The sequence below is a fragment of the Pecten maximus genome, chromosome 10 (assembly GCF_902652985.1).
Source record: "Pecten maximus chromosome 10, xPecMax1.1, whole genome shotgun sequence".
In the NCBI taxonomy this organism is placed as follows: domain Eukaryota; kingdom Metazoa; phylum Mollusca; class Bivalvia; order Pectinida; family Pectinidae; genus Pecten; species Pecten maximus.
This window is the reverse complement of record NC_047024.1, coordinates 8,018,914-8,135,920: the sequence shown is the minus strand read 5'-3', so window position 1 is coordinate 8,135,920 and position 117,007 is coordinate 8,018,914. Positions and strand designations below refer to the sequence as shown.

Sequence of the window (117,007 nt, the reverse complement as noted above, 5' to 3'; positions counted from 1 at the left end):
GGATTTTAAATTAAACATCATGTTCTTATGTGTATTATGCTTTTTTAAATTCAATATATCATTTCCAAAATAAAAATGTAATATAATATTATATTTGAAAACATTATTTTTATGTAAAAAAAATTTATTTTAATTCATGAAAGTCTTAAAATTAAAACTGTTTTTCAAAAAAAAAAGGTTTATTGAGATAAATGAAAAAGTTAAATATATACAGCTTTATATAGAAAAGTGTGTCCAAACATCAATAAACATATACACTATGTACATATAGGTTGAGTGCAAATTCGTTGAATTTTGATACTGGTAGATACGCCATGTGAAAGTAATTAAGTTGCAGATAAAAATTATCTTATATTGTTGTGTCAATCTTATTCAGAATCAAGAGTGACATATTTCAATTCATACTTTTACCGCTGACCATCGGTTTACAAAATAACTGAACAGGAATAAAATTAACTTTAAGGAATGATTCATGCTACATTTAGTAGAAAATCACTTTTAAATAGACAATACATCATTCGTATTTGCCATCTTTTTAACGTAATGTATTTTTGTCTTGTTGTTTACAAATACAAGATGCTTATGCAAAGCGTACGATTTTCACATGAACTCCATTTTGACATTTCATTAACATTTTCTTTGGAATCTTTTATAATAAATATTGATAGATGTTTTCCTACTTTTCAAATTGTCATTATGTATGTTATTCATTACTTAAATGAACTTTGTACGATCCCCATAATTATCGACCTATTACTTTGATTAATATTTGTCTGGGAAAATTGTTTACAGCTATAATAAACGAACGTTTAAATAAATATGCTAACGTTCAACTCATTCTCGAAAATCAGGCAGGGATTCGATGAATTATTGCGCCTTTATAGATTTTGAAAATGTGTTTGATAGTGTATGCATATTTGGTTTATACAAGTGACAAATTAGAACAAGAATTGAATATATATTGATATTGTATGTAATGCTGTACACGGATGACACTATAATATCACTGTCAGACACTTCTGAAGATTTTCGAAAGCAGCTTAATACATTTTTGAAATATTCTTACCTTTGACATATGAAAGTTAATACCAGTAAAACCAAAATAATGATTTTCGGAAGGAAAAGAATATTCTGATGATCTGAATTTTACATGTGGTGAAAATAATCTACATTTTTTAAATCAGATAAAATATAAGTTTAAAATAAGTTTAATTTATCAAATCAGGATAATTGTATTTTGAATTAAATTTACAGATTTATGATACTAGAAACTGAAAAAAGCTTATCTAAAAAGTAATTTGCTGCAGTTTGTAAAACAGAAACTTTTTGAACTAGGATTAGGTGTTATATGGACGAGACTTGCTCCTCAGTTTCCCTTTATCAAAGAGCGTTTAGAAGATCAGGCTAAGCAAACCTTATTTAACTCTTTGAAAATTTCTTGTAAATGTGATCTGTATAATAAGTTTATAGACAAAAGCTAAAAAAAATATATAAAAAAGACGGAAAAAAACTTAGGTTATTACATGGTACATTGTATCATATATTTGTTGAATGCGTGCATGTACAAAAAGCTGAAAAAATACAATTCTGATATATGCCTAGTGAAACACAGGTAAATCTCAGATGACTTTACAGGTAAAAAAAAGGACATTTGGTTTAATAGGAATATTACTATATCAGGTAAACCAGTTTTTTACAATCAGTGGTACAGAAAAGGAGTAATAAATGTAGTGGATATGTTGGAATCTGATAGTATTGAATCTTTTCTAAGTTATAAAGATTTTGTTCAAATATATGATATAACAACTAACTTCCTTCAATACCAAGGACTTGTATCTTCCATTAAAAGATTCATTGCTGATAGGTTACCATTTGAAAATACGGTTGTGCGGCCAATAATACCTTTTTATATTCAGATTATTTTGAGGAACCAGAAAGGTACAAAAGGTTTTTATAAAGTGTTAAACATAACTAAAGCAGAACCAACTGGTAAAGCAAAATGGGGGGGACAATTTGAACTAACTCGTAAAGATTGGGAAAATATTTACAAATTACCATTCCAGGTAACAAAAAATACTAAGCTTCAATGGCTGCAATACAGGATTACTCATAACATTTTAACTACCAATTCAAGACTGTTTAAGGCAAGACTAGTTATCAGTCCCTTATGCAACCTATGTAACTATGAAAGAGAATCAGTCAGTCATGTTCTATGGGAATGCCAAGAAGTTCAAAAACTCATACAGACACTAGAATCACTTCTTGATGCATTGTTTATTCCCTTTTCTATCAATAAACAATCCTTTCTGTTTGGAATTACTAGTTACAATAGCCCAAGTGTTCGAGTTGATAATGAAATAATTTTGATAATTAAACACTACATCTACACAACACGATGCCTGCATAGTTCTCTGAATATCAATACTTTAGTAAAAACTATACAAAGTCATTATTCTGTGCAAAAATATATTTCAAATAGCAAAAATAACACTTTAAGATTAAAATTTATGAATGAATGGAGAAAATGGGAAAATCTTATTAAACTTTAAATCTAATCCTGACATTGTGCTGACAATAACACCTGTACACTGTAATTCGGATAAGAAGGAATTCATCATCCCATGACCTCACTCTATCTCTCTCTGCTTTATCCCTTTCCTTTTTTGTTGTCTCCTTTTTTTTATTTTATTTTTTTTTTTGCTAAATGATTTATATATAAGTCAAAATATCAAGTAGACTATTAAATGCAATTATGTGTGAATATGCATGAGTATGTGTGTGAGAGTGTATGTTAGTGTGTGTGTGTGTGTGTGTAGGTAAGGTAGTTAGTTAGTGCACATTTAAGTAATTTTGAATGTGTATACATATGATATTGTTTTGAATGTGTATGTGTGTTTTGTGTGTATATGCTAGATTTAAATGGTGCAGTCAGTGTGGAGCCTGGTCAATGGTGCCGATGACTCAGTTGATGTGGCAAGAGTTGATATGACCAACACAGAAGCTGAGCCCTCGACAGGATTGATCAGGCTACCAGGAAACTGAATATGTATGTAGGTGTGGATGGATGTATGTTTATCAGAATATGTATACAGGTATAGGAGTATGTTTGGTTTGTATGTATTTATCCTTGTAGTTAAATTGATGTTGATGATGAGTATGATGATGATGATTATGGTTATATGATGATTAGTATGATGATGAGTAAAATGATGATGATGATGATTATGATGATGACTATATATACATGATATCATGATGAGATTATGATGATGATGCTGATGATTTAAGGTTTATTATTATCATTATGATGATGAAGAAGATAAGAATATGATGATGATGATGATGACTATGATGATGATGATATCAGGATGAGATTGTGATGATGACTAATGATGATGCTGATGATGATGTTATGATGGTAATGATTCTTAGGATGATATGATTGTGAAGATGAGAATATGATATAATGATGCTGATATGATGATGATGATGGTGATGATGATTTTAGGATGGTTATGAGTATGATGATTATGATGATAATGATTTGTAGGATGATTAGTATGATTATGATGATGATGATGAGATTATGATGAAGATGCCTTTGAGGATGATTATGATGATGATGATGGGGATGAGTATGTTGAAGATGACGATTAGTATGATGATGATTAGTATTACGATGATGATTTTAATGTTTAAGTAGGATGATGAGACTATGATGATGAAAAATATAAGTAATGATGACATTGAAGATGATATTAAGAATATATGTGGATAACAAACCAGTCATACTGGAATCGATGTGCGTTTGTGTGTGTGACTTTTATATATTTATGTACTGATAATGTCTTAAAAATAAAACAAATATAAAAAAAAAAAAAAAAAAAAAGGACATCTTATATGAAACAGTATATAATTGCATCCCCATTGTTTCCTGAAACAACACCTATCTATTGTTTTAAAAAATGTTGGCGTTCAGAAAACACCTCCCATGGGGTGTGTAGATATTATATGTCTCTTACAAAACATAAATGAGAATATAGGAAACTTCTGATTCTTCTGACTTGCAAAATATGTTGGATAAACTTCGAAACTAATCTCAAACGTGGAGCCTAACTGTAAATGTGGAAAAAACGAAAATAGCTGTTTTTAGAAAAAGTGGCAATTTACATAAAGATGATAAGTGGTTTTATAATGGTGAGCAGCTCCAAGTCGTCAACCAGTTCACATATTTGGGAGGTGTTTTTGTATTCAACAATAAATTTAACCCACTACAAAATCAGCTATCTGATCAGAGGTGAAAAGCTCTATCTATGCAATTGAACTGTGTTACACTTGTAAACCTGTTTGAAACAAATATGAAATGTATACTATGCCATGCAGCTGAAGTATGGGGTGCCTGCAAGGCTATTGACATTGAAAAGATACAACTTGAATTTTGTAAAAGGATATTATATGTTAAAAAATCAACATGCAGTGTTATGGTTTATTTCGAACTGGTATTTCAAATCGTATATACCTAGCATTATAATTTGATTAAGTATTGGTTTAGCTATTAAACACTAAGAACTGTATTCTCAAAACTGCGTATGAGGAACGAGCTAATGTATATGCCAAAAAAGAATAATGGTTTTAATTGGGTAACTTTTATGAAAGATACACTTTTTTCACTTGGCTTAGGTGAAATGTGGTTAAATCAAAACAATCTTAATGCTTCTATCGATTTGTCATGTATCAAACAAAGAATTTTTGATATTGAAAGACAAGACATGTATAAGTTATTAGATAGTTCCTCAAAATGTTATTTGTACAGGCATTTAATAGATGATATCTCACTACAATATTATTTATGTAAAAACATCCCAAAACGTAATAGAATTGCTTTGGCTAGAATTCGTCTATCGGCACATACCCTTCATATTGAAACAGAACGTTATCGAAATATTGCAAGAAATGAACGTCTGTGTAGAGTCTGTAACTCTAGCGACATAGAAGACGAGTATCAGTTTCTGTTAATTTGCCAATTCTTTCAAACCCTAAGATCAAGATATCTTAAAAAGTACTACTGGAAAAAAACATCTGTATTCAAGTTGACCAAATTGATATGTACAACTACTTTCAAAAATTTATCAATGCTGAGTAAATATATATATGATGCTACACAAATACATGATTTAATGTATATCGCCTAATTTTGAATTGTTCATTCTCTACACAATTTATTTTCTTTGTTCTACACTGCTATCATGCAGTGCCCGCCAACTGTACAGTGTATGAATTGTTATACATGTTTGTACTGATGAGCTGTAAAGCTCAAGGTCAATAAACAAATTGAATTGAATTGAAATTGAATTGATTCTTGATTCTTGATTACGTACTATGAAATGATTTCATAGTTGAATCAACAGATATTAATGAAGTAACAATACATTGAATTTAGAAATAATTTTGTCTGATAAAATAATAAATATTAAAATATATGTACATAGTGTACTTGAGAAAAAAATCTACAAACAGTCATCAAGGCCTAAGGTAGAATTAATCAATAATATAAAATGGATATTAATTACATCTAAAAAGCATCAAAATTTGAAATCAGGAAGATAAACTTAATTTTACACTATAGTGCAATCTTTAAAAAAAAATAATGATAACAAGAAATATCTTTAAAAAAAGATAAACGGCATAGTTTTAATCCTGTTGGTTATAATGTAAAACTGATGGTGAAATAAATTAACGAACGTTTTAGCACGAATAACAAAATTATATCAGTCTGAATCATTTTTGGTAATAATAAGACTGCATTTGAATCAGGAATATAATTTTATTAATGTGTCATTAAAAAAGATCATCTACTTATTCAGCTTGCATTCAATCTTTTCTTTTTTTTCGTTTTTAACTGGACATCGCATTTTGCAGTTACCGCTACATTGACCAATCACATCCTTCATCTTGACCAGTAACGCCACCTGTCGCGTCATATCTGGGGCCAAAAGAAAATCAAACGGCTATGCCAAAAAAAACCCACTACAAATCAAATTGATAGAGTTTTAATTCCACTTGTGCAATATATCATATATGAACCGCAGCCAATTTTATTTTTTGAGTTAATATTAGATAAAATTTTATCAACATTTAAATATACCTGGTAAAGTCAGGATGACAGATATAAGGCAGTCAAGTTACACAGGTCTGTATATGTAACAACTACAGGTATCTAACACAGGTGTCCAGTGGCACTGTCCATTACCTGTATAGGGGGATTTGTGGTCACACCTGACTGGACGTAGTGCACTTCTAGTTTACCTGTAGCTTAAATGTAGTGCACTACTAGTTTAAACGTAGTTCACTGGTGCACTAGGAGTGCACTAGGGTGTAAAGGTTAGCTTACACTCAACTGTACAAAGAAAAGAATGTATATTAGATTTGAAGGGGATATGCTTGAATACCTAAGGAAGTACAACCCAAAACAATTCTATAAAAAGTTTTCATCTTCTAAGACATCAGGCCCGGAAATGAATATCAGTACATTGTTTAAACATTTCAAAGGTTTAGCCACCAATGATGGTGATGAAACTGATATCTTCTGTAATCACGATTCTGATGAAAACAATGTCCCATTATATGAGGAATTAAACAGTGCAATTAGTATTGATGGAATTAAGAAGACTATTAATAATTTAAATCGTGGCAAGTCGCATGGAATAGATGGAATTTTGAACAAATGTATTTTAGTTGGAAAAGTAATAATTATGCCTGTTGTATGTACACTTTTTAGTTGGTAAAGTAATAATTATGCCTGTTCTATGTACACTTTTTAGTTGGTAAAGTATAATAATTATGTCTGTTCTATGTACACTTTTTAGTTGGTAAAGTATAATAATTATACCTGTTCTATGTACACTTTTTAGTTGGTAAAGTATAATAATTATGTCTGTTCTATGTACACTTTTTAGTTGGTAAAGTATAATAATTATGCCTGTTCTATGTACACTTTAGTTGGTAAAGTATAATAATTATGCCTGTTGTATGTACACTTTTTAGTTGGTAAAGTATAATAATTATGCCTGTTCTATGTACACTTTAGTTGGTAAAGTATAATAATTATGCCTGTTCTATGTACACTTTTTAGTTGGTAAAGTATAATAATTATGCCTGTTGTATGTACACTTTTTAGTTGGTAAAGTATAATAATTATGCCTGTTCTATGTACACTTTTTAGTTGGTAAAGTATAATAATTATGCCTGTTCTATGTACACTTTTTAGTTGGTAAAGTATAATAATTATGCCTGTTGTATGTACACTTTTTAGTTGGTAAGGTATAATAATTATGCCTGTTCTATGTACACTTTTTAGTTGGTAAAGTATAATAATTATGCCTGTTGTATGTACACTTTAGTTGGTAAGGTATAATAATTATGCCTGTTGTATGTACACTTTTTAGTTGGTAAAGTATAATAATTAAGCCTGTTCTATGTACACTTTAGTTGGTAAAGTATAATAATTATGCCTGTTGTATGTACACTTTTTAATTGGTAAAGTATAATAATTATACCTGTTCTATGTACACTTTAGTTGGTAAAGTATAATAATTATGCCTGTTCTATGTACACTTTTTATTTGGTAAAGTATAATAATTATGCCTGTTCTATGTACACTTTAGTTGGTAAAGTATAATAATTATGCCTGTTCTATGTACACTTTTTAGTTGGTAAAGTATAATAATTATGCCTGTTCTATGTACACTTTAGTTGGTAAAGTATAATAATTATGCCTGTTCTATGTACACTTTTTAGTTGGTAAAGTATAATAATTATGCCTGTTCTATGTACACTTTTTAATTGGTAAAGTATAATAATTATACCTGTTCTATGTACACTTTAGTTGGTAAAGTATAATAATTATGCCTGTTCTATGTACACTTTTTATTTGGTAAAGTATAATAATTATGCCTGTTGTATGTACACTTTAGTTGGTAAAGTATAATAATTATGCCTGTTCTATGTACACTTTTTAGTTGGTAAAGTATAATAATTAAGCCTGTTCTATGTACACTTTAGTTGGTAAAGTATAATAATTATGCCTGTTCTATGTACACTTTAGTTGGTAAAGTATAATAATTAAGCCTGTTCTATGTACACTTTAGTTGGTAAAGTATAATAATTATGCCTGTTCTATGTACACTTTAGTTGGTAAAGTATAATAATTATGCCTGTTCTATGTACACTTTTTAATTGGTAAAGTATAATAATTATGCCTGTTCTATGTACACTTTTTAGTTGGTAAAGTAATAATTATGCCTGTTGTATGTACACTTTTTAGTTGGTAAAGTATAATAATTATGCCTGTCGATGTACACTTTTTAGTTGGTAAAGTATAATAATTATGCCTGTTCTATGTACACTTTTTAGTTGGTAAAGTATAATAATTATGCCTGTTCTATGTACAATTTAGTTGGTAAAGTATAATAATTATGCCTGTTGTATGTACACTTTTTAGTTGGTAAAGTATAATAATTATGCCTGTTGTATGTACACTTTTTAATTGGTAAAGTATAATAATTATGCCTGTTCTATGTACACTTTTTAGTTGGTAAAGTAATAATTATACCTGTTGTATGTACACTTTTTAGTTGGTAAAGTATAATAATTATGCCTGTTGTATGTACACTTTTTAGTTGGTAAAGTATAATAATTATGTCTGTTCTATGTACACTTTTTAGTTGGTAAAGTATAATAATTATGCCTGTTGTATGTACACTTTTTAGTTGGTAAAGTATAATAATTATGCCTGTTGTATGTACACTTTTTAGTTGGTAAAGTATAATAATTATGCCTGTTGTATGTACACTTTTTAGTTGGTAAAGTATAATAATTATGCCTGTTGTATGTACACTTTAGTTGGTAAAGTAATAAGTATGCCTGTTCTATGTACACTTTTTAGTTGGTAAAGTATAATAATTAAGCCTGTTCTATGTACACTTTTTAGTTGGTAAAGTATAATAATTATGCCTGTTGTATGTACACTTTTTAGTTGGTAAAGTATAATAATTATGCCTGTTGTATGTACACTTTTTAGTTGGTAAAGTAATAATTATGCCTGTTGTATGTACACTTTTTAGTTGGTAAAGTATAATAATTATGCCTGTTGTATGTACACTTTTTAGTTGGTAAAGTATAATAATTATGCCTGTTGTATGTACACTTTTTAGTTGGTAAAGTATAATAATTATGCCTGTTGTATGTACACTTTTTAGTTGGTAAAGTATAATAATTATGCCTGTTGTATGTACACTTTTTAGTTGGTAAAGTAATAATTATGCCTGTTCTATGTACACTTTTTAGTTGGTAAAGTATAATAATTATGCCTGTTCTATGTACACTTTTTAGTTGGTAAAGTATAATAATTATGCCTGTTCTATGTACACTTTTTAGTTGGTAAAGTATAATAATTATGCCTGTTCTATGAACACTTTTTAGTTGGTAAAGTATAATAATTATGCCTGTTGTATGTACACTTTTTAGTTGGTAAAGTAATAATTATGCCTGTTGTATGTACACTTTTTAGTTGGTAAAGTATAATAATTATGCCTGTTGTATGTACACTTTTTAGTTGATAAAGTAATAATTATGCCTGTTGTATGTACACTTTTTAGTTGGTAAAGTATAATAATTATGCCTGTTGTATGTACACTTTTTAGTTGGTAAAGTAATAATTATGCCTGTTGTATGTACACTTTTTAATTCAATTTTGAACTCGGGTTACTTCCCCTCCGATTGGTCTGTGGCAAAATTCCCGTTCATAAAAAGGATGTGAAAACTGATGCCTACAATTTTAGAGTTATCACCTTGCTAAGTTGGTTTGGGCAAACAATTAAATCAATTGATAAGAATATTAAATCCTGTGTCAAATTTAAAGGTTGTTTATCTAATTTTTTCTCAAACGGTATAAGTTTAAAAATGCAAGGCGAAACTTTTCTCTGATATTATTTTCCATGTACGTAAATGGTTAACCAAAATTTCGATTTTGGCGGTTTTGGCGAATTAAGTTTATTTTTTAGTTTAAACATATTTTATTGACATATAATAATGACAAAGGGATTAGTCAGCAAGTTTTTCCAACTTAAAGACGACTTCTCCCATAATAATAACAAAATAATTAACAATAACATAGTCACATGATGGCATATACAAATATTCAGAAGTTCGATAACGAAACGAAAATATAAAATATTTAAAAAGGCGACTATAGCTGTAGATTTCATACTCATTAAAGCGACTATAACTGTAGATTTCATACTCATTAAAGCAATATAACTGTAGATTTCATACTCATTAAAGCAATATAACTGTAGATTTATACTCATTAAAGCGACTATAACTGTAGATTTCATACTCATTAAAGCAATATAACTGTATATTTCATACTCATTAAAGCAATATAACTGTAGATTTCATACTCATTAAAGCAATGTAACTGTAGATTTATACTCATTAAAGCGACTATAACTGTAGATTTCATACTCATTAAAGCAATATAGCTGTAGATTTCATACTCATTAAAGCGACTATAACTGTAGATTTCATACTCATTAAAGCGACTATAACTGTAGATTTCATACTCATTAAAGCGACTATAACTGTAGATTTCATACTCATTAAAGCGACTATAACTGTAGATTTCATACTCATTAAAGCGACTATAACTGTAGATTTCATACTCATTAAAGCGACTATAACTGTAGATTTCATACTCATTAAAGCGACTATAACTTGAGATTTCATACTCATTAAAGCGGCTATAACTGTAGATTGTATACTCATTAAAGCAACTATACCTGTAGATATCAGACTCATTAAAGCGACTATAACTGTAGATTTCTTACTCATTAAAGCAATATAACTGTAGAGTTCATACTCATTAAAGCGACTATAACTGTAGATTTCATACTCATTAAAGCGAATATAACTGTGGATTGTATACTCATTAAAGAAACTATAACTGTAGATTTCATACTCATTAAAGCGACTATAACTGTAGATTTCATACTCATTAAAGTGACTATAACTGTAGATTTCATACTCATTAAAGCGACTATAACTGTAGATTTCATAGTCATTAAAGCGACTATAACTTGAGATTTCATACTCATTAAAGCGGCTATAACTGTAGATTGTATACTCATTAAAGCGACTATACCTGTAGATTTCATACTCATTAACGCGACTATAACTGTAGATTTCTTACTCATTAAAGCAATATAACTGTAGATTTCTTACTCATTAAAGCGACTATAACTGAATATTTCATACTCATTAAAGCGACTATAACTGAAGAGTTCATACTCATTAAAGTGAATATAACTGTAGATTTCATACTCATTAAAGCGAATATAACTGTAGATTGTATACTCATTAAAGAAACTATAATTGTAGATTTTATACTCATTAAAGCGACTATAACTGTAGATTTCATACTCATTAACGCGACTATAAATCTGGATTTCATATCAGTAATAATTACCATAACTTTAGTATGCATATTCATCACCTACACCTATCTTTGTATCCCCCCAAAAAAAGATTAAAAAATCCTGCCCTCCCTACCGTCACGTGACTTGTATATTAATGATAACACAACAGAGAAATCTCCCTTCCTATTCCCTTTATGGCACTTGGTGATGGCTGACGGCTCATCGTTCGGGACTATGACGGGGTTCGTCTCATGAGCGTTCCCATCTCTATGGAGAACGGGACTCTCATGGTGCCTGTTCCCATGATCGTTCCGGATTCGCTGTACGGTACTGTAGTTGTAATCATGACGAGTCTCATGACAGGGTTTCTCTAGCATCTGGGCGACCCTCTTCTTCCCGTAGGAAAGATTTGTCTTCATCTTCTGGCAAGAGAGGGAAGCAGATTGTAAGGAATGTTGCTCCCGGCTCTGAGTCGGTTGTCAACTCCGTTGTCCCTATCTCGGGAGCTCTCGTCTCGTCGGGTTCGTCTCGTGATGGGAGGGCGGTCCTTCCCATTCAGAAACTCCCTGGAGTAGGGAAGAGACAACCCGACCCTGGTTTATCTCTGCCCATGGTCAAATTGGCTGATAATTACCGTAGGCTTCAGAGCTTGGCTTCGGGTAGGGACCTTCAGCCGCCTGTCACTTTTTTGGTCAGTGATCTCGCAAATCCAGGTGGTATTGTCGATGGGGGCAGTTTTGATGCAGGGCCTGTTCCTCCGAGTTTAGGTCCCGGGGTTACGGATTTTCTTGCGGGATTGCCCACTTCCACTTGGGTAAGGGATGCGCAGTTTTCTTATTCTTGCATCAATTCTGGTTCAGCTTTTCATCCTGGCCAGTTACCCGGCCCTGGTTCTATTAGGTTCAGCCCGGAATGCTCTTGTTCGGGTTTCCCAGGGAAAGGTTTTGCTGGACTGGCGACTGGTTTTCGGGCACAGTTTCCTCCTGGCTCAGGGTATAAGGGTGCCTGCGGGCAACCATCCTTGGGCCGCCCAAACCAGCCTGCGGATGGTTTGGGGTTTCGTCAACATCACGGCAGTTTCGGGCCTAGCCCGCACATTTCCAGGTTTCTACCTGATGGGAGTGACGGTCCACTTTTGACCTTTGGACTGGGTCGACAGCCCCAGTCTCAGGAGGGTCGGTTTGACCAGTTCTGGTGTCACTCCCATTCCGCGGGACTTTTCCCATTTCCTCAGGGATATGGTTTTAACCCCATGGTTTTTCCTGCCTATAACCCTTGGAGTTTGGCCTCCCTCTCACGAAAACGTTGTAGCAGTTCCGCTCTCCCTCTCCAGCACTTTGCTTCTTCGGGCGCCACTGCGACCGGTCCTAAGAAGGCTTGCCGCACCTTCAGGACAACTGCCTCGCGTCCGGACTCGTTTGTGTCCGGGTCCAAGGGCAAGGCTGTGACTTTTAAGTTTTTTTAAGGTTTTTAGGTGATTTTTATGCCGTTTTGTGGAGCCCCTTCAGGATTCTCATGAGTTGGTTCCTACGGCTGGCCCGTTGACTCCAGTCGAGACTTCAGGTCCCGCTAGTGTGGAGGCTATTGACTGTAAGGACGCGGGTATGGCAGCTGAGGAGGATGTCGTTCATCTCTTTCCTGGGAGCTCGGACATAGACGCCGGTAAGTCAGTTGATCAGGTGGTGTTTTGCTCTAAAGAGCACCACAAGATGGAGAGACTGCTCCGTCTTTCTATCCAGATTCTTTCATATACAGACTGTCTGACAGTTTGTCTGTATAGGGTTTCCGATGTGCCTGAGGGTCGGGTTTCCGGGCATCCAGGACAGGATGACCTCTGCCCAGAACGGGGCATTGAGAGCTCTGGCAGCTTTGCAGGTGTCTTTGCTTTTCAGTTTTGAAGAACCGCCCGGTTGATGAACCTTACCGTTCCCGGTTGTTGACTGCCCCCTTCTCTGGGTCCACTCTTTTTGGAGGGCCCCTTCCTTCTGTTTAGAAGGATTTGAAGGAGGACTCTGTAGCCTCAGCACTTTTGGTGAAGAGGATTCAGGCTGAGTAGGCCCGCATCTCGCAGGGGTCAGCGCCTCCTAAGAAGAAGGCAAACCTTCGGCTTCGCAGTCTTTTGCTCAACCGAAGGCGGCCTTCCTTCAAGGGCAACAAATGGAAGGTGAGAAAGGGGAAGAACCCTCCTGGGGCAAGAAGAAGAGTTCCTGACTCTCTTCTACCCTCCTTGGTCCTTTCAGACGAGGGGTTTGTTCGGGAGGAGTTCAGTCTTCCCGTTTCAGATTCCGAACTATCTCGTAGGATTAGGATCCGGCTTGGCAGACGACTCTCTTGCTTGGCAAGGGCTCGATCTGCCTTGGCCAGATTTTCCTGGGGGGGGTATCCGCCTTCCTCCCAGAGTGGAGGGATATCACGGAGAACGACTTGGCCTTGTCTGTGGTCAAGGAGGGGCTAGGCATTCCGCTCTTGCGGTATCCGCCTTTAGCGTCAAAGCCAATCTTTTTTCCTCCTCCCGGGGATCAAGGAAAGGCTTTGACTCTCCAGGAGGAAGTAAGGACCATGCTTTCAAAGGGCGCGGTCGAGGAGGTACCCTTGGCGGAGTGCAACCCCAGCTTCAATTCCAGAATGGTTATGGTACAAAAGAAGTCCGGGGCGTGGCGCCCGATCATAGATCTAAGTGCCTTCAACAGGCACGTAGAATTTCCTCATTTCAAGATGGAGACTCCCCGGGGGCATTATCGCTTCCGTGAAAGATGGAATGTGGGCCGCTTCAATAGATTTGAAGGATGCCTACTTCCACATCTCCATCAAGAAGTCGGCAGGGAAGTTCCTCCGTTTCAGTTGCAACGGGAATGTCTTTCAGTTCCGGGCCATGCAATTCGGGCTCACGACTGCATCTTTGGAGTTTACCAAGCTTCCGCAGGTGGTCGTGGGATTCCTGTAATGTCGGGGAATAGATGTTCACATCTATTTCGACGATTCCCTCATGCTTCACCTAGTGAGGAGATCTTTGCTGCAGGACACCCGGTTGATCCTAAAACTCTTCCTAAAGGCCGGTTTCATTCCATCCAAAGAGAAGTCGGAGGTGACCCCATCTCAGGATTTCGTTTTCCTGGGAAACCGTTTCAGTACGGTTCGGGGCATTGCCCTTCCACCGTTGGAAAAGTTCTAGAAAGCCAGGGATCTCGCCCTGACTTTCATCGGCTAGTTACGGGTCCAGGTACGTTTGTTTCTTAGTTTCCTAGGGTTTCTCAACTCCCTGGCGGATGTGATTCCCTTGGGGAGAGTTCACATCAGACCTCTCCAGATGTTCCTTCTTGGCAATTGGGTCCCTTCCTCAAGGGACTGGCAAGCTTGGCTTTCTGTGGACCAGGGAGTCAAGGGCTTTGTATGTTGGTGGACCCTTCAGAACAACGTTCTCCATGGGATTCCTTTGTTCCCACTATAACCCAGTTCACGGATGCTTCCAAGACGGGTTGGGAGGCGTAGCTCGACAGACTTTGCAGGTCGGGGGAGTGGTCTGGGGAACAGCGCTTCGAGCACATCAACGTGCTCGAGGTGAGGTCTATTCTATTTGCATTGCAGTCTCTGCGTCTCGGGGGATCTTGCAATCCAAGGTGATTTGTATGGCTACCATTGTCGCGTATATGGAAAGGCAGGGGGGCAATTAACAATTCTTGTCAAGCATCTTCCGGGCAGATTGAACGTAGTAGCGGATACTATGTCCAGGCGCCGCCAGCCGGTTTTGACGGAATGACAACTGAATCCTTCGATTTTCGAGGGATTCTGTCAGGTTTGGGACATACCTCACATAGATCTGTCCCTGAACAATCAGTTGCCAACGTGTGTGTCTCCAGTTCCAGATCCGAAGGCTTGGGCCGTGGACGCTCTATCTCTAGACTGTGAGGGAGGCATGCGTATGTATTCCCTCCCTTCAATATGGTGGGCAGGGTGTTGCAGAAGTTTCGGAAGCATCATTGCTCCCTGCTCCTGATAGCACCCCTGTGGCCGAGGCAGCCTTGGTTTCCGGAGCTTTTGTCGTTTCTGGTGGAATATTCTATGGCTCTCCCACCTAGAACGAACCTCCTTCGCCAGCCTCAGTCCAAGACGATGCACTCTCGTCTGGAGATACTCCACCTTCACGCGTGGAGGCTGTCTCAGGAGGCCTCGCTCAGGCGGGCTAGAGACGTGTCAGCTCGCATCGTTCGATCGATTGCTTAGTAGGTCTTCCTCTTCTGCCGTCTACCAATTTAAGATGGAAGATTTTCTGTTATTGGTGTGTCGGCAGGAAGGTTGATCCGGTCAAGGCATCTGTCCAGGTAATTGTCGATTTTCTTCTCTGGCTGTTTAGGGACCGCGATCTTGCCCCTGGCACAATTGCTACTTATCGTACGGCTATTGAGTGTACTTTCCTTTCATGGTACACCAGAGGTGAGTTCATCCTCCTCTCTATTCGCTCTGATTAGGGGGTTTGGTCTGGACAGACCTAGGGTACGGCGGTTGGTTGCACAGTGGAATCTGTCTCTGATGCTCGATTCCCTTACGCGTGCACCTTATGAGCCTTTGGAATCAGTCTTTTTGAAGTTTGTTACCTTCAAGGTGGTGTTCCTCATTTGGCTTCAGGTCGTAGGAGAAGTGAGATCAATGATTTGTCCTCTCACCCTCTTGCCTCCGTTCCGTTTGACTAGGGATTGTTCTGCTGTGACCCTACTCACTGATCCCGCCTTTTTGGCCAAGAATATACTCTCTTGGCCCGTTGGTGGTTGTACAGTCTGTGGCTGTGTCTCCACAGTAATCAGTAGGGTTTTTAATTTTTCATGCGATCAGGCATCACAATGGCACACCTGCTCTGCATACGCGGAGGTAGTTGCCATTTTTTTTTATCCTTGTCGGCAAATGTTGGGGAGTTCCTTGAAACTGTTTATCTACCTATCTTGTTGTCTCTGAGTTGCTGTGCCGTCTTCATGGGCTGCCTGGCTTCGAGTCTCCACTACGGTTAGACGAATTCGCATATACTAAAGTTTTGGTAATTGTTACTGAAATGAAATTGAGGTTTTTAAAGTAAAACCAATTTTCATGAGGTAATACGTACCATAACTTTATGGAGTCCCACCCTTTTATCCTCCCCTTAACTCATTGTCCTGGCTGCTCCTGTGACTCCATAAAGGTTTTTGAGGAAGGGAGATCACTCTGTTGCGTTATCATTAAGATATAAGTCACGTTACGGAAGGGGGAGGGGCGGGATTTTTTAATCTTGTTTTGGGAAACAAAGATGGGTGATAAGTGATTAATATGCATACTATTAAGTCATGAAAATTGGTTTTACTTTAAAAACCTCAATTTCATACTCATTAAATCGCTTGCGGCGTTCCGCCATTTTATATGGACTGTAAAACCCGCCGTTGCATTGTGGGACTAATTTTCAGAGAAACTTTGTCCGGCAGCCACAGTTATTATTTTTGGGAATTCCCCGTATACTTTCATAAATACACATTTTCTTTCAATTTCTGTTTCACGATAATCTGTTAGGTACAAACATTGTATGTATCAAGTCCGAAAACTGTAAAAAGCTCAAAATGTAAACATTGATATATGTTTCTTCGTGAGTATGTGGCTTTAAAAGTCAGCAGTCATCATACAAGGTGGGTCCCTGTGTCGGAAAATACATGTACTCGTTTTTAATAAAGATTAATTAATTGGTGTAGAAACGTCAGAAAAAGGAGCGCTAGTAATTGATTCCAAGATATCTATCCCTATACAAGGGGATGGTATGGTATATGTTTTATTAGAAATACAAGTGTTGGTTTACAAGATTTACCGTAGTTACACTACGAGTGGTTGTTTTATATGGTATTTCTTTCACTTGACTTAGTTATTTTTCAAAAGTTGCAAAAAAAACCACAAAAAAAAACAAAAAAAAACACGAGTTTTAGCGAAGGTTTTTTGTAACTTTAGAAAAATAACTAACGAGAGTTAGATATGAAAAACCGAGAATTAATATGCAAAACTGGCAATTTCGGAAACAACTGCTAGCTACCTCTTGTGCATTATCGTTATCGGGATCTTTAGAAGCGGCCTTAAAGTGTCGATCTACCTTAAGTTATATTTCAACTATTTTCCTACTTTTGAACTGCCTCTCTAAACAATGGCTCAAACTACAGGTGGACAAAATTGAAAGAGAAAACGTATTGTTTTCTTTCCTATATTACCCCTATTGGAAGGTTCCCCACCCTAAGGGTGTCACATCCTTCATTCATACAATAAACAACACTGCCAAATAATTCTTCAGACCAAATTTCAACAATACCATTTAGTTGTTTAGGACTAGTAGCGGTTTAAAAAGATTTACCCTTCGGCCCAAGTGAACCAAAACATTGTTCATAATAATATTATACAAAGGGCAATAACTTTGTAAGTTTCCGTCAAATAATTACCATTTTCGAACTTGTTCGAGATCTTGACGATATATGACTACATACAAAGTTTCATCAATTTGGGTTGACATTTACTCCAGTTATCGTGTTCACAAGGTCCAATAATAATATTATACAAAGGTCAATAACTCTGTAAGTTACTGTTGAATGATTCCCATTTTCAAACTCATCTAAGATCTTGACAATACATGACTACATACAAAGTTTCGTGAAACTTGGTTACTATTTACTCCAGTTATCGTGTTCACAATGTCCATTAATAATATTATTACAAAGGGCAATAACTCTGTATGTTACTGTCGAATAATTCGAATTTTTCGAACTCGATTTATATTGGCTACGCTGTACTACCGTTTATTTGATGAATTGGACTAAGTATCGGACCGGTTTGTAACATCATCACATTAAATACACCTGGTCGTAATGGACCTGTTCATTTATCGACCCATGGGTAATGGGTTCACTTATTGTCATTAGTATCATTTGTCTGGCAAATATAAAGCCATAGACTAATTTTGTTAAAAAGCAACACATTTACGTCATCGATTGCTCGGAATACCAATAGACTGTGGTATATAGCGTGACGTTTAGCTATCATTCTCTCCGACATCTTCGTCAGATTAACTGATCTCTGATTGCTAATCGACAGGTACTTTTCGTCCACACTATAATCGTAGAAGTACTTAGTAATTGGAAATAAGCTGCACTCCGGCTTTCATGGGCAATCCTAGATAAAACCAAAAACAAATTGTAGTCAAAAATAATAAAGTGAATTGTATAACCAACCGTGAGCACAACAACATTAATGTGATACTTTTTATAAATTATTTATCATTATTTATGAAGAAAATGTTGAAAATATTGTGTGACATTATGTGATACTATGTACTGTACTGAATGCTTTGCCCGAATAAATGAAACAAAATAAGTACTTGAAAAGTGTACGAGTCGATGCGCTGCAGTGGTTATTTGTCTGATGGAGGTGATAGTGTAGTCACCGAAACGTCACGCTCAAATCATATACTGGTTGTGATATACCAAAGTCTATTACTGGTCATTTGTCTGATGAAGGTGACAGTGTAGTCACCGAAACGTCACGCTCAAACCATACACTGGTTGTGATATACCAAAGTCTATTACTGGTCATTTGTCTGATGAAGGTGACAGTGTAGTCACCGAAACGTCACGCTCAAACCATACACTGGTTGTGATATTCCAGAGTCTATTACTGGTCATTTGTCTGATGGAAGTGACAGTGTAGTCACCGAAACGTCACGCTCAAATCATACACTGGTTGTGATATTCCAGAGTCTATTACTGGTCATTTGTCTGATGGAAGTGACAGTGTAGTCACCGAAACGTCACGCTCAAACCATACACTGGTTGTGATATTCCAGAGTCTATTACTGGTCATTTGTCTGATGGAAGTGACAGTGTAGTCACCGAAACGTCACGCTCAAACCATACACTGGTTGTGATATTCCAGAGTCTATTACTGGTCATTTGTCTGATGGAAGTGACAGTGTAGTCACCGAAACGTCACGCTCAAACCATACACTGGTTGTGATATTCCAGAGTCTATTACTGGTCATTTGTCTGATGGAAGTGACAGTGTAGTCACCGAAACGTCACGCTCAAATCATACACTGGTTGTGATATTCCAAAGTCTATTACTGGTCATTTGTCTGATGAAGGTGACAGTGTAGTCACCGAAACGTCACGCTCAAATCATACACTGGTTGTGATATTCCAAAGTCTATTACTGGTCATTTGTCTGATGAAAGTGACAGTGTAGTCACCGAAACGTCACACTTTTGTCCAATATTCACATTCATGCTTACTAATCTGAAGGATGTGTTTCATAATACTCCGGACAGTTTTGACCGGGTGATACAACATATCATATAAACAATTAAGAATATCATATCTATCATGTATAGAATACATAGGTACTTAGGGACTGGGAAGTACACATATGGCATAGCTACATAACTACATTGGCAAATTATAGACTTTTTCACGGAGTACACACATTTATTGAAAATCCATCTAAATTGTAGGAAAAACATTTCAGAATGCATTAAGTATTCTTATAGAATTATGTATTTAATGAATATTTTATTTGGCATCTCTAAGTCTGAGCATTGTTACAGTCAATATTTTAGCTAATGTCAACAATGTTAATGGAAGCTTTGAGTCGTAGTCTCCTTTACGTCACAGCTGGGCGAAATAAAATACAGTACAAGAGGACAACACTAAATTTAATTATATTGGGTCAAGTAACTTAAATAAATGGTAAGTCTACTCGGCCCTGTTTCCCAATCAGGTAAGTGAATCATAAACACACCTTTTGTCCTGCAATTTCGGCGGACAATAAGGATCATCAGAGATGACAATTCAGTCGTCATCGTTAAATCAATTTATCAATTTTCATTATTCTGTTTCACTATAAAATCGACTAAAATCGATTAAATATAGACCTAACATTCCTTTATCAACTGTAATGAAGTTAAAACTCTGTTAACTAATTGATTGACATAATTACTAAGTGCAGTGCTCTTAGATATCACGCCTATTTCTTTAACTTGCAAATAATGTCATTTCCTAAATAAATGTGTTTTGAGGTTGTTTTTTCATTTTTCACTGTGAAATCATTAAGGGCAGAGCTCATTTCATATAAAGTAAGTGTCATTCCTGAATAAGCATTTGTACTTTATGGTTTAATGATACTATATGTAATTTGACCCCTTAATCAATATAAACCATTACTGGAAAGAGAACTATTGATCGTTGGAATGTTGACACATTAATTATGATTATGTATGATCCTATCATGGGAACGATTCCTGACCCGGTTATTAGACTCATTATGTCATGTCTAGAACAGACAAAGCGACACTAGAGGAGTCTGCTACAACCATTTAACAAGGCGAGGCTGCTATGGGAAGATGGAATATCGAAGTGTTTCGTTTAGTGGATTTTCGTCCCTCGTTTTAATACTGTTAAACCATGCCTGTATTGGAGTGATGTGCGGTAATTCGACATACAAGACAATGCTAAACTCCGAGCTTCTGACCGGATACAACCCCAGTGTCCATCCGGGTCACCAATACTCGGGGCAACTTCTCAATGTAAATGCTAGCTTCATGTTAAGGAAAATCCAAACATTTGACGAATTGACAAGTACATTCGCTATTGTCGGTGTTTTGTCTGCATATTGGTATGACGAGCGATTGGATTGGACTCCGACAAATTATAACGACTTAAAAGTTACTCATTTCAAACTGAAAGAAATATGGACGCCTCCATTTGTCCTTGGCAACAGCCAAGACGACATTGACTTAATTGGAAATGGAGACATGCACGTTGCAGTAACTTTTGCCGGAGTTGTAAACTGGCTTGTGCCTATAAAAATATCTACCACGTGCGATGCCGACGTTACGTATTATCCATTTGACCAACAATCCTGTGTTGTGCTACTGTTGCCATGGGGTTACGATGCAAGCCTCATTCAGCTCAACGCAATCGGCGCGACACTAGACCTGACAAACTACGCAGAGAATCCAATTTGGAATCTTGTCAGCACTAGTCTACATTCTGCTCAAACTCCATCTCTGTATTTAGGAATGAGAATCACATTTAAAAGAAAATCTATGTTTTTCGTGATGAATTTCATACTACCAACCATTTTAATGTGCTTCATTAATGTATTTGTGTTCATCCTCCCGGCGGAGTCCGGCGAACGTGTTGGCTTCTGTATTACCGTGTTGCTGGCCATCGCCGTTTTCCTATCCATCGTGTCCAGTGCTCTCCCACAGACGTCCACTCCACAAATGGCCATTCTCTGCTACCTTCTTGTCGTACATATAGTACTAAGCATAATGATAATGATTTGTACGATATGTGGACTTCGGTTTCACTTTCGATCTGAAGAAGATCAGGTGCCGAGTTGGATTGCTAGACTGACACGATACGTCGGCAATGTAAGAGGTACTAATTTGAACAGGTCTAGCGTGTCACCAGACTCAACGGATCCGGTTTCTGTAACTGCAAAGACCGACGCTGATATTATTGGAGTGGATACAAGTGTTCTATCTGAAGTGTCCTGGAAGCACGTCAGTACTGCCTTCAACAGAGTGTGTTTTGTGTTCTTCATAGTGACTGCCATGTCATGTAACATTGCTTTTCTGTTTGTTTTATCGGTCTCGTAATACCACAGTATGTGTTCATTTTATCAATAGAAACTCTAAGTTTTATCAAGTTAGAATGGAACATGTGTTAAATGTATTTCACATAGAAATGAAATCTGACAGCCCATTGGATAACTAACGTCACGTGGTGACCGTCTCTATTTTTCTGGTCGGAAGCGTGCAATTATATAATCTACATTAAACTACAATCTCTTTACGGTCAGTGTTGTATCAGGACTTTTAACGTCCTTCTTTGCTGTCTGTACGTTAACTGGATTACTACCACACGTTTAACGTGAAATTAAGGCATTCTATTCGGTAAAAAATAATTGTACAGTTTTTACATGTAACATATTCCTATAACGAATGACTGATATCTACAATCTATACGATGTGCGTTATGTTTTGTTTCCTTTATTTTGTTGAACCAGAATACATAATGAATGTCCTCCAGAAAAAATCCAGTTATTTGTTTATTTACTTCAGTCTGTGGAAACTGTGTCGTCGGATGTACCCGAGTTTCCTCTGGCCCTGACACCATGTCTGGTATAGGGGCTCTGGTGTAGGGCCCCTACACCAGACATGGTGTCAGGGCCAAAGGAAACTCGGGCTAGTACAAAGAGTGTCTCGCCCTTGATTACCTGTGAATTGACATAATATTATGCTAACATTGAATAACCAATTAACTGATGATATTTGCGATCGGATTTATAAAGAATGACATAATTATTATGACAACGGTAATAAATATTATCATGCTTATTTAACAAGTAATTAAAATCCTCATTTGTATGAAAATTCCCCCATTTAAATATGATAGACAGTAGAAGCTTCAAACAGTCTGTAGTGAGTAGAAAATCCAATGCAAATCTATAGAAGAGTTCGATAATGACATTTTTTTAATGACAACTTTTAATGTAATTGATTTGATTGGACACTTATATATATATATATAATTACAGTGGCATGTTACAGTCGAATCTGTATCAAGTATATTGACTAAAATTGCCACATGTAGGCAGTCGTGTGGATAAAGTGTTGTTCTGTTATGACGTCATGTTTACATTTGCTATTATTTTGAACAATGAAAACTTATTGAGCGATGCTTTAGCAACATACAATAGTTATGTTTGCGGATGCTGACACTAGCACAGCAATAAGATAGAACTCTACAATATACATCACTTGACTCGGTGTTTTTAATTTGTTTTCATGTTAGTGGGGTTTTTGTTGTTTTTGTTGTTTTTGTTTTTGTTGTTTTATTGGTTTTTGTTTTTGTTTTGGCGACTTTCATCGCCATTTGATAGTTTTTATATGGATGTCGATAGAATAAATATTAATCACAGAAAATATTCACTGAACGTCTCCAACTCTAAACTATCCTTTATGGCTCAGAAAACCCAACATTACTATGAATAGCATATTACCTATTAATCCCAAACAAACAAAACAAACAAACAAAGTAAGCAATTTTTTTTAGCAAAAGCAAAACAATAAGCGGATAGCAACCATGCATGATCAAATATAACAAAATGAAAAGCTGCAGACAAAAATGACATAAAAATAAAGCAAAAAAAAAAAACAACAACAAAAACAAAACTGTTTACACCAATGGTGCAAAGAAAAAGTAACAATAAGGTTTTAACACCAATGGTCCAAACGAAATGTAACAATAAGTTGCTTCCCATTCTACCTAAGGTGGGATAATTCAACCCGACAGCATACCACCGTGACAAATGCGCCCTCCTACACCTTGTCTGCCTAAATTAGACAGGCCTTAAAAAGTGATCAACGTTCAGTGTTTAATGTCCTATGGTAAAATGGTCGACTTAAATGTGATTGACTTTATAGTGTATTATCCACGAGAGGTTCATTTCATTTGATTAGAACATTTTATCACTTTTAAGTTAAAACCATGTTTTTTCTTAATACCTACGTATTTCATTTTAATTGTTGATCTCATAAATTAACATTATCAAATCGATTGTTATCCTTAGTTTCTGCATTTTAACTTCTTTCATTTCATTTCAGCTCAACACGTTTTGAAGCATTCTCAGTATGGAAAAATAACAACTTGGAGATGATTTCTTGAAAACAACGGCATTTTTTCTCGTTATTTTACATTTCAAAGGTATTCTTGAAGATATAACACCATGAAAATCCCTTAAAATACATCAACATGTTCCTAAACCCTCTCATTTGGTTTGTAAAATCCACTAATTGGCATCAATACAGAATATGTTAATGTTCAATGAAAATGAAAACAGAATTTAATGTATGAAACTGATAATATTGATAATATAACTTTAATAAGATGTATACGTGTATAATATATATGTATGGTATCAATGCATATTATATATGTATAATGTGATATAATGTTGTTTGGATACATGTGACCACATAATGACAAAACGCAAATTTTGACGTGATATAGGCTTAGTTACATATATGTCAAGGAGAAAACAATAAAAATTGAAGACTTGTTCAATTTTTTAAGTTTACATTTTTTGTTCGAATGAGAGTTGTCTCCCTGTAAACATTCAAAAACATTTTGCAAAGGTACATGGTAACAATACAAACCAGATACACCATAACAATGTAAACCAGATACACCATAACAATACAAACCAGATACACCATAACAATGTAAACCAGATACACCATAACAATACAAACCAGATACACCATAACAATACAAACCAGATACACCATAACAATGTAAACCAGATACACCATAACAATACAAACCAGATACACCATAACAATACAAACCAGATACACCATAACAATGTAAACCAGATACACCATAACAATACAAACCAGATACACCATAACAATGTAAACCAGATACACCATAACAATACAAACCAGATACACCATAACAATGTAAACCAGATACACCATAACAATACAAACCAGATACATCATAACAATACAAACCAGATACACCATAACAATACAAACCAGATACACCATAACAATGTAAACCAGATACACCATAACAATACAAACCAGATACACCATAACAATACAAACCAGATACACCATAACAACGTAAACAAGATACACCATAACAATGTAAACCAGATACACCATAACAATGTAAACCAGATACACCATAACAATACAAACCAGATACACCATAACAATACAAACCAGATACACCATAACAATGTAAACCAGATACACCATAACATGTAAACCAGATACACCAGAAACAATGTACAAACCAGACTACACCATAACAATACAAACCAGATACATCAATAAACATGTTAAATCGTACACCATAACAATACAAACCAGATACACCATAACAATACAAACCAGATACACCATAACAATGTAAACCAGATACACCATACAATACAAACCAGATACACCCATAAGCAATACAACCAGATACACACCATACAATGTAACCAGATACACCATAACAATACAACCAGATACACCATAACATTAAACCAGATACACCATAACAGAGTACAAACCAGATACACCATAACAATGTAAACCAGATACACCATAACAATACAAACCAGATACATCCATAACATACAATGTAACCAATACACCATAACAATGTAAACCAGATATCCATAACAATGTAAACCAGATACACCATAACATTAAACCAATACACCATAACAATACAACCAGATACACCAACATACACAATACACCATAACATACAACCGATAACATACAATACAAACCAGATACCCATAACAATCAAACCAGATACCCATAACAATACAACACCAGATACACCATAACAATGTAAACCAGATACACCTACAATAAACAGATACACCATAACATGTAAACCAGATACACCATAACATGTAACCGATACACCATAACAATGTAAACCAGATACACCATAACAAGTAAACCAGATACACCATAACAGTGTAAACCAGATACACCATAACAATACAAACCAGATACACCATAACAATACAACCAGATACACCATAACAATGTAAACCATAACCCATAACAATGTAAACCAGATACACCATAACAATGTAAACCAGATACACCATAACATACAAACCAGATACACCTAACAATTAACAGATACACCATAACAATTAAACCAGATACACCATAACAATAACCATAACCCATAACAATACAACCAGATACAACCATAACATTAAACAATAATACACCAAACAACGTAAACCAGATACACCATAACAATGTAACCAATACCAAACAATGTAACCAATCCCATAACAATCAACCAATACACCATAAAATACAACCAGATACACCATAACAATGTAACCAGATACAACCATAACAATACAAACCAGATACACCATAACAATACAAACCAGATACACCATAACAATGTAAACCAGATACACCATAACAATACAAACCAGATACACCATAACAATGTAAACCAGATACACCATAACAATACAAACCAGATACACCATAACAATGTAAACCAGATACACCATAACAATGTAAACCAGATACACCATAACAATGTAAACCAGATACACCATAACAATAAACCAGATACACCATAACAATCAAACCAGATACACCATAACAATGTAAACCAGATACACCATAACAATGTAAACCAGATACACCACTAACAAGTACAAACCAGATACACCATACCAATGTAAACCAGATACACCATAACATACTAAACCAGATACACCATAACAATGATAAACCAGATACACCATAACAATACAACCAGATACACCATAACAATACAACCAGATACACCATAACAATGTAAACCAGATACACCATAAAATGTAACCAGAATTACCCCATAACAATGTAAACCAGATACACCATAACAATGTAAACCAGATTAAACCCATAACAATGTAAACCAGATACACCATAACAATGTAAACCAGATACACTATACAATACAACCAGATACAACCATAACAATACATAACCGATACACCATAACAATACAAACAAGATACACCATAACAATGTAAACCAGATACCCATAACAATGTAAACCAGATACACCATAACAATGTAAACCAGATACACCATAACAATGTAACCAGATACACCATAACAATGTAAACCAGATACACCATAACAATACAAACCAGATACACCATAACAATACAACCAGTATACAACCATAACAATAACCAATACCCATAACATAACCAGATACACCATAACAATGTAAACCAGATACACCATAACAATGTAAACCAGATACACCATAACAATGAACCAGATACACCATAAAAATTTAAACCAATAACCATAAAAATAAACCAGATACACCATAACAATACAACCAGATACACCATAACAATGTAAACCAGATACACATAACAATGTAAACAATACACCATACAATTACAACCAATACACCATACAGTAAACCAGATACACCATAACAATAAAACCAGATACACCATAACAATACAAACCAGATACACCATAACAATAAACCAGATACACCATAACAATTACAACCAGATACACCATAACAATACAAACCAGATACACCATAACATGTAAACCAGATACACCATAACAATGTAAATCAGATACACCATAACAATGTACAACCAGATACACCATAACAATGTAAACCAGATACACCATAACAATACAAACCAGATACACCATAACAATGTAAACCAGATAACCATAACAATGTAAACCAGATACACCATAACAATACAACCAGATACACCATAACAATGTAAACCAGATACACCATAACAATACAACCAGATACACCATAACAATGTAAAACCAGATACACCATAACATGTAAACCAGATACACCATAACAATACAAACCAGATACACCATAACAATGTAAACCAGATTACACCATAACAAGTACAAACCAGATACACCATAACAATACAAACCAGATACACCATAACAATACAAACCAGATACACCATAACAATGTAAACCAGATACACCATAACAATACAAACCAGATACACCATAACAATGTAAACCAGATACACCATAACAATGTAAACCAGATACACCACTACAAACCAGATACACCATAACAATGTAAACCAGATACACCATAACAATGTAAACCAGATACACCATAACAATACAAACCAGATACACCATAACAATGTAAACCAGATACACCTTAACAATACAAACCAGATACACCATAACAATACAAACCAGATACACCATAACAATACAAACCAGATACACCATAACAATGTAAACCAGATACACCATAACAATGTAAACCAGATACACCATAACAATGTAAACCAGATACACCATAACAATACAAACCAGATACACCATAACAATACAAACCAGATACACCATAACAATGTAAACCAGATACACCATAACAATGTAAACCAGATACACCATAACAATGTAAACCAGATACACCATAACAATACAAACCAGATACACCATAACAATACAAACCAGATACACCATAACAATGTAAACCAGATACACCATAACAATACAAACCAGATACACCATAACAATGTAAACCAGATACACCATAACAATACAAACCAGATATACCATAACAATGTAAACAAGATACACTCTAACAATACAAACCAGATACACCATAACAATGTAAACCAGATACACTATAACAATACAAACCAGATACACCATAACAATGTAAACAAAGATACACCATAACAATGTAAACCAGATACACCATAACAATGTAAACCAGATACACCATAACAATGTAAACCAGATACACCATAACAATACAAACCAGATACACCATAACAATACAAACCAGATACACCATAACAATGTAAACCAGATACACCATAACAATACAAACCAGTTACACCATAACAATACAAACCAGATACACCATAACAATGTAAACCAGATACACTATAACAATACAAACCAGATACACCATAACAATGTAAACCAGATACACCATAACAATACAAACCAGATACACCATAACAATGTAAACAAGATACACCACAACAATGTAAACCAGATACACCATAACAATGTAAACCAGATACACCATAACAATACAAACCAGATACACCATAACAATACAAACCAGATACACCATAACAATGTAAACCAGATACACCATAACAATACAAACCAGATACACCATAACAATGTAAACCAGATACACCATAACAATGTAAACCAGATACACCATAACAATACAAACCAGATACACCATAACAATGTAAACCAGATACACCATAACAATGTAAACCAGATACACCATAACAATACAAACCAGATACACCATAACAATGTAAACCAGATACACCATAACAATGTAAACCAGATACACCATAACAATGTAAACCAGATCTATACACCATAACAATGTAAACCAGATACACCATAACAATGTAAACCAGATACACCATAACAATACAAACCAGATACACCATAACAATGTAAACCAGATACACCATAACAATACAAACCAGATACACCATAACAATACAAACCAGATACACCATAACAATGTAAACCAGATACACCATAACAATGTAAACCAGATACACCATAACAATGTAAACCAGATACACCATAACAATGTAAACCAGATACACCATAACAATGTAAACCAGATACACCATAACAATACAAACCAGATACACCATAACAATACAAACCAGATACACCATAACAATACAAACCAGATACACCATAACAATGTAAACCAGATACACCATAACAATGTAAACCAGATACACCATAACAATGTAAACCAGATACACCATAACAATGTAAACCAGATACACCATAACAATGTAAACCAGATACACCATAACAATACAAACCAGATACACCATAACAATACAAACCAGATACACCATAACAATGTAAACCAGATACACAATAACAATGTAAACCAGATACACCATAACAATGTAAACCAGATACACCATAACAATGTAAACCAGATACACCATAACAATACAAACCAGATACACCATAACAATACAAACCAGATACACCATAACAATGTAAACCAGATACACCATAACAATACAAACCAGATACACCATAACAATACAAACCAGATACACCATAACAATGTAAACCAGATACACCATAACAATACAAACCAGATACACCATAACAATACAAACCAGATACACCATAACAATGTAAACCAGATACACCATAACAATGTAAACCAGATATACCATAACAATGTAAACAAGATACACCATAACAATGTAAATCAGATACACCATAACAATACAAACCAGATACACCATAACAATGTAAACCAGATACACCATAACAATACAAACCAGATACACCATAACAATGTAAACCAGATACACCATAACAATGTAAACCAGATACACCATAACAATGTAAACCAGATACACCATAACAATGTAAACCAGATACACCATAACAATACAAACCAGATACACCATAACAATGTAAACCAGATACACCATAACAATACAAACCAGATACACCATAACAATACAAACCAGATACACCATAACAATGTAAACCAGATACACCATAACAATGTAAACCAGATACACCATAACAATACAAACCAGATACACCATAACAATACAAACCAGATACACCATAACAATGTAAACAGATACACCATAACAATACAAACCAGATACACCATAACAATGTAAACCAGATACACCATAACAATGTAAACCAGATACACCATAACAATACAAACCAGATACACCATAACAATGTAAACCAGATACACCTTAACAATACAAACCAGATACACCATAACAATGTAAACCAGATACACCATAACAATGTAAACCAGATACACCATAACAATACAAAACCAGATACACCATAACAATGTAAACCAGATACACTATAACAATGTAAACCAGATACACCATAACAATACAAACCAGATACACCATAACAATGTAAACCAGATACACCATAACAATACAAACCAGATACACCATAACAATACAAACCAGATACACCATAACAATACAAACCAGATACACCATAACAATGTAAACCAGATACACCATAACAATGTAAACCAGATACACCATAACAATGTAAACCAGATACACCATAACAATACAAACCAGATACACCATAACAATACAAACCAGATACACCATAACAATGTAAACCAGATACACCATAACAATGTAAACCAGATACACCATAACAATGTAAACCAGATACACCATAACAATACAAACCAGATACACCATAACAATACAAACCAGATACACCATAACAATGTAAACCAGATACACCATAACAATACAAACCAGATACACCATAACAATGTAAACCAGATACACCATAACAATGTAAACCAGATACACCATAACAATACAAACCAGATACACCATAACAATGTAAACCAGATACACTATAACAATACAAACCAGATACACCATAACAATGTAAACCAGATACACCATAACAATGTAAACCAGATACACCATAACAATGTAAACCAGATACACCATAACAATACAAACCAGATACACCATAACAATACAAACCAGATACACCATAACAATGTAAACCAGATACACCATAACAATGTAAACCAGATACACCATAACAATGTAAACCAGATACACCATAACAATACAAACCAGATACAACATAACAATAAGCAGTAGCAGGCCAAAACAGCTGTATGATGTCTCTTTAATACCACTAACAAGATCTAGAAGGACGGAACAGTCGCATGACTTGATTTTTGTCAAAACACCACTTGCATTTTTTTGGGAAAATGTATATACGTGTATATACCTTAAAATGCTATACAATTCTTGACATCAATTATGTGCATTTATATTTGATCGAAAAGAGAGCTATACATATCTATTAGAGAGAGCTACTGGAGGGTGTTCGTTCTGATTCGTGGACCTACAATGTACGTAATGCTCATTTAATTAGCATGACAGATGCCATAGTGTTCTCAGTTTGTTTTTCCTGCAAGACTGTGACATTCTCCTCAGCTGTAGTCGTAAAGGAAAGCAGAAAGGTATAATGATGCACTACGTGCTTCTCAGCCTTTGTAAATGTTAAGTCATTAAAATGAAATATATTGACTCTTATATTCGAAAAAAATGCGATTGGATACTAATCCGTGGAGAGATGTTTATAGTTGAGTTATCACGTGATCAATTTATTGCTACACTCGTGATTCCCCATGGTACATCAGTAGATCTGTAGACACGGGTTAAAGTCAAGGTCACGCGAAGACTCGTGTCAAGAATACGCCAATAGAATAAAAATATGAAAAAAGACACAGAGCCTAGACTAGAGGAAAGAAAGACGGGGGGAGGGGGGGGGGGGGGGGGGGGGGATAAACACCCTACCTAGGATGCTTGGGTAAGTGCTTCATCGACGGCATCCTCCATACAAGGCTAGAGGTCGTGGTGACAACGGATCCATCAGGTTTATCAGCAAAATCGCAAAAAGAGATAAGGATTTTTTCTAATGTCAAAGTCCTTGAGCTCGTGCAGGAGCGAAAAATGAATATAACTGCTATATATCACTGCATGTCGTAAGAGGCGTCTGATTGTTGGGTCCCTGTGGGGCTTGGTGTGGTTTCTCCTTTGTCTTCTATTCAGGCGACATTGGAGAGTCCCAAGAATAAGGCCTGCTGTATCCCCAATAAGGCCTCTTATGTATCCCACTGCCTGTTGATCGTAGAAGGTTATATAAAGTGCCCCCCCCTCCCCTCCCACCACACGAAGAATCGGGGATATTCTCCCGCGTGTTCTATCTAGGGGGTTGAAGAGACCAGAATAGACCCCCATTATAACACTGAAGATATTAAATCTTACCTTACTGATCTGTATGTCTGTGCTTTGTTATCCTTTATAGGTGATTCATCTTGGTTCCCGTCCTCATATGACCCTGACTGTTGGTGTGACCTTGACACCCGTCCTCATATGACCCTGACTGTTGGTGTGACCTTGACACCCTTCTTCATATGACCCTGGCTGTTGGTGTCTCCTTGACCCCCGTCCTCATATGAGCCTGGCTGTTGGTGTGACCTTGACACCTGTCCTCATATCACCCTGGCTGTTGGTGTGACCTTGATCCCGTCCTCGTATGACCCTGACTGTTGGTGTGACCTTGACACCCGTCTTCATATGACCCTGGCTGTTGGTGTCTCCTTGATCCCCGTCCTCATATGACCCTGGCTGTTGGTGTGACATTGACACCTGTCCTCATATGACCCTGGCTGTTGGTGTGACCTTGATCCCGTCCTCGTATGACCCTGACTGTTGGTGTGACCTTGAAACACGTCTTCATATGACCCTGGCTGTTGGTGTCTCCTTGACCCCCGTCCTCATATGACCATGGCTGTTGGTGTGACCTTGACACCTGTCCTCATATGACCCTGGCTGTTGGTGTGACCTTGATCCCGTCCTCGTATGACCCTGACTGTTGGTGTGACCTTGACACCCGTCCTCATATGACCCTGACTGTTGGTGTGACCTTGACACCCGTCCTCATATGACCCTGACTGTTGGTGTGACCTTGACACCTGTCCTCATATGACCCTGGCTGTTACGAGGACGCTTAACGCCTAAAAACAAACACGATGCCCTGGTCATTGCCCTGCAATAATACATAGCCATATTTCTTTGTTGAGACATGTTTTAAGCGTTTGCATATATTTTCATTCTGTGTTGCATATGTCGTCAGTAAACCATATTGTAGTTATGAGATTGCATACTACAATTAACATTGATTCGGTCAGTGTAGGATTACAGCTCCAGGTGTTCTAGGTAAAGCTCCAGGTGTTCTAGGTAAAACAAATTAAATATGACTGCCTGTTACTTTCGGTATCAACCGGCCGAAAGAACTTTCGAAATCTTTCAGCAAAGAGTCACACAAACCACCATAAAAAATACAGCAACTTGACAAGTTATGACGCTCAAGATTTATCATAAGCTATGCAGTTGTCACAAAATTATTATAAACTCTTTTAAAGACACTAATTTACCAAATTGTCTCATCGTCAAACCCATATGGGCTCGTTTCCGAATTTTTCATAAGTCTAGCATTTGTAAAAACCTTGTGAAAATCGGGGATATATTCACTGATGTCAAGGGCATACCTTTCTCCAAAATTCGAAACCGAGTCCCCTGAGCCCCGTTCGATTTGCACTCTTCTAAGAAGAGAAGCTTTCTAAGAAGATCGTATTCCGTTATATGTAAATCGAGTAAACCGGGAGAATAAAACAAAAAATAAGCAAGTTTTTAAGTTTTCTCAAACACGATGACACAAACATGTGCATGTATGTGTTATAAATCCTTCTCTAGTGAAACTCATCACTCGCACACTTAAAACATGGTCGCCGCCATCTTGGAAGATAAATCTTCCAGCTTTGAGACGGAAGAGTAGAAGATCTTCCAGAAGCAGAAGAGCTTCAAATCGAGTGACCGGAAGATATCTTCTAGAATCAGAAGAGTGCAAATCGAACGGGGCTCTGAAGTTGAACATCGTCTGCTAAGTTAGCGACACTGATCTGACCAGTTAGACATGGAATCTGTGTCGAACGAAATATCATTGGAATCGTTGTCACTTAATGTTAAGACGAATTTCAATCGAGTCTATCCGGTACAATACCCGTTCAACGCCGCATCACTTCTAACGGTATATCATTGTACAGAAAAACGGCATTAATTTCAAACAATCAGAAATTATGCAATTGTTAACAACTCTGCGATATCTACACACGTATGTGGAATATATGACACAGCTAAATGTGTGTTAAACCCATTTTATGAGCGCGCCTTTTACGACGACACAATGAACAATATTATTTCTTCTGGAAAACTGACGTCAATTATACGTTTGGTTTGGTTTGTTTTTGTTTAACGTCCTATTAACAGCCATGGTCATTTAAAGACGTGCCAGGTTTTGGAGGTGGAGGAAAGCCGGAGTACCCGGAGAAAAACCACCGGCCTACAGTCAGTACCTGGCAACTGCCCCACGTAGGTTTCGAACTCGCAACCCAGAGGTGGAGGGCTAGTGTTAAAGTGTCGGGACACCTTAACCACTCGGCCACCGCGGCCCCTCAATTATACGATAAGCGGGGAATTCAAACTCACATTTTTGCTTTAATAATAAAAATGTATATTCGGCACACTACAACTGCGACAGGAAATTCGTATCTTTAACCTTCAGATCAATAACACTGTGCAAATATAAATAATAAAACCAGAAACACTCCGATTAGTAAATCATAAGTGCTTTTATATGAAATCTCCAGAAGCTAAATACAAATGTACAAATACATGTAAGTTATACTGTATAGTTATAAGTAGTTACACTTACTTACAAAGGCATGCTTATTCATAAATCTATATGCAAATTATGTTTTTGTGTTATAACACCAATAACAATGCATCTAAAGTAATGTGTACAAGTCATGTCATCTAGTAGGCGATGTGTCGCCATGATCAGGGTATCGGGCTGACACTCACTGTGTCATTGGTGCAGTGGTATCAGATGCGGGTATTTCTGGCTTAGCGATTAGGTGCCATAGACCGTGAGTTCGAAGCCCAGCCAGGGCAAGTTATAAAGTTGTCTTCCTTCGTCATTTGTGTTACTGATATATATATATATTACGGCGATGGGGCGCAGTGATATAAGCTGCGGGTATTTATGGCTAAGCGATTGGTACCGTAGGTCAAAAATTCGAGGCCTGGTCAGGGCATGAGTCATAAAGTTGTCCTCCTTTGTCAATTGTGTTACGAACTTAGTAACATATATGTATAAATCATCAGATTCAAAACAAGTATTTGAATGAGAACTTTTTTTTTGTTTACATCAATAGCCTATATATTTCGTAACTAACCTGTCCATGTGCAGATCCATTATTACGACAGCTTAACGCAGTGTCGTATCATTTAATGGCCTCTAACAACTCACCACTTTATTTCTCTAATTTCAATATCTATTAAAGCTAGCTTTTTAAAGAAAGTTTTCTTTTTGTATATATTTCGGAATCCATATATAACATGTCAGTTGGATTCGTTTTGATCAGAGGCCGATAACGTGTGTAACGACATTGCTGTCTCTCTGCTTGATTCAATGTCGTGTGTATATTTAGTTACTTACAGGGACTAAATGGTTAGATTTCAATAGTTTCTTCATGCATTTGATTATGCATAGGTATTTGTTTACACACATCAAAACATAATAATATGAAAGAGTTACAAGGTTGTTCATATTTATTTATTTTTTTCATTATTTTTAAACAAATTGTTATGGACACTTTTGAAATGTATAATTAACATAAAGTGCATAACTTTTTACATCATTTTAAATCGTATACCCCTTTTTATATATTATCTAAGTGAAAATCTAGCCATTTAGTCCCTTTAACCTATCTATCATTACATGACAGTGTGATAACTTTCTGGTTTAAAGACAGGTATCGAATAGCTCGATCTATAGTGTTGTACGCTAGGGATCATCAAAGAGGGGTATCGAATAGCTCGATCTATAGTGTTGTACGCTAGGGATAATTAAAGAGGGGTATCGAATAGCTCGATCTATAGTGTTGTACGCTAGGGATAATCAAAGAGGGGTATCGAATACCTCGATCTATAGTGTTGTACGCTAGGGATAATTAAAGAGAAGTATCGAATAGCTCGATCTATAGTGTTGTACGCTAGGGATAATTAAAGAGGGGTACCGAATAGCTCGATCTGTAGTGTTGTACGCTAGAGGTAATTAAAGAGGGGTATCGAATAGCTCGATCTATAGTGTTGTACGCTAGGGATAATTAAAGAGAGGTATCGAATAGCTCGATCTTTAGTGTTGTATAATTCTTATTTTTTTCCCAAAGGGAGAGTATTACATTGAGTTTATGGGGGATATCTTAGTTATAGAACCTTCCTTTAAATCTGTACTGCGTTCCCCTGGAAACTTTTAAGATAAGGAATTACCTAAGCTCATGAAAATGACAAACACTTGATCACGTGACAGTTGAAGTAATGTATCTGCATACTTCATTATATCGTTTGACTGTGTATAATCATTAAACATTTAAATTCTAGATACGAGCTCTACAATTCATTTCAAATAGTATGTATCCTTTATAAATCATATAATCGCCTGTAAAGCTTCTATAATATAGATAACTGATTTGCCTTCATACGTACATGACATTTAAACAAAGACCGTCCTATTTGTGACTGATTTCCGTTGTTTTGAGATGATAACACTAATTCAGTACCTCCATTTCCGGGACTATACCGTCAACAATGTCAGTGTACAATGGATGGAAGGAAACGCCATATAGATGTCTGTATTAACGTTAAAGAAACCATACACTTGCACAACATTTTCCTTTATTTTTGATCATATGTCCTAGCATAACAAATAATCACAGGAGATATGGTGCCTACCGGATCCTCTCGGAAGCCGCCCTGAATAGGATACAACCCACTGACCGTATCAAACTTATTGTAAGCGTGTAGCATTCAATAGTGAAAGAGGATTATCGCTTAGTATAATGAATATTGGCCAGAGTGATTTCAGTAATTTCAATAATCTTTATCATGAGGACACAGATAGCATATGATGGCCGTATAAAATGTAGAAAACCTTATGATCGATAGACGGCAATACGAAACGAGTCTGCATTTCTTAGATATGTATATTCACATGGAGCATACAACAAACAAAGCTCCATTGAGTAATAACTGATCCGTCGGAATACCAATATGTAATGCCAAATTAATATGCAAGATGAATGGTTTAATTGAGTCTCGTTGGACGTCGTTTTGAACGAAAAATGAAAATGATTAAAACTTCTGAGACCGCGTGTTATGCGATTTTAATTGATAACAAAACAAACAAAGGAGATAAATGCAACCATTCCAAAATCAAGTTATTGACAGTACCTTCAAGGACTTCTACAAAAACTACGAAACTACAAAGTCAGGCGTGTTCGATATGAAGTCAGACGTGTTCGATGTAAAGTCAGACGCGTTCGATACGAAGTCAGACGTATTCGATATGAAGTCAGTCGTGTTCGATATGAAGTCAGACGTGTTCGATGTTAAGTCAGACGTGTTCGATATGAAGTCAGGCGTGTTCGATATGAAGTCCGGCGTGGTCGATATGAAGTCAGGCGTGTTCGATATGAAGTCAGACGTGTTCGATATGAAGTCAGACGTGTTCGATATGAAGTCAGACGTGTTCGATATGAAGTCAGGCGTGTTCGATATGAAGTCAGATGTGTGCGATATGAAGTCAGGCGTGTTCGATATACCTAGAGTAAGTGTTAACCATCCAAATTCCTATTTTTAGCTCACCTGCCCGAAGGGCAAGTGAACTTATGCCGTGGCGCGGCGTCCGTCGTCCGTCAGTCCGGCCGTCCGTCCGGCGTCAACTTTTCCATTCAAGCAACTTCTTCTCAATAACCAAAAGGCCCAGAGACCTAATATTGGGCCTGTAGCATGCTAGGGTGAAGGGCTCCCAAGTTTGTTCAAATGAATGACCTTGACCTTCATTCAAGGTCAAAGGAGTCAAAAAGACTAAAATCTTTAAACAACTTCTTCTTAATAACCAAGAGTCCCATAGAGTTGATATTGGGTCTGCAGCATGCTGGGGTAAAGGGCTACCAAGTTTGTTCAAATGAATGACCTTGACTTTCATTCAAGGTCACAGGAGTCAAAAAGGCTAAAATCTTTAAACGACTTCTTCTCAATAACCAAGAGTCCCAGAGACCTAATATTTGGCCTGTAGCATGCTGGGGTAAAGTGCTCCCAAGTTTGTTCAAATGAATGACCTTGACCTCCTTCATTCAAGGTCACAGGAGTCAAAAAGGCTAAAATCTTTAAACAATTTCTTCTCAATAACCAAGAGTCCCAGATAGTGGATATTGGGTCTGTGGCATGCTGGGGTAAAAGGCTACCAAGTTTGTTCAAAAGAATGACCTTGACCTTCATTCAAGGTCACAGGAGTCAAAAAGGCTAAAATCTTTAAACGACTTCTTCTTAATAACCAACAGTCTCAGAGACCTAATATTTTGTCTGTAGCATGCTGGGGTAAAAGGCTACCAAGTTTGTTCAAATGAATGACCTTGACCTTCATTCAAGGTCACTGGAGTCAAAAAGTCTAACATTTTTAAACGACTTCTTCTCAATAACCAAGAGTCCCAGGGAGTTGATATTGGGTCTGTAGCATGCTGCGGTAAAGGGCTACCAAGTTTGTTCAATTGAATGACCTTGACCTTCATTCAAGGTCACAGGAGTCAAAAAGGCTAAAATCTTGAAACGACTTCTTCTCAATAACCAAGAGTCCCATGGAATTAATATTGGGTCTGTAGCATGCTGGGGTGAAGGGCTACCAAGTTTTTTCAAATGAATGACCCTGACTCACATTCAAGGTCACGTCGATCAAGTATGCTTAAATCTTTAAATGACTTTTAGTGAAAAGTCAAAGTGCAGAGAGACATTATATTGGTCCTGTAGCATGCTTTCAAATAACTGCAGGATCCATATATGAAAAGATCACTGCATTGCAGGTGAGCGATTTGGGTCCATTGGGCCCTTGGTGGGGATGTGACCTAATAAAGATTTCGTCTAGTTTTGTATGGCGGCGCCGTCGATGAAGTGGAAGACGCTTCCCCTCCGGAACGCATGGTCCTATTCTCCTGGTACTTTTTCAAGGGTCGACATGTAAATCTACTTAATTCTTGTTTCGCCCTCGTCTTGTTTGTTTTCGTTTCTGATCATATGTAATTATAAACGTTTGTGATTCATTTAAAGTGACCATGTGATTTGTATTCAAGACATCCCTCTAAATAATTTTAATAATATATTATTCTTTATTATTTTGATATAATTTGTATAGTTGGGTCAATTAACCTTATTTGTTAGTTTACTTCCGACTTGTTCATTCTATGTTATAATCACTATGATACTGTTGATACTGTATGATACGGTCTAATTCAGAGAATGGAAGTTTAAACCATAGACATAATAGTTTGGCACTGTATCATAAGCTGACTCATTTAAAGACATAAAGGAAACAGGGGACACGCCAACCTGTGTACAGTGTTGAACCAATGCTTTGTTACTTATTATCTCAAAGAAGATCATTTGTGAATTTGTCAGGTGATATAAGGGATATTTGATTTTTTTTAATCCGTCTCACAAGTCGATTTCTAACTAATGTTTTATCCATGTTCGGGCTGTTATACTGTATGGGCTAGCCACTAGTTTGCAGTTCCGTTCACAATAAAATATAATCATATATATGTAGGTGTTATTTAAATTATTTTTGAAATCTATTTTAGATTGGACTATGTTGTTGTAATCGTGCTACACTGATCTGACTACAGAGATCGCTATCAGAACAATTTTGCATTGATTTACATCCGGTGTTTGTGATAGCCAGTAGTTAGACACAGGTTCAATGTAATTCAACTGCAGAAATGTATCAAAAATTGAATATTTATAAAACTAGTCAAATTTTTGTGCTAATAAATATTCTTACTTTGATGATCAGAGTTTTAATATGCAATCGGGCGTATATTGATCCAACTAGTACAGTACTTAGCAGTTGATTTTGATTGCGTATCATTTGTTATCGACAAATATATACATGTACTGTACATAAACTACATCAATTAGGTAGATCCAGAATTTACTGAATGGTATTATCAAATAGAAGACAACTCAAACAAATTTGATGGCCAATGACTTCAACCACGCTAGCTAATGAAGTTGGGGAGGAAACTGGGAGCAGAAAATTCCCCCCCAAAATCATAGCAGATACTAACCAATACTATTTGATATCTTTTGAAATCAAATTTTAAGTCAAAGTTCAAAAAACATGTAGCAGCAATCTGTTGTGCAGGAGAAACTCAGCTACCTCATGGTCTGTGGTCGAAGTCTTGACGTTTCCTTAGTGAACCCTGCGAACATACAATTGAAAAAACCACAGCAGACCCAGATTTCCGCCTAAATTGGGAGGGTGGGAGGGCATTTGTATCTCACATGTTAGCAATGGCTCCAAATATCAGGAACTGCCAAGGGCGATAACTCTAATTGCAAGTATGGAAATAAACTACCAAACCAAGGGAGGTAACCGTACAGGATAAAACAAACTATATTGCTACCTAACAACAACTTACCAATGAAGAAATTAACAAGCAGTCTTCATTATGATAAATTAAATTATATTCTAGGAATAATTATCAAATAGAAGACAACTCAAACAAATAACAAACAAACATTACACATTTTATGTTGGGTTTATTTTTTGCTAACTGTTATGATTATGTGGCAAATGATGGCCAATGACGTCAACCACGCTAGCTAATGAAGTTGGGGAGGAAACTGGGAGCAGAAGGATCCCCCCCCCACACATCATAGCATATACTAACCAATACTATTTGATATCTTTTGAAAATCAAATTTTAAGTCAAAGTTCAAAAAACATGTAGCAGCAATCTGTTGTGCAGGAGAAACTCAGCCAAATGGCAACACAAGCAGAATGCGAGTGCTTGCCACCGCCACAACAGAGTGCGAGAGAAAAGCCTGGTTTGTTAAATTTTGATGTTTTAAACAATCAAAAATTTGGTGTTAAAAGGCGACCAATTTTCAAAAACAAAATATTCAGCAGCAACTGAATAGCAAGTAAACAAAGAACACCACAAAATCGGTGCAACCGTGACGCAAAAATCAAATTCAAAAATATATTCAGCAAAAACTGAAAACGATGGTGGGGGGCCCAAGTGCCCGGCTGAAAAAATGTACGCCAATGTACAAAAATACTGCATTCCAATTGCAGTATATCAAGATTAAGGAGCCGACCCAAACAAGATTATGGGCGATTTGGCATCCTCCAAGATTTCAGCAAATACATCACGCCAAAGTAAAAAAACAGTCACGTAAAAGCAAGACAATTAAATAAAAATCAGAAACAAATTTTAAGATACTTTATCAAATGACCAGGCAATGCTCTCACACATCTTAAAAGTTAACTGTTTGCTGAACAAAATAGCACCCAAAATTAGCACCATAACCATGGCCCCCTTTCCCCAAAAACAGGGGTCATACTAGTATTAGTGCCCAATAATGCCTGAAGACCCTGCTGTAGCCTGTATAGGAAAATATCGTTTCCCAAGTTACTTAGATGAACCCCATCCAAGAATAGACCCGTGTTCTCATCTGTAATCTCTGGGTATCTTATATACCCGCCCCCATTCCTAATTAGGTAAGAACTTATTTGACTGTTAATACGTACAGGTATCTTACGAACTGACTGATGTTGTAAACCCCCCCTCCACTGTAAACGCGGTAAAATTGCTGACCACACAATTCTCGTGTTTGGGAACATAGTTTGTAAGGTTTCCAGATCTGACAGCATTTTATACCTCAATGATCCTGAATTCACTTGACCCACATCATTGCCTCCACAATGGATGACTAAAATGTCTGGAGGATTCCCAATGGGGAGTAAAAGTTTAATATGACGGATAACACTGTTCCACCTTAAACCTCCTTTGGCATGCCATAAGATGGAGGCACCATAACGACCCAGGTCAAGGCATGATCCTTCCTTGGAGGCCCGTGCGTGACAGAAAGCTCTTCTTATAATGGATGAACCAACTATCCAAATTCTTTTGTGGTACTCTGTGAAGACTTAAACTTACAATAAGTTACTGCAATTGAGCCAATTTTTGATGATGAACAGAAAGCTACTCTGCATATGAAATTCTTTTCCTTGGTACAATGTTGGGAAAAAACCTGGTATTCTGACTACAATTGAATTCAAGTGATCTACAATAAGGATACAGTTGAAATTCGAATGTATTTTTTATATGCTCTCGACTCCCAACGACCCATTTCCTTAATTTTTTCATCAGAGAAACCCTTCAACGAAGCGACGGTAGCTGCGCCCGCCCTAAAGGAGTGAGACTTGTAACCACTTGAATGAATGCCAATTACATTCAAAGCCTTTTTCAAAACTGCTGAAAACTGATAGCGAGTCACCGGAACATTGTTACAGTGACAGAAAAACACCCCAGGGGCATGGCCATGGGAGGCTATAAAATTCTTAACTAACCTAAATGGGCAAACGGTTTCCTTGTTCTCCTGTAGTGTTATGACAACCCCAGATCCACACTGATCTGTTTTTGAATGAGGAAGCTTTAGCTGAACCAGGCGCTCTATTGTAGAAACTGAGACATTATGCGCCAATAACGCATGTCCATACTCCCCCTGCTTAGCTGCTACCAATTCCCCAACACGCAGAAATGCAAAAAATGCTACTGAAAAAAGGGCCGCAAACATATTTGCTTCATAAGGTGAAATACAAACATGAGGTAGAATGTTGATAATATTGGTGAGGAGCTCTGGAGTAATTGGTAGACGGGAATCACATCTAGCATCTAATCTTGCCATACCAAGAAGCATTGTTTTGATAATGAAAAATTGAGTCACATCGACAACTCCACTCATTTTACATTTGAAACTTATACCAGAAATATAAGCCTTTGCAGTAGATGGAGCAATACCTTGTGACGACAAATACGCGATAAACTCTATTACACTCTGTTGGGTTGGTGGCCAAGAACAGCTTGAGAGGTAAGTATTACAAAACTGTTCGAAACGAACTATTCCAGTCTCATACACCTGTCTAGAGTTTGATGAAATGGAAGCTCTCAGGAGCCGGTTAGTTTCGTGTTGGATATCAACTCTAGGAATGAAGCCGGAATTTCTGATGGTACCAGCTCTGCGAGAGGTGCCAATCCGCGGAAGCGGTCCCACTGCTGCCGAGAGATAGCATCAGCAATACAATTTAACTTCCCATCAATATGAACTGCCCTAAACTGAATATTGTACAACATACACCTCAGTATAAATGGGCGAATGAAACCCATGACTCTACACGATTTTGAAGTTTTCTTGTTCAAAATTGCCACTAGGCCTTCATTATCTGTATTCAAAATGATTTTTTTGTTTTCAAGTTCAGAGCCCCAAATAAAAATTGCCATGACAATAGGAATAAGTTCCAGAAAGGTGATGTCCCGAATGATTGGTGAACCTATCCATGCTTCAGGCCAGGGAAAAAATGCCCATTTACCATAAAAGAAGGCCCCCCCACCCCTTGTGCTGTCACCCCCTGCACTGTCAGTGAATAGCTGTAACTCTGAGTTGTTGACCCAATCTTTCTCAGGAAATCTACAATATCCATTAAAAAGCTCTAAAAAAAGTAAGCCAAGTATGGATATCATCCCTCAATGTTTGGGAAACTCGTATAAAGTGATGTGGCCTGTTAACTCCTGACATCGCATTGTAGAAACGCCGCATAAATGCACGGGCAGCTGGAATTGCCCTTACACAAAAATTCAGAGACCCAGTCAAGGCCTGAAGTTGTTTTAGTGTGACTTTTTTCTTAACAGCAACCTCATTCAGTAACCCAACTAGCAACACCAGCTTATCACTGGGAATTTTAATTTGCATATTTATGGAATCTATTTCCAAACCTAAAAATGTTAAAATAGGGGTTGGTAAAACAGTTTTTTCTATGGCAATAGGAACCCCCAAATCAGTACAGATCCTGTCAAAAGTGTTCATGAGATAGAAGCATTCAGAAGTACCTTCCTTACCAGCAAAGAAAAAATCATCTAAATAGTGATCTAGATCTGAACAGTGCTGTGAACTATCCAACTTTACCACCTCCCGAACAATCCATTCCAGAGCCGTTGAAAATTTCTCAAATAATGAACAGGATATTGCACAACCCATAGGTAAACATTTATCAACAAAAAATTGTTCCCCAAGTTTAAACCCCAACAATTCGAAGTCAGAAGGACTGATAGGTAATAAACGAAATGCAGACTTTATGTCCATTTTTCCCATCAAAGTGTTGGGTCCAAGACATTGAACTATATTAATTATGCGGTCAAAATTTGTATAAAGCACCCTACAAAGATTCTCATCAATGAACGTGTTAACACTGTTATCCTTCGGATATGAAAGATGGTGAATCAATCTCCATGACCTATCTTTCTTGGGTACCAAACCAATCGGAGAAAGTTTCAATGTGGACAAAGGGAGATAACCGAAAGGCCCCGCTACTCTACCTGCATCTACCTCTTTCTGTATCTTCTTGAGAACCTCATTTTCATTACCCTTAACCGAAAGTAAATTCCGACAGTTAGAATGTACACGTGGACCTCGATAATGTAATGAAAAACCAAAACGAAAACCAGACACTAGCTCATCCACTAAAATTCTGTCTGGATGTGACCGCAACAAATTGCTGAGAATGTCAGGTTTAATTGGTGTTCGCCCGAGATCCATTAAACTTGTTATAACCCCCGGCTGGAGGTTGACAACTACCTGCTTTGCTGGTGGAAGGATTGTTGCCTGACCTAGAAGAATAATTCATATTAGAATTATTTGTCTGTGCCCCCAGCTGATAACAGTTAATCTTCCTATGATTTCCTGAGCAATGTAAACAAATATGTTTGTAAAAACAAAAAGACCTGTTACACTTGCCATTATTAAAATCAAAACATTTCTTTATGCCCTGAACCATCCTGGGAGGTTTTGTTATGGCTGACGAAGTTGCGCCCCCAGAATGCATATAAAGGAGCCACAGCTCCTGGTCCACTGTATTCCAAGGAATAGCATGGTTTTGGGCCTTTTTTAAGCGGAACTGCTCATCATAACTCCTCCATCCAAGACCTCCAACCCTTTTTGCCCCTAACCTTACTGTATGCATGTACTTTAACATGCCAGATACCTCTCCTGGATGAACTGATGTGTATATTGACATGAACACGATGAACGCATCAGTCCACATATCCAAGTCGACTATTGTAGGGGTTTTATTCTTACTTTTTACAACAAATTCACCCCCAACCAAAGACAAGCGTTTCTCGTCATCTATCCGAGAAGGCTTTGCTAACATATGACCAAGGTCAATAAATTCCTTCCCCATGATTTTTTGTCTTATGGATTGTGAAATGTTACTGCCTAAATCATTATTTACACTGGCAACTTGATAATCTTTTGGGTCAAACTGACTAACACAGCTCGATATTGTAGACTGAGAGGGCTCCAGGGATGGATTAACAGTATTACATGCTACTGTACCTTCTGGCTGTGTTGCGGTAACAGGCTCTATTGCTGAATGAACTGCCTCAACCAGGCGAGGGGTAACTCTGGCAGATACTGCCTCCACGACCTCCTCCATCTGGGATGCTGAAAGAGGGCCTGCACTTGAATCGTGTCGCTCAGGCCCGATGACTCAGTCTGTGACTGCGCGTGACCTGATCCCACAGACTGCCTCCCTGTCCTAGCGTAGGGGCTGCTTGACTGCCTGGCTGAGCGCCTCTGGCCTCTTCCTCTCATACTTGATGATAATCTACAACTCAAAACCTTACATGAGAAAACAATTTCTTTTCACTTAAATGATTTTTCACAAAAAATCATCAAAATTAAGCAACTATCCCTACATTTAAATATGAAACAAACACAAAAATTGAGTCTATACATGTAATTTAAGAAAATTCAAAATTACATATAAACTTTAATAACGAACCACGTGCGTATATATATGCGAGATATTTCCGTATAACATACTACAATCCTTTGATCCAGATTGTAACCACAAAATTGATTATTTTTAATCCCTTATAAAGGTTGTTACAATGAGGTAATTAATTTACAGAGGTAACTAGCATGTCCTGAGAAGGGACGATGCACTCATGATCAATGGCTTTAAAACCGACATTGAAAATAATGGCGTACCATGCCGGTGAGGGGAGGGGGGGGGGGGGGGGGGGGGGGGGGGGATGCCCCACGTGTATAACCATTTAAAAAATACTCTGAAAAACGATACCGATTAAATTTTGAAAACAACAATACAAGATATGAAATGCTGACCAGTAGAGTGTAAGAAGGACACAATAAATCGCTTAATTGCGGCAAGAATACATAGCCAAACTAGCCGAATGATAAATCGGCGCCCGCATGGCTACCGTGGCCTATTTTCAGTTACACTTATCGGTAACACAATCTTTACATATCTGAGTCCGATTATACCATCGGAGGGCAAAATGCCCATACAAACCCTCAATCAATGAAAATGAATACAGCAGCGTTCAAGGTTGGTGGATGATAATGGTTGGTAGCTGTCCCGAAGGAAATTAATCGGACATTTGGATCTCACACGCTAGCAATGGCTACCAAATATCAGGAACTGCCAAGGGCGATAACTCCAATTGCAAATATGGAAATAAACTACCAAACAAAGGGAAGTAACCGTACAGGATAAATCAAACTATATTGCTACCTAACAACAATAACTTACCAATAAAGAAATTAACAAGCAGTCTTCATTATGATAAATTAAATTATATTCTAGGAATAATTTTTATTAAGTTGGCATGCTGACAAAGCACAACATCGTACCTGTATCGTACCTGTATAATTAGGATTTCTCTGACAGCCGAAAGTAAGAAAATAAATTTAAACACAGCCCTGATGTCATCCATTTATATTTGCATACTATACAAAGAATTTTTTTTTCACGTGTAACAGTCCAATAAGTTCACAAAAGAATGCACAGCTACAGGTAACGTATTGGTCGGCTACAGGTAACGTATTGGTCAGCTACATGTAAAGTATTGGTCGGCTACAGGTGACGTATTGAACAGCTACAGGTAACGTATTGGACAGATAAAAATAACCACTGGAATGACCACAAAATTATGCTAGACAACAAAGAAATAAAATAAATGTGAAAATATATATTAATTAAATGTCACATAGAATGTGAGAATCAATGCCTTAGCTCTTTCTAATTGTGATTAAAACCGGGAAACTACCCACTGATTATGGGGAATCTCTAATGTGGTGCTCCACTCTCTATATGTAAATTAGCCGCGGAGATGTTGTCATGCATGCATACGCAAACTGGTTTGTTTTGAAGAATGGTGTACTGGCAATCATCAGAAGCTCAAAGTCGATCAGACGTACTGGTTGCTGTCGCGAAGGAAAAGAGAGGGATCGGATAAAATCGGAACGTCATATGCGACTTCAATTTATTTATTCCAAATGCAACACAGCATATAGGATAACACAATATTCATATACATGTATACATATTGCAACTTGAATGACAAGATGGCGGAGGGTACAACACAAGCAATATACTTACGACACATAATAATGAATAACATAATGATTTTGAAAACTTGTAACTGATGCATAACAATTCAGCATTAACGTATTGCATGTCTATGACGTCATGACAGTATGACGACATAATTTAACTATTCAATATAAGTAACATACTTTCTAAATATACACAAGAACACTATATATGAAAACTGTGATCTTAATTTCCAAAACACATTTAATTTAATTACTTACGAGGAGAGTTTTTCCTTCTGCAGTGGCATGTAACAAAAAACAAAACACATGCAACATAAGTGTCAAATAAAGACATTTTCGTTTCAATATTAAGGGTGAAAACTTTCATTTTTCTTTTTAAATGATAATATGCTTTTCTTCCTTGGCAAGCCAAAGTATCTAATGCTGCAGTGAATCTACCGTTAAAGTTAAAAATCAGGCCAAGGTAACAAAACTTATCGACAATTTCTATTGGGTTTCCATTAAAAGTCCAGTTTTCAAAGGGTAGCATTATTTTTCTTTTCCTAAAAACAACAATTTTTGTTTTATCTCTGTTTATTTTTAAGTTCCATTTAAGAGTATAAGTCTGTAAACTATCAAGCATATTTTGGAGGTCGGTAACGTCCTCTGAAGACTGTATCGTCTGCGTACATTAACATAAAGAGGTTAATCAGCTGTAATGAGTAACTTTGGCAATTAGAGTTTATAAAATGACTTTCCATATCGTTTACAAAAAGAGAATAGAGCATTGGAGATAAAGTTTCTCCTTGCAATAATCCGACATGCAAATCGAACATGGCGGATAATTTACCATTAAATTTAACACAGGAACGTACATTATCGTAAATTGATTTAATTACATTCAGTAATCGCCCCCTAATACCATTTCTCCAAAGTTTATACCATAATTTTTTATGATTAACAATATCGAAAGCCTTACTGTAATCAATAAAAACACAATACAGTCTCTTGTTCTGTTCTATTGAATTAATTATTAAACTTTGTAATGCAAAAATAGCGTCTCTAGTACCAAAACCGGGCTTAAAACCAAACTGAGCATCTGAAACAACATCTTACAGAGTCAATGTGAGTTTGTTAGACAAAAATGAAAGATACGTTAAATGGGAAAAGCCACCGTGAATTGGCAGAGAAAGTTATCGGCATTTGATAAAGAGTCTTTGAAAACACGGCTATAGCTATTGATATGTTTCCATATGAAGGACTGTACGTTTGATGAAAATTTCATTTTTTTGACAACTCGTTCATTAGAAAAAGTATCGAAGTCAGTTTGGATACGTATCTTATCCAGATATTGGCGGACAACATTCACAGCTGTCTTTGTTGATTTCCTTATGCTGTCAGCAACAGACTCGTTAAAGACATACTTAATATCAGCATCTGACAACTCAGTCTGTCATCTGACATCTTAGAAACGAAAGTTACAGTAAAGTGCCTTCGAACGAGACTTAAACGGTGTGTTCGTCTAGACTTGCACTCACCCCAAGTTAATATCAGGTTTTTTTTTGCCATCTTCTTCAATTCAGTGTCAATTTTTACAGACCGACACGTGATTAACTCCTGACTAATCAGAGGAGAATAAACACATCCAAAAAATCACGATACCATATACAACACTTTAACGACAATACGACCATGTGCTGAATTACCTGATAGTTGTCGATGTATCTCAAATTATATCAAACTTGATCTTGTAAGATGATAGTAGCTCTGGTTACAACTATTTTGTTCCTTTTCAAAATCTAAACATTTATTTCTTATGGTTAATAACCGAATTATACACTGCTCCTTCGATTTGGCACAACACTGACAAAAATAGGAATAAATATCAGTAAACATTAATGCGATCCAGTCGGAAACCATCGCCAATAAAACAAGAAACGTTTTGTGTAAGTGTATTTTCTAAAATGAGTATCTACGATACGGTGGACAAAGATTAATATTGCGTCTTCAAAAATTCTTTTCTAAATTCCTCCAACATGAGCACGTGCCTAATGTATGAAAACAATGCATAATAATACCCAAATGTATAAGCGGTAACAAGTCTCGTGGTGATCCTGCAAGTTACAGACCAGTAACACTGTTGTACATATGTACGTACAAACTATCTGAAACAGTGGTCTGCAATAGAATTCATGACAGCTTAAAAACTTCAGTTATACCGTTTCCGAAGGACCAACAAAATGGATTCCGCAAGTCCCTTGGATGTACGACTGCCAATTTTTCTTTGCAAGAAAATACTTGTTACAACCTTGAGTTAGAAAATAAAGTGTTCATCGCCTTCTTGGATATTAAAAAGGCGCGACATCGTCTAAAACACGGGCCTTTTGCGTAAACTCTGCAATTTCGGCATCAGAGGTCATCTTCTATACAATATTCGCGACACATATAATGATATGTCGAGCGCCGTGACGTGGCATGGTATGACGTCACAATGGTTTCCCGTCGAATCCGGATTAGGACAAGGTGGTGTTTTATCAACATTTCTGTATCAAACGTTTATTGACAACCTACTCGTTTGCTTGGGAAAGTAAAGTTAACTCTTGGAATCCAACATTGGCAGCTGACATTACCCTCGTCGACACTTCTCCGCGTTCGGTACAAGACCTGTTGAACATTTGCCGGGAATACAGCGTAAAGTGGAAGTTTGAGTTTAATGAGTCGAAGTGTAAAATTTTGGTAATCGGTAACTACATTCCGAGGAATCCGAATGAAACATGGACTCTAGTCCCACATATCCTTGAGAGCTCCCGTTCCCAAACCCACCTGGGTACACATATTTCGTCCAAATTGACTAACACCGAACAAGTCATTAACGCATGTGAGAAAGGTAGAAGCACCTTGCATTCTATGATCTGTATAGTTCCTTCTTCATCTGCAATTAGTCCCATCGTAAAGCAAGTCTTCACATAAGAGTGGTCGTATCGTCTGTTCGTTATGGGTCGAACATTGGGTTCATCTTACTGTTAATGACATTTCATGGATTGCAAGTTTTCAACACTACGTCATTCAAAGCAGACTTGGTTTACCACGCCTTACAAGGTCAGATATCGCCGAGTTCCTGCTTGGCCTCTTCAGAATCTCAGCAGAAATCGATCAGTGAAAATTGCTGTTTTTTTTTCCAAAAAAAAAAACATGATTGAAATGGGACAATCTTATTTGCCGAAGCAGATTTTTACTATAGGTATGTATTCATATATTGCAGTGCTAGATAGAAATTCTACAATTAATCATGCTACAGGATACTTCCCAGACATAGTAAAAGTACTCCGGAGGTACAATCGTGTTTCTTACTTGGAGACATATATACGGTCATATGCATTTCCGTCCAGGCTTCAATGGGGAAAAATCAAGACTTCTCATATATTCCGTACATACTGTGGCTTGCTGTGGAATCTCCACCAGTCATTCAAACCACATACTCCCTATGTTTCATGTTGGTACTACCAAAATATGTTGTCGGTAATCTGTTTCCACACTGCTCACAGAATTTCGACATCGCTGCAGTTTATCTCTGTGCCGTGTGTACAAACAACATTCTAAGACAGAACGTTACGAACGATATTTCTACCGAGTTTGGCCCCAATGTTCGTCTGTCAATTGAGATCATGGATACTATCTCCTTTACTCTCAGCTTATTAGGAGCGATCCCAGGAATCCCCTTTACAGGTGACGTGGTCCAAAGACAATTCCTGATTGCTCGATTTGTTGTACCCGGTATGCGTTGCTATTTGTAATGCAGTGACTGTCAATCACATTGACTAATTCATGTGGCGGGGAAAATATGTCGTCGTCGTCGTAAAAAAAAAAAAAGGAAGACAAAAATAATTAATGATTTCGAAAATCCTGGATCCGCGCCTGATCCCGAATGATTGCAAATTGTAGTTGTTATATTTTCCAGTTCGTGACCGAGATATACGCGATGATATACACACTATATCCATTCATAGGCAATCCTGTTTATAATATACATTTCATAGCTCTGCATATAATTAATATGACATGTGCAGATCAACAGATTGTGTTTATCTTCATATTATCAGTTCAGCTGAATTAAAATGCAAATTTTAAAATAAATAAATAGATGAATAAATAACAAGGCGAATGATAGATACATATGTTTGTATGTTTGTCAGAGTCCCACAAGATACGATCTAGTAACGCTATGATAATCTTATTATACATGGCGTAATATCCTAGAAAAAACATGTTCTATTTCGAGAAAATATCTTGATATGTATACAAATCCTGGTGATGTATAATCTACATTAACGTTCCCCATGGTGTGACATACTGGTGTAGTAATAGCAGTAAGGCACCCTGTGTATATTTTTGTGTGATGAAGTTAAAACGAGTTACAAACTACAGAATTGTGGTTTCATCATAATGTCGGTCATGACATAAACTTTTTAAAATGGTTCCTGAAGGATGAAAATATACCTGATTTTCTAACCGATCGTGTAAACATGTCCGTGCTGATTCCATCTTAAATAACTTATTCCAATATGAGGATTTTGTGATAGAATCGCAAGCTTAAGTTAAAACGAACGAAACAATGATTCATAAATGATTTGAATTAACTCTTTACATGTTGAATTAATTTAGAATTATTTTGTTGGTTTCGTAAATATAAACACACAAATCTGTTGTAATTTAATACACTTCTAGACAGCTTTATTTATTCATATCTACGAATGTAACTGAATATTTCTACTTCCGGGTTGATGGACCATGGGAAAGTGTCACGGTCACATTGCCTGTCACAAAATAAACGAGGGCATCATTCATTTAATTTCCATTGTAATTAGAAATATCAAGTCCAAATGTTCTGATATTTTCATTTTTTTTTTTTTTTGTACTTTTTCACGTTCTTTAATCCAATTCTGTTAGGCGCGTATTTCCCACTTCGTTTTGGTTTCTGTATTAACACAGAGGCCACTCTTCTAATTTTTTTAACTCGCCCTCCTATAAAGTTCATCAAATCTTCCTGTTTCTTCCTTTCCCACATTTCCCATTTTCTGGGTAATCCATCCCATTTCTCCCTCAGATATATCCGAAAGCATGTCCGACTTCAAAGTTAAGTCCCTTCTCCAGATTCAAAGCATCACTTAATATCCCATCTGTATCTACAGAAGAGTCTTTGAATTGGGATGGATTAATGAACATTGCTGCACCACTGTCTGAAGACATTTTTGAAAATGAACCCACTGCATAGTTTGACCTTGACCTCACCTGTCCAATAATTTGACGATGTACTTGATATGCATGTATAGGTAAGATATATATAGAAGCATGTATGACCTTCACCTCACCTGTCCAATAAGTTGAAAATAGTCCTGATATGCATGACTGCACTTATCTGGCTACATGCATGTATAGGTGAGATATATATAGAAGCATGTATGACCTTCACCTCACCTGTCAAATAACTTCTCAATAGAATGGACATACATGACTGCACTTACCTGATTACTGGTATTAGATGTGAGGGGGCCAAATGGGGTTGCTATGTTTTAAGATAGATATTAACCTCAAACCATTCTCACACTTTAAGTATGAGAAACAAATCTCGGCTCTACAGGCCTCGATTTGTCCTCACACTTATTGGACAGTTTTCGGTTAATATCCATACGTAATGCTTGGGTTCTTAACATAAACATTTACCTGACAGAGCCTCCCGGGTAGTCGTACCGACAACTGTATGGGGTATAATGAGATAACTCCAGTGAGTCGTGTCTGTGTTTACAACACTCTGAAAACTGTCACATTTCGGGAGACACAACTCGACATCAGCAATGGCGGATCTCAACGCTACTATGGAGGCGATGGCGTCACTGTCGGCAAACATCGACAGTTTTTTTCTCCTCCTGATGGGCATGCTAGTTTTCTGTGAGTATCCCACTTTTTGTATGTTTTATTTTGTAATGTAAAGTCTAATTTACATTGTACTACTGTGGCGCAAAATTTTAAATTAGCACCGTGAGTTGATTGGAAGGCGGTTTCATTGCACTGAACTAAAGCTAAATTTTAAATGATGAATTTCAAATAGAAAAAAAGTGACAAAGTTATACTCTGGAACCAAAGTGCATTTTTCAGCGCTATAATTGGAATGGAATTATACGTTCATTTGGATTACCTCTGAGTGGTAAAGGGTAAACTGATTTTGACTTACTTATATTTTACTGAAAAAGACGAATCATTCATTTAAAACCGAGACAAATATCACCGTAGATATGTCCTCTTTTACGCGGCTTTGGCAAAAACACTAATTTAAATCTTTACTATATATATACACGTAACATATATCTTTTGAAAATACTTCATTTACAAAGAAGAATGCTTTCAATGATGCCGTGATATTGACAATCCCGTGTCAGCTGCTGGGATGTTTGTTTTATAATCTATTCTCGCTTCTGAGTACATTGTTCTTTAAAGGTTACAAACGTCTTATAATTGGTAAAATATTATTTGTGTAATATAGCTGTAATGATTAACGGTCAAACTACTGTTTCGATTAAGTAAAACGCGTCAAAAATGACGTCATTAAGCTTGTCCTTGTATTTAAGGTTACTTTAACTGTAAGACAAATCAATGAATACGCATGACAGTTAAAACTGTACAAACAATTGCCCTGACAACCCTTCATGTTATGGTAACGCCTAGACTGGCCACCAACCCCTAAGTTTTTTTGTTAGAACTGCTCCACTATTCTAAAGACAGGGAGCCAGTCTAGGTAACGCCGCGTGCGTGGATACTTCTCCTGTCGTTGTATTGTTTTGGGACCTCGACTGTTAGGTGACAATGTATTGTGTGATCTATTGTAATCAGAAAGTCCCTGATGTTTAAGACTTGTACTGAATGACAATGGCCTCAACTATCCGTGTTGTCGCAGGTGACCACACAATGACGTTACATAAGGCCGAGTTTTTTTCTACAGGTATGAATTGGTATCACATACCTGTATCACATTGTCCCCCGGGACAGTCCGCGGAATGGGGCGATTATAGCAATCACTGTAAAAAAACCCACCACCTACAGTTGTGACATAACATTATACTTCAACTAACATTCGTCTTATTGTTTAGCTGTAGTTGCTACACATGTACCAATCAAATAAATTCGTGTTCCTGTACTAAACTAATTACGCATGCGTACAGATGATGTTGACACGAACCTTTTTCTTATCCAGCTAACAGGTACAATGCCTGTTGGTACCTCAAATCATGTAAAACTTTAAAATGAAATTTAAAGTTGATCAGTCCTCACATCCTTCGTCTTTGGAATTAGTTGTGCGTTGATCTGTCATTTATCGGTTTGTGAACTGAAGCGTGCATGGACTACACGTGACGGAAAAAACCCAATATCTGAAACATGGTTTGATTTTTTGTTTTTGTTTAACGTCCTATTAACAGCCAGGGTCATTTAAGGACGTGCCAGGTTTTGGAGGTGGAGGAAAGTCGGAGTACCCGGAGAAAAACCAACGGCCTACGGTCAGTACCTGGCGACCGTCCCACGTAGGTTTCGAACTCTCAACCCAGAGGTGGAGGGCTAGTGATAAAGTGTCGGGACACCTTAACCACTCGGCCACCGCGGCCCTCTGAAACATGGAGAACATCTGTACACCTAAATACCTGTAATTTACTGAACACTATACACCTACGTATGTATAGAGGGAAATGCACATTATATAATGTCTTCCATCATTACGTAAAGAATATCTGACAAATTAAAACTGTATTTGACAACTACAACACACAGGCAACCTCGTTCGACAGACTGGAGTGTATTCGTGTATGCGTACTGTTATAATTGACAAATCGGAGTTACATATCAGACAACCACGTGTGTACTGTTACATATCAGACAACCACGTGTGTACCCCTATTACATTTCAGACAACCACGTGTGTACCCCTGTAACATATCAGACAACCACGTGTGTACCCCTATTACATTTCAGACAACCACGTGTGTACCCCTGTAACATATCAGACAACCACGTGTGTACCCATGTTACATATCAGACAACAACGTGTGTACTCCTGTTACATATCAGACAACCACATGTGTACTGTTACATATCAGACAACCACGTGTGTACTGTTACATATCAGACAACCACGTGTGTACCCCTATTACATTTCAGACAACCACGTGTGTACCCCTGTAACATATCAGACAACCACGTGTGTACCCATGTTACATATCAGACAACCACGTGTGTACTGTTACATATCAGACAACCACGTGTGTACTGTTACATATCAGACAACCACATGTGTACTGTTACATATCATACAACCACGTGTGTAGCCCTGTTACATACCAGACAACCACGTGTGTACTGTTACATATCAGACAACCACGTGTGTACTGTTACATATCAGACAACCACATGTGTACTGGTACATATCAGACAACCACGTGTGTACTCCTGTTACATATCAGACAACCACGTGTGTACTCCTGTTACATATCAGACAACCACGTGTGTACTCCTGTTACATATCAGACAACCACGTGTGTACTGTTACATATCAGACAACCACGTGTGTACTGTTACATATCATACAACCACGTGTGTACTCCTGTTACATATCAGACAACCACGTGTGTACTCCTGTTACATACCAGACAACCACGTGTGTACCCCTGTTACATATCAGACAACCACGTGTGTACCCATGTTACATATCAGACAACCACGTGTGTACTCCTGTTACATATCATACAACCACGTGTGAACGGTTACATATCAGACAACCACGTGTGTACTCCTGTTACATATCATACAACCACGTGTGTACTCCTGTTACATATCAGACAACCACGTGTGTACTCCTGTTACATACCAGACAACCACGTGTGTACTCCTGTTACATAACAGACAACCACGTGTGTACTCCTGTTACATATCAGACAACCACGTGTGTACTCCTGTTACATATCAGACAACCACGTGTGTACTGTTACATATCAGACAACCACGTGTGTACTGTAACATATCAGAAAACCACATGTGTACTGTTATATATCAGACAACCACGTGTGTACTGTTACATTTCAGACAACCACGTGTGTACTCCTGTTACATATCAGACAACCACGTGTGTACTCCTGTTACATATCAGACAACCACGTGTGTACTCCTGTTACATATCAGACAACCACGTGTATACTGTTACATATCAGACAACCACGTGTGTACTCCTGTTACATATCAGACAACCACGTGTGTACTCCTGCTACATATCAGACAACCACGTGTGTACTCCTGTTACATATCAGACAACCACGTGTGTACCCCTGTTACATATCATACCACCACGTGTGTAGTCCTGTTACATATCAGACAACCACGTGTGTACTGTTACATATCAGACAACCACGTGTGTACTCCGGTTACATATCAGACAACCACGTGTGTACTCCTGTTACATATCAGACAACCACGTGTATACTGTTACATATCAGACAACCACGTGTGTACTCCTGTTACATACCAGACAACCAGGTGTATTATTGTGTACCCATGTTACATATCAGACAACCACATGTGTACTCCTGTTACATACCAGACAACCACGTGTGTACTGTTACATATCAGACAACCACGTGTATTGTAATATGACTTGAGTGTTTGCTTTATTCTCATTGGCCCACTTCATGTTTTCCTCTCCAGCACCTGTTTGTGAGTAGACCTGTTCGTGCTAAAAATAACTCGACTGGGAAATTCCCTTCACATTGCCGACCGGTGCGTGCTATTTTTAGCACGAACAGGTCTGCAATCTTTGCTTCCCTGTTGTCCAATCGCGCAACGCGTTAGTTTTGACAACAGCCAATCAGAATGCTTGATACAAGCGATCGTTTGGAACCACTTTGTTTACAATATGGCAGACGGTCAACCCACAGAACGCTTTGCTACAATAAACGAAGAAGAACTTAATGATCTATTGAAGAAAAACGATGCAAAGAACACACGCAAGAACACTGCTGTCGCTGCGAAATTATTTAGGCAATATTTGGGTGCCAAAGGTCAGTCAACGGACTTCGAACATTATAGTAAATTAATAATTAATTGTTATTCATTTGTTTTATTTGGTCATATTACAAAGCAGTTATTGCATTTTGTTTTCGGTGTACACCTCAACAAAATGCAATAATTGTATACTGTTACATATCATACAACCACGTGTGTACTGTTACATATCAGACAACCACGCGTGTACTGTTACATATCAGACAACCACGTGTGTACTCCTGTTACATATCAGACAACCACGTGTGTACCTGTAACGCAGTTGCGTTCCGCTCGCATTTTTGGACTCATTCCGGAAAATTGTAACATCCGGTTACGTAAGATACCCGTGCTGCTGTGGGGTCAATCACTTTTCGTCCAGGTGTCAGCAGGGTAAGTGGTGTTGACTTTTAATCTGTGAAATTAATTAGATAACCGTCGCCCATCCTTTCCTAAATTTCATATTAATTTGTCTGCTGGATATTATTTGCCACTATCGTACATGTATTTTCATTTTCACGTGTAGTATTTTGATGTATTTTCGATGTATAGAACTTCGTTTAATTTGAGTCTCGTGTGCCGGTGTCATGTCGGAAGTCAGGTTGTTGCTTGAAGGAATTATTCCATTTTGAGAGCACTCGCGGAGTGGCTAGTGAATATTTCCGCCTCTCGGGCTGTTTCTATACCGGTTAAGCGAGGGATGGTTGTTGGTAACCTCGTAAGTAGATACGAGAGAAAAGACGGGTGGTTAGCAAATGTTGTATTCTGACCGGACATGCCACGTGCTTGAGACTCGGGGTAAACTACATTTATTTCATTTATATGGTTAGTTGTGATCAAAAGATGGTTGGCAAATGTTTTAGGCTAGACGTATATAATTGTGAATTCCTCACTGTGCATCACGGGTATTATATTGGTACTTTGTTATTTTTACACATGTAAATAAATTGTTGAACTTTATATGACGAGTCTATTTTCTTTCTCACCAGTTTACTAAATATTGTCTTACTTGAAAATTCATTTGTATTTGGAATCTGCAAGCGAAAGCGGCAGTCGAACCCTGGGCAAAAACTTGGTAGCAGTCCGACACACGTGGCACCCCTGCGGTACACGTGCTGTGCGTTACATACCCCTGTTACATATCAGACAACCACGTGTGTACTGTTACATATCATACAACCACGTGTGTACTGTTACATATCATACAACCACGTGTGTACGGTTACATAGCATACAACCACGTGTGTACTGTTACATATCAGACAACCACGTGTGTACCCCTGTTACATATCAGACAACCACGTGTGTACTCCTGTTACATATCAGACAACCACGTGTGTACAATTTTCACCACTGACGACAAATTTTGAAATTAATGAAACAAAAACGCCAAAAAACAAATTTTGGTGATTTTTAAGTGTTTCTTCCTTTAGAGACATGGACTGATACTGGTGTTAACGGTCCTTACTGTAGTGGACATTTGACGTGCTCTTAAATCCTATAGTGTTGGATACGCCTTCAACAAAACGCCATAAAGTGTAAAATTGTATTTATTTTACAATAATTGCGAAACACTTAAGCCTGTTATCCATTGAATTCGCCCGTATAATATTTTTGCATATATGACACTTGTGCGAGTTTTGTGATAAAATGTATCTTTAATTTGTTTTCATTTCATATGAGATTATATCAAAGTACTTCTCTGTCCCACCTACTTATCCGTCCCGCCTACTTCTCTGTCCCACCTACTTATCCGTCCCGCCTACTTCTCTGTCCCACCTACTTCTCTGTCCCACCTACTTATCCGTCCCGCCTACTTCTCTGTCCCACCTACTTATCCGTCCCGCCTACTTCTCTGTCCCGGCCTACTTCTCTGTCCCACCTACTTCTCTGTCCCACCTACTTATCCGTCCCGCCTACTTCTCTGTCCCACCTACTTATCCGTCCCACCTACTTATCCGTCCCGCCTACTTCTCTGTCCCACCTACTTATCCGTCCCGCCTACTTCTCTGTCCCACCTACTTCTCTGTCCCACCTACTTATCCGTCCCGCCTACTTCTCTGTCCCACCTACTTATCCGTCCCCCCCTACTTCTCTGTCCCACCTACTTCTCTGTCCCACCTACTTATCCGTCCCGCTTACTTCTCTGTCCCACCTACTTCTCTGTCCCACCTACTTATCCGTCCCGCCTACTTCTCTGTCCCGGCCTACTTCTCTGTCCCACCTACTTATCCGTCCCGCCTACTTCTCTGTCCCACCTACTTCTCTGTCCCACCTACTTATCCGTCCCGCCTTCTTCCCTGTCCCACCTACTTCTCTGTCCCTTCTACTTATCCGTCCCGCCTACTTCTCTGTCCCACCTACTTCTCTGTCCCACCTACTTATCCGTCCCGCCTACTTCTCTGTCCCACCTACTTCTCTGTCCCACCTACTTATCCGTCCCGCCTACTTCTCTGTCCCGGCCTACTTCTCTGTCCCACCTACTTCTCTGTCCCACCTACTTATCCGTCCCGCCTACTTCTCTGTCCCACCTACTTCTCTGTCCCGGCCTACTTCTCTGTCCCACCTACTTCTCTGTCCCACCTACTTATCCGTCCCGCCTACTTCTCTGTCCCGGCCTACTTCTCTGTCCCACCTACTTCTCTGTCCCACCTACTTATCCGTCCCGCCTACTTCTCTGTCCCACCTACTTCTCTGTCCCACCTACTTATCCGTCCCGCCTACTTCTCTGTCCCACCTACTTATCCGTCCCCCCTACTTCTCTGTCCCACCTACTTCTCTGTCCCACCTACTTATCCGTCCCGCTTACTTCTCTGTCCCACCTACTTCTCTGTCCCACCTACTTATCCGTCCCGCCTACTTCTCTGTCCCGGCCTACTTCTCTGTCCCACCTACTTATCCGTCCCGCCTACTTCTCTGTCCCACCTACTTCTCTGTCCCACCTACTTATCCGTCCCGCCTTCTTCCCTGTCCCACCTACTTCTCTGTCCCTTCTACTTATCCGTCCCGCCTACTTCTCTGTCCCACCTACTTCTCTGTCCCACCTACTTATCCGTCCCGCCTACTTCTCTGTCCCACCTACTTCTCTGTCCCACCTACTTATCCGTCCCGCCTACTTCTCTGTCCCGGCCTACTTCTCTGTCCCACCTACTTCTCTGTCCCACCTACTTATCCGTCCCGCCTACTTCTCTGTCCCACCTACTTCTCTGTCCCACCTACTTCTCTGTCCCACCTACTTCTCTGTCCCACATACTTCTCTGTCCCACCTACTTATCCGTCCCACCTACTTCTCTGTCCCGCCTACTTCTCTGTCCCACCTACTTATCCGTCCCGCCTACTTCTCTGTCCCACCTACTTATCCGTCCCGCCTACTTCTCTGTCCCACCTACTTATCCGTCCCGCCTACTTCTCTGTCCCGGCCTACTCTGTTCCGTCAACTGTTCTGCCCGCCTTTTCCAGTTCCGCCTACTTTTCTGCCCGCCTACTTTTCTTACGGTGCTAGTACTTTTTTCTTCATCACAAGCGTCGGAACACGTCCTATATATGACGGATTATTGATGACATAATGAATTTGTCAAGGACAACTTCGTCGACATGGCAAAATTGAGGAGAGTAAACTATTGAGAAATACATCCAGGAGCTTTCAATACCGTCTTGACCGAAGAGAAATGTCTGGTGATTCCAGAATCTGGCTGGTTATATGATACAGTACAATAAACATGCAGTCTTGATTGGCTACGTATGAGGTGTTGTGTACTTCCTGTATAATACAATTTCATATTCTAAACATTTATTAAAACTGCTTTCAGACTTCATGCACTATTTGCAGCGTATCTTGCAGGCAAATTCATTTCAGTGTTTTTACATGTAAATATAGCATGCTCCTATATAACGCACCTGTTCCGAATGGTTTGTATAGCAGAATAACTCCATACATAGTGTAGCTAATAACTTAATCACTCACCGAGTGATTTCGTCGTCGCGTTTTCGCTATAAAAGTCAGGGCAGGATTGCGAGGTTCTGATCTAGTCCTAGCTGTCGACTGTATATTCGTATTTCATCCATGGCATTGATAATGATTAAAACATATTGATACAATTGATTACAGTTCACTATCAAAGACAATATAATTATTGAAACATGATTAACTAATAATGGATTACAGTGCATTATCTTATAACAGTAATAATCAAAACATATTTAAAAAACAAAACATAAATGTATATCTAAAATGAAACAGACTTTTTCTTCACTGTTTTATATTTCATTATTGCATTATTTTTTATTTTGAAAATCTAACACTTTAAATTAATGAAAGATATTCTCGCAAGGATTGTGACAATTGGATGCTAAAAAACGGTAACAACAACAATGAGAATATAGTTCAGGTAAAGTATTTGTTGCATATTTGAGAAGATTGCGTATTTTGAATCTGATACGGAATGCTTTCATTATCAGATATGTGTTATTCGCCGTCGGCTCCAATGCGAATCAAAGGTGGCTTATATTTAATTATCTGTGCCTTCAAACCAAGTTACAGGTACCTACCAAACAGGACCACTCTGCGAATGTTTGTGTAATTAACAAAACGTCCTAACAAATATATTGTATATAACTTGTCAAGATAAATAAATGCAAAACAAATCTAAGGCCACGAAATTAACCAAATACAAATTAAATGTAAAAATAGCCTTTGGGTATTTAAGTAGTGTATGTACAATAGAGTTGTTTCCCTTGGGGATATTGTGAGCCGTGTTTTATGTAACAGGACAATCAAATCCGAAAATTGTTTAAACAGGATTTAGAGTGTCGTTTGATGTATTGTCTCGGAGAGGCTACGTACGAATGGGTCTCATGTCTGGTATCTGCGCAGAATTAGAAGTATTAAATTAAAAATATAACATATATAGTTCCGGTCTCCCCCAAGTTAATTATCATCAGGGCTGCATTGCGAGAATCTAATGTAAAGAGATGGATGTGTTCTTTTCCGGGGAAATCCAGACATTTTCAATTTTTATGGCACATGAATAAGTAAAGTCATACTTAAATACACGTAATTTTTTTCCTTTCAAATATTTTAACTGATCGTGAGACCGGTACCTCAATGACTTTTAGACATCAAGTGTTTTTTTCAAACTAATGTATTTAATGATCTGTTAATTGTAAATGATTCTAAGTGGTGTTTTATAATGAAAATAAAAGCCTTGAACCATTTATTATCTTGGTCTGTTTTTTAACAGTTTGACAGATACAGTCTTTCCTTAGTTTGCCACCATTTCATCCTATGTAGGAATAATAACTTCTTGTTCTGAATCTTCAGAGAGTCATAAAATAACTTATCATAAAAAAGTTGTGTGTATTCCACCGGAAGCTGAAGAAGTGAACAAGCTCTTTTCCAGGGAAATCCAGACTTTACCCCCGTTTTATGACATTCATAGTGATGACGACATCAGTGTATCCAATAAGATATTTTACTGATTGTGAGACCGGTACCTTACATGTAACTAGCGTTACTCGCCTAACAACAAATAATACGTGATAGATAAACTGTTTCTCTCAAACTATGGTACCGACGAGCATAAACACTGTGATTATCATTTAATATGAATGACATCATTTAAGTAACTGTAATGCATTGTGCTATTATTTAATGATATACCATGTAATGTGTTCTTCTATATAAAGATATATATATTGTTGATTGATATAATGGTATGATTGTCCATCACTATCTGTACTATTGTATTATTGTATATGTCTACTCTACAATGTGTCTTGTAACACAAGGGAATAAAAGAATCTGAGAGTTGTAGTACACTCAGGTATTGATTGGACTAAAAGATCACGAGACCGGCCATGACGGCTCCTGTACCTGTGGATTTACTGTAAAACATCCTGTGATACGCATGAGCTAGGATTGCACTTTGTGAAGTCTAGCAGCGCGCGCGCGCACCTGTACCTTTTAATGGTTATGACGTGTTGAATTAATGTCCAACCACGCGAGTGAAATGTATTTATTATTAAAACGGACGTTCGCGCATGCACCTCTGTAGGTATTACCTCTGTAACAGTTAACCTGTGTATTTGTGTGTAGTTAGAATGATTGTGTGATTGCTATAGGTCGAGTGATACAGTCTTAACGTGACGACCACCACCTTCCTCAGGATAAGGGAGGACGTTATACTCGGTAATCACCACGAACTGTCAATAGAATGGCGATCAACTCCTCGGATGTGTCATCTTTAACAATTTTACAGACTCAAATTGAACAATTTAAAACCAACGTCGATATATTTTTTCTTTGTGTCATGGGAATGTGTGTTATATGTAAGTATATATTAATTCTTTCTAAAAATCAAAAACAGAACATTTGTTTAATACATGTTATATAATGTACCAATTAATACACAAATCAAAAACAGAACATTATGTTTGATACATATTATCAGAGACTTGTATATCACATGTGATATACAAGTTTCTGATATTATATAATGTACCAATTAATACACAAATCAAAAACAGAACATTATGTTTAATACATAATGTACAATATAACAATTAATACAAAAATCAAAAACAGAACATTTGTTTAATACATATTAATATATACAATGTACCAATTAATACACGAATAAAAAACAGAACATTATGTTTAATACATGATATACCATGTAACAATTAGTACACAAATTCTTTTATTCGTGTCGAATTACATGAAACGTCATATAGATCAAAATATTATGTGGCCGTCTCTGATCACAGGCAGAGTATTCATCGGAAGAGACTAACTTTGACTTTTAAAACATCTAAAATGTACCCATGAGTAGTTTTTCATTTTTGGATTACTTCCTGCTTAAGTTTTACACTCACATGTAGGTATTTTGATCAATTGGTTGAAAAACAATAACTTAATATATTAAATCTGGTACTACTTGTTTTGTTATTTAAACTGTTTTGTGATAGTCAACGTGCTAATTGAGGAATGGGAGAAAATGTCACTACTGTAATTTTGAAGTCTTAAGTAGAGTACATGTAGAGATGTCCGAATGGCCGGGATAATTGTACGGAGTGGAATGATTTATATACACATGTATGCCTTTATAAAGGGATGTCGATATGGTCTTACTCCGGTTGCCAAACCCCGATTTCTCTCTTAATCTTGCATTTTCGTCCACATAATATTTTTCAGTGATTTTCGCATGTTGGAGGGGTGCTGATCCCAGAACTGCTTGGTGCCACTCTGGCACCTTTGAGCATTTTGAAATATTAAAGATGGCCGCCAAGATGGCTGAAAAATCTAAAAATGGCAATAAGTTACTCATTTATTACTCTAGAGTTACATTGTTTGTGTCTATACTGGGGTTTTTAGGGTCATAGATACCACCAAAATCATGTAAAATACAATGCAGTAATCAATTCTTTTATTCAATCTAAAATAGCGTCTAAAATGGCAGCCGAAACCTCAAAATTGCAATAAGTCGTGAATTGTTTCCTTAAAATGGTTATTGGTGTTTATGTTTTGATATGGAGATTGCTTCATAGTAACACAATCACAATCAAAATATTGTTCAGTATGAATGGAAATTATGTTATGATTAAATGTTATGCCAGGTATGGATTATATTATATGCGACCCATAGAAGCCCTTCCATATGCAGTTCTCTAAAGCATTCTTGGAGGTCAGCATGTGAAGCGTCATCAACCTGGATTGTGGAATGCAATGTGGTTAGACATGTTTATCATAACAACATTTATGCGGTATGGCCATGGTCCTGGATGACTTGTGGGAATGATTGTTAACCAATCTTCTCTTAAACGATGGGCACTGAGCCTTCATGTCTGCAGTCGCCTCACCAAAGACATAGCAGACATGCGCGAGGAAGACACAAAACCACAAGTTATTTCACACAGGGAGGATATGCCAGCTCGTATACGTACCTTGGGTTCGACAGACATTACGAGTATAGCATCAAGAGTGGTAATTGAAATTTGTGTGCACGGGAAAGGGCAGCAAGATGTCACATGTTTGCGCTCATTACTCCTTTACCTTTTCAACAAGTTATCTGAACAGTCACAGAAAACAGAGTGCAGGTCACAGACCTTATTTGTCTGCAGATGTTAGAACGGGTGCGTAATCTTCAGCCTACAGACATTGCGTTCAATCCCAGACTAGTGGTAACTGGACTTGACCTAGACTGGCCCCCTGTCTCTAGAATATTAAAATTATAAATAAAATTGTGCTTTATGATTTTGATCCCTAGGATATGTCTGATCCTAAGTTTCAAACTAGGGGCAGATAATCTGGTATTAGAATTTACCTTGGCAATTCTTAACAAAACAACTTAGGGTCTGGTGGCCAGTCTAGTATATAGGCGGTGGTTGGTGTAATAGGTACGCCTATACCCCCGCAAAAATGTATAACGCTTAAAAACAAATCATTTGACTGATAAACATGATTATGGTTTTGACAACCATTGTCATTACGAGCTCTGAGTTCGTGTATTGTAATTTTGGTACTTTGATTTTCGTGGTGGTCATTAAAATTTTTGGATTTGATTAATCACTCTAGGAAAACAATGACTTATTGCAATTTTTAGGTTTCGGCGGCCATTTTGGAGGCTTTTTTAGATTCAGTTAAAGAATTGATTACTGCATTGCATTTTACATGATTTTAATGGTATCTATGACTAAAAAACCCCAGTATAGACACAAACAATGTAAATCTAGAGTAATAAATGAGTAACATATTGCCATTTTTAGATATTTCAGCCATCTTGGCGGCCATCTTGAATATTTCAAAATGCTCAAGGGTGCCAAAGTGGCACCAAGCAGTTTTGGAATCAGCACTCATCCAACATACACAAAACACTAAAAAACATTATGTGGACGCTACTGCAAGGTTTAGTGGGCTGCTGCTGGACTACTGGGGTATTGCAGCACTTATAAATAAATCTATCTACGGGAATATTTGTTTTAATTAAAAACTATCCATTTAAATTTTATCAAAATTGATAGCAGTTTCACGTATAACCCGAAGGCAGATGTAACATTACGACTACCCTCAGGTCATACGTTATTCACATTTTACTTGCAGGCATGTGATCGACATTCTACAGTAAGGTGTTTTATAATTTAGTAAGCCGATTTTATGATGTACCGCCAATATTAAAGTAAGTCTGAGTATACGTTATTATAATCATGTCAACATATTACATCCCTTCAATTAACTACCAGTAAGTTTTGTCCTTGGGTTAATACATCGGACACGAGAGTGTATGGACACTGAATAAGTTTTTTCCTTGTATTTGTACGTAAATGATAAAATAAACTATTAGCCATGACAACGTATTTACAAATATCGAGCTACCGCAATATCACTAGCTGTCGTGATATCATAAAACTACTGCACTATTACCAGTTATCTAAACATCTTATATCTACATAATACCAGTTATCTAAATATCTTATATCTACATAATACCAGTTATCTAAACATCTTATATCTACATAATACCAGTTATCGTAATATCTTATATCTACATAATACCAGTTATCTAAATATCTTATATCTACATAATACCAGTTATCTAAATATCTTATATCTACATAATACCAGTTATCTAAATATCTTATATCTACATAATACCAGTTATCTAAACATCTTATATCTACATAATACCAGTTATCATAATATCTTATATCTACATAATACCAGTTATCTAAATATCTTATATCTACATAATACCAGTTACCGTAATATCTTATATCTACATAATACCAGTTATCTAAATATCTTATATCTACATAATACCAGTTATCGTAATATCTTATATCTACATAATACCAGTTATCATAATATCTTATATCTACATAATACCAGTTATCTAAATATCTTATATCTACATAATACCAGTTATCTAAATATCTTATATCTACATAATACCAGTTATCTAAATATCTTATATCTACATAATACCAGTTACCGTAATATCTTATATCTACATAATACCAGTTATCTAAATATCTTATATCTACATAATACCAGTTATCTAAATATCTTATATCTACATAATACCAGTTATCTAAATATCATATATCTACATAATACCAGTTATCTAAATATCATATATCTACATAATACCAGTTATCTAAATATCATATATCTACATAATACCAGTTATCTAAATATCTTATATCTACATAATACCAGTTATCTAAATATCTTATATCTACATAATACCAGTTATCGTAATATCATATATCTACATAATACCAGTTATCTAAATATCTTATATCTACATAATACAAGTTATCTAAATATCTTATATCTACATAATACCAGTTATCTAAATATCATATATCTACATAATACCAGTTATCTAAATATCATATATCTACATAATACCAGTTATCTAAATATCATATATCTACATAATACCAGTTATCTAAATATCTTATATCTACATAATACCAGTTATCTAAATATCTTATATCTACATAATACCAGTTATCGTAATATCATATATCTACATAATACCAGTTATCTAAATATCTTATATCTACATAATACAAGTTATCTAAATATCTTATATCTACATAATACAAGTTATCTAAATATCTTATATCTACATAATACCAGTTATCTATATCTACATAATACCAGTTATCTAAATATCTTATATCTACATAATACCAGTTATCTAAATATCTTATATCTACATAATACCAGTTATCTAAATATCTTATATCTACATAATACCAGTTATCTAAATATCTTATATCTACATAATACCAGTTATCTAAATATCTTATATCTACATAATACCAGTTATCGTAATATCAAATATCTACATAATACCAGTTATCTAAATATCTTATATCTACATAATACCAGTTATCTAAATATCTTATAACTACATAATACCAGTTATCTAAATATCTTATATCTACATAATACCAGTTATCTAAATATCATATATCTACATAATACCAATTATCTAAATATCATATATCTACATAATACCAGTTATCTAAATATCATATATCTACATAATACCAGTTATCTAAATATCTTATATCTACATAATACCAGTTATCTAAATATCTTATATCTACATAATACCAGTTATCTAAATATCTTATATCAACATAATACCAGTTATCTAAATATCATATATCTACATAATACCAGTTATCTAAATATCTTATATCTACATAATACCAGTTATCTAAATATCTTATATCTACATAATACCAGTTATCATAATATCTTATATCTACATAATACCAGTTATCTAAATATATTATATCTACATAATACCAGTTATCTAAATATCTTATATCAACATAATACCAATTATCTAAATATCTTATATCAACATAATACCAGTTATCTAAATATCTTATATCTACATAATACCAGTTATCGTAATATCTTATATCTACATAATACCAGTTATCGTAATATGTTACATAATACCAGTTATCTAAATATCTTATATCTACATAATACCAGTTATCTAAATATCGTATATCTACATAATACCAGTTATCGTAATATCATATATCTGTATAATACCAGTTATCCTAATAGCTTATATCTACATAATACCAGTTATCGTAATATCTTATATCTACATAATACCAATTATCTAAATATCTTATATCTACATAATACCAGTTATCCTAATATATTATATCTACATAATACCAGTTATCTAAATATCTTATATCGACATAATACCAGTTATCTAAATATCTTATATCTACATAATACCAGTTATCCTAATATATTATATCTACATAATACCAGTTATCGTAATATCTTATATCTACATAATACCAGTTATCTAAATATCATATATCTACATAATACCAGTTATCGTAATATCTTATATCTATATAATACCAGTTATCTAAATATCGTATATCTACATAATACCAGTTATCTAAATATCTTATATCTACATAATACCAGTTATCTAAATATCTTATATCTATATAATACCAGTTATCGTAATATCTTATATCTACATAATACCAGTTACCGTAATATCTTTTATCTACATAATACCAGTTATCTAAATATCTTATATGTACATAATACCAGTTATCGTAATATATTATATCTACATAATACCAGTTATCTAAATATCTTATATCAACATAATACCAGTTATCTAAATATCTTATATCAACATAATACCAGTTATCATAATATCTTATATCTACATACCAGTTATCGTAATATATTATATCTACATAATACCAGTTTTCTAAATATCTTATATCAACATAATACCAATTATCTAAATATCATATATCTACATAATACCAATTATCTAAATATCATATATCTACATAATACCAGTTATCTAAATATCATATATCTACATAATACCAGTTATCGTAATATCTTATATCTACATAATACCAGTTATCGTAATATCTTATATCTACATAATACCAGTTATCTAAATATCTTATATCTATATAATACCAGTTATTGTTATATCTTATATCTACATAATACAAGTTATCGTAATATCTTATATCTACATAATACCAGTTATCTAAATATCTTATATCTACATAATACCAGTTATCGTAATATCATATATCTATATAATACCAGTTATCGTAATATCTTATATCTATATAATACCAGTTATCGTCATATCTTATATCTATATAATACCAGTTATCTAAATATCTTATATCTACATAATACCAATTATCTAAATATCATATATCTGCATAATACCAGTTACCGTAATATCATATATCTACATAATACCAATTATCTAAATATCAAATATCTACATAATACCAGTTATCCGAATATCTTATATCTACATAATACCAGTTATCGTAATATGTTACATAATACCAGTTATCGTAATATCTTATAACTAAATAATACCATTTATCGTAATAACATAAATCTTTGTAATATCCAGCATCTATAGCCCTGGTTGCAGGGTAATATGAAGGTTTATTCCCCTCGGGTATCATATTTCCCTTTGGAAAGCCCCCGACAATCCCTCGGGAAACATACCTTCATCTGACCCTGCAACCAGGAAAAGAAATTGTTTATTATACATAATAATAAATTTCAATTATGGTACTCATATATCGAATCAAGATATATAAAATCATTTTTATTACAAAGCCCTGTGTAATAGTTTCTCGTTTCATGAATCAGTCTTCATCAGATATGAATATCTTGATATTTTATGGAGAAATCCTACCCTTAAAAATGATACATTGTCTTCTCTGATATCTGTGTACTTCAGTATAAATAGCTGTACTTGAATAATATCTGAAAAAAAAAGATCTTCAATTTGAATTAAATAAAAGATACAGTATGTGAATAGGTAAATAAATTGGTCACGTGTTTAATGCTGGACTACTGCATTGACAAATATGCATGGCTAAGCCCTTTATTGATGTGGTATAGATTATTATTTTAGGAACTCGTCGATCATGGGTGTTGCTGGTGATTGAAAACAGGATATAACAAAATGTCTTCTAGCTGTCGTTTAAAATGAATATATTTACAGTACATCCGGGAGATGCAAAGTCATAATGAGATATGTATCACATTTATATATTTTCGTGGAAATCGTGTTGTAGGAGATAAAGTGAAGGGAAAACCTGAATTTAAATCATAATTAACTTACATGTGCGAAGTGATAGGAATCTACCAAATTAGCATACATGTACATACCTTACACGTATACACCAGGTCACATTAACTCCGAGCTGTACATACCTTACACGTATACACCAGGTCACATTAACTCAGAGCTGTACATACCTTACACGTATACACCAGGTCACATTAACTCAGAGCTGTACATACCTTACACGTATACACCAGGTCACATTAACTCAGAGCTGTACATACCTTACACGTATACACCAGGTCACATTAACTCAGAGCTGTGCATACCTTACACGTATACACCAGGTCACATTAACTCAGAGCTGTACATACCTTACACGTATACACCAGGTCACATTAACTCAGACCTTACACGTAAACACCAGGTCACATTAACTCAGAGCTGTACATACCTTACACGTATACACCAGGTCACATTAACTCAGAGCTGTACATACCTTACACGTATACACCAGGTCACATTAACTCAGACCTTACACGTATACACCAGGTCACATTAACTCCGAGCTGTACATACCTTACACGTATACACCAGGTCACATTAACTCAGAGCTGTACATACCTTACACGTATACACCAGGTCACATTAACTCCGAGCTGTACATACCTTACACGTACACACCAGGTCACATTAACTCAGACCTTACACGTATACACCAGGTCACATTAACTCAGAGCTGTACATACCTTACACGTATACACCAGGTCACATTAACTCAGAGCTGTACATACCTTACACGTATACACCAGGTCACATTAACTCAGAGCTGTACATGCCTTACACGTATACACCAGGTCACATTAACTCAGAGCTGTACACACCTTACACGTATACACCAGGTCACATTAACTCAGAGCTGTACATACCTTACACGTATACACCAGGTCACATTAACTCAGAGCTGTACATACCTTACACGTATACACCAGGTCACATTAACTCAGAGCTGTACATACCTTACACGTATACACCAGGTCACATTAACTCCGAGCTGTACATACCTTACACGTATACACCAGGTCACATTAACTCAGAGCTGTACATACCTTACACGTATACACCAGGTCACATTAACTCAGAGCTGTACATACCTTACACGTATACACCAGGTCACATTAACTCAGAGCTGTACATACCTTACACGTATACACCAGGTCACATTAACTCAGAGCTGTACATACCTTACAAGTATACACCAGGTCACATTAACTCAGAGCTGTACATACCTTACACGTATACACCAGGTCACATTAACTCAGAGCTGTACATACCTCACACGTATACACCAGGTCACATTAACTCAGAGCTGTACATACCTTACACGTATACACCAGGTCACATTAACTCAGAGCTGTACATACTTTATACCTATACACAAGGTCACATTAACTCAGAGCTGTACATACCTTATACCTATACACCAGGTCACATTAACTCAGAGCTGTACATACCTTACACGTATACACCAGGTCACATTAACTCAGACCTGTACATACCTTACAAGTATACACCAGGTCACATTAACTCAGAGCTGTACATACCTTACACGTATACACCAGGTCACATTAACTCAGAGCTGTACATACCTTACACGTATACACCAGGTCACATTAACTCAGAGCTGTACATACCTTACACGTATACACCAGGTCACATTAACTCAGAGCTGTACATACCTTACACGTATACACCAGGTCACATTAACTCAGAGCTGTACATACCTTACACGTATACACCAGGTCACATTAACTCAGAGCTGTACATACCTTATACGTATACACCAGGTCACATTAACTCAGAGCTGTACATACCTTACACGTATACACCAGGTCACATTAACTCCGAGCTGTACATACCTTACACGTATACACCAGGTCACATTAACTCAGAGCTGTGCATACCTTACACGTATACACCAGGTCACATTAACTCAGAGCTGTACATACCTTACACGTATACACCAGGTCACATTAACTCAGAGCTGTACATACCTTACAAGTATACACCAGGTCACATTAACTCAGAGCTGTACATACCTTACACGTATACACCAGGTCACATTAACTCAGAGCTGTACATACCTTACACGTATACACCAGGTCACATTAACTCAGAGCTGTACATACCTTACACGTATACACCAGGTCACATTAACTCAGAGCTCTACATACCTTACACGTAAACACCAGGTCACATTAACTCAGAGCTGTACATACCTTACACGTATACACCAGGTCACATTAACTCCGAGCTGTACATACCTTACACGTATACACCAGGTCACATTAACTCAGAGCTCTACATACCTTACACGTATACACCAGGTCACATTAACTCAGAGCTGTACATACCTTACACGTATACACCAGGTCACATTAACTCAGAGCTGTACATACCTTACACGTATACACCAGGTCACATTAACTCAGAGCTGTACATACCTTACACGTATACACCAGGTCACATTAACTCAGAGCTGTAATACCTTACACGTATACACCAGGTCACATTAACTCAGAGCTGTACATACCTTACACGTATACACCAGGTCACATTAACTCAGAGCTGTACATACCTTACACGTATACACCAGGTCACATTAACTCAGAGCTCTACATACCTTACACGTAAACACCAGGTCACATTAACTCAGAGCTGTACATACCTTACACGTATACACCAGGTCACATTAACTCCGAGCTGTACATACCTTACACGTATACACCAGGTCACATTAACTCAGAGCTCTACATACCTTACACGTACACACCAGGTCACATTAACTCAGACCTTACACGTAAACACCAGGTCACATTAACTCAGAGCTGTACATACCTTACACGTATACACCAGGTCACATTAACTCCGAGCTGTACATACCTTACACGTATACACCAGGTCACATTAACTCAGAGCTGTACATACCTTACACGTATACACCAGGTCACATTAACTCAGAGCTGTACATACCTTACACGTACACACCAGGTCACATTAACTCAGAGCTGTACATGCCTTACAAGTATACACCAGGTCACATTAACTCAGAGCTGTACATACCTTACACGTATACACCAGGTCACATTAACTCAGAGCTGTACATACCTTACACGTATACACCAGGTCACATTAACTCAGAGCTGTACATGCCTTACACGTATACACCAGGTCACATTAACTCCGAGCTGTACATACCTTACACGTATACACCAGGTCACATTAACTCAGAGCTGTACATACCTTACACGTATACACCAGGTCACATTAACTCAGAGCTGTACATACCTTACACGTATACACCAGGTCACATTAACTCAGAGCTGTACATACCTTACACGTATACACCAGGTCACATTAACTCAGAGCTGTACATACCTTACAAGTATACACCAGGTCACATTAACTCAGAGCTGTACATACCTTACACGTATACACCAGGTCACATTAACTCAGAGCTGTACATACCTCACACGTATACACCAGGTCACATTAACTCAGAGCTGTACATACCTTACACGTATACACCAGGTCACATTAACTCAGAGCTGTACATACTTTATACCTATACACAAGGTCACATTAACTCAGAGCTGTACATACCTTATACCTATACACCAGGTCACATTAACTCAGAGCTGTACATACCTTACACGTATACACCAGGTCACATTAACTCAGACCTGTACATACCTTACAAGTATACACCAGGTCACATTAACTCAGAGCTGTACATACCTTACACGTATACACCAGGTCACATTAACTCAGAGCTGTACATACCTTACACGTATACACCAGGTCACATTAACTCAGAGCTGTACATACCTTACACGTATACACCAGGTCACATTAACTCAGAGCTGTACATACCTTACACGTATACACCAGGTCACATTAACTCAGAGCTGTACATACCTTACACGTATACACCAGGTCACATTAACTCAGAGCTGTACATACCTTATACGTATACACCAGGTCACATTAACTCAGAGCTGTACATACCTTACACGTATACACCAGGTCACATTAACTCCGAGCTGTACATACCTTACACGTATACACCAGGTCACATTAACTCAGAGCTGTGCATACCTTACACGTATACACCAGGTCACATTAACTCAGAGCTGTACATACCTTACACGTATACACCAGGTCACATTAACTCAGAGCTGTACATACCTTACAAGTATACACCAGGTCACATTAACTCAGAGCTGTACATACCTTACACGTATACACCAGGTCACATTAACTCAGAGCTGTACATACCTTACACGTATACACCAGGTCACATTAACTCAGAGCTGTACATACCTTACACGTATACACCAGGTCACATTAACTCAGAGCTCTACATACCTTACACGTAAACACCAGGTCACATTAACTCAGAGCTGTACATACCTTACACGTATACACCAGGTCACATTAACTCCGAGCTGTACATACCTTACACGTATACACCAGGTCACATTAACTCAGAGCTCTACATACCTTACACGTATACACCAGGTCACATTAACTCAGAGCTGTACATACCTTACACGTATACACCAGGTCACATTAACTCAGAGCTGTACATACCTTACACGTATACACCAGGTCACATTAACTCAGAGCTGTACATACCTTACACGTATACACCAGGTCACATTAACTCAGAGCTGTAATACCTTACACGTATACACCAGGTCACATTAACTCAGAGCTGTACATACCTTACACGTATACACCAGGTCACATTAACTCAGAGCTGTACATACCTTACACGTATACACCAGGTCACATTAACTCAGAGCTCTACATACCTTACACGTAAACACCAGGTCACATTAACTCAGAGCTGTACATACCTTACACGTATACACCAGGTCACATTAACTCCGAGCTGTACATACCTTACACGTATACACCAGGTCACATTAACTCAGAGCTCTACATACCTTACACGTACACACCAGGTCACATTAACTCAGACCTTACACGTAAACACCAGGTCACATTAACTCAGAGCTGTACATACCTTACACGTATACACCAGGTCACATTAACTCCGAGCTGTACATACCTTACACGTATACACCAGGTCACATTAACTCAGAGCTGTACATACCTTACACGTATACACCAGGTCACATTAACTCAGAGCTGTACATACCTTACACGTACACACCAGGTCACATTAACTCAGAGCTGTACATGCCTTACAAGTATACACCAGGTCACATTAACTCAGAGCTGTACATACCTTACACGTATACACCAGGTCACATTAACTCAGAGCTGTACATACCTTACACGTATACACCAGGTCACATTAACTCAGAGCTGTACATGCCTTACACGTATACACCAGGTCACATTAACTCAGAGCTGTACATACCTTACACGCATACACCAGGTCACATTAACTCAGAGCTGTACATACCTTACACGTACACACCAGGTCACATTAACTCAGAGCTGTACATGCCTTACACGTATACACCAGGTCACATTAACTCAGAGCTGTACATACCTTATACCTATACACCAGGTCACATTAACTCAGAGCTGTACATACCTTACACGTATACACCAGGTCACATTAACTCAGAGCTGTACATACCTTATACGTATACACCAGGTCACATTAACTCAGAGCTGTACATACCTTACACGTACACACCAGGTCACATTAACTCAGAGCTGTACATACCTTACACGTATACACCAGGTCACATTAACTCAGAGCTGTACATACCTTACACGTATACACCAGGTCACATTAACTCAGAGCTGTACATACCTTACACGTATACACCAGGTCACATTAACTCAGAGCTGTACATACCTTACACGTATACACCAGGTCACATTAACTCAGAGCTGTACATACCTTACACGTACACACCAGGTCACATTAACTCAGAGCTGTACATACCTTACACGTATACACCAGGTCACATTAACTCCGAGCTGTACAAACCTTACACGTATACACCAGGTCACATTAACTCCGAGCTGTACATACCTTACACGTATACACCAGGTCACATTAACTCAGAGCTGTACATACCTTACACGTATACACCAGGTCACATTAACTCAGAGCTGTACATACCTTACACGTATACACCAGGTCACATTAACTCAGAGCTGTACATACCTTACACGTATACACCAGGTCACATTAACTCAGAGCTGTACATACCTTACACGTATACACCAGGTCACATTAACTCAGAGCTGTACATACCTTACACGTATACACCAGGTCACATTAACTCAGAGCTGTACATACCTTACACGTATACACCAGGTCACATTAACTCAGACCTTACACGTATACACCAGGTCACATTAACTCAGACCTTACACGTATACACCAGGTCACATTAACTCAGAGCTGTACATACCTTACACGTATACACCAGGTCACATTAACTCAGAGCTGTACATACCTTACACGTATACACCAGGTCACATTAACTCAGACCTGTACATACCTTACACGTATACACCGGGTCACATTAACTCAGAGCTGTGCATACCTTACACGTATACACCAGGTCACATTAACTCAGAGCTGTACATACCTTACACGTATACACCAGGTCACATTAACTCAGAGCTGTACATACCTTACACGTATACACCAGGTCACATTAACTCAGAGCTGTACATACCTTACACGTATACACCAGGTCACATTAACTCAGAGCTGTACATGCCTTACACGTATACACCAGGTCACATTAACTCAGAGCTGTACATGCCTTACACGTATACACCAGGTCACATTAACTCAGAGCTGTACATACCTTACACGTATACACCAGGTCACATTAACTCAGAGCTGTACATACCTTACACGTATACACCAGGTCACATTAACTCAGAGCTGTACATACCTTACACGTATACACCGGGTCACATTAACTCAGAGCTGTACATGCCTTACACGTATACACCAGGTCACATTAACTCAGAGCTGTACATACCTTACACGTATACACCAGGTCACATTAACTCAGAGCTGTACATACCTTACACGTATACACCAGGTCACATTAACTCAGAGCTGTACATGCCTTACACGTATACACCAGGTCACATTAACTCAGAGCTGTACATACCTTACACGTATACACCAGGTCACATTAACTCAGAGCTGTACATGCCTTACACGTATACACCAGGTCACATTAACTCAGAGCTGTACATACCTTACACGTATACACCAGGTCACATTAACTCAGAGCTGTACATACCTTACACGTATACACCAGGTCACATTAACTCAGAGCTGTACATACCTTACACGTATACACCAGGTCACATTAACTCAGAGCTGTACATACCTTACACGTATACACCAGGTCACATTAACTCAGAGCTGTACATACCTTACACGTATACACCAGGTCACATTAACTCAGAGCTGTACATACCTTACACGTATACACCAGGTCACATTAACTCAGAGATGTATAGTTTTGTTATCATACTTACCTTACACAGCGATATAGACATCCATGCTTGCATGGAATAGATTTTTGCAAGAAGATAAATGCACAATTAAATCCTAGTTATACACTGTATTACATTTTAAGCTCACCAGTTACGAGTAACCGTGAGCTAATGCTGTACCCCCGCGTCGGCGTCGCGTCCGCGTCCCACCCCACTTTAAAGTTTTTGGGATCAGTTTTTGGAAAGCTTCCAAGTCCAAAAGTATACATCTCACACCCTTCTAATATGGTATATACATTCATTAGAGGTCTAGGACTGATGTTGTGTCAAAATCATGCAGACAAAAATTGATTTTTTTCGCATTTTACCACTTTGTGGACTTAACGTTTTTAGCACCAAAATCCACTTTAAATTTTTGGGATCAGTTTTTGGATAGCTTTAAGTCCAAAAGTATACACCTCTTGCCCTTCTAATTTGGTTTATACATTCATTAGAGATCCAGGAGTGATGTTAAGGCAAAATCATACAGACAAAAATTGATTTTTTTTTTTTTTTTTCCTGCATTTTACCATTTAGTGGACTTTTTGGCACAAAAAACCCTCTTTAAAGATTTTGGGGGTAAGTTTTGGAAAGCTTGTAAGTCCACACCCTTCTTATTTGGTTTATACATCCATTTGAGGTCTAGGAGCGATATTATGTGATTGCTGCCGCCGGTGAGCTTTCGCAATCCCTGATTGCACTTATTAATAAAATTTTCCAAATAGGATATTCCATAATATTATTGTACGAACATGTTTTCCGGTTTAGACACACACAAATAAAATCATAAAATCAAATGGTAAAGATGCAACCAAGTTACAAGTTGATGATACATATCTCACATAGACATGACACATCGACATATTAGCTTGTTCTCAATGTATTACCTTATTTAGGAACTTTTATGTCCAACTTTCCAAATAAAACAATGGAAGTAACTAATTGCAAACGTTAAGAAAGCTTTTCCTCTCAAATGACTTTAACTGAGGATTAGAAACCATTCCCAACAACCAGGTACGCTTACCGACTGTAAGATGTCACTCAGTGCAGCTTACCGACTGTAAGATGTCACTCAGTGCAAATCAGCTACTGTTTAAAGATGAGTGTTGAGTTTGACCAAATTTTCAGGATATACTCCTCTGTTTGCTATGCCTGGCATTTTGAAACATTTGTCAGCTTCTATACGGAGTTGTCCAGCTGTTGATAGGACGTTAAACAATACTGTACCAATTCTATACAGAGTTGTCCAGCTGTTGATAGGACGTTAAACAATACTGTACCAATTCTATACAGAGTTGTCCAGCTGTTGATAGGACGTTAAACAATACTGTACCAATTCTATACAGAGTTGTCCAGCTGTTGGTAGGACGTTAAACAATACTGTACCAATTCTATACAGAGTTGTCTAGCTGTTGATAGGACGTTAAACAATACTGTACCAATTCTATACAGAGTTGTCCAGCTGTTGATAGGACGTTAAACAATACTGTACCAATTCTATACAGAGTTGTCCAGCTGTTGATAGGACGTTAAACAATACTGTACCAATTATATACAGAGTTGTCCAGCTGTTGATAGGACGTTAACCAATACTGTACCAATTCTATACAGAGTTGTCCAGCTGTTGATAGGACATTAATCTTGCTGCCATATCAACTATAACAACTTTAAAACCACTGTTCATTGCTTAAGGGGCATCTAAACAGCAAATCCAGCCAAAACAGTTGATATTTTACAAGGCTATACATCCCTACTAGGGTGCAATTTAATAAAAGTAACTTGATACAATTTTGATATGTATTATGTCAAACTGTGGGCCTTGCTGTTGACATTTAATTTGTTCAATAGTTCGTAAATTTCAACAAAACATGAGAAAAATGCATGTTTCAGGGGGACATAATTAACTCATTTGTATCGCATTTATTGTGCAAAACAGTCATGTCGTTTTGCTCACAAGGGTCTAAAGCACAAAATAGGAGCATTAGTTTGACTAGATTGGACTTTAATATATGTATTAACACTGATTTTATTTAGATCTTGAAATGCAAATGGCGGTTGTGAATAATATCACACAATTATGGCATATAAGAAGGTATTTCAAACGTCAAAAGTGTTCATATTATATACTATAGAGAACTCTAGACATGGCAGGAAGACTGTTTTTAGGAAAAAATGTTCATCAGTTGAGTTTGGGGTAAAAGATATATATTTCTGAAAAAGGCCCAAAACTCACCAGTTTCACAATTTGTCTTAAAAGGGTCATTCTTACTATAATCAGATGTCTTAAAAGTATGATATAGGAGCTTTTTAATGGCTGAAATGCCTCCCTTCATGCCATATTTGTGTTATAACATCCACAGCCGCCATTTGCATTTCAAGGTCAAAACAAAATATGTGTTTATACCTATATAAAGTCAAATCCGGTCAAACAAATGCTCCTACCCTGTGCTATAGACACTTGTGAGCATGACAGCTGGGCTATTTTTCAGGGTTGGTTATTTTTGTGACTTAGAATTATTCAATCCTACAACTTACCACAAAGTAACTCTATAGAAGAAATTGTTAGCATCTACATCAAATTATTTGTGATGTTAAGATACTACATGTCAAAACAAACATTTTGGTATATTACATGACTATTTTTGTGCAAATTTTAAGATATTTATTCGTGTTTGAAATTCAACATTATTCTGCTATATAGATGACCCTTAAATACAGGTAAGTTTGTTCTCCTGACTTGTCGAAACCACGACTATTCAAAACTTACAGTACGACTTTCCCACTTATAATAGGTCCTCGCTTTATTCGCTTTGGAAACATATTCAGTTCATTTCTGATTGATGAAACGCGATGGAAATGTCATACTTATTTCTGAAGAAGAGACATAAACAAAGTCTGGATCGTAAGAATGTTTGTGGTATATCAATGTTACCTTGGAACCAGAAATTAACTGTTTCGTTGTGTTTTCAGAGAACATTGGAAAAGGTAGGGAAGGTTTGATTGGAATCAGAACATATTAAGACTTTATATGTTTTCAGAGGGCCGGCGGAGGGGGTATAGGGATAGGTTGATTGGTACCTAGCAGAAAAGTTTCGGACTTAAGTGTTGTTGAGGATCGTGACAGAGGATGGATGTTGGCTTTGGGAGGGGGTCAATGATAGGTTGATTCACGTGCACGCCACTTTGTTTACGCGATGGCCAAAGGTAGCTTTCTGTACAGAAACAACGTGATTAAAGATTGATTTGACGCTACCTGATTGTGGTATACATGTTGTGGCGAGTCTTAAGACATCGAGGGCATTTGATACAGTCATAAGTATAGGTCATCGATCGTCAGTTTGGTGTTGTGGCTGGCGAAGATAACTTTATATTATTGATCTAGCTTAATCTGCAATACTTACCATCGTGTTTTGTAGGGTGTATTGTAAGGCTGTTTCATAAGATAATTATTTGGAACCTTGGAGATTAGAGAAGCTCAAGACATTAAAACGTGATAATGCACGAGGCAAGAACTTAATCATTAGTTATTTAATTAGTTTAGCGATCATCAATCATCGGATATATAATTAATCCAGAAAAAGGGAAAATATTCTAAAATATAAAACATTACGACATGGAATCCGGATTTTGGAAATAACAAACACTGATAATTACACGTGATGATAGAAGACACATATCAGTGTTTACAACACCGCCATTCTATTTATAGAATAAATAGTGATACAGACTGTATTGATTTTTTACATGTCATTTGGATGCAGATTATTCTTCGGGCTCTTTCTGTATTTATATGTATTTTTTCTTTATTCTAACATATGTTAAGGTCCATTTTTATTTTCTGACATACTTTCTGTATTTCCACACCTCCGTAACGTTTGTTTGTTTTGCTGTGTGTATCGCAGCGTGAACAAACAGGGTCATTTTGAGGCAGGATCTCCTTGTAGTAGTTTGTGACTAAAACACTGAACGACATAGGGGAGGCCCGTCGCATGCGATCCACAACAATAAAAAAAAACTGTCATGCCCAATGATACAAAAACGACAGTACAGACCGGCTTGACGTGGAGCGTTAAAGTAAACTCTGATAAAGCTAGACATCAATAGGATAATATACCTGTTAATTACAGAACGCTCCAGCTGTCATATACGTTCAATGCTAATTAATACTAGTGATTTTCAAGATAGTAAAATAACTTTTTTTTCAAAATGATTTCTTAAAATGGTTTGGTGCAGTGGAAGCTGCGTTTAGGCAGATAAGAAGAAAATAATTCAATAACTTTAGAAAATATACAATTTATTTTGTTATTGAGATCAAATAGGTTTATAATTGACTTAAGTAGAAAATAATTATACCACCCCTTTCAACACTACCGAACCAGCGGGGTTTGCAATATCAACAAAATGTCATAATATCTGTATGGCAACATGATATGACACTCTGTCATGGGAAAACATGTTCATTGTATTAGACGAAGAAGGTCAAAACGAATAAGTTGTCTTTCCCAATTTAAGCGACTTGAGGGCACCCTTTTTGCCGGCGTCAGTAAATCATCATTTGCGCCACCAACATGCATCGCCATGTAAGGTATAAACATGCCAGTGTTACCACACACAGTCAGAGAGGCTTCTGTAACTGTAAAAGGAAGAAGAAACGCAATTTGAAATTCCTGGATTATTACAGGAAATAAAAAGATGTTATAGAATGTAATGATGGTGTAATTAAAAGATAGGAGACCTCTCTGTCATCTGTGAATATTCCATCCATGTACGTTTAGTACTCTCGTCAAATTTCAGGTTTTGACAATTGTTGACATTTACATATAAAGAATATCATAAATCGAGGACTAATTTTTGCCCATCTAGTTTTAAAGGGAATAATTTGTTATTTTTGATTCGGAGTTTCTCTTACGCTTACACTGTAGAGTAATTCAATAATGACATTAAAGGTGAAGGAAAAGATAGGGAAGAGAGGGGGGTATGAAGGTAAGAGGAGGTCAGACTTTCGGTTTATATATTAAAAAGGTAGATTTTGTTTTTTTTCAACAATTTCGATCAGGCAAGTTCAACAAGTTTTAACCATTTTTTCCATTCATTATCAAATATTTCTTTTTGAAAATAGAGCATATATATATATCAGTCACAACCTTTGTCTGCTTAAATATATCTTAATATATACTTTAATGGAAACACTAGTTGGTGTCTATACCTTTTACCTACATCATCAATGATTTGCACACACAATACATTAATTAACCATCCAAGTAATTCAGGATTATTTTTTCCAATTTTAAGTTCATATTAGAACATGTTTTTTTTTAATAACGAAATAATATTTATCATATCAAAAATTCAATAAGTAATCAGAATTTATTTTTTAATTGTTTTGGTATAGCATACAGTTTAGATATTCTGAATATATTTCCAAACACCCAGCTGTAATTGAGTGATACAGGTTCAATATTTTTTTCTAGAACAATGACACAATGATATATACTCTAATTAATTATGTCCTCGTTACGCCCTCGGTTGTGTTTTACTGAAATTTTTTTCTCCCTACACAGTTTGTTATTGTGGTTATGAAACAAAGATGTATCGCTAGTCACGGTCTGGTGACTATTTCCGCCACGACTCCTATACTTGAGGATATCTGGATCAAAGTCGACCTAACTATTTTCTGTGTATCGTTGTAAAGATACCTATTGTGTAACTACATCAATATGTGGCAGTATGTAACGTACACAAAGTCTCAGTTGAACTCAATAATTGTGAATTTGATTAAGGACCTAGTTAATTTGACGGTGAAGACCTTATATGACAGAGAACATTGTATTAGGAGGGGGACATTGATGGTATATCGTATAGAAACACAGTTCAATACGTTCGTAGGTGATCAAGATTCGCGTCCATATGTACTCGTCTTTTTTCGTTCATTATTATCTGCTTCCTATATCAGTATTCATTATTAATTCAGTAGAAGTGGTATATACTAATGTATAATTTAAACTTGCAGAAAATAGTACAAAAACCCACAGAGGTGAATAGCAGTGGTCAGTCTGAGTAAGAGTTTAGTATAAGGTACATTATATGTCGAAAATGAATGTAAATTTACACGTTACAGTTGTTTCGTAGGACTCGTGTCAGTGTTGCGGCAGGAAATCCAACAGGAAAGTCGGGGACATGAAAAAGAACATAAACAGTTTTAAATAATAGAAGGAACCCCTCCTTCTATTATTTAAAACTGTTTATGTAGTCCCGCCAATTTGTCAGTTGTGTAAGAGACAGACATGGTATTTTGACGCTATATCTAGCCCCGGACACTGTGATGATGGATAATCAAGTGTTCTTATCTTTGATTTGCTTTACCTGTGTGGGTAATTAAATATGTTGAGGTTGGGCAGTAGATGTCACGAAAGTCTCAACAAAGTCCTAAGCGGTCACAGGGAGAATATGGATCTTCAAAACAAGAAATGTTCATGTCGGTGTTAACCAAATCAATGTTTTACATGACTGTTATAATTAGAAGGTTTTTGAGTATCCCCGGAGTCGCCTTTCACATCAGACCTATCTCTATCATTAAAGATTGACAGTATGTTTACTATGCGTCTCCATATGAAGTATGAAGGTTGCATCGGCTCGGCCCAATTGAACAACGCCACGCAGTACCAACAGAAGAACAGACTCAGATACATTTACTTTCACCATGAATTATGTTATTAAATACTCATGTTGGTCATAATTCATTAATTTTTTTTTTTAAAAAAAATATCTTAAAGTAGTTTCTCTTTAATAATGAATCTGTACAACGAGTTTAGGCTAATATCAATAGGAAGCCTCTAGCCATTCGGATCATCCTCGAGTTAAAAATAACCCGAGAAGTTCCGTATGGCCTCTAGCGAGCTTAAATTGTTTTGTGTTGTATACTTAGAATGACACATTGCTTTTCCAAAAGCGTAGTTACATTTTTATCACTTTCGTTTTGAATCAGAAGTATACACGGAAAAATAACTTATACAGAAATACAACGTGACGAACATCTGAGGAACGCACGATCAGATAAAGTCTTAGGTAAAAGCCACAGATGAACGATGTTTTTGCGTGATACATTAAACATTTCCTGTGACTGCACCAGTAGTGCAAGGAAATGTGTAAAAAAAAATAAAAATAATTTAAAATGATGCTCTAAACGTACATATTTTAGGGGTAATCTTGTTTGAGCGTTTTTCACGCTGGATCGAGGTATTCCGGTAAAATATTGTTGTGCACATTGCAATTGTTTATGATATTTTATTGCATAAAGTAATGTGGAGATGCGCAAATTCATGATGACGTTAATGTGTTATTTCTGTTATGATGACGTTAATGTGTTATTTCTGTTACGATAACGTTAATGTGTTATTTCTGTTATGATGACGTTAATGTGTTATTTCTGTTATGATGACGTTAATGTGTTATTTCTGTTACGATGACGTTAATGTGTTATTTCTGTTATGATGACGTTAATGTGTTATTTCTGTTATGATGACGTTAATGTGTTATTTTAGTTATGATGACGTTAATGTGTTATTTTAGTTATGATGACGTTTATGTGTTATTTGAGTTATGATGACGTTAATGTGTTATTTGAGTTATGATGACGTTAAGGTGTTATTTCTGTTATGATGACGTTAATGTGTTATTTCTGTTATGATGACGTTAATGTGTTATTTTAGTTATGATGACGTTAATGTGTTATTTTAGTTATGATGACGTTAATGTGTTATTTCTGTTATGATGACGTTAATGTGTTATTTAAGTTATGATGACGTTAATGTGTTATTTTAGTTATGATGACGTTTATGTGTTATTTTAGTTATGATGACGTTAATGTGTTATTTGAGTTATGATGACGTTAATGTGTTATATCAGCTATGATGACGTTAATGTGTTATTTCTGTTATGATGACGTTAATGTGTTATATCAGCTATGATGACGTTAATGTGTTATTTCTGTTATGATGACGTTAATGTGTTATTTCTGTTATGATGACGTTAATGTGTTATTTCTGTTAAGATGACGTTAATGTGTTATATCAGTTATGATGACGTTAATGTGTTATTTTAGTTATGATGACGTTAATGTGCTATTTTAGTTATGATGACGTTAATGTGTTATTTGAGTTATGATGACGTTAATGTATTATTTTAGTTATGATGACGTTAATGTGCTATTTTAGTTATGATGACGTTAATGTGTTATTTCTGTTATGATGACGTTAATGTGTTATTTTAGTTATGATGACGTTAATGTGTTATTTCTGTTATGATGACGTTAATGTGTTATTTTAGTTATGATGACGTTAATGTGTTATTTGAGTTATGATGACGTTAATGTGTTATTTCTGTTATTATGACGTTAATGTGTTATATCTGTTATGATGATGTTAATGTGTTATTTTAGTTATGATGACGTTAATGTGTTATTTCTGTTATGATGACGTTAATGTGTTATTTTAGTTATGATGACGTTAATGTGTTATTTGAGTTATGATGACGTTAATGTGTTACTTCTGTTATGATGACGTTAATGTGTTATTTTAGTTAGGATGACGTTAATGTGTTATTTCTGTTATGATGACGTTAATGTGTTATTTCTGTTAGGATGACGTTAATGTGTTATTTCTGTTAGGATGACGTTAATGTGTTATTTCTGTTATGATGACGTTAATGTGTTATTTCTGTTATGATGACGTTAATGTGTTATTTCTGTTATGATGACGTTAATGTGTTATTTCTGTTATGATGATGTTAATGTGTTATTTTTGTTATGATGACGTTAATGTGTTATTTTAGTTATGATGACGTTAATGTGCTATTTTAGTTATGATGACGTTAATGTGTTATTTCTGTTACGATGACGTTAATTTGTTATTTTAGTTATGATGACGTTAATGTGTTATTTCTGTTATGATGACGTTAATGTGTTATTTCTGTTATGATGACGTTAATGTGTTATTTTAGTTATGATGACGTTAATGTGTTACTTCTGTTATGATGATGTTAATGTGTTATTTCTGTTAAGATGACGTTAATGTGTTATATCAGTTATGATGACGTTAATGTGTTATTTTAGTTATGATGACGTTAATGTGCTATTTTAGTTATGATGACGTTAATGTGTTATTTGAGTTATGATGACGTTAATGTGTTATTTTAGTTATGATGACGTTAATGTGCTATTTTAGTTATGATGACGTTAATGTGTTATTTGAGTTATGATGACGTTAATGTGTTATTTGAGTTATGATGACGTTAATGTGTTATTTCTGTTATGATGACGTTAATGTGTTATTTTAGTTATGATGACGTTAATGTGTTATTTTAGTTATGATGACGTTTATGTGTTATATCAGTTATGATGACGTTAATGTGTTATATCAGTTATGATGACGTTAATGTGTTATTTCTGTTATGATGACGTTAATGTGTTATTTCTGTTATGATGACGTTAATGTGTTATTTGAGTTATGATGACGTTAATGTGTTATTTCTGTTATGATGACGTTAATGTGTTATTTCTGTTATGATGACGTTAATGTGTTATTTCTGTTATGATGACGTTAATGTGTTATTTCTGTTATGATGATGTTAATGTGTTATTTTTGTTATGATGACGTTAATGTGTTATTTTAGTTATGATGACGTTAATGTGCTATTTTAGTTATGATGACGTTAATGTGTTATTTCTGTTACGATGACGTTAATTTGTTATTTTAGTTATGATGACGTTAATGTGTTATTTCTGTTATGATGACGTTAATGTGTTATTTTAGTTATGATGACGTTAATGTGTTATTTTAGTTATGATGACGTTAATGTGTTATTTTAGTTATGATGACGTTAATGTGTTATTTTAGTTATGATGACGTTAATGTGTTACTTCTGTTATGATGATGTTAATGTGTTATTTCTGTTAAGATGACGTTAATGTGTTATATCAGTTATGATGACGTTAATGTGTTATTTTAGTTATGATGACGTTAATGTGCTATTTTAGTTATGATGACGTTAATGTGTTATTTGAGTTATGATGACGTTAATGTGTTATTTTAGTTATGATGACGTTAATGTGCTATTTTAGTTATGATGACGTTAATGTGTTATTTGAGTTATGATGACGTTAATGTGTTATTTGAGTTATGATGACGTTAATGTGTAATTTCTGTTATGATGACGTTAATGTGTTATTTTAGTTATGATGACGTTAATGTGTTATTTTAGTTATGATGACGTTTATGTGTTATATCAGTTATGATGACGTTAATGTGTTATATCAGTTATGATGACGTTAATGTGTTATTTCTGTTATGATGACGTTAATGTGTTATTTCTGTTATGATGACGTTAATGTGTTATTTCTGTTATGATGACGTTGATGTGTTATTTTAGTTATGATGACGTTAATGTATTATTTGAGTTATGATGAAGTTAATGTGTTATTTCAGTTATGATGACGTTAATGTGTTATATCTGTTATGATGACGTTAATGTGTTATTTCAGTTATGATGACGTTAATGTGTTATTTCTGTTATGATGACGTTAATGTGTTATTTCTGTTATGATGACGTTAATGTGTTATTTGAGTTATGATGACGTAAATGTGTTATTTTAGTTATGATGACGTTAATGTGTTATTTGAGTTATGATGACGTTAATGTGTTATTTGAGTTATGATGACGTTAATGTGTTATTTGAGTTATGATGACGTTAATGTGTTATTTCTGTTATGATGACGTTAATGTGTTATTTTAGTTATGATGACGTTAATGTGTTATTTTAGTTATGATGACGTTAATGTGTTATTTGAGTTATGATGAAGTTAATGTGTTAATTTAGTTATGATGAAGTTAATGTGTTATTTTAGTTATGATGACGTTAATGTGTTATTTGAGTTAGGATGACGTCAATGTGTTATTTTAGTTATGATGACGTTAATGTGTTATTTGAGTTATGATGAAGTTAATGTGTTATTTGAGTTATGATGAAGTTAATGTGTTATTTGAGTTATGATGACGTTAATGTGTTATTTCAGTTATGATGACGTTAATGTGTTATTTTAGTTATGATGACGTTAATGTGTTATTTCTGTTATGATGACGTTAATGTGTTATTATTAGTTATGATGACGTTAATGTGTTATTTCTGTTATGATGACGTTAATGTGTTATTTCTGTTATGATGACGTTAATGTGTTATTTCAGTTATGATGACGTTAATGTGTTATTTTAGTTATGATGACGTTAATGTGTTATTTTAGTTATGATGACGTTAATGTGTTATTTCTGTTATGATGACGTTAATGTGTTATTTCTGTTATGATGACGTTAATGTGTTATTTCTGTTATGATGACGTTAATGTGTTATTTCTGTTATGATGACGTTAATGTGTTATTTCTGTTATGATGACGTTAATGTGTTATTTCTGTTATGATGACGTTAATGTGTTATTTTAGTTATGATGACGTTAATGTTTTATTTCTGTTATGATGACGTTAATGTGTTATTTCAGTTATGATGACGTTAATGTGTTATTTCTGTTATGATGACGTTAATGTGTTATTTCTGTTATGATGACGTTAATGTGTTATTTCAGTTATGATGACGTAAATGTGTTATTTCAGTTATGATGACGTTAATGTGTTATTTGAGTTATGATGAAGTTAATGTGTTAATTTAGTTATGATGAAGTTAATGTGTTATTTCAGTTATGATGACGTTAATGTGTTATTTCAGTTATGATGGCGTTAATGTGTTATTTTAGTTATGATGACGTTAATGTGTTATTTCTGTTATGATGACGTTAATGTGTTATATCAGTTATGATGACGTTAATGTGTTATTTCTGTTATGATGACGTTAATGTGTTATTTCAGTTATGATGACGTTAATGTGTTATTTCTGTAATGATGACGTTAATGTGTTATTTTAGTTATGATGACGTTAATGTGCTATTTTAGTTATGATGACGTTAATGTGTTATTTCTGTTATGATGACGTTAATGTGTTATTTTAGTTATGATGACGTTAATGTGTTATTTCTGTTATGATGACGTTAATGTGTTATTTTAGTTATGATGACGTTAATGTGTTATTTGAGTTATGATGACGTTAATGTGTTATTTCTGTTATGATGACGTTAATGTGTTATATCTGTTATGATGACGTTAATGTGTTATTTCTGTTATGATGACGTTAATGTGTTATTTCTGTTATGATGACGTTAATGTGTTATTTTAGTTATGATGACGTTAATGTGTTATTTGAGTTATGATGACGTTAATGTGTTACTTCTGTTATGATGACGTTAATGTGTTATTTTAGTTAGGATGACGTTAATGTGTTATTTCTGTTATGATGACGTTAATGTGTTATTTCTGTTATGATGACGTTAATGTGTTATTTCTGTTAGGATGACGTTAATGTGTTATTTCTGTTAGGATGACGTTAATGTGTTATTTCTGTTATGATGACGTTAATGTGTTATTTCTGTTATGATGACGTTAATGTGTTATATCAGTTATGATGACGTTAATGTGTTATTTCTGTTATGATTACGTTAATGTGTTATTTCTGTTATGATGACGTTAATGTGTTATTTCTGTTATGATGATGTTAATGTGTTATTTTTGTTATGATGACGTTAATGTGTTATTTTCGTTATGATGACGTTAATGTGCTATTTTAGTTATGATGACGTTAATGTGTTATTTCTGTTACGATGACGTTAATTTGTTATTTTAGTTATGATGACGTTAATGTGTTATTTCTGTTATGATGACGTTAATGTGTTATTTCTGTTATGATGACGTTAATGTGTTATTTTAGTTATGATGACGTTAATGTGTTACTTCTGTTATGATGATGTTAATGTGTTATTTCTGTTAAGATGACGTTAATGTGTTATATCAGTTATGATGACGTTAATGTGTTATTTTAGTTATGATGACGTTAATGTGCTATTTTAGTAATGATGACGTTAATGTGTTATTTGAGTTATGATGACGTTAATGTGTTATTTTAGTTATGATGACGTTAATGTGCTATTTTAGTTATGATGACCTTAATGTGTTATTTGAGTTATGATGACGTTAATGTGTTATTTGAGTTATGATGACGTTAATGTGTTATTTCTGTTATGATGACGTTAATGTGTTATTTTAGTTATGATGACGTTAATGTGTTATTTTAGTTATGATGACGTTTATGTGTTATATCAGTTATGATGACGTTAATGTGTTATATCAGTTATGATGACGTTAATGTGTTATTTCTGTTATGATGACGTTAATGTGTTATTTCTGTTATGATGACGTTAATGTGTTATTTCTGTTATGATGACGTTGATGTGTTATTTTAGTTATGATGACGTTAATGTATTATTTGAGTTATGATGAAGTTAATGTGTTATTTCAGTTATGATGACGTTAATGTGTTATTTCTGTTATGATGACGTTAATGTGTTATTTCAGTTATGATGACGTTAATGTGTTATTTCTGTTATGATGACGTTAATGTGTTATTTCTGTTATGATGACGTTAATGTGTTATTTGAGTTATGATGACGTAAATGTGTTATTTTAGTTATGATGACGTTAATGTGTTATTTGAGTTATGATGACGTTAATGTGTTATTTGAGTTATGATGACGTTAATGTGTTATTTCTGTTATGATGACGTTAATGTGTTATTTTAGTTATGATGACGTTAATGTGTTATTTGAGTTATGATGACGTTAATGTGTTATTTCTGTTATGATGACGTTAATGTGTTATTTTAGTTATGATGACGTTAATGTGTTATTTTAGTTATGATGACGTTAATGTGTTATTTGAGTTATGATGAAGTTAATGTGTTAATTTAGTTATGATGAAGTTAATGTGTTATTTTAGTTATGATGACGTTAATGTGTTATTTGAGTTATGATGACGTCAATGTGTTATTTTAGTTATGATGACGTTAATGTGTTATTTTAGTTATGATGACGTTAATGTGTTATTTCTGTTATGATGACGTTAATGTGCTATTATTAGTTATGATGACGTTAATGTGTTATTTCTGTTATGATGACGTTAATGTGTTATTTCTGTTATGATGACGTTAATGTGTTATTTCAGTTATGATGACGTTAATGTGTTATTTCAGTTATGATGACGTTAATGTGTTATTTTAGTTATGATGACGTTAATGTGTTATTTCTGTTATGATGACGTTAATGTGTTATTTCTGTTATGATGACGTTAATGTGTTATTTCTGTTATGATGACGTTAATGTGTTATTTCTGTTATGATGACGTTAATGTGTTATTTCTGTTATGATGACGTTAATGTGTTATTTTAGTTATGATGACGTTAATGTTTTATTTCTGTTATGATGACGTTAATGTGTTTTTTCAGTTATGATGACGTTAATGTGTCATTTCTGTTATGATGACGTTAATGTGTTATTTCTGTTATGATGACGTTAATGTGTTATTTCAGTTATGATGACGTCAATGTGTTATTTCAGTTATGATGACGTTAATGTGTTATTTGAGTTATGATGACGTTAATGTGTTATTTGAGTTATGATGACGTTAATGTGTTATTTGAGTTATGATGACGTTAATGTGTTATTTCTGTTATGATGACGTTAATGTGTTATTTTAGTTATGATGACGTTAATGTGCTATTTTAGTTATGATGACGTTAATGTGTTATTTGAGTTATGATGAAGTTAATGTGTTAATTTAGTTATGATGAAGTTAATGTGTTATTTCAGTTATGATGACGTTAATGTGTTATTTCAGTTATGATGACGTTAATGTGTTATTTTAGTTATGATGACGTTAATGTGTTATTTCTGTTATGATGACGTTAATGTGTTATATCAGTTATGATGACGTTAATGTGTTATTTCTGTTATGATGACGTTAATGTGTTATTTCAGTTATGATGACGTTAATGTGTTATTTCTGTAATGATGACGTTAATGTGTTATTTCAGTTATGATGACGTTAATGTGTTATTTCTGTTATGATGACGTTAATGTGTTATTTCTGTTATGATGACGTTAATGTGTTATTTGAGTTATGATGACGTTAATGTGTTATTTGAGTTATGATGAAGTTAATGTGTTATTTTAGTTATGATGACGTCAATGTGTTATTTCTGTTATGATGACGTTAATGTGTTATTTCTGTTATGATGGCGTTAGTGTGTTATTTGAGTTATGATGAAGTTAATGTGTCATTTTAGTTATGATGACGTTAATGTGTTATTTCTGTTATGATGACGTTAATGTGTTATTTTAGTTATGATGACGTTAATGTGTTATTTTAGTTATGATGACGTTAATGTATTATTTGTTATGATGACGTTAATGTGTTATTTCAGTTATGATGACGTTAATGTGTTATTTCTGTTATGATGACGTTAATGTGTTATTTCAATTATGATGAAGTTAATGTGTTATTTCTGTTATGATGACGTTAATGTGTTATTTTAGTTATGATGACGTTAATGTGTTATTTTAGTTATGATGACGTTAATGTGTTATTTCTGTTATGATGACGTTAATGTGTTATTTCTGTTATGATGACGTTAATGTGTTATTTCTGTTGTGATGACGTTAATGTGTTATTTCTGTTATGATGACGTTAATGTGTTATTTTAGTTATGATGACGTTAATGTGTTATTTCTGTTAGGATGACGTTAATGTGTTATTCCTGTTATGATGACGTTAATGTGTTATTTCTGTTATGATGACGTTAATGTGTTATTTTAGTTATGCGCTCAAATTTGAGTTCACAAAAATAATTCTTGATTGAAGTATACATTTATAAAGACTTGAATGTAACATAATTTAGATGACGTTGAGCCCTCCTGACCTTTTCCAGGAAATGTACCATCCTTTTCGTTGTAAGCATTGCCTTATTGTCAGTACTAGGGACGAAATAACTGTTTGCTGTTGTGTTACCGTTTCAACGTCTGTCTGTAAATGGTCAAAACAAGACGTCATCAAACCTTATGAACTAAACAGTATCACAATTCTATATGGTATGAAACTACTTTTCGCCTTTCAATTGGAGATAATTCAATTTTATAATCTACATACATGTTAAGAGCCATCAGGCTAACAATATAGCTAGTTGATACTTTTCCTTTATACGACTCCACCTATTACTTTTTTTTTTTGATATTAGATAACATACCTCAAAATATAAAGACACAACATTTTAATTGAAAATTGTGAAATTTATTAAATTCCTCGTCGTGTGCATCTCTATCCACATATTGACATTTATTTACGCATATTTCAGTTTAAGTCGCCTGTTTAGGCATCACTGACGAGCCCTAGGTGGACGAAGCAGCTGTATAATGAAGTATAATTTTGTCTGTATCTACTAGTAACTCTCAATTTGTTCTGAAAGCTGGTAATATTCTGTGTGTCTTTAGTACAACATTGTTACCTTTCCTTTTGTCTTGGTGTGTCTCCTCTAGAATTAAGGGATATAACACCTTTTAATTCCTAACATGGACTCTATTTTGTGTACAGACGCTGTGATATGTCTTATCTGTTTTACAGTTATGCAATGTGGATTCGCATTTCTGGAAGCTGGTGCTGTTAGGAGTAAGAACACGACCAATATATTGATTAAAAATGTCATGGACTCGTGTAAGTACACTCTATATTTATTAAAATGCCATAGACTCGTGTAAGTACACTCTATATTTATTAAAATGCCATAGACTCTTAAAGTACTCAATATAGTGTTGTAGCTAATACAATCCTAAATTGATGATTTCCAATGTTATTACTAATAATATCCAAATCAATGATTTCCTATGTAATACCAGATACGTGTATATCACACGTCTGTGGTAATACCAATAAAATCGAAAATCACAGATTTCCTATGTAATAAGTAATAAAATCCTAAATCAATGATTACCTATGATATTACTAATAACACTTTAAATCACTGATTTTCTATGTTATAACTAATAAAATCTAAAATCAATGATGTCCTATGTTATTAATTATAAAATCCAAATATGATTTTCTATGTTATATCTAATAAAATCCTAAATCAATGATCAATACCTGTGTTACTTATAATTAATACAATCCTTAATCAATGATTACCTGTGTCGCAACTAATTAAATTCTAAATCAACGATTACCTATGTTATAACTAATAAAATCCTAAAACAATTATTTCTTATGTTATAAGTAATAAAATCCTAATAATTTAATTTAGTTCAAACAAAACCACTCTTAGATTTAAAATTGTTGCAACCTAACCGATATTGTTTCGAGCAATGCTTCGCTTTCTCGAATATTTCACAATTCTTCGCTATCTCGAATATTTTGCTATCTCGCATTGTTGGACTATCTATTCAATTCAAAACAACCAGTTAAAATAGAAAGGAATGGAGTACTAATGTACAGGCGGGAGTGGTTTCTATCATTATACAATAAGCCTGCGGTAAATAGCGGATTGGTTTTCTTTGTCATGATTTTCAAAATCTTGTACAATATTTCTTATCATTTGTTACGATAGAATAAAACAATAAGTGTCATTAAGTTGAAAAAAAGAGGAAAATGATGATATTGATAATTGTGGCAAGGCTTTTGAAATTGCATTCACAAGCGATTCTTACTTTATGGAATTTCAACATATCTATTGACTAAACATAAAGATTTAGCAATAAATAAAGCCGAACTTATGTTCGTCTAATCATAAGTGCTGTCTCATTGGCCTTATACGCAAAGCATTGTTAGCTTAATAAGATGTAAACCGAAATACAATACAGAATATTTATTGTTATATATTATTACGTCTAGCCAAAGTCACATATTGTTTTAGTTGATTAACATTTTTGGTTATAAATACAAGCTATTTGAAAATTATTTTTGATTAAATAATTGTGTTAAATTGTGGTCTATTACGCCCTCATTAATTAGTTACCTGTTTTAATTTTGGCTCAGTTTGTATTTTACTAATGTCTGTTTGATATCATTTTCCAACTAAGAAAATTGTATTCCATATCTGTCGTTAAGACAAAGACAATTTGTAGCTGTCAATCATTTAACTTTTATTAAAGTTAGGGGTGTTAGATATTTCTTTTGATCTGGTTAAGTACTCTAGCGTTGATAAAGTAAATTTGAAACACAATGTTTTCTAAATATACTTATACTCTTTGTAAACCTATAAGTAAAACAAATAATCCCTATCAATAAAATAAATTTGGAAATTAAATATGTGTTTTAAGTCCGATTAGACCAAGTTACATAAATATGGGTAGAGTATGAAATGCTTTGCATTCTCAAACTAAAATTCATCTTCCCTGGCTCGTACCACTTCAATTCTTTCCTTTCAAGTGCAATAATATGTTCCATGTTCCCCATTATAAGTGTGTAAGGACATTTGAAGACTGACCAACCTTATTTTCTATCCCCTCAGTTGTTTCGGGTGCGGCGTACTGGATATTGGGATTTGCCTTTGCTTACGGAGATGGTGGTGCGGCCAATAAGTTTATTGGTGCCAGTTACTTTGCATCGTCTAACCTTCCGGATTCAAAGTACGCGGAGTTCTTCTTCCAGTACACGTTCGCTGCTACGGCTGCCACCATTGTGTCCGGGGCCATGGCTGAACGATGTGAATTCGTGGCCTACTTCGCTTATAGTTTCTGTATTACAGGTAAGGACATATAGTACCTTAAGAACCACGCGTCTTTACGAAACTGTATACAACTGCATATTGACTTAACCGTTAAACTCATGTATATTCAGTGTAACCATTTCTCTCTTTTATATCTCTTCTAAGAAGTGAAAAAAACATACCCATTGGGTCCCAAGTAGTTGTACTAAAATGTAGTATTACTTATTTTTGTCAATTAAGGTATCTACTAATAAAAAGGGCTCGCTAGATCTGAATGTTCACAAATGTAGTTGCAGTTGCCAAATATATAATTTTACAGCGGTACTTCGTATAGTAATATTTTAGGGCTCTATGTGTCTGTTTAACGAATGATTGTTTAATGTGTCTATGTGTGTGTCATGCTAGTGTATTCTGCTTTAGTATGTTTTATTTAACTGATGTCAAACTCTATCAGGTAGGGAAACATATGTATGGTGGAGACTCTTGACAAAATACATGAACAATGGGAAGTTCGGAAAGAGTAAGGGTCTTCTGCCATACAAATCTAGATCAAATCCATGTTGCGCCGTATTATACAAAATAATAACTAGGGTAATGAAAACGGATCCAACAGGAAAATAAAAATTATCGAAAATAAAAAGTATCGAATATAAAAAGTATCGAACACATCTGACATCATATCGCACAAGGAAACAGAGTAATTCCAAATGAGATCATGATGGCAATTTTCAAACCTTCCCATGGTCTTCGTCAATCTGCATCTCTGGAAATCTGGTTTTGTTAATCTCACCGCCAGTAGTCGCCATGAAAATCACTTTAGACATATGAAAACTATAGGTAGGGGAACAGAGATGGTACCAACTGGAAAGGTAAAATAAGTTATCGGGAAATTGAAATCATAATGCAAGTTTAACATACAGCTATAAGTTGTCCGTGGTTGTTACGTGGTAAGTAAATACCAAGGTAGGCGGCTGGTGTTGAAGAGTCTTCAATGTCATGGTTTCAACTTTTACAGGTATATCCTATCGACATTAATAATGACGTTTTAAGCATATCGTCACTATACCTGTAAGTGGAATTGCAAGGTCTCTATGAACCTGTTCTGATAGGCTCTTCTATAAAGCAATCTCGTATGAATCGGCCAACAGAGGGAGAGTTTGTTCTCATGGGTCGATAGTCCACTGGGAGATCTGGTCACCAAACAAATACTCAAGCCAACAATAAAACGTTGTTGATAAGGAAGTTAAGTAATCCAATATAAACGAAGTAGATCATATTTTGAAGGGCACTAAAGAATGATTGATCAGTATTTCGTCCAGTCAGTTCGGTAAGTTATCACTATAAAATAGTATCTTGTTAGTCCAAATATCTCGGTACATGTGCATAGGTTATTTTTTTACATATAAAACCATAATTCACACTTTTGTTTGAAGGAAGATACCGATCAAAACAACCTGATACTGTTCTCTAGAAACATTTAACAAGAGTTAATCTGTTGGATTTAAAATATCAATGATCGAGGTAGCATACACATATTCAATAGAGAAGTATTCCAGGGTTGTATCAATATTACTCTACACCATTCCAGGGTTGTATCAATATTACTCTACACCATTCCAGGGTTGTATCAATATTACTCTACACCATTCCAGGGTTGTATCAATATTACTCTACACCATTCCAGGGTTGTATCAATATTACTCTACACCATTCCAGGGTTGTATCAATATTACTCTACACCATTCCAGGGTTGTATCAATATTACTCTGACACCATTCCAGGGTTGTATCAATATTACTCTACACCATTCCAGGGTTGTATCAATATTACTCTGACACTATTCCAGGGTTGTATCAATATTACTCTACACCATTCCAGGGTTGTATCAATATTACTCTACAACATTCCAGGGTTGTATCAATATTACTCTACAACATTCCAGGGTTGTATCAATATTACTCTACAACATTCCAGGGTTGTATCAATATTACTCTGACACTATTCCAGGATTGTATCAATATTACTCTACACCATTCCAGGGTTCATTTACCCAGTAGTGACCCACTGGGCCTGGGGTGGCGGCTGGCTCTCTGAAGGATACGAGTACGATTTCGGTACGGTCGCTTACCAGGTAGGTAGCTACAGTAAGATATATACATGGTATATTTTAATTTAACAAAATGTAAAAAGGTATAACTTCCTTATCACGATTTGCTGTGACATAACTATTGAGATACGCTTGTCATTACACCGTCATGGTCAGTTATATTTATTGGATTTATCGCGCATTTCCTAAGTTTACCTTTCGACTCATTTCATGCACACCATGGGGATAATCATAGTGTTCATACCTTTTCTGTTAATCACTAACACAGCACTCCTTAAATGTAATTAACGTGATAACGAAACGTTTCCCCGACTCAGCATCAGGACGTATATGCTGTTTACTCATTAAATGTTTGATTTTTTTTCTCTCGGGGTATCATTGATTGCCCATCTATTTACTATATTTTGCATTTTAACAATTCTTCCCAACTTTTCTGTAATGATGTATTGTAGGATTTTGCCGGAAGTGGTGTTGTGCATGTACTTGGTGGCGTGGCGGCCTTTGTGGGGGCTGCCCTTCTGGGGCCACGCATAGGAAGGTTCCACGAAGGACAGGTGGCTCAACTCCGCGGACACTCAGTGCCCGTAAGTATTGCTACAACTGAACCGATACAGATTTACCTTGTAACTATACAAAACATGGCGACCTATGAACCGATACAGAAAGACCTTGTTCACTATACAAAGTATGGCGACCTTTGAACCGATACAGAATTAGCCTGTTAACTATACAAAGTATGGTGACCTCTGAACCGATACAGAATGACCCTGTTCACTACACAAACATGGCGACCTTTGAACCGATACAGAATTACCTATGAACCGATACAGAATGACCCTGTTCACTACACAAAGTATGGCGACCTTTGAACCGATACCTAATTACCCTGTTCAATACACAAAGTATGGCGACTGTTCACTTTACAGTAATACTAACTTTATTCTATTTCACTACATGTAATATTTAAGCAATTGTACCGAAGCGCATGATTAATTAAATATAAATCACTGACTGCCCCCACTAGGGATCGAACCCCCCTGGTTTACTAATCCTACGCTTGACCGATCGAGCCAAAGAGAAGATCTCTCCAGCCGAGCGGTATATTGCGGCTAGTATTTACCAGGGTTACACAATGATAAAGGACCCAGAGGATATGTGATGCGATAAAGGATTATGTTTCTAGTTATCTAGTATAGGGAATATACTGTATGTATATTTTACCTGTGGTTATTATGAAGTAGTGATGCAATGTGTTCATGTATGTTGACGATGTTTGTTTGAAATGCATTATGTATCAATTTTAAGAGATTAATACGCAATATGAATATTTCAAGCAGTAATGTAGATCTATCAGTAAATCGCTCACACCTATGATATAGGAAGTAGATAACCTACAACACGTGACTTGTTTGATGTTTTTGATCAGATTGCTGCTCTTGGTGGATTCATCCTGTTTTTCGGCTTCCTGGCGTTTAATGGAGGATCCCAGCTGGCTATCAGTAATGCCGGTGACGGTGAGGCTGTCGCTCTTTCCATTGTCAATACTATCATATCTGCATCCTTTGCCGCTTTTGGTTCTCTACTTATCAACCGAATTCCTGGTCTGGGTAACAGCTGGAGTCTTCTAGTCACTATCAATGGTGCGCTTACGGGCATGGTAAGTCTTATCATCGTCTACGGTACATAGTTAGCAATGGGGCTCTTAAATGGCAAACATAATTATTACCAATGAGGTTATGGTATACGGAATCAAAATTTATTCTGTGTTGTTATCTTTTGGGTGATTCCGAAATATAAAATGACAACCATGACTACCATCTTAAAAAAGAAAAATTAAAAAAAACAAAACATTTTCAACTTCTCAGTTTGACTGGTGCCAATGAGCTGAAAATGATTAGGGATGTTTAGAAATGTGTTGTTATTTTTGGTTTGGTTTGTATTGTGTAACGTAATATTAACAGTTATGGCCGTTTAAGGACGGCGTCCCCTTTGTGCGTGAGGTGAATGTGTGTTCTGTTCTGCGGTATGTTTGTCTCCTTGTGATACCGCGGGTGCCTACGTTACAGTGCTAGCTCACTGAAGTATACAGCCGAAGACACCCACAAGGACACCCCACCCGGTCACATTATACTGACAACGGACGAACCAGTCATCCCATTCCCTAAATACTGAGTGCCAAGCAAGAGCATAAGCTACAATTTTATAGAGTCTTGTATATCTTGGCGAGGGGACAGAACTAAAATCCTTCCTCACAGGGGTGAACTCTGAACTGAAGGCCAAAGTGAGGCGTGCCAAGGAAAGTATTTGGAAGAAGTCAGTTGTTAAGGAAGAAGAGAAAAGATAAGATCCCAAATGTAGTCGCTTCTTACGATCATACAACGGGGGCAGACGCTTCAATTCTGACACCCTACATGCAGGGCATTGCTGTCTTTGCCTGGTTAAAACTTAGATTTAAAATGTAGTAGTTATGACGACCATGATAAGGCAATATGGTTTTCCTGAACAACACCTATTTTAAACTCCTCAAGGTCTACCAATGAGATTGAGCTTAGATTTCCGCCATGGCCACGTTATTGCAAAACATATCTTTAACTTCTCCAGTTTGACTGAGCCGACAACGTGCCGTTAGTTTTCGCCCTCGTCCAAACTTCGACATGGCCGTTTTATGACATGATTACACCATCAGGAATTTCAAACTTCGTCTTTAGTTCCGCCGGTTGGATTCCACTAGTATATTGTGTTTATAGTCAGACCACCATCTAGTTATATAGGACTCTTGTTTTAATGTGTTATTTTTATATCTAAAGACATGGACCAGTCTATTATTGAAAGGGGTACCGTTAATGTAGTAATTAAATAAATATATGTGTATAAACTGATAGGGAAATGATAAACTTATGTTGTAGACATTAATCACCCAAAAGATAACTAGCTCACTATAATCACATAATGGAGTAATATATGTACATCGTTTATTTTCATTTTACTTGTTGTGGTATAGCATTGCTATAATGGGTCTTTGTTGTGTCTTTGTATTGTCATGCTTACACCGATTGCACTAATGACATCCCTCTAGGAATAATCAGTGGTTCTCGGATATGAAAACATGGAAGTCAAATGTTGTGGTCTGTCACGTTATGCCGCCACACCACAGACACCGTACTGTACGTCATAAATGTTATCGTATCGTCATTAGTAAATACTTACCACACTCTCGTATCTACATGTCAAATGCAATACTCTATTATAGGTATCTGCGTGCGCAGGTTGTAACAGGATGTTTCCATGGGGAGCATGCATCATGGGAGTTTTTGCCTCGATATCGTACACACTTTGGTCCTGGCTGATGAAGAAGATAAAGATAGACGATCCTCTGGATGCTGTTGCTGGTAGATTGTCTTACTTTATCTAATTTCAATTACCATATACATGTATATATCAATAACATTTTTTTCTGTCATAATGTTTTATTCATGCCGGTTAGATAATAATGTGACATTTCTGCCAACTCTCAGCCATTGTTCAGTAATGTTTAGACATTTATTTAAAGTTAAAATAGTTGTTCTTCATATTATTGATACGGTACATCTTACTATTTAATCATTAACAAGCAAAGACAAGCGAGTCTGAAAAGAGCACTAAAGAGAATCCATTTGTTAATCAGGAACAGTTTCCAGTAATTTGTGTGTAAACTTCTAAATTGCCATTGATATAGTTGAACTTGCTTATTTCTGGAATGGTAAAACACGAGTAAATATTTTAGATTCTGTATATTTATTAAAGGTATGAATTGTTTATCACACTTTGACTATGCCACCACAACATCAATATCGTGCCTACCGGCAAACATAAAGTGCCGTGAAATATTTTATAATAGGCTAATTAATTTCTTATGTAAATGAGGATTGAGATTAATAGAATATTAAACTCGTACCGGTATCGAAGTCATATGTAAACTGCATTATACACATGGTTTCTTCTTTGACTCGTCATTGGTCCTAAGGGCTTAAAGTATCTCTTATATGGACGCAATTTATGTATGTTTTGTCCCTGTCGCGAGATAAAGAATGTCAACACTAATGTTTCGTTTTTTCCAGTTCATTTCGGTGGAGGCATATGGGGTGTCCTTGGCATTGCGTTTCTTGACAGAGAAGATGGGATCTTGTTGAACTGGGACCAAAAGTCGGCCTATGTAAGTATGTAGTGTGAAGCTGTCTTACAGTCGTGGGGTCAAACTTTCATCCAACTCAACTTATTTTGAAGTAATTTAAACTGTGATCTGAAGTAAACAGTGTCAGGTTAGCTACTATAGAGAGTATGGAGTTAAACTCATGCTTCTTTAGTCATCAAGACTATAATGATAAACTGGAGGGACGTTTGGGTTTAAGGCAGTGGACAAAATGCATAAAATGTCCCGAAAGTGAACTTTGGCATGGTGTACGTCTATGGTTTCCTGCGTCTGGACAGATTTTTCATATAGTATGACTAATCAGAAACACGTCATTTAGAGCATATGCACTTGGAACATTTCACGTGACGGTTTTATATGCTATTTCAAAGTTTCATCAACTGATCGAATATTACTGAAATCAGCATTTCAGATACTTATCTTTCTTTATGTATATCTGGCTTTAAGTCAAATGTATGGGGCTTCGATCCTGATATAAAATATCTTATGGGTGCACGTGGTTTTCTCCAGAAAGTGCTGATTTTATACCCTATGGTACTGTACAAGTACATTGTATATGCAAACTTCAATAGCTAAATATGAAACCTGGTCTAACAAACAACCATTTGGACAACTATAACCATCTGTTTTAGGTATCGGTTTGAGAGCTGGTAATGGTTTAAAATAGAAAGACCAACTATTCTACGTTTTTATTCATTGGCATTTAAACATGTTATTTAAAAAAAAATTTTTTTTAACTCTTTTAACTTTAAAATGTCAGTTCATTGATACGAAGTTTACGAAAGAGACTGTTGATGACTTGAAACAAAACGTGTAAAAATGAAAAGCCTTTAACCAGAATTATTCTCAAGTTCAAAACTGACTTCATTTGCATTTAGACCGGGGAATGTCGAAATATTGGAAGTTTTAATTGGCTGTAAAAACTAAGTAAATGGCGACAACATTAGTAAGGAGTTGTGACAATATGTAGAGGATATTCAATGGTTTGACGTTTAATATCAAATATATTTCATGAGTATGGCAGTTCGTGATTATTAATGCCTAAAACAAAATATTTTATCCACAATTTATGAAGGATAGAGATATTTTATAACAAATAAACGTACATGTAGTCCGACAGGTATTACTGCGCCCATGCCGAAGTGACGAAACCTTATATTTTCACTGCAAAATCTTACATTTTTACTGCTCATCACTGTAGTTAAAATAAAGTTTTATCATTTTGATAATTTTCTATATTTCACAGGTAAAAATGTAATAAATAAAAATATCAATCAAATAAACAATGATATCCAACTTTTGTATGTATCTCAAAGTGGTAGCTGTCCCAATGTGCTTCACTCGCTCTCTTTGGATAGCATTTGAACGAAACATCATTGTATGTCTAACTTGTTCTTGTCAACAGAAACTGGTATGGCAGCTGTGTGGCCTCGGCGCCATTATTGGTTGGACTATGTTCTTCTCCCTCCTACTGTTTGGTACCCTCAAGTTGTTCGGGTTACTTCGTGTACCACACGAAATAGAGGAAAAGGGTAAGTAAGCTAATTAATTCTAAAGTGTATATATAATTAAAGGATATAACTCCAATCTCAGATCGATAAGTACAAGTAGTTATCATCTGATTCATCTGATTAGTTATAAAGTACATATATATGTACATGTATATATAATTCATGGATACAACGCCAATATTGGATCGTCCAGACCACATATTCCTGAAACAACATTAAGTCTTAACCTTTGACTTGGCCGATCACAAATGACTTCACAATTAGTGAAGTATACGTGATTGGCTAAGCATTTTTTTTGGTCTAAAAGATTGTTGGTCCCTGATCCTGGAGCCATGAGATACATGTATGTAGTGTAATCATCAGTGTTTTGTCTTCTACAATCTAGTTTATCCACATATCAATATATTCGTTACTAATTGTTTTCATTTGTTATAAAATCTACAGGACTAGACATACCGAAACATAACGAGCCGGCCTACCCACCCGAGGCGTACGGTCACGGTCACGTGGAGCACATCATGCAGGTCGTGCAAAACAAACCCACGAGTGTCGTGCAATGTAAGTAATAAAGACCGACAGAAATCCAGTAGACTTAACCTATATACCATCTCCCTCAAGTATATACACAAAAGGTATACAGAGACGAGTTTTAAATCTGTTACTGAATAGCTAAATAGAAACTACATAAAACAAGATGGGAATCAATGTGGATATATAACAAACAAATATATTTGATTAATAGACAATATTGATTATTAGATATAGCACAACATCAAAGGTGTAAACTAACCAGACGTTTTAACTCAGAATGATAAAACAAGGTAAAATATGAACAAATTATGGCTTTAACAACATTTAAAAAGGCTCAAAGAGAGTGATACCATGTGGTCCAGTAGGGCGAGAGTCTTTTGCCTCAAACTCTATGTCCATCTGCAGGCAATGTCACGTTCTCAATGTGAGAGAGAATGTGGTGACATCGAGACCATCGAGCACGTCTGACTCCATATCACTCTAGGAAATATAATATATCCGATTTCTATTTCCAAATAAGATCACAATGTCGACCGTAGAAATGCTCCATGGTCTTCATCAGTCTTGTAAATGGTCAAAATCTACCACGGGAATTAGTAATGGAAATGATACATGTAGTGGATTGACAAACGGCCTAGACCCTGATAATTAACACTGATGAAATGCGATATAACATTTTTGTATAAAATCAAATAAATGATATATGACAATCTCGATTGTTGTTTTTAAACTTATCAATTAGGTCTAAAGATGTAGATAAGAAAACATGAGCTTATCTAGATTTTAAAGTTTCATTATAATGGACAATGTTTTTTTTCGGATAATAGAAACAAATATATATTTGCACATTTCTATTTCTAAATTTAGATTTCGGATTCGATATCCACAATGATAAGACATTTGAATCAGATTTAGAAGTGTTTTGTAAGTAAATATTCTTATTGGTTGTAGGAAATTTTATATATCCTGGAAGTCATCCTTCTATTTTTATATTATTTTAGTTTGGTTAAAACGCTTAACTGTTTATTTGGATATACGGGTGTATATTTTTGTTTTGGATTATTTCGATTTTTCACATTTTTTTTTATTGATTCTTAGTTATTTTCGTTGTTATTTACTCTCAAAACACTTCAAAGGCTCTCTGTCTTCTGAGAGGTTTGCATGATATACACGTGTTACGTGTTTTGCGTGTTCCTCGTGTGTTAGCACAGTAAAAACGATTTGTTTGTATATAGAAATAACATTAAATTATCATTAATATCAAAGTCATGTGAAATGAACTTAATGTGTTAAATTGATGGACATCACTGGGTGAGACACTAATAAGACGATGTAATCTTGGTGGCTCCAAATGTCAAGATATGAAAGAATGTTAGATCGTCCCTACTTTGACATTAGAGTAATCTCCCTTGCACTATACCAGACAGCCGGACGGTGTTTGTTTTCACTTTCATGCATGTTTTATTCCACTCAAAGGTTTGACACATTCAGCCAGTGTTTCCTTTACACCACATTCCGTTTTCTCCCTGCATTGTTATGGAAAAATACAAAGCAAAAGGAAATTTGAAAAAAAAGAGATATTTGTTGAAAATTATTGATGGTAAATATTTACAATGTTTAGGGTCCTATCAGAGTTATTTTGTAATTTGTTTTATAGGGAATGTTGTTTTAATGTACGAATTATATGTAGGTAACAAGGTAACAAACCTCTTTGGTCATTTTAAAAGGCTCCAGTTTTTTGTTTGATTTTGATTATGTTTTTTGAAAAAGAGAATACATGTACTTGAATGTGAATTGATAACCCTTCCCTATGTCTAAGGTAAGTACACACACGTCACAGATAGAGAGTAGGACATTGGGATAGCTGACCTTAGTACAACTATAAAACCTAACAATTAACGTAATATAAATCGCTTAATTATCTACTATTTTTGTTGCAGCATACGAAAATAAGGCGTTCGTAAACAAGGCATATCAAAGACGGGTGTCTGGGAGTGGTCCGTATGAACATCCCGAGATCAGGGCTCTCACGAAAAGTGGTTATACATTTAACACTACCGCCAATGGAATCAGATCTAATGGATCGAACATCAGCCCTATACCAGAAACAGTACAGGAAGAACCGGAACCGGAACCAGAACCTGTCAACAATAATGACACCCCTAACTCTGACCGATTCTTTATTTCTCAATTTTAGGAGACATTCACACCACTGTCGATAAGTCTGTCAAGTCTGTGTCTAACGTTTAAACTTACTTAAGTATATAATATTTGCTTATTTCATTTCCTATATTTTACATCGAAAGCAATAAACATGATCTACTCTACGGTTTACTTATGATGGCAAAAATATCTAATCTATCTATCGCGTCATAACGTCTATATATTATCATTAAGGTTTCGTAGAGTAGGCTGAACTGTGTAACCTTGACAGTGTATTGTAGTTCTACATTTTCTAAAGAACAGATGCTAAACCGTAAATCATTAATGTCATTTCTTGTTATTCCCATTGGTCCTCCGGTTATATTTGAAATGTCTTAAATTTTCGCGAGAGAGCGCATGGCGCATGGCCAACAGTCTACAAGACTGTTGGCCATACGCTCTCTCGCGAAATTTTTTAATTTATGATATTATTTTAAGAATTATTTGTAATTTTCTTCTTCTCCCCCCCCCCCCCCCCCCCCCCGCGCTTTTTTTTCCATACAGGCAATATGATGATATTTCCATTTCCAAAAATATTGATAATTTACATGTTTATTTTTGTAAATACATGAACATACCTTCGCCTATCGCGTTACCTTAGATAACATTATTCATTATATTTTATCTGATTTCCTTTAACCTGTTTCCCAGCTCGCCCTACTATCATTAATTAGGCTTCACTAATGTACTCCCAATGTATATAATAAGTGACACCTGGTTTTTTTCCATTGCATCTACCACATATTCAAATATTGTATATATAACATATGTTTTTAAAATAGAGAAGTGTATATGAATAGCGATATCGCTAATGAATATTTAAATTTAAGGTTCAAGTGTATCATTGTCAATAATTTCATTTATTTGATGGCATTCGGATATTGTTTACATTTTATGATTAACAATGTGTTTTGTTCTTTTTCAATCCGTGTGAAATAAAACTATTTTTAGGAACGTTGTAAAATATTAAAACTATATTTTTCATAATTATCAAAAACGAATTAAAAACCAACCATACACTGAGTACATGACACTTGATGTTACCCCTTTTAATTGTTTTTCGTTTTAATAAGTTATTAGATGAAGTCATTAATCTATCAAGTTTATGTTTGGTGTCAGAAACTGTAGTATAACTTTACTTGTACATATTGCTCACGTGTTCTGAAAATGAAACACTTTTATTTGCAATTCGAGTCGCTTTTCCTGTTTTATCTGAAATATGTCGCCTATGATTTATAAACAGGATATCATATGTACAATACATGTAGGGTGTTTTCGGTTCACACCTCGTCGACTTTTGTTCGTTTTCGTGAACAGCTTAGGTGTCATTTTGCGTTGGCGGTCTTTAAATAGTACGGTGGCTACCCAAAAACTAATATCACACAACGGAGACATGTCGCATGCTTTCCTGATCATTAAAAGTGTCATTTTACAGTATGCCTTACAGTGCTATTGGAGTAATCTCCCGTGCAATGTCCACAAAAATAGTTTTGACGTGGGATTGAAGTTTCATATTAATTTGATTCGATAATTTTATAAAACGATGAACGTAATGGAGAAAATAAAAACATAAAAAAAAAAAAAAAAATACCAAGGAATAGATTTTAGAAATTTCTAAAATGATAATTATATAAAGTGAAGAGTCGTATTCCAGTCACACACTGCTGGTGTAATGACGTGTAGATCTCGGTAACCGCTGTATTGAAAACATTATATCTACAGTCACAGCACGCACAGGTATGTAAAGATATGAATAAGACAACAATAAGTTTTAAATAGACGATCGTCAATATGCTGTACGAACGTCTGACTTATGATAGATTGAATGTTTCTGTGTAAGTCTGTAATAGGAGTGATGAGTCATTCGACCCATTGAGTTGAAGGTATAGAGGATATCTAACAGTGTCTTCAGTAATACCAAATATATTTCACGAGTGGGGCATTTTCTAATCATTAATTTGATTGGTCAAATCAGCAAAAGTGATATTTTTCACTAGTGAAGTGAAAAATATCACTTTTATAGAATGAACATTTTTTGATATTTCACTGGTAAAAATGTAATAAAATATTCTATCCTAGTGTAAATTTCTTTCTTTTTCTTTCTAATTGAATTGAGGCAGGTATTGGAGTCCTTCGGCGAAGAAAATTTGTATTAGGAACAAACTAATTAATGTTTCAGTATGTCGGGTAGTGATGTTAATACTATTATACAACTATGATATAACAGGCAAAAATGGTTCGATCCTGGAGTCTGATGAGACGGGGTTCCGAGTACCCGAGATAGAGCCATGTTATAATTAGCTAAATTCTGTTTTAAAACGCTACTCTATAGAACTATACTATAATACTATAATTAGGGAAAGCCTCGGGTATTGGTGGTATAAGTCACCACATGCTACGTTATATAGCTAAAATTACATGTAAGTCTTTACAAAAGTTATTCGATAAATCATGGTCAGAATTTATATATCCATATCTGTAGAAACAAGCTATAGGCATTGTGGTATGAAAAAGAGATGAAAAGGACTTGCCATCTAATTATAGGCCTATTTCTTTACTATCAGTAGTAGGCAAAGTCTTGGAAAGTGTTATTGTAAAACATTATTATTTCATTGAAAAACTTTTTTTAACTAAGCAATCAGGGGTGTATGCTAAGTCATTCTACAGTTCATCTGTTAATTGAAATTTATCATAATATTTGTTTGAATATGCGAGAGAAGAAACATACCTGTATGATTTTTGTGATATCTCTAAAGCTTGTGATAGAGTTAGGCATATAGGTCTGATACGAAAAGCTAAAAGATATCGTATTTCGGGTAATATTTTAAAATTGCTAGAAAATTACATTGAGGGCAGAAAGCAAAAAGTTTTTATCAAAGAATCGAAATAGGATGTGAAACTTTAATGAGTAGACGAGACAGGAGAAAAATACGTACCAACACCTTCATACCTGTATACATTATTACCTCGTTTAGTTGGAGAAAGAACCCAATACTTTTTGAGAAATAATACCAATTACACTATTTCAAATTGTAGTCTTACAAGTACAAAGATTTTATTACATTGTTACATGTGAAAATCGAATATTGTTCCTTCTATAAAAGTGATGTTTTTCACAAGTGAAAAATATCACTTTTTTTATTTGACCAATCAAAATACTGCTTACAAACGACAATAGGTAAAATAAAAAAACTGACCCGGTATAGTCTGCTATGAAATGTAATAAACAGAATATCTAACAGTATATTCAGTAATATCAAATATATTTCACCCGTGTAGCTAAAAAAAAAATCACTCGTGCTGCGTACTCGTGAAAAATATCAAAACATTAACCCCACTCGTGAAATACATCTGATATTACTGGAGACACTGTTCGACATCTTCTACATCTTTTATACCAACAGCCACCAGACTCTGAATAGCCCCTCGGAAACTAGCCAACTCTTACTTTTAAAAATTCTTTACATAAATATCGCAAATATACTCCGCTTCTTTTTTTAACCACGGACAAGGTTATCTTAATATTCTACTTACTAAGCTAAGACACAATTGTAGTACATGAAACCATAATCTTGATCGTGTAAATTTAACTAATTCTCTTTCTTGTGCTTGTACTGTAGTTATCCCTGTAAAAAAATTGTATCATTTTTTTGGAATGTCCACTTTATATCAACATACGAATGATGTGTCAGTATCAACATTACATCTTGATATGTTTTGAAAATGTTGATCTGACATTAGAATAGAATAACGTTATTTTTGAAGCTGTCCAAATATTTATTCGAAAAAGTGATATGTTTTATATATAGTGTTGAAGAGCAGGTAAGATTACCCAATAAACTATCCTCTTATTCAGGTAAGATTACCCAATAAACTATCCTCTTATTCAGGTAAGATTACCCAATAAACTATCCTCTTATTCAGGTAAGATTACCCAATAAACTATCCTCTTATTCAGGTAAGATTACCCAATAAACTATCCTCTTATTCAGGTAAGATTACCCAATAAACTATCCTCTTATTCAGGTAAGATTACCCAATAAACTATCCTCTCTGTATTTCTATATAACCTACCAATCCAATCACTACCTTTTCTCAAACATCATGTCACAAGCTAAATAAACCAGACATAATAATACTCTTATTTCTATTTCTCTATGCTAATTATGTTTTAAGATAAGAACACAAAATGGAATTGAACCATGGAACGGTCTCTAGGAGGAGCACGAGTGTACAGTAGTACACGGACAATTTGAACAGAGAAAGTAGCTGGAGTGTGTGGCTAGTATGTACCAATATTATATTTTATATATTATACATTAATTATTATACAATATATTGTTATAAATCATAAGAATTGCTGTATGATATCACTGCCATTTCCCTGCACTTTCACTATTTCCGTCTTTCTCTCCATTGAATTCCATATTCATTTCATTGGATACAATGTACACATATGTCTATTGTTTCTGTGACATTGCTGAAATAATTGTGGAGGAGAGGGCTTCTATAAGTTGCAATAACTTGTGCCCTATCATTTTGCTTGCTTTTAAGAAGCAATGAAATACATGCATGTTTAAACAAACTTTAGAAATTGGGATGGTAGGCTTGGAAATCATTTATTACGGGGATACGACACGGTCAGGAAATCGTAACTTCCGGTATCACCCGGTGGAAATGGTGTACCGATTGTCATGAAAGTTGAGGTGAGTGATTTTTGCGCCGCCATTTGATTTTTGTTTTTGCAAAAATTATCTAGACATCTAGGCTTTTAGAAAAAAATAACATGCACTTTTTCAAAAAAGCGATTATTTCATAATAAGGATGAGTGGTTGCAGGAGAATCCTAGTATAGTTGAGAGACTCTACCGACATGTTAAGAATATATTTATGAGGGCATTTATATTTCACCAAGATATGGAAATTGAATTGTTTTTGCCAAAAAGATATTTTGTCATCAATGAAATCCTTAAACCTTTTTTGTAGTGATATATTGTGATAAATAGAACATTATGGAAGAATAATAAAAAATACCTTACAATGGAAAAATAATGCAACATATTTATTGTGTTTTTTTTTTATCACATAAAGTGGAGTTATCTCCCATGCCTCCTTTATGGCGCTGTCGTTGTCCTGGTGTCCCGAGTGGAGTTGAAGCTGGACCGCCGTCCATACCTATTTACCATATATAGTTATTTCGATATCATTGGTTAATTATCGATATATGGTACGCGAGTTTACCTGTACAGCGATGGGAATAAGAACATTTCAGAGAAGTAAAATTATGTGCCATTTTCACCTCAAAAATGACGCAGCTAATTTTTATTTTATATTTTTAAAAAACATATCAAGGTTTGGAAAAAAAAATCCTATACTTAAGTGACAGAAGCATATATTTTGATATTTCTGTACAATAATGCTTTTATATAATATTTGAGTTGTCAAAATAATCGTTTTGTTAAATTAGGTAACACGTCGAAGGTGATTTAGGTGAAAGTTTTAACTAAAAAATGAGCTACTAATTTTGGCCATCAAATAATTTTTTTCATATATTTGTAACGAAGAAATGTCAAAATTAGTTATCAGAGACATCATTTTTTTATTTAGAAAACGATATGTCAAGTGTTTTTTTTTTCTTCTTAAAAGCCGCTCTGTAATCTATATAAAAACTGAGTTAACCTTGAGTGACAAACGGGTGCGCATGGGCGTCGCTGTATGTCGCCAATAGCTGCACGTGCTCTCACAATTAATATAGATTGTATTACTTATTCATCAAAAGAATCTTGATTGAATCAATATTACAGATCAATATCTTGACCCTAAGGAGAATCATACAGTATGTTATATCCGTTGCTATGGTTTGTTAAGTACATTCGTCGTTTGTATTGGTATATGACTTTGTTATGGTTTGTTAAGTACATTCGTCGTTTGTATTGGTATATGACTTTGCTATGGTTTGTTAAGTACATTCGTCGTTTGTATTGGTATATGACTTTGCTATGGTTTGTTAAGTACATTCGTCGTTTGTATTGGTATATGACTTTGCTATGGTTTGTTAAGTACATTCGTCGTTTGTATTGGTATATGACTTTGTTATGGTTTGTTAAGTACATTCGTCGTTTGTATTGGTATATGACTTTGTTATGGTTTGTTAAGTACATTCGTCGTTTGTATTGGTATATGACTTTGTTATGGTTTGTTAAGTACATTCGTCGTTTGTATTGGTATATGACTTTGTTATGGTTTGTTAAGTACATTCGTCGTTTGTATTGGTATATGACTTTGTTATGGTTTGTTAAGTACATTCTTCGTTTGTATTGGTATATGACTTTCTCGGTAAGCAGCCATCAAATATGATGGCACATATATCCGATAACTTTCGTAACGTTCCGGTCATGACAAAACACAAATCGGAAATCGAGAGAAAAATACTTTGTGATATTCATAACTGATTTATTCCGTATTTTGTGCCTTTCCAATGTATTATTATGACGAATGCATCATTATTTCGTTTTTGATATTTAATTAAACTTTGAAATATGCAGGAAAAATGAAAACTAATATATTCCTGATCTTTGTAATCTTAGAATCACGTGATGTTCCCACACGTCATATTTAACGAAAACCGGGTCAATTAAATACCTCGAGTCGTCTATCCATGTCGTATGTCCACGTGTCCACGGGAACGAGACGAAGATGCATCTGTTACTTCAGTAAACACTTAGGACAGCCAACGTGCGTGTTTGATTAAATCTATCTTGTTCACCGACGTAGGCAAATATAACTTGAATAGTTGAAATAATGAGCGACCCACAGCTGTCGTCTTGTACTTAATTATCAGCTATGTCATTAAATTACACCAACTTGGACTTAACATCTGTGAATATCAATTGATATTGTAACTTGATATATTGAATATTCTAATCATACCTAAAACAATGAATAGTATTACATAAAAATTAGTTTAATGATAAATTATATTTCTCTAAAGGATCCCCAAGGTAACTTCCTAGGGTACGTCAAGTCTGACTACATATCATACAAAAGAGAAAAAAAAAGGGGGGGGGATTACACATTATGAGATTAGAATAAGCCTCGTACTGAGTCCCAAATGCTTAAACATATATCAAAATGTAAGTTATTCTGAAACCTAATTTATCGAGCCATCATCAATGTCCCATGAGATTGTGCGACGAAATTGATATTTTCAATTTGCGACGTGGTTATGCTTTATTTAACAATCAAACGCTTCTTCGATTGTATTTATTGACAATATGACGTTGATCAAAATGACGTACCAATCAAGTAATGTAATTGCTATTTTTTTTGGCTAAACACAAGCTTGATAATCTTACTCCGAGGGTTGAGGCAAAGAGCACGTGTAGCTTGTCTCAGGCAAAATGAAAGAGGTATCCCATCCGTAGCAACCACGGGATCATCAGGTAGAATATGTGAGAACATGACATCAACCACGGGACCACCGGGTAGAATATGTGAGAACATGACATCAACCACGGGATCATCAGGTAGAATATGTGAGAACATGACATCAACCACGGGACCACCAGGTAGAATATGTGAGAACATGACATCAACCACGGGACCACCAGGTAGAATATGTGAGAACATGACATCAACCACGGGATCATCAGGTAGAATATGTGAGAACATGACATCAACCACGGGATCACCAGGTAGAATATGTGAGAACATGACATCAACGACGGGACCACCAGGTAAAATATGTGAGAACATGACATCAACCACGGGATCACCAGGTAGAATATGTGAGAACATGACATCAACCACGGGACCACCAGGTAGAATATGTGAGAACATGACATCAACGACGGGACCACCAGGTAAAATATGTGAGAACATGACATCAACCACGGGATCACCAGGTAGAATATGTGAGAACATGACATCAACCACGGGACCACCAGGTAGAATATGTGAGAACATGACATCAACCACGGGATCACCAGGTAGAATATGTGAGAACATGACATCAACCACGGGATCATCAGGTAGAATATGTGAGAACATGTCATCAACAACCAAACTTCCCCATGGTAATTTCCCTAGTTGATTCAATACTCAAAGGCGTCTTTCTGTGATAGAAGCTAACTACTTACAGAAGAACTTACCTTGATGAAAAACAAGTCTGATGGTCGATATCTTCATGGAGACCATTCTATTTTCTCGTGTGCTTTGAAGTAGGACGTGTTCGATGTTTGTAGATATACCTGCCGGTCCCATTGTCACCAATTTAATTATCATTT

General features: G+C 35.8%; 2 protein-coding genes and 1 long non-coding RNA gene across 4 annotated transcripts; all 3 read left to right on the top strand.

The window, feature by feature from the left end:
• The first annotated feature begins 20,961 nt into the window (after positions 1-20,961).
• Positions 20,962-22,119, top strand: LOC117335968 (acetylcholine receptor subunit beta-type unc-29-like). Its single transcript, XM_033896265.1, has one exon. It carries the CDS (start codon positions 20,962-20,964, stop codon positions 22,117-22,119), a length of 1,158 nt encoding a protein of 385 aa, XP_033752156.1.
• A 31,744-nt stretch (positions 22,120-53,863) lies between these two features.
• LOC117336770 (putative ammonium transporter 1) lies at positions 53,864-109,174 on the top strand. 2 transcript variants are annotated; one of them, XM_033897407.1, is made up of 11 exons: positions 53,864-54,185; positions 96,104-96,193; positions 97,986-98,222; positions 100,223-100,314; positions 100,743-100,874; positions 101,717-101,947; positions 103,541-103,679; positions 104,388-104,482; positions 105,885-106,011; positions 106,435-106,548; positions 108,462-109,173. In XM_033897407.1, exons 1-11 carry the CDS (start codon positions 54,092-54,094, stop codon positions 108,716-108,718), a joined length of 1,608 nt encoding a protein of 535 aa, XP_033753298.1. In that variant the 5' UTR covers positions 53,864-54,091; the 3' UTR covers positions 108,719-109,173. The 2 variants fall into 2 exon arrangements, with proteins under 2 accessions (XP_033753298.1, XP_033753297.1); XM_033897406.1 differs by lacking the exon at positions 53,864-54,185 and adding an exon at positions 64,332-64,640 and having other exon boundaries at positions 108,462-109,174.
• A 32-nt stretch (positions 109,175-109,206) lies between these two features.
• Positions 109,207-113,779, top strand: LOC117336769. Its single transcript, XR_004534649.1, has 2 exons — positions 109,207-112,545; positions 112,580-113,779. It is a non-coding gene; the product is annotated as an uncharacterized LOC117336769 (long non-coding RNA).
• Positions 113,780-117,007: the final 3,228 nt, after the last annotated feature.

Excerpts from the sequence above, each read along its gene's own strand:
- LOC117336770 (XM_033897406.1), top strand. The coding sequence starts at position 64,526 with ATGGCGATCAACTCCTCGGATGTGTCATCTTTAACAATTTTACAGACT. Across the intron at positions 100,875-101,716 it reads TCCGCGGACACTCAGTGCCC|ATTGCTGCTCTTGGTGGATT; the intron begins GTAAGTATTGCT and ends GTTTTTGATCAG. Across the intron at positions 106,549-108,461 it reads ACCCACGAGTGTCGTGCAAT|CATACGAAAATAAGGCGTTC; the intron begins GTAAGTAATAAA and ends TTTTTGTTGCAG.
- LOC117335968 (XM_033896265.1), top strand. The coding sequence starts at position 20,962 with ATGCTAAACTCCGAGCTTCTGACCGGATACAACCCCAGTGTCCATCCG.